Source organism: Dendronephthya gigantea, unplaced genomic scaffold (assembly GCF_004324835.1).
Source record: "Dendronephthya gigantea isolate DGI-Jeju-01 unplaced genomic scaffold, DenGig_1.0 000181F, whole genome shotgun sequence".
In the NCBI taxonomy this organism is placed as follows: domain Eukaryota; kingdom Metazoa; phylum Cnidaria; class Anthozoa; order Malacalcyonacea; family Nephtheidae; genus Dendronephthya; species Dendronephthya gigantea.
Genome location: NW_021163191.1, coordinates 234,864 through 376,241, shown reverse-complemented (window position 1 = coordinate 376,241; position 141,378 = coordinate 234,864). Strand labels below are relative to the sequence as shown.

Genomic DNA, 141,378 nt, shown 5'->3' with positions numbered 1-141,378 from the left:
TCAGATTTTATTTAAGTCAGCATATGTGATATTTTAGGGTAATAAGGATGTACGGTCTACCTTTAAACTGTGTTCTGTTTGATACTTTAGGAATTAGGACTATATGATCTGGCTTGCATTGTCTCGGTGGTTCTCGCCCACCTTGCCTTAGTCCCTAGACCTAGTATATTCTTAAAACCTTTACTAATCTTTACTAATATTTTCACTATTGTTCCATCGATTGTGAAATCGAAACTGGTCGATCATGCTTTTTGTGAGAGGTGACTGGCACTTTTCACTACTCAGCTTGACAGCTGGGTTCAGTAAACGTGACTGGAATGTGCAGGCAATATGCAAATAATGACAATGCATAAGAGTATTTATGCAACTTACCTTCATGCATCTAATTGTGTGCTGTTTGTTCCCCGGAAAATTTATTCAATATCGCGATGTATCTTTATGAGAATATAGTTTGTGTCTTCCTTACCGTTATTCTGTTGTCTGGGGTCCTTACGGTGAATACCTCACCATGTGTAAATGATTGTAAGAAAAAGGTAAGCGGGCAGCCAGAAAGAAAGCGTAGACGTAGTTTACATTGATTTCGTTCAATAATGTGGCAATGTGTTGGTATCAAATCTGACTTGAAAGCATCAGCGACATTTCTTTACATAATTTCAATACTGAAATAATAAATAATTGCTCAATTAAAACTACTGCAGCAATGTATATTTTATACAGAAAATCTACGTTTTAAGAGTGTACTCAGTGTAGGATCGGGAGAGTCACATGGTGGTCAACTATTTCTTTCCGATTGTTTTCGGTGATATGATTACCTTATCATATGAATTCAGTGAAAATATAAAGTCAAAATTTTCAATCGTGATATACCCCCAAAAAAGTGTCAAAATAAAAGAATCTGCAATATGCTTTAAGCATAGCTCTCATATGTCAGCGACACTTAACGATGCTATTGTCGATGATAACCGACGAATGGATTTGTATTTTGAATAAATTTTCTTCGTCACCGATCATTACCAATACAGGTAGCGACTGCCGAACAGAGAATATTAGGTGTAACACTTGTACAATTCAGCATGAATCATATAGATTTAATTTGCAAAGTAGTCATGAGTAGTCAATAGTCTGGGGACACTGACTGGGGATGGTGAAACGAGGAAAAATCCTGGGTTGGTTGGGACCGGAATGCATGGGCTCATATCAGGCCCAGACCGCCCAGTGAAGTGAAATAAGACTGAAACGCTCACTCAGAGAGTAAGCGTTCCAGTCTTATTTGAGTTCACTGATCAGGCCCAGCCTCGTTCCCAGGCGCTTTGAATAAAATAAATATAGGAACACTACAGGCTTTTACATAGATCGGCTAAGCTGAGCGAGCGCAAGCGCTATTTCTCCGTCGTGTCCTCCCCAAAACTTCTTGCGCGCTCCCTCTAATTTACCACTGATCTATGTAAAAGCCTGTAGTGTTCCTATATTTATTTTATTTAAAGCGCCTGGGAACGAGGCTGGATCAGGCCCTTCAATCGCTATGCCCTGGAAATTGCCAGTCCGCCCCGGTCAAATTCGAAGTAATCTGCCACCCTGATTGGTCAATCTCCACGAGAAGATTTATTGGCTTTTTCTATTTATTTATTTTATTACTGTGCAGTTGTGCAACCTTAGCTCAACATTGTATTGTTTAAATATTCATTGATGACTAATGAAAAAATTCTGACTGAAGATTCTTTGTACAAAAATTTCGAGGTAAACGATGAGTGTAATTGTAAATGTGGAAATAAGCGCGACATTCAACTGCCAACTGGGTTATACAACTCTTATAGTTTGCTTATTACTTTATCATAAATGACAAATTCATGATGAAATAATAAGAGAATGGTAATAGAGGGATTGTGAGCAGTCTAAAACAATATCTCTAGAATGATCTAAAACACAGAAACTTGGTAAATTTTTCATTATATAAAGTATTAATTTATATATAAAAAAATAATAATATTTCCGTTGCAGTGGCATAATTAAGTCTTTTGGGTTGTGAATTCATACAGCACTTGGGGAATTCAGGGTTAGGCAGAATAAATGAATGCAGCTCAAAATCGGTATCGCATTGGTAGATTTTTATTTAAAAATATTCTTTAGAAATCCATGACCAATTGCAGTTATTAAGGTATGTGAGTAAAATTAAGCCTTGTAATTTATTCCGCCTAACCCTAGATCCGCCACTGATTTCACAGAGCTGAAACTAGTGCCATAATTAGGGGATGAATATTCATATATTCTGTTCTGTCAGACAGATTTCTTTTGAAAATATACATATACAAAGGAAATCTGTATACAAATATATATGTATACAAATATATATGAATGTGCACCCTTTAAATTATTGCACTAACTTTTTACTGCACTAAATTATTGGTTAATCAACTGGATTGTAAATCCTGTATTCAGGTTAATACCTCCAAATCTTATATATTTTCAATCCAAGATTGAGTCTGTACTTCATAAGTGAATGTAAAATTATCTTGCAATGTGCCTCTGATGCTCTCCTGGCTGGTGTTGGACTAATGATTTGGGATAGGGTTTCCTCTTAGGTATTCAAAGGTGTGGTTAATTTATTTTTTTCTGCTACCCCATTTTGCATCTACATTCACAGGAACTGAGGAACATTTAATATGCAACAAAGGTGTGGGAAGCAATGTGGTACCTCACTGTACCCTAGTATTCCAGCATATAATCCTGCAAACATGACAATAACCAATAACAACATCAAACATTCATTGAAATCTTTCATTTTAGAAAGTACGTGTAAATAGTTTGTGTCACATACACTATATTTTAAAATCTTGACTTCAGATTAACTCATATCATTAACGAATATCATTAACATGCCAAAAGTTGCTCCCCAGACCCCACTAATTTCCCACTAATGGTTTGTTGCTGCGCGGAATATATGCGCAGAACGGACTTACCTCATCTTTAAAGCAATATGTGTCTTGAAGTTTTTATTGTAAATATAGTTATTGTAAACTTTTAGAATAAAATGCGAGGTAAACACACAAAAAATGGTAAGTGCCAGCGCTTATTCTAGTCAGCAACACTCGATTGTTCGTTATTGGGTTTGCGCATGCGATAAATCTCCAAGAATCTTGGAGATTCCTCAGGGTCAGAGAGTTCATAGTCTATTTCGGGCTGATTTCGGGCATGGGTCTGCGGCGCAGGCTAGAGAGTTCACTGGGGTCAGAATTCCTTGCGTGCTCGCTCCGCTTAGCCACTGATCTATGTAAAAACCCTGTAGTGTTCCTATATTTTATTTTATTTAAAGCGCCTGGGAACGAGGCTGGGGGTCAGAGTCTTCGTTGGCCGACAGACCGTTGTTCCCCTCGCCATGAACACAAAAGACGCTGGGCACGAGGTTTGCTCTTTATCTTCCCCCGATGGATCGCGGGCTCTGGTTTCGAGATTGGGAATAGTTATTTAAAACAGCTTGTTCACACGCATGCCTGTTTATTCCTATCTGTCGTGTCCGCGATCATGCAATGCACTTTAAGATCGATAAACTCTTGTCAACAAGTATTTTGCCTCCTGATTTCGGCGATTGCGGCGATTGCGTTATGTGGGGCCCTTGAGGTAAATAACGCAGGATGTGTTAATGATTGCAAGGAAAAAGTAAGTGAAGCTTTATGCTTATGAACATGCAGTGTCCATAGATGGGTGTATACATAGCGCTATCCACCAGATAATAATTTTTTCAACCGTTGTATTAAAACATGACTGAAAAGCGATGAAATCACAGATTTAGACCCAACAGTTAAAAGTAGAACCCCCATTTTAAGAATACTAAGGTTTGTTCTAAGTTATACCGAACAACGAGCAATTTTAGAGCGATTGAAAAAATAACTATTCGGCCTGTAGCACTCTTCAGCTTCCGCGAACATCTGACCCAGTACTATAAACACGCGCATGCAAGGTAATAGGTATGTCATGTGATGACTGATTGAAGTTGACTAATTTTGCCTTAAACCTCCGTATCAAATGCGAACTTTTATAGCCGCCATGTTTGCTGCTGTGACGTCATGACGTTACCGATGTTTCGAAGCTTATGGTAATATATATAGCTTGTGTGTTGTCCGCTTCGAATTTTCGAGCTTGACGCGGAGAACCAAATCATTTTATTTTAAAATGAAAGTTAATTCTGTTAACTAACATATATTCAAGGAATGTCTGGTAAAGGGTCTAAAGGGTCTAGGGTAAAGAAAATATAAGCCGATTTGTTAGAAAATTCAAATTAGTCTTAGCCGGTCTGACAGCGATATAATGTAGTAATATATACCATATATATGCATGTATATGTTGTGCCGCATAGTCCTTTGTGCCACAAAGTCTTACGTAAGACGATCTTGAAGAACTTAAAAAACTGCTTAGTCTTTCAGTAAAAGAAGACGAAGGCAATGATATGACGTCCTTGTTACTAATATTATTGGTGTATTTACTGTATTATGCGATATATTCCTGCAAACCATAAACAGTAATATGATACTGCACTATTGTAAATGCCACTGTTGCCACATTGCCACTGTTTTGCAATAGCGCGTATCGAACTATATCAAACACACACTAACACTGGTCCGTTTATCTACATAAATACTCAAGAAGCACCATCCTTGCTGGTTTAAATTGAACCTCAATGTCTTAAGAAACGACACTGCCCTTACAAATTAAGACACCAAGGCCAATATCATTATAATTCATCATGAATGCATGTGCGCGCGAAATATCTTCGCATTAATTGCCCATGCCTATATATATCTGTTAGCTTTCCACTCGACTAAGCTACTTGACACTAGTATTTTTACGCCATGCTAAGAATCGGTACTCCTTTTTACGTCACAAACCACAATATGGCGGAACAAAAAACTTGAAATCTATGTCATAATTGTCATTGGTTCTAAATTTAAAACGTTGAGATGTTAAAATGTTGTGCATGACGTATTTACAGAAAAGGTCTATTAAGGCCTTGATACACTAGGAAATGTTTCCGAAACAAAGTTTCGGAAACAAGTTTCGGAAACAAAAGTTTCGTGTGTATCATAAAAAGTTTTCCGAAACTTTTGTTTCGGAAACTGGAAATTTTGTTTTGGAAACTTGTTTCGGGATTAGAGCAATGTTCTATTTTCTGAAACATGTTTAAGAAACTTTTCAATGATAACCAATCAAACGAGCCATTTCAAACCACGTGACGATGCAGATTTCGGGCATTGGAATTTTATGGCGAAGCAAGATGGCCGGTGGGAAAGAGTTTTGGAATTCGGAAAAAACTGAGCAATTCATAGCATTATGGGAAAGCAAGCTATGTCTGTATGACACGACAAAAGAAGAATATCACGATCGGAATGCCAAGAAGAAAGCAAGGGAGGAAATCGCCGAAGTGCTAGGGGTAACAGGTCAGTTCTGTCGGTGTGCTATACAGTGTGTTCAAACAGTTTGCACGTGCAGTGATCTGTCGATTGTTTTTAACATTTTTCAGAATCTGATATTGTCGACAAAATTAAGAAAATGAAGAGTCAGTTCACTAGGGAGCGAGCAAAGGGAATGAAGCTAAAGAGTGGTATCGGAACCGACGAAGTTCCTGTGTCAAAATGGGTGTATTTGCCTTTATTGGCATTTTTAGTACCCTTTGTCAACGCCAAACCAAGCAAGTCCACTTTAGATGTAAGTACAAAGCATGGAAAAATCAGTTAATTGTATTTGCCGAAAGGATTACATATATTATGCACTTAAAATATTTACATATTTGCAGAAGTTACATGCAATAATACAGACGTCCAACATAGCTATGTTCAAAATATAAATATTAACCCAACAACATATTCTTAGATACTGCTGGTAAATCTCATAACAATGCTACAGTTTATTCCACTGCCAAGGTACTTCACCATCTGCCGAGTTGAAGTAATCACAGAATTCTTGTCGGATTTTTGTTGCAGAATCTGTACACCTGTTGCTACCTTGGTGTGCTAGTGGAATTAGACCCTCTGGGGTGGGCTGTAACCTCCACTGACCAGGAAAAATTTCATGTGTGTCTTGGTCTTCAATATCAACTAGGCCAAGTGGTGTGTAAACATTTTGGCCTTCGCTTTTTGAGCGAAGAAAATTATGCAACGAGCATGCAGCCATTACTATGTTTTCAACATTATGTGTTGACAGTTCAATAGGTTTCATGAATATTCTGAACCTATTTGCCAAGATTCCGAAAGCATTTTCTACAATACGGCGAGCACGACTAAGTCGATAATTGAAGATCCTCTGATCTTTAGTCAGGCTTCTTAGAGCAAACGGCTTCATGATGTTTTGGGAAAGTGGAAAGGCATCATCTGCTACAATGACATAGGGCACCTTCATTGTTCTGTTTGGCAGTGGAGCTGGGTCAGGGAGATTTAATTCACCATACTGTAATGCTTGTGCCAAAGCCGAATTTCTGAAAACACCACCATCTGAGATTCTTCCATTGGTTCCAATATCAATGTATGTAAACTTATAATCGGCATCAACTAATGCAAGGAGAACAATGCTGAATGTATGTTTATAATTGAAGTAATATGAGCCACTTGAAGGGGGTGGTTTTATGACAACATGCTTCCCATCTAAGGCACCAAGGCAGTTGTCAAAATTCCATTTTTCTTTAAACAGCATAGATACAGCTTTCCATTGATCGGCCGTCTTTGGTACCTGTGATACAGTACAGGGTATATTATGTTATAATTTTCTTGTATGATTGCATGGCGACTTTAGTAATTATAATAACTTGTAGGTTCACCACGTAAGTAACGGACCGAAAGCTTTGCAGTATTTAATACTTACGTGGTGTACCTACAAGTTATTATAATTATATTATGTTAGTTCTAATAACTTGATTTTATATGTTTTGCAGCTGTCACTCGAAAAATTTGGTGATGGAATTACTGATGACAATAATATTGAGAATGATCTGTTAGATTCAGAAAGTGTTGAAATCTGTCAACCTTCAGCATCAACAAAGAGGCCAACAAATACCAGTACCCCGAAGATGTTAACGAAGAAACAAAAAAAGGAGGCAGAAGAACTGAACATACTAAAAAATACAGCAGCCTGTATGGAGAAAGCAATGTCTGACCCTGTGGTTATACATGAGGAAGAAGATTTGTTGTCTACATTTGGAAAATATGTTGTCGCAGAGTTGAGGAACATGAATCAGTCTCAACTATACTGCACTAAAATTCGGATTCAGCAAGCAATAATGGAAGGTCAGGCCCAATCTGTCATTCAACAATTTGGTAGCAATGAACTGCCTGGTTTTATTAACCTGTCCCCATCACAAGGCTTCCAATCAAGTCAAGTAAACAATTTAAACACTTGACACTTGTTAAAACTTAACATTTGTTTACTCTGTTTTGTTGTTTTATTGGTTATTGACTGATAAATATACCTACACTGCTTATCAACAATGAATTTCATTGTATAGTAAAATGTTTAAACTTGCTTCCCATTGCATAGATTTGTTACATGCTAGATTTGTTACTTTTCTTTAAAGTATGTATTATTGTTGTACATTTCATATTTTGCATTGTTGAAAAATACATACACTGGTAAGAATTCCACTCTGTTGTGACTGATTTATGGCAACTTTACCTTCATATAGTCCTTGAGTACCTTTATCAAAGCACAGCAGACCTGTCCCACAATTTGACCAATAGTTTGCCTGGGTATTCTGTATAAATACTGCAAGCTTGCATAACTCTCACCTGATAAAAAAATATGTCAAAGTTGTAAGGGCTGGAAACCTTTGACAGCTTCATGTGTGATTTTTCAAAAAAAAACTAAAACTATGGAAGCATGCTGTATTACCATATGCATGATTTACCTGTTGCCAAGAACCTCAATGTTAGGGCTAACCTTTCCCCCACAGGAATTGCTTTCCGCATTAGAGTATCCTTCTTAGCTATCAACGGTCCAACTATTTTTAGAAGCTCTTCAAATGTACTTGGATCCATTCGCAGGAAATTTGTGTATGATACTGTATCAGAAAGGCGAAGCTCGGTCAATAAATTATGATATGCTCCCTGCCTTGGCCTCTCCAGAATCCACTTCCTTGTCCAAATTTTGCGATTTCGTCGTCTTCTGGCTATTCTCCTCAGTATTATATTGACAATGAGAGCACCGCAAATAGCTACTAATCTTCTCTTTTTTAATTTTTGCGCAAAGAACTCCCTTTTTAACATTTTTAATCCTATTTAATGCATACTTGCAATTTTCCCGCCAAATTTAAACTGCGTAAACTATTCAAAACGTGTATATCCGATTGTTTCGGAAACTTGTGTTTCCGAAACTTGTTTCCGAAACTTTGTTTCGGAAACATTATCAAGTGTATCAAGGCCTTTAGGTAACTTGAATTTTAAATGCAAGAAACCTGCTCCGAGGTTGTGTGTATGATTAAAATTTCATACGTTTTGTCTTTCACTTAAAAAACGTGGTTTGTATCGATGACTGAACTCTTCAGACAGTTATAGTCATAGATATCATTATGTGTAATTTCAAAATGCATGGATATAGCGGCATCAGCGTGATATCGAACAAGGCTACTTACGCAAAACATACATGCGCACAATAGTCTATAGTCATAGAGTCATTAGCAGATGTTTTTATCGACGCTGAGGCAACGATATAGACGATATTGGCCGATATTGGTCATTTGTATATAAATATAGTTCCATCATGCACTTCATAAGTAGCAGGACAGATCTCAAATACGTATGAAATCAATTAGATACTGCGCTGGGTTGGGTTGTCGGGTTGAAGTAGCTACTTCACCTGTTTATTGCTGCCGCAGCGAGCGAGCGAGGCAGCGGATCCTAATTTACAATTGGGGGTGCAAATCAAAATTTGTCTTTAACCCCCTCAATCGCTACGCCTAGGAAATTTTCCAGTCCGCCTCTGTCTCTTAACAACCTGTTTATCTGATATTGGAATTAGTTATTAACAGCTTTTTCACATCCATGCCTGTTTGCATGTTATTCCCGTCTGTCGTGTCCGCGATCATGCAATGCACTTTACGATCGATGAACTCTTGTCAACAAGTATTTTGCCTCCTGATTTCAACGATTGCGTTATGTGGGGCCCTTGAGGTAAATATCGCAGGATGTGTTAAAGATTGCGAGAAAAAAGTAAGTGAAGCTTTATGCTTATGAACATGCAGTGTCCATAGATGGGTGTATATATAGCGCTATCCACCAGATAGTAATTTTTTCAACCGTTGTATTAAAACATGACTGAAAAGCGATGAAATCGCAGATTTAGAGCCAACAGTTAAAAGGAGACCCCCCAATTTAAGAATATACTAAGGTTTGTTCTAAGTTATACACTGAACGAGCAATTTTAGAGCGATTGAAAAAATAACTATTCGGCCTGTAGCACTCTTCAGCTTCCGCAAACATCTGACCCCGGTATGTCGTGTTATCACTGATTTGTCATTTAATTGATTATCTTTAAGTGGATGCATTTGTATGGATGCATGCATAGTGATATTTATACATATTTAATTTCGGCCGATTTGGGCGTTGCCGTTGATCATGTCTTTCTTCGCGAAGTTTAATTTTCCTACACCCTCCACTCGCATTGAGTAATTAAGGCCCGTTTACACTTGCGAACTTCGCTGCGATTTTATGTGTGATTTTCTTCTTTTGATAGATGTGAACGAGTGAATTAGTTACTGATGTTCAAATAAGAGCTGTTATACATCAGAGCATTCGTAACTAATTCACTCGTTCACATCTGTCAAAATCGTAGCAAAATTAAGATTATACCTGCGCGATCGAGCGGTGCCGGAATAATGACTATATTAATAGTAATTTTTTGATACAAAAATATTTTACTTTTATTTTTGCATTCATATTTTGGGATATCCCATTAAATATTCACAAGTCATGGAGAAAAAATGTTAACAACACGATTCAAAATGCAATTAGCGAATTCGTACTTTACATATTTCTGCATGGCACGTTCAGTTTGCAAAGTCTTTTTTGATCTAAATTACTAACAGAATCTAAAATCTAAAATCTAAAGTGTAATTTCAAGATGCATGGATAAAGCGGCATCAGAGCTTGATGTCGCGTGATATCGAACAAGGCTACTTAAGCAAAACATACATGCGCACAATAGTCAGAAATATGACAATAAAATACAGAAATATGAATACAGTCCATATATAGTCTATACTCCAGGTTTGAACCATTCCACGTTTACATTACCTTATTTATATTAAGTAAATGGCCAAATTTCCTTTCAATTTGGCACATTGTATTAGGGTGCGTGTTGATGTTGAATATAAACGAAATATAATACTTTTCATCACAACAAATGAAAAGAATTTAAATGTAGTATCGAAATGTTCGTCAAAACGAAGGGTCGGACGGGATGATTCTTAATTCACGCCTATACTCTTACGAAAACAGTGAGCCGAATGAAATGAGATATTTAAACATGAATAGCCCTTTCCTGTTAGGAAGTATGTCATCATTCATCAACAATGTTGATCAGCAAAAAACAAACTATACGCCATAAGTAAATAGCAACCAAAATAAGAAAGACTAAGATCAGGGATTAAATTAAATATTTAAACATTCAACTACTGCGCAACTAGGAACGAGATTGGCAACCCAAACACTTACATTATGCTTTCAGGCAGCATTTCTACCCATGGGTAACCTAGTATTTGGGTGCCATATGTTTTATGTGCACATCTTTGTTGTGCGAATCATAAAGCAAACAGTTTTCTCTCCAGTAAATATATCTGAAGTGAAGTATAGTGTATCTTAATCTTTGTATTCCTTCGAATGCGGTCAGATACACCGACACGACGCCTGCTGCCTGCACGCACCATATCCGTCGGATCAATATAAACCTTGAAAATAATCATGCACAGAACCGAGTCATTAGCTTTATTTGGTCTTGAAAAGATGGATGTTCACTTATCGTAGTTGTACGTCTTCTTATTATATTGCATAAAATTATCGCGTCTGGAAACAAATTTTACATTCATTTTACATACTGTACTCTCTTTTTTTAGATCAAGAGATATCAAGAATTTTGCGAAGTGAAATGTTCTCAAGAATCTCTTAGCTCTCGAGCGGAAAAAGGTCCGTTAAAATTGAAGAGCACATATTATAGTAAGCGAACATAATGGCCAATCAAAACAAGTAATAATTTTGGATTCTTTTCAATTCAGCCAAAGAGGATTCGAAAAGTGCTAGCGCTTTACCAAAACCTGCAGCACCGAAACTGGTTGACGCTGGATGGAGGAAAATACGTGTTCGTTTCAATACGACCGAGCTGGAGGTCCAGACCCAACTTGAATATATTTTGGAAGTGAAGCCACTATGGGGTCGTCCAGAGAGAGGCCAGTACTTTTATGTATTTCCTTACACAAGGAATTACCGTCGTGTAAGTTAAAAATTTGTAAATTGAAATGATATAAAACAGTATTTTGACCTATGTCATACCATGCAACATTGAGAAATGTTCCTGCTCGTAACCCAAAATATAAGTGGATCTCCATAATTGGATGAGAATCGAATTAACTGAAAACTATTTCAGTTTGAACAACGAAAACAGGGCGACTCGTAATCAGAGCATGCATTGCTATCGGATCCCCTTCCTTTTTTTAATCAAATAGTCTGCCTAAAGGTTTTGTGGTGTCTCTAGGCTTGTTGTTTTAGTGCTGTATAGTCATCGCCGATAGTGTGTTCAATCACTTCAATATAGAGGCCGTGATGCATGATCGGTATATAGCTAATGCTTCTCTTTTGGCTTTTAACTACCAGACTAATAAAACAACGTATACAATTGAAGATCTCGAGCCGAATACTGACTATAAATTCAGAGTGATTGCTATTAAAAACAACACAACGTCAAACTTTAGTAACTGGAGTAATGTCATGAATACCACGGGTAAGTCGAAATGTCAACTACACGCAGTATATAATTATATGCTTTATGTTTTTTGGCAGCAGGTGCTTGCCATGTATGCAAATATAATGAACTTCGCCTGCATGTGAGTTCTGTAATATAAGACTGCATGTTCTCCAATAGATGCATTTGTTAAACACACGTAATCCGGCCACTGAAAAAAAACAGTGAATATCGCTAGATAAACAAAAATTAATTGTAAAACTCAAGAAATGCTTACTTTTCATCAAGTTTATAGGTATATAGTATTCGATATTAGGGTCAAAGTTGTACTTGTGTTCTTTAAATTTCGAAAAGATTGAAGCGGGCCCCTTTCTGTTAATATAATGCAACACGAATTTGAGATTTTTGTGTGGTTCCTTCAGTTCAGCCTATTCCCTTATTTAAAATATGTCCATCAGCATGCAGTTTTATATGAGCGTCTCAGTAATTTTTCCAAAATCAGTTTGTTCCAACTTTCTTTCGGCATGTTAGGATTTTTGTTATACCCATTTACAAGAATAAGGATATCTTCGCGCTATCCGAACACGCCTGTATGCATGGGAAAAATAGGGCATTGGAAAAAAATTGTCAGAAACAAAATATTTCCAGATTTAAAGACATGTATAGCATTGAGTTGCGGCCTCCGAAATAAGGCTATAGCAAATTATGTACACTGCATGGACAATTATCTAAAATTCGGTGTAATCCATATCGAATTTATAATCTTTCATTTAAGACCAATTAGACAAAATTGTTTTTTTTACACCAATTAATTATTATAGCCATTGCACGGAGTTTTCTCAGATATACGCGTACGTTTATTTTTAGAATTTTGTGAAACTGAACCTCCATGTGGTGTAACAAATATACGCTTAAATTTGACGACAGAGATACCTTATCAGAAAGACGTGGATCTAAAATATTTGTTTCGTTGGACCCCGAGTACTTCATGTATGTATGAAACGTGAGAGAAACGTTTGTGAGTTAACATGCAAGATTATATTGCTAGGATGCCAAATGAAGGAAGGTAGCAACAAAATGGAAAATATTCATTCCATACGTATCATAATATCGTGCGCCGGAGTGATTTCCAACGAATATTCCACTGAAAACGAGCGTATTTCTGCATAAAAATAATAAAATAATAGAATAAAATTTGCGATAATCTCCTCTGTAATGATTACTAAAACTTGATATTATATTGAGACCAGACAATATGATTAATTCACAATGATTCGTATCCATTCTCTTTTAATAGTCAAGAAAATAAACCAAACTAAAGTTCGTGTAAATTTTTCTGTTATGAGTGAGTGTATACTAAATTTTAATGAAGAGAGTTATCTTACTGTTAAGAACAAAGAACTTGTTGGATCGGTAAGTATATAATGCTAGGCATTTCGATATTTTGTTGAGCAGATTTTTTGATTGTCAGATTAAAGTAGTTATTTTTTTCTGTTTGCTAACAAACGGTAAACGAACTGCGCGCGAATCACCATGCATGCATGCATGTATACATACAATAGCAAACGGTCAATCGTTACAGTACATGCATAAAAATTAACATGATATGGTATGATTGTAATCACTATATAAAACTCATTCGAGCCTCTTTGTCATTTAACATTTATCATGTATCTTCATTTTTCTCAAAGAATACCTTTAGCAGCAAGAAGATTTATTATAACTGTTGGTACATGTTAGAGGTAAGTTGTAGTTAAGAGTATGCATTCACTGTGGTATATATATATATATATATATATATATATATATATATATATATATATATATATATATATATATATATATATATATATATATATATAAATCTTTAATTTAATTCACTCATCCTTTATAATTCCTAAATAAGTTTATATTTCATACAGATACAGGCTGTAGATACTTCTATTGCTAAACCTTTGGAAACTTTGGCAGGAAAAAGAAGATGGATTTTCCATATACCAAGTAAGTTTACATTTATTTAAATTTTTTTTTGTTTTACTTTCCAGCTTTATTTTATTTTATTTATTTAATTTTAACAGCTATATATAGTCTCAAAATTCAGCTGTGTTTATAAATAGCAGTAAGATCATTTTTCCACTTCAATCGTATCGTACCGCAACGTATAGCGTATTTCTTGGTTTCCGAAGTTTTCGACCAGAGCTAATGACTTTAAAACACTTAGATACGCTATATTTCGCTAGGATAGGCGCCATTGTTAGGCTTGTGAAATATATTGTTTTCAATGTTTTGTTTGGGCCGAATTTTTTCCCACGCTGCAAATTAGCCAATCAAATCTTTCCACGCAAAACATATATATATATATATTATATATTAATATATATATATTATATTAAATATATATAAATATATATATATATATATATATATATGTATATATATATATATATATATATATATATATATACACCCATTTGCAAAAACGTTGGCCGCAGATAGATAGATAGATATAGATACTCGAAGTCTAATTAGAAATGCATATAATCACATTTGCATGGGATTTCAATCATATTACACATCATATGCAATTCTAATTAAATTTCGGGTATCTATCTATCTATATATCTGCGGCCAACGTTTTTGCAAATGGGTGTATATATATATATATATATATATATATATATATATATATATATATATATATAAATTGTTTTCTATAATATTCTATGAGGGGGTGGAACGTGAAGATATGGGTAATGAAGTATGAAGTAATGAAACTATGAAAGCCGCGTTGAAATGCCTAAGAATCATGCATGAGAGAAAAATTTTCTCGTGTCTGTAAAGTCAAACCCCTGTTACTCGGTATTCCTTTTTCCATAAGACCCCAGCTAAAGTAACGGTATGAGATGCATTGCTTAATCTTTCAGCATGTATACAGATCAATAACAAAAAGATATGCGGATGTTCATGTAAGTAGACAACAAAAAATATTAATCTTTCAGCCAAAGCGTACATAAGTTTCTTTACTTGTTAATATCTTTTTATTTTACAAAATATCTGTATTGTGTATAAGTTATTGTAAAAGCCAAGGGTCTATATATAACAATATCATCATTGATAAATTATACATAGCACGTGAAAAGTGATGTTCCATGGTGCTAAATGTAGCTATATACGTCTTCTTCCTATGTGTAACAACATCTACTAACATAAATAGATAGACGGGACGAAGAGCCCCGTCTTGGCCTGGTGAATGCCACTTTCAGAAGAGAAACAACATCGCAAAACAACACCGCTTCTGGAAGATTTACATGGAGTGATGAAATTTGGAGAAAAGACAGCAATTTGACCTATTTTCAGTTTATCTTAGAAATTTGGGATCCGTCTCCAGTGCAAGTTTTTGATAAATACTACAACGTTTCATCCATCGTAAGCATACAATCGATCACATATTTACACGCGGTTTTTTTTTAATTATAATTACGCGTGTATCAAACTTAATACTATACTTGAATCTTTGTTTACTTCATAGGTTTCTCAATATAACACCACAATTTACAATTTAACCATTAACGCAATCTATAAGATATTTGTGAGTATCATGAATTTTTATTCGTTATCCTTGTCACTTAATCACGGCACTATATCAATTGGGTTTACTATAAATATAGTTATATTCAACGGATACTTTCATATTGTGCTTATAATGGCGAATATATTCATGACATTTCATAATTTTCTTCAGATGATAGGATATACTCATCACCACTGCGAACATAGATATAAAATTAAGCTTGAGTTCAACGGTAAGTTTCCATCGATGCCGATTAAACTGTGAAAATATGCACCCTAGCTAGAGAGTTACGCAAATTAGCAAAGACAAGCCAATTAACGGACATGCATCTATACCACGTAGCCATTACCTGGGGAAAAAAGTGCTGCCCTACGCAGTTTCTTTCCGACTATAACATGCAGACGCTACTCGAGGCATGACCGCGAAATCCTGTTAACCGCGAAATGTGTTTATTTGTGTCGATTTCCTTTTTTATAGTTTCTTTTCCATGCGAAAACTTCGTTTGTCGTAAAAATAATAGCATATGCTATCCAGATGGTTACACGGGGAAAAGGAAATGTAGATGTATGGATGGTTTCTTAGAGAAAAGAGATGAGTGCATACAACCCGGTATGAGCACCTGTATAATAATGTTATACGCGACTGCCATAAATATATATATATATATATCAATAAACCTGCCAATACACTGTAAAAACTGAATGGTTGAAATGACCAAAAAAAAAGGTTGCAACCATTTAAAATGGTTGTTTCAACCAATTAAATTGGTTAAAACCAAATTAAAATGGTAGAAATAACCAATAAAAAATTGGTAAAATGGATATGAAAGCTCATATTGGTAAAAACAACCAAATATATTTAGTAGCAACAAATAAAATTTGGTTAAATTTACCAATTACTCTTTGTGGTCAATGGGGTATATTTGTAGACTTCTGGTTCTATGTTCTATTGAATCCAATAAAATATGCTAGAATGCTATAGCACATTCTAAATCCTATGGCTATAGAATATTCTATAGGACTTCTTATGATCTTATGCTATATAGAATTCCATTGCCGTATTCTATAGAATTCACAAATCCTATAGAATTTACAAATCCTATAGAATATTAAATCTTAAAATTAAATTTCTCAGCAAAAATCACTCGTTTTGTAAGGACAAATCACACATGCATGTATCTGTAAACTGTCTTCATAATATACCTGTTCGCAGGTTACGTGGCGGGCGTTTTGCCCAAAGAGGACCGCAAGGTTATGTGGGACTTGTATAACCGACACGCGTTATTTTCAAATTTTGAGCGCGTCTTTGACTCTTTGTCATCGGTTCAAGGTTTTATAGTAGAATTTAGTGAGTTTTTCTTTCGTATTTTAACATAAAATACGCGTTATTTGAATTTGTCAATGAGTAGTCATGCGAAATTGGTGAAACACGCTGGATTAATATGCGAGGAGATCCGGATTATTTGTGAATAGTGACTGTGATCGCGAGGAAGAAGTAATTGTGTCATGGCCATGTGGAATTTCTAAAGTTGATAAGAAAATAATCAAAGGTTCCATTCAACTATCTACAATTTCAACAACAACATGTGTACAGCTAAAGTATTATAATTCAGTGGTGAGTGTGTTTGTATATAGTATATGTTTATATTTAAAATATTGACTATTTTTTCAGATCAGACTTTGTATGGCTGCTGGACACTTTTTCAAAACTTTGTCTAGCTGTCACATGCCTACTAGTATTAATTAAATATGAAATGCCCTCTATATATAACCATGCACTGAGTCATTTTAATAAAAGATTACTTTATTCACTCCATCAAGGCTTCAAGATCACCTTTAAGTGCAAGATTCTTGTGACTGATGCTGAATCAGAAATCCTCAAATTCTGATGCTGAATCAGAAATCCTCAAATTCTGATGCTGAATCAGAAATGGCAAGTATTATTGTATTTATGCTGTCAAAACTCAACAACTGTAAATCCTACTTCTGGTGAATCATATAGATAATATAATATACCTTTTATTTATATCATTATAAATAGGGCCATTACAACTATTTCTGTCAATGCTTTTGCAGTACATTTATAAATTCTATAGCTATATCATGGCATCATGCTAAGAATGAATAAGGTGTCAAATGTTTAAATTTCATATTTACTGTTAAAATTTACAGATTTTCTTATATCCAAACATATTAACCAAAGGTCAAAATTTGGTTTATGCAATTATGGGCATGTCAAGGATGCAAGAACAACTTTGCTCTCATTCCATCCCTGGGAAACTTTCAAATTATGCCTTTAAAGAAAAGGATGCAAAACCCCAACTCGACCCAGAGAAAGTTAAGAGTATATGTGGTAAGTAGTAATTGTTAGTAACTATTTGTGGAAGTTAATATATCTTATATACATATCTTGGTTTATCTAATTGTTGACTTTTACTTTTTCTGTGTGTAGAGCATCATTTCGATGCACATGGTTAAGATGCCCAAACATTGATTCAAAGAAGCCATCAATGCTGGCTGTTCTGGAAAAGAACAAGAACAAAGATGTCCAACACATTATTGGTCTATTAGAGGATTGTCACCCGAACTAGAAAAAGGTATCTACAGATATATATGTATATAATATACAATGTTGAACTATGCAAATCACATTTATTATGTTGCCTGCTGAATCTTGTAATCAAACTTATTTAATAGAAATTGAAAACCATTGCATCTACACTGCCCCGCTGCATCAGTTGAGGCAGAGAAAGACCTGGACAATTATTTTGGGAAATTGTCCCTGTAAATATTAAACTATAGTTCAAGAGTTACTCCATAAGAACTAAAAATATGCTCAAGTGGCTGCTTGTCATGTGTAGGGTCTTGCTCTTTTGTGTCCCAGGATTTTTGCCATATGTAAATGTTTTATTTCCAAGCTTAGGAATATAAAGTTTTATAATTTTTAACTTTAATTTTAGGATGACAGTGGTGTTGAAATTTAGACCATTGTAAAAAAAGAACATTCCCGAAGTTGCTATTAACTGGATCTCTTGGTTACATCCATTCACTGGACCTTTTGGCTGAAGGCATGGTAGCAATAAAGTTTAAGCAGTTTTCCATCTTAAATGCTGTTGTGTGTTTGCTGACTGCATTGTATGTATCCAACGCAGAGAACCCTAAAGATGGAGGTGGGTAGACAAAGAATGTGTTCCTTCTTCTGGACCAGATATTACTCAAACAGACGGAAAAACGAACATTCCAATTGGAGTTAAAAACTTTTTTACCGCAGCTTTGAGAACCTGGAAATGACTTAAGTATAGATAGATGAATCCTAGTAAGATAAGTGTTTGAATGTAGTACTTTGTATATATGTATAAATGCAAATAACCATTAGGATAATTTATTTATTATATTAGATCTTTTATAATACATATGTGTGTTTTGACAAAATTTGATTTGAAGTGCTCTGAATTTCAGGATAATTTAACCAATCCTTAATTGGTTGAAATAATTGGTCAAAAAAACCATTGCACATTGGTTACATTAACCAAATTCAATATAGGTTACATCAACCTATTAAATATTGGTAGATTCAACCAATATTAATATTGGTAATTTTAACCAAAACGAATTTGGTAAAAAATAACCAAATTTTAATTGGTTGTCCTGGTTGCATCCAGGAGAACCTTTTTTTTTTGGTTGTTTCAACCATTCATTTTTTACAGTGTACAACCATGTTTCCAAGGAGGGTTCATCACCTGGGGAATACTACTTTACAATATCCAATATTATAATGAACGCAAGATATATAGCATTTGTAATTAGATGGACGCATTATAAAAGAGAACGGTGTATGGCTTGAACTTTTAATAAACTGATGAAGCTGTAAATAGCGAAACGTTTTTAATTATTTGAATAAAATTTTTATGTCCGCAGAAGTTCATGTCTACATCATATATTTCATATATATATATATATATATATATATATATATATAATATATATATATATTATATATTTTTATATATATATATATATATTATATATATATATATATAATATATATATATATATATATATAATTACGTTTATATATATGTGAAATTACGTTTATTTTTCAGACTCTGAAAAAAAACCTGAAACTGAAAAAGATGATTCAGAAAAAGGGACAAGTAACACTGGCATTATAATTGCTTCTGTTTTGATACCGGTTGCAGTGGTTCTAATTGCCGTATGCCTCATCGTTTGCTTAAAAAGACGTCACAAGAGGCAAATGACTTTCATGGAAAAAGAATTTGAATATGCTATGGATGCTATAAATCCGAATAGAAGAGCCATCGATGTACGATCGTAAGTATATATGTGTTATGTCGTATGTATGTATATATATATATATATACATATATATATATATATATATAAATTTACCGAAAAATTTAAATAAAGCACGCTTCGGCTTGTGCACTCTTGATTTGCTATAGCAACCTTTCTAAATTTTGATATATATATATATATTGATCATGGTAAGCAATAGTGATATGTTGTCCTGCTTGTAGCTCCTCATACTATCTCGGTAAATTTATATATATATATTATATATATATTATATATATATATAATTATATATATATATTATATATATATATACATATACATATGAATGAATGCCTTCAGGACATGCAGTAGTGTCAGTTATCATACGTATGCTAGGAGAAAAATATTCGCCAAACCACGAGAATGTTGGGAGCAATTACCACTTTTCATGTCAACTATATGAGTGGTATATGCGTCTAAAGCTAGGATTAGTCAAACGCGGTGCATCCCTCATATGTGGCAAAGGCATTATAAACAATAGACTGATCAATGATAGTTGAGATTCTTTATTATATCCACTATTGACAGTGCGTTCGGCTATTGAAACAGCCCTGTAAACTTCAGAACATATAAATCTGTGTATTTTATGGATTAGGATTGACCTTGACATGTTGGGAACTGAGGGAGAAGGAAGAGTGATGAATTTGATTTACGTTTCGCCAGAGAACGTTTATGAGATTCCAGAATATCTATCGGAACCAATTAGTCGATTCGAGCTACCGCCTGATTCTGTGAAACTTGACAAGATGATTGGCAGGGGGGCGTTTGGAAGAGTATACGCTGGTGAAGCCCGTGGAATAAATGGCAATCCCGAATTTACAGCAGTTGCGATAAAAACACTTAAAGGTGAAGATCACTGACATACTGTAATATTTTTATCAATATTGCGTTGGGGGACAGTAGAAATGTGTATCATTTTCGTGCAGTGAAGTGGTCGCAATGGACCGCGACTTTAAGACTAATTCACAAAAGCTGAGGGGGTGTCACACACCTCTCCCTATTTGCGCCCCTTCATGCTGATCAATAGTATTCAGTATAATAGTGCGTTCTTACGTGGCACATTTCGCCCGAGACGCGCTAAAAGGTTAAAAATCGTTGTATGGAAACATCAAACATGTAGGATTATTTATCATTCGCCTTACGCTATAGAATCCGCTAAAGGAGAGGGACTTTGTGATTTCTTACGGGAAATCGATTTAATGAAAGACCTTGGAGGACATGAAAATGTCATTAAAATGCACGGTTGCTGCACAAAAACTCGTCCAATATGCCTAGTGTTGGAATACGCCCCAGGTGGAAATTTGCTTAATCATCTGAGGGCTCTTAAAAAGAAGGTATGTAACATACGTTTTACGCCCATTCAGTGTTTCAGAAAATTAGTGATACAAGCCTATAAGTATGTATAAGTTATAGTTACAACTTATTAATAAGTTGTTCCAACTCGTCAGCCCCTTATGGGGCAAGCAGTGCAAACAAATCTTGTTGCAAGCTTGTGAACAGACTTGCTACAAGTTACGGTATTCTGACGCACGTATTCTTCACGTGTTTGCTATACTAGAGAGCAGAATAGCTCATATATTATAGTGATCGATCAAGTGAGTAGTCATCATATGCTTATATACAATTTTTTACAGTGTAAAGATAGCGTAGTAGCCGCGCGTACAGATGACGGACCGACAAATTCCAAAGAGGTAGTGATACTACATGGATATATATCTGTATATTTTCATCAGATTGGGCAAAAGAAAGAATGATCTCTACACTCTAGACTATATACATTCACATTTTTTCTCAAATACTTCAAAAACTGATATAACGATGTGCAAGAGACAACCAAGGGAAAGCAGGAGAATTAGAATCTTTTTTGATAAGACATGCAGCAGAATTTTTCAATTACTCGTGCATGCAGGCAGATTTAAAATTAGGTATTTTCCGACGGGGCAGGCTTTTTGAAACCTCTTTTTTCAATTTGCCCCAAAGGCGTTATTAGAGTGTGCATATATACATATTTATAACAGGGAAAGAGTGTGAATACATACATGATATCATTTCAGGAAAACTTCACTGAGCCAGGTGAAATGCCATCGGACGAAAAGAGCGTGACAAAAGATGGAGGTGATCACACATACATGCAAAACTACTTAACATCCTGTTTATACTTAACATCCTGTTTCGTACTTAACATCCTGTTTCGTACTTAACATCCTGTTTTATACTTAACATCCTGTTTCGTACAAACGCTAAGTACTTAACAAACGCTGTTAAGTACTTAACAAAATGCGTGTTTCACAAAATTCCTCGCGGGATATTTCAAACGTTCAAACGCGTCAACAATTAAACTAATAGCTCGCGTGATTTAACCGTGTTTTCATTAGTACGTTGCCTGATATAGGGCAATCACCATGCAGGCAAAAAGCCATTTATAAGTTAATTACAAAACATAACGTTTCGACTTTATTATCTTTCTCAAGTCAGTTGTTATTATACCCAGAGCACAGCAGAAATAATTGCTTTCGGTTTATTAACGTCATTTCATGATAATTAAATCTTTATAGGGTCGAATGCAGAAATCTCAAACAGAATAAAAGAAGAAATTCGAGCTTCTTTGGATTCAAAAGAATTAGAATCGTTTTCACATCAAATTGCTGCCGGAATGGTAATACTTTCAAATATACAGTGCTTTACCTAGGTTCTCACATTTAAAGTACTCCCTTTGAAATAAAGTTTCCTTGTTTGAATGCCCCTTTGTTACCTCGCGTCGATAGACATAATTTCGGCTTATAGTTGGTCATGTCGAGCTTATACCACGTGATATCCATTTTTTATCCATATCTGCATAGAAATATATCTCGGACCACGGCATCGTTCATCGTGACTTGGCTGCAAGGAATATACTACTTGGCAAAGACAAAATATTGAAAATATCAGATTTTGGTTTGTCACGTGAAGGAACATACGTGCAAAAACCTGGCGGGAGAGTTCCTTACCGTTGGTTGGCAATTGAAGCAATACAAGAACGAAGTTATTCTACCGCCAGTGACGTGTGAGTATTTACTTTAAAGCCTGCCTTTTCTTTTCCACTGAAGCTATCCCAAAAAGTGTCTCGACCAACCAAAAAGTTCTGTTCCTTATGGTGTAAGTTCAACGTTCTCAAATTTAGTGGTTAACGCTTCTCAGTCGTGGTGTAAATAAACCGGTTCAAAACGTTGACTGGAGGAGAGACAATAGGAAAAAACCCGTCCGGTTATACCGCAGTTAGTAGAATATACATGGTTTGGAGACCACCGATAAAACTACAATACAACTCATTAACTATGTTGAGGTAGCTAGATTTATGCAAAAATTGTTCCTTTCTCATCACATGTCTATTGTATTTTGCACCGACAAACCAATAACAATCCTATAATTAACAATTTTTCAAGTCAAGGTTGAGGAGCTTAGCAAGACGAAAGCCATTGGTAAATTTGGCTAAAATACAATAGACATGCACGTGACGAGAAAGGAACCGTTTTTTGCATAAACCTGAACAAAAAAATAGTGAATGAGTTAATTGTATTGTACTTTTATTTAGTCTCCAACCATGTATATTCTGTATGACTGCATGTCATGTATAATCTGTGTAACTGATTTGTCATGCAACAACTGTCAACTTTATCTCATATAGAAGCATACAACTTAGCAATTTTGGTATGCAGGCGAGATCACGCTAGCTATATAGTATTCAAATTTAATCATATAGTATCCGTAGTTAACGATTACCACGATTTTTGCACCCATTTTAATGATAGCTATAGGGTTTTGCGAGGTAATTTCGACAATTGCGATGTTTGTTGAATACCAGGATTTTATTTATATGAGTTATTCAATACAGGTTTGTTCACTCCTTTAGGTGGGCATTTGGAATTGTCTTGTGGGAAATATGTACATTGGGTAAGAATCTGTCATTTCACCCCCCCCCCCTTATTTTGTACCAAAGTTTTTCAATGTTTCACCTAACCACATGCATCAACGGAAAGGATATAGCAGCATGCAGATGGCTAACATAGATAAGATTCAACACAAGCTTTAAAATTGAAATATCATGCACAATTTTGTTGAAAGCTCGCCATATTTATCTTCATGAAGTTGCGAATGTGCTAGTATGCGGTTATTCTGGCGTTGAGATTTGTATTTTGCGCTATTTTTAAGGAGACACACCGTATTCGACAGTCTCGGACCGGGACCTTAAAGATTTCTTACTCAGTGGAAAGAGATTAGAGAAAGTGGAGAACTGCACGGATAATATGTAAGATGAATCATGCTGCCATGAATGTTGTAATTACTTTCGCAAGGTCGGACTTGGGAAGTTTTGTTTAGTATATAGCCAGAACTGTCTTGAAAGTAAATTGAGCAAAGTTAGCAAACTGTTTGCATCGTTGTTGAGGGGGTGAAAAAAGATATATCGTTTAGTTAAATCTTTTGCTTCTATTTAGATATGAGATAATGTCAAAGTGCTGGAGTCATCTACCGCAAGACAGACCAACATTTGGAGAACTGTACGATAAATTGTGGGAACTACAGAATAAAGGACGTATATATGTCAACGTAGACAGTCTAGTGAAGCAGTCCACTGAAAATGAACGTATGTTGAACATTATTAAGCGACCCGCCCTCGGTAACGAGCATCGCATCTAACGCTGGGAACTGCATGGGGATCAATAGAACGCATTGTGTGACTTAGCATCAAATGTGGTATAACAACTGCCTAAAAAAACCACTTCTCGACGTTTCGACCTGGGGGCCTTCGTCAGGGTAGTATCATATTCAAACTCTCCTGACGAAGGCCCTCAGGGATTAAGGCCCCAGGTCGAAACATCGAGAGGTGTTTTTGTCTATTTTAGGCAGTTGTTATACCACATTTGATGCTAAGTTGTTTGAAGACACTGCCACGCTGCTCCCTGGCTGCATTGTGTGACTGATATAGAATTTTCTCTAACTTTAGGTGATGAAAATTCTGAAGAAATCGGAAAGGTATAATATGAAATCGCCTGAATAGCTCAAAATATCCTTGAATTGTTTTTTTTATACTTTGCATGCAAACGGCCCCCTGAAAATACTTTCCATGCAATTATAATCGCCATTTTCGAACTATTTTTACAAAAGACGGGTGTGTCACAACCCTCCACACCCCTCTAACGAGCGCTCTTACACATACACTATCGGTATTTTTGGCTTATATTTTGAAGGACAGTGACAGCTGCGATGAAAGTGGTGATGACGTTGATTCGCCTAGAAACGAGACTCCATTGATAACTGGCTGAAAACATTTGATCAAAGTACAGAATAAAGTACAAAAAAGAACAAGCCTGCCGCATGCAACATCGAGGAATGAAAATAGCAGTAGATTACGCATGATGAATTGAATTTTTTAGATTAGAGGGTATTGTACTGGCTTTTTTAGAGGGTATTGCACTGGTTTTATATCCTGCCATCGCGAACAATTTCCGTTTAATTAAATCCTGCACCCACCTCGTTTTATTTCAATTTCCACTTTTCAGGTTGTAGAATAGAATATGGAAACTATGTAACTTTGAGATATGTAAACTAAAATACACTATAGTCGTTAGACAAACACATGTTCTTGTTCTTGCGCGCATGCGCTAAAAGTACTTAACTATATGAACTATATGTGTTACTGAAATGTTCATATATCTTGATACTGTTCAAAGTATAGCTAAGATTTAGGACATATTGAGGAGAACAATAAAGTATTATAGGAGCATTATAGGAATATAATTATATAACAAGAAAACTGATGATCAACGATCACGTATCAACAACAAAGCCAGACGTATACTGATAAAACACGGCTGGAAGCCATAACGATAAACTGACAAGCAAAACTCCAACATCACGTTACGTTATCTCCATAACAAACTCGCTGACGTGCATATGGAAGATTTAAAATCTCGCTTCCCGATTACCGCTCGAAAATTTTGCCCATCCTGCCATTCCGTAAAAGTAACTATAGTGCAAGACACTGGTTTTTATTTATGTGAAATTCGTTACAGAGATGCCCTGCCGTTTTGAATGGTTGTCGCCGCCCTAAGAGACGTTAATTATAGTTCGCTTTGTCTTTGTGCATGTTCATACTCATCGATAACATCAATATATACTCAACTGAATACAATATGTGCGTATATTGGAAAACGTGGCAATTTCTTTTGCGTTAATGTCTTCTACGACCGGTTGATAATGCAATTCGTTTGCATGATGATGTGTATTTTCAATTTCACGTTTTTTTTTCAATGAGTGCATGTGATCACAAGATCCCGTCCACACGTATCCGTCGCTGTTACGCTTACGCCTATATTCAAAAAGCACACTCACACTCATTGAGTGGGACATATATGAATTTTGTTAATGCTGATGAATGGAAAGTTTTTTCTGAATAGATGGAAAGATATAAGATTAATCACTGAAAATCAAGCCCCTGTTCGGCTGGAAAAACCGCCATTAAAACGTTATGAGAAGATTAAGATCTCCCACTCAATGAGTTTGAGTGTGAGTGAGCTTTTAGAATACAGCCGTTAGCATCCACACGTATGTCCGGCGAAAACGCATAGCGTAACTGCAAGCTTTTGGAAACGCTCTCCAGGTCTACGCGGACCGAACGATGTCAATGCGAGGCGATATTTGAGTTTTCAGAAGCATGTAAATTGAATTCTGCATGGAAGCAAAATTTGGAATCTATGGACGCCAAAGCAGTCAAAATGTATCATCGTTAAGTAATCCACAAGAATTTATAAAATTTATATATGCACGCATGTTGTTAAAAAATTCAAAACTTTGAAAAATCGTTGCCAAAAATCGCGTCCTTTCCGCAACGATTCGAAAAATATGACTAAATATGTGAAATAATAGTTGAAATAATAGTGAAAGTTCATACAAACAAAATCAAGACACATTCTAAATTGTAGAATCACAGCGATCACGAAAGCAATTCTAGCGACCAGCGTATTCAGACATGGTTTTAAAACTCACGTGATGTTAAAGCATGCATGGATAATAAAATCACTTTTAACCATCCATGGTTAAAGCGAGCACGTTTGAATACTATTTTAAAACCAATTCAAATTTCGGCTGTTCGTTATAGCATAAAATTTGTGGATTTTCATTTCAAATGAACACTAATATGTTGGTCTTTGACATAGCTGTTAAACTTTTTTAATTAAAAGAATTTAAGAAATAGAAAACATATTCCGTGTTTCTATACATTTATAGAAACACGCGTGGGAGTTTGGGAGAACGAAAAATATTCAGTGAAAACGAACGAGAAATAATCAGAAACAATCACGTTATTTCGAGTTCTGCCAGACTCCCACAAGTGTTTCTATAACTGTATAGAAACACAGGAAAAAATATTTTGTATTTCTTTTATAATATAACTCAATAAAAAGATTTTGTACAAATATTATAATTCGGATTCAATTACAAATTCTCATTAAATCGCTTCGCTTGTCAAGTTCGGCGGGAAAATTCCCGTGTTTCTATACAGTTATAGAAAAATGCTTCTCGACCAATCAGAACGCGCGCACTGTAAATGTAATATTATAAATTTATTTGCATACGCGGATACGTGTGCATGGTACCCGAAAACAAACGCTAAACGAATGCGGATACGTGCATTTAGACCACCTGGAGAGCCAGCAGGCAGCAGTCCCAGCACGCATAAATTTAGTTCTGATATTAAGCAAGCATTGTAGCTATAAATTATAATCACACGTCGCTTTCCGGTATTGGCATTGCAATTCACGAACTGCGTGCAGATTTACGACCTGAAAGACTAAATGATCATCGCACATTATCAACAATGAGGTACTTTATGTAATATGTAGTATTAAACGACAAAGGGAAATGTTTAAAGCATTGTATTTACAACTATAATAGTTAACACGTCTTCCTCTTTATATAGATGCATGCGTGTTTATCGACTGTGGGTCACTATTGAAAAAACAAATCCCGCGCGTCATATATAAAGCGAAACATGCAGTATAAAGTGATCGTTTACTTCATACAATGCCCATCGCCGACTGACGGTTACATAAATAGACAAGCTTTACAATATGATACATGCATGTTCCTGAATATAACGGAATGCATATATGTTTGCTTTCATGCGTTTGAATGCATCTGTCACTATACGTATATTGGGGCTGAGAATATAAGAACGCATCAATGGATGCATGAATGAATGAAAAGGGCTTTTCAGAATCAATATATATATATATATATAATATATATATATATATATATATATATATATATATATATATATATATATATATATACTACAATAATTGCGAAATGTATTTTAAAAAGCTTAAAGGTTAGAACTACTATGCTAAAACTATATTTACATTGTCTATTTAAATATGAATCATGATTTGTATCATTGTTGCCCACAATGATATGAAATTTATCTCTGACATATAGTCGACGATATATTGATGAGGTTTGTTTTCCATCTCAGCGCCTGATGGCTGGCTCACCAGGCCCTTTTTCTAATAATCTGGAGTTCGGTCTTCTTACGCAGTAGATTCAATCTTAAACTGCCTGATAAAAGACATATTGGCATGTATAGCTTCCAGCTCCACCGACGGCGACCGAACACATAATCCAAAAATGTCCGCATTAATCATTGCTTTATATATTCTAAAAAACTCCGGTATATACCGTTACTGCCTGTATACCTCACTATGAATGCCTTATCCTTCATCGGTGAGCTAATTTTCATTAGATTCCTATAGTTCCCATTACTATATTGCTGTATCGCGAAACTGACAAATTATACGGTTACTGAGTTATGAGAGCTGGCTTCATGCCTTAAGACAGCGGACGAACACATTGCATTTGCATTGCAAAATAATAGAGTTGTTGTTCGCCGGCATAAATATGTTTTTGGGTGACTCTGAACCCATTTTAAAGTAGCGAGGGCTAAAACTGATGTGTTCTGCAAGGAGGGTCAAAACACATTATATTTATGCCCAAGAATATAAACTTTATTGCCAATATTCTAACTTTAAAGGGCAATTTTTGTATAAAAAAATATGCTATCGCGGTAAACACTTCAGTCATTCTCACTCTCAGTCTGATAAGTCGCTTAGATCAGCAGGCTAAAATATATTTCAAATTTGTCTTTTTAGCCCGCAAAATACACCACAATGCCCGCCAAAAGTTAATATTATAAAATATAATATAATATAGCATTATACCAAATATAACGTAAGTGAATTCAAATATTAAATTATACGAATAAGGCAAGCTCGTGCATCTTATCTCATTAAATTATAGTTCTCGGTTTTATGTTTATTACTTATACATGCTGTCGTTTTTCTCGTAGAAATTTAACTCCGCGATGAATCTTTGTCGACGAGTTTTTCGTTTTTTTGTTACGGTTATTGTGTTATGCGAGGCCCTTGAAACGTTTCATATTCAAATTCAAATTTCACAATGTGTGAACAACTGTAATAAAAAGGTAGGTGTAAATTAACTATAATGCAAGTGAATTTTGCAATATTTCGTTCGGTAATTGATGTTCTATCGCTCTCTCACATGATCGAAATTTTATCAACCTATCTGGTATATATATATATATATATATATATATATATATATATATATATATATATATATATATATATATATATATATATATATATATCTTTGTACATGAACGCTCATATCAAATCCATCGCGGTGTATACGTCGGATTGCCTCGCTTCAAGGAATTTGCAACACATTTCTTTATCCGTCATATCGAGAGTAAACTATTAATAAACAATTACTCCTAAAAAATAAAATAGATACCTCTCGACGTTTCGACTCAACAGCCTTCGTATATAAGGAGAATGTTTTGTAAATTTTTACTTTTTGACCAGTTCTTAACCACATTTGATGAGAAGTTATGCGCGACCGAAGACGCTACCATGCACGTTGTATGGTTATACAATAAAAATATAATGAACATGCAATTAGTTAAATTATTGTTATTCGGTGGGAAAGTTTCGTGGCATCGATGAAAAGAAAAATATTTTATCAATTGACATTCGCCTAAAATGTGTTTATCTAAATCGTCAATGGTGTATTTTATATAGGAACCTTACAGTTTACACTTGCGATTTTTGCAGCAATTTTATGTGCGATTTTCTTCTTTTGATAGATGTGAACGAGCGGTTAATTAGTTAGTTACACATGTTCAAATAGGAGCCCGTGCACATCACATGCAGAATTCGTAATTAGCTAATCACTCGTTCACTGCGGTTCACATCTATCAAAAATAAAAAATCGCACATATAAAATCGCAAAAAAAAATCTCAAGTGTATAAACGGGCCTTTAAGCCGGTTTTCCACTAGCGATATTTTTCGCGCGAAGCGACATTTTACTTTTGTTTCAGAGCTATCAACTGCAACCATCTGGAACAAATTGCTCAAATACAAAGGAATAAAGTCGCTTCGCGCGAAAAATATCGCTTGTGGAAAACCGGCTTTAGGATACGCCAAATGTACGACGCGGACGTGACATGAAATCAGCCGGTAGTGCATGTTAAGAACCCAGCTGCAGTTTAATTCAGTATAGTTTATTTTACATACGTCGCTGGTTTTGTTTATACCAAAAGCAGTCCGTATATAATTTTTATTCCTGTTGTGAAACTGTAGAAATGCATGAAGACAGAATTGATTCACGTCCGCGTCGTAGTTTTGGTGTATCTTAAAGTCCCTACATACATAATTTATAAATAGGCAGCAACTACAAATTTCCGAATCCACACTCTTTTTCTGAGGTCGCATGTCACGCTTGCTTGCCATGGCAACTAATTCAGTGATTTGTCTAGATGTGTCGCTTAATAATACAGTCACTTTCAATGGAAATGTTTTGAAATTCAAATACATTTTCAAATTCATTTGAAATTGTATGTATACTATGTATATAGGTTGTAGTAATGTATGTATATATAGTATGTACCTGCATGCGCTCTTAAATGGCCGTTTCTAAAGCTCCATGCAGATTAAAAAAAATGCAAATTTTAACTGAAATTTTTTGTGCCCTCCCCCCAGTCCGCCGCTATGGCAGTATATAAAAAGTTAATCAATGCCGGTCTCGATATGTGTATTTCTCCCACTTGAATTGAGTGTCAACAGTTGGTTTATAGCTGTTTGAAGTTATTCAGTCCTCGCTATACGGCCGCTAGCTCATCTCGTCTGCTGCCTTGTTCGAGAGCTCCGCATTAATTTCACGATGCACTTTTGCGAACAAGCATTTTGTCTCCTGATTACGGTGATTATATTATGTGGGGCCCTTGAGGTAAATATCGAAGGATGTGTGAAAGATTGCGAGAAAAAAGTAAGTAAAACTTTGTTTATAAACGACACTCAAGCGGTCAGTACGAGCTAGTATACTACCTGTGTCGATCACGAAAGTTAGGTCATACTTTAAAGTATTATCCTTAAGAGGAGTGGGTTCATGCTTTACTGCGGTTTGATTAGGAATGCTATCCGAAATATAGCTACTAGCTACTCAGATGATCTGAGTAAAAGCAACATTAATTAGAAAAACATGCAGATTTGCGCGCTTTAACCCAAAACGTCAACTTTTGGGTTAAAGCTTTTAAAGCAAAACAAAACTTTTTTGTTTTAAATTTGTCACGGTCTTCAATTAATAGCTTTATTCTTATAGCCTTAGAGCACTTCTGCGCGGTACCGCAGCGAGCAACTTTATAATTCCCGCTTTCGTTCCGACGTTCCCGGCCTTTTGATGCATGTCTTGGTAAATTTTCTACCCCCGCAAGAAATAACAAAATAAAAAAACACGTTATCACGACACAAGAAGTATATACAGCGTATGGGCATCATCTTCATCATGCATTCAGTCGTGTAAATCCATCTCCATCCGGTGGTCTGTTGCGTGTAAGAGGCGCTTGCATGGCTGCTGGCACGGATCACATACTTAGCTAAATAAAAACCACGATTGCGTGGTTGTAATTCAATTTATTGCACTAAAGTAATGTTACTATTTGTCGGATACATATAAAACAAAATGTTGACACCGCTATTTCTAAACGCAATTAGACTGTAGTTATGCCTGTATTTTAAAATCCGGAACCACAATTTAAAACAGTTGGAAAGTCTAAAATATAGACTAAATCAAGGCGACAAAAGTGAGGTAGAAATATTTCGTTTTTATTTCAAAATCATCGATCATTGGATTGTGTTTTGTTTTATACCTGCATATGTATGAATTTGCATACATGCTTCTAGCCATTCTGGCGCTTGCCCTAGAACTCTCCTTTTTCTGGATACATGCAACAAAAAAATGCTTTTGTAGTAAACTGCCACGCCGTACGGCGTCTGGGCCTGTGTACTAGCTTTTTCACGATTAAAATTTGGGTGCTCTTTATGCTCGCGGTGTATATAACTTACGTATACTTTCAATTTGAAACTTGCTAATTGTTTTGCGGTTGGTAATACTATATAATATATATAGCTATATTATCAAAATATGTATGTATATGATCCTTTTAAAGTTTTAAAAAAATTAGCTTCATAAACGTGTATACATACTGCATGCAATAAAAAGAGTTTTTATCATGTAGGCTCGCGCTGTGAAGTAGTTTGCGGACAAAGGATGTTCGTTATTGGCTATATATTGGCCTATATATCAAAATGTGCATGCGAACCAAATGAGGGATTAAAATAGATTATTTAAAATAATGCATTTGACGCTTATATATGCATGCAAATGTCTGCGCCGTTATAAAAGCATCACGCCATCAGCCATAAATATCGATATATTATCGAACAAGCTCAGTACTGAAAGGCGGTATATCAATTATTAATCTCTAAAGAATGGATTATTTAATTGACCGAGAAAATTATGGGTTGCAAAGTAGCAATGTAGCTAATGTTGTAGTTGCAAAGTAGCAACGTAGCTGTTATAGTTGACATGAATGTTTTCCTATGCGCCTTCTGTTTGGTCGAAAGGCGATGCTCGGGACATATTTTTTCCGAACCTTAAATAAATATTTAGGCGAAACAAAACGTCAGTTCGAAACCTTTTTAAAAGAACATGCATCAGATTATTTAAGGATCAGGGTTGTAATATCAGATCACCCCTGACCGGAGTGTCGAAACGTTGGGTGGGAAATGTGATCTTTCGGTGATGATTAATTTATTGAAAACCAGAATCGAGATAATGCATAGTCGACTTGCACTTTACGGACTAATCTTTAATCGAAATGATAATAAGAAAGTATAGCGCATGTCGTCCACTGCGCATGCGATTTATTATGTACCTATATACTTGCTGCATGTGAACTTATTAACTTCAACCCCGCTATGACACGTACATGCATGTGCATTGGCTATTCTTATTTCTTTTTGTTTTATCATCAGTTCGTGAAATATCCAGTTTTCTGCGAAACGAAATGTCTTCAGGAGTATCTTGGCTCCCACGTGAAAAAAGGTCAGTAAAATTCAACGGAACATGCAACATCTTTAAAATCCATTATTTGAACCTGTACCATGCAATCAATCAAGCGATGAATTACATGCATTAACCTTACCACGGCCCCCAATTGCAAGGCACTCCATCTAGCGTCAAAAAGTAATGATTTTCCTTTTCATTTTGTATATAGCCATTGAAAAGTTTGAAAGTGCTGGTGGTTTGCGAAAACTAGCAGCACCAAGTCTGGTTGAAGCTGGGTGGCAGAAAATACGAGTGCAATTCAATACAACAGAGCTGAAGAACCACAGTGAAGTTGATTATATCTTAGAAGTTAAGCCATTATGGGGTCGTCAAGAGAGAGGCCAGTACTTTGTTGTATTTCCTTACACAAAGAAATACTTCCTTGTAAGTTCTCATTATACCAGCACTGATTACAATTTCCCACGACCTAACAGATATGGTTGTTTATTTGAAAATTAATACGCTAAAACATTCCAAATTCAAACTAAAAACCACTACTTTCAATTGACTGGACATGCATGACAGACATATACACAAAAATCCGATTTAAAAAAAAAACAGTAACAACATTTTGTTTAGAGATGAGGTAAAGTCCATGCTAATAACAAATTGAGCAAGAGTCAAAAAGTGGAGACTCTATCTTTGACTTAAGAAGACACAGCTCTATAATATTACTTCAACAGGCAACTGCATGCATGTCGCGACAGTCGCGTCGCCTAAAATGTTTGTTATAAGCAGAAGATATATAGGGAGTATACTTCACATCATCTATGTATGATGTAAGTTCATTCTACGTCTATCTTCTGCATGCTCATATAACAAATTTAGCATCATTTTAGCGTCGTGACATGTAGTATAGCTAGGAATAAAAAATATAGAGCTCCTTTTATGATTTTAATTCAATTAAAATTCCGAAGGTGGGGATCATCATACATAATGTGTATCATCCGCAAATACATAGCAGATTTTAAATACTTGTTTGTATATATATATAGTTATGTTATATGTTTCCGCTTTTTATATAATACAGACCAATCATACAAAATATACAATTGAAGACCTTGAACCGAATACTGGTTATAGAGTCAGAGTGATTGCCCTAAAACGTGACGGATCGTCAACATTTAGTTTCTGGAGTAGTAACATAAATACAACAGGTATATATAAGTAAAAACTTAAAACTTGCATACTATCCAGCTGATCTGAGATCATGACGTCATAAAGCGTCTCAACAAAACTGAGTTATCATGTGCCTGGTGTTATTTGTCCTTATTCTTCGAACTAATAGTATAACTGTATAAAGAGTGAAAAATTAAAGTCAGGCTGGCAACGCCACTCAGGACGGAAACGCCGGCACATGCAGGTCTCATATACTAGCATTCTATATGAGTTAAATGCAGGCTTGCATGGATAGCTCCGTTTCATTTGAGAAGATGTATAGAGTGTATGGTTATATGCTGTTATATTTCACTTAAACTTGCATGCTGTAACATTTTCATTTCATAACTATTGTGGCTTGTGATCTTTATAATTGATGAAACACGTCACCAATTTTTATGCGGTATATATTTGAGTTCAATAACGTTGCATGCTCTTTATTGAAACTCTTGCATGTAAACACGCTTTCCACTGATTTCGAAGACGTCTCATGCAGTTATCATAGTCTCCCAAAAAGGGCTTGTGATTTAAACAGATTTAACTAGTTTGGATTTCTCTGCATTGTATAAGACTCGAATCAAGATCCACGCATGTAAGAGATTGCTGCTTATCGTGGGAAATAATGAGCGTTTTTCACACCCTAGTTACTGTCTCACATGGTTTCTCTCAGATACATGAACATATACTTGCATTTTTTAGAACTTTGTGAAAAACCTCCGTGTGGTGTGACGAATATACGCTTGGAATTGACGACAGAGATACCTAGTTATCACACAGGTCCAAAGAGTGTTGATATAGGATCTATTTTTCATTGGACCCCAAGTACTACGTGTATGTATATGACATAAACGTCGCAAAAATAAGTTGTGTGATTATTTGTATATAACCCGATTTTGAGTTAAACCATAAGCAGGTCTAGATTTGTATATATACTCTGAAGTTGTCAATCTCTTTTTAGTCAATGAAACAGGCAAGATTCACGTTCTCCGAAACTTTTCCCAAATAAGTGAATGTATTGCATACTATTATGATAAAAGAGATGTCCAATCTGAAGAAAAAAATGTTTCGATCGTAAGTATATATAATGTTACAGTTATAATATAATGTTATTAATAATTATGTATAAAGTTAAAGGTTAATTATCTATTCAATTGATACGAAAACCTATAGGCTTAAAATGATCAATTTTTTGCGGTTGCATGAGTAGCGTTTAAACACGAGAAAGAGCGTTTTATCAAATTTCATCAAAACACGAGGCGCAACTGAGCGTTTTAGATATGATAAAACGCTAATTCAAGTGTTTTAAATTACTTCAAATACGTCGCATTGTTGTCGACCAATAAATTTGCTCCATGCATACAATGCTAATTAGGATGAAACATTATATTGATACTAATGAACGTGACAACTTATATAACTTGTGCCAACCTAATTAGTATTTAGCATGCATGGTACTTTACTTACTTGTATTTAAACGCATGATCATAATATTTTTCTCATACCTTCACCGAAACGGAAAAGGCAAACTTCAGCAAAGATGATGAATCAAAATCCCTATACTATAATTGTTGGTACAAGCTGAGCGTATGTTTTAAAATATTTGTATTCTCCTATTCCTATAATCTCTGGTATTCATGCAAGTTGCGACATATATTAAAAATCGAAAATGTCCCTCCCGTTCTCCCGAAAATGTTACTCCCAAGTAAGGCTATACCCTGTACACACGCTCCAACAGACTTTCTACTGAAGTTTTCTTGCGAAATGTTGTAAAACTTATCAAAGTATCACTCTCGCTATGTTTGCTAATAAGCCTATAATATGGCATATTTTTTGTTATGCGTCAAAAATTGACATGGCCACCTTCCATAAAATGGTATTGGGTCCATTGTGAGGTTTTTATATTCTATAAAGATGGAGGCTGTGGATGGTTCTCATGTACTGCCGGCTACACTCCCCCAAACAAAAAGGAGCTGGATTTTCCACGTACCTGGTAAGTTTAAAGGCTTTCTCAATGAAACAAGGCATGATTCCTGAGCAAACAAAAGTATGGTTAGAAGCATTAACCTCACATGTTCTTAAGTTTTCCGCTTATTACCTGACCTGATTTTCTTGTTCATTCTTTAATGAAAACATGGTCATAGTCAAATGAAAAATCTCTATATAATTATACAAATTTTTTACAGAATGTATAAAAATCAGTAACATTAGAATGTGCGGATGTACATGTAAGTATTATTACCATAACTAGCTAAGGTATTAGTATACAAAGCATATAAAGTAAATATAAAATACAAAGTAATTAATATAATTATGCTGTAGACTTTCGGTACCCTAAAACATGAATTTATAACTCATGGTATACTGCATGAAAGCTGGAGGCAGCCTTTTAGCCAAAGGCTTGAACGAAATCTTTCATATGTGTAATTATAACAACATTTAATTATATCTAATTAAATTAAATTATACATTTAACTATATCTAATTTAATTATGTCTAATTTTGTTAAATATGTTTAATTTAATCATGCTCAGATGAATACGGCCAGGTGGTTAACATAAGGACCGAGTTGAACGCGACTTTCGAAAGAGACACATCAAAGACTGCTACTGGGTATTTTACTTGGAGTGATAAAATGTGGAGAAATGGGAACAATTTGACGTACTTACAGTTCAAATTATCTAACTCTGATGCCGAGGAGGTTTTATACAAAAAATTTTACAACGCATCATCTAAGGTAAGCGATGGATATGCCACATACATATAAAGTACATACATTCATGCATATATAGTAGCAAGATATATTTTGTTCAAGCTTTCATGATAAACTCTTCACGTTTGATGCTTAGAGGCTACAAGAGTTAATTAACACGTCATATTGTATTATCATAAGTGTCTATCATGTTGATCGTTTTATAGGTTTTTCAACATAACGCAACAGTTTCTAAATTAAACATTGAAGATACACAATATTGGATATTGGTATATATTATCATAATTATTAAATGTTTTGGCGTTCGGTATTGCTGTATATTTTTACCAGTTCACGCAGGTCCAACTTAGCTAAGTTTCTCCCACTCGTGCAGGCTCATATTGTCAGCGGACAACTTACACAAAATTGAGAGCAAGGCGTAAAACGAAAAGCTTCTAATTTTTCATGCGAAGACCGCTGGAAAACTGAGCCCTCTTTACCGGGAGAAAATTTGCCGAATATGACCAACGTGGTTGTGATATGTAATTTGACGAGCATTTCTATATTTGTATATTTTTGGAAATTGATATTTACTCTGCATGCATCATTTTTTTACAGATTACTGGATATACGAATCACCACTGTGAATTTAAAAAGAGGCATTCTGTGTCGTTTAAAAGTAAGTAGTTATATATAACATGCATGCATGTTTTCGTTCGAATTATAGGCAGTACTGAAGTTATATATCTGCCTATAATATGGTCCAGTTTTGTGATTGGCTTTTTGTAACAATAGTGAGCAGTGTTTATGATTATTTCTTTTGAAAATCAATTTCTATAGATGAATTGAGAGCAATCAAATATAGAACTAATTCACTTATGCGAACAAAAATAAAATCAAAATATATGAATGCAGTAAACTCTATCATGCAGTGTTTCCCTTTTGACCTGATGCAAACTGTCTCTTTGATTGAGCTGTGGGGTTTTTGTAGTTTATCTTCCATGCGAGAACTACACCTGTGCCAAAGCAAATAGCACCTGTCATCGTGTAAGTAACTTTGGGTCGAAGGCTGAATGCAGATGTAACAACGGTTTTGTTGAGAGTGGAAATAAATGCATTAGAGGTAAAAATACCTTTCATACTTCAACAATAATTATGTAATTTACGGCCGATATAGTTATGCGACCAATTCAGTGTATATGCGAAGTCTAAAAAAAATCAACGTCCGTGGATATGGAAAAAGTCTGGGCAAGACTGTCAGATCATCACAAAAGAAAAATAAAGGTTTTCAACATGAATCTGTGATCCCTGTTATATAGGAGAAATAATAAGTGTTAGGAGAAATAATGAGTGCATGTTAGGAGAAATAATGAGTGTTAGGAGAAATAAGAGCGCTGCGATATAGCAAAATTATATGCATGTCCCGATCCCAGAGCAAGGCAGGAAGTGAATTTCCCCTTATCGTGGGGGATATATAAAAATGACCTGACCCGTACTAGGCGGGTTGCATAAGATCGTCACGCTATATGGACTGGGAGTGATATATGTTAGAAAGATCCTGCTGATCAACGGGGACCGTGAAAATGGCCTCTAATTTGGGCCGCAGAAAGCATCAGTCTAAAATTTAGAAATTCGAAAAGAGCTATTCATCTATAGACGTTTACGTTTTTCAATGTTTTCAGTATATAATCTTTGCATATAATCTAGATAAAAATCCATGTGAAATAAACCCTTGTGGGGCAAATGAGAAATGTATACCGAATCAGGAGGGAGGACGTCTTTGTGTAGGTAAGATATGTTATATATACGGTATATACGTTACCAGTATAATAATGTTCCCAATATCTACGAAGCACTGCAAGCTCACGCGCATGCATGTGAAGGATTTACGGTGTTGGGATTAATGCATATATAGTACGGAGGCGGATAGAGCTTACCACCAGGCGGATAGTGTTTTTTTCAATCGAGATTCCGTTTTTAGGAATAACTTTGCATGTATGACTATAATCTTATAGTATTCTTAAATTGAGGATCCGGCCCCTTTTACAATTGTTGGTTCCAAAGCTGAAATTTTATTGCTTTTCAAACATTTTCAGAACCGTTTAAAAAACTCCTTTATGGCGGATAGGGCTATCGATCCATGCAGCCTTCGTACAACCGGTCTCAGAACTAGGATTTAACTGAGTTGTACATTTTTTAATTTTTCGTCGTAAACATAGTCACTAGTGTGTTTATACATCCAGTCAAAATTAAACATACAAATCTTCTACGTGGAAATACCGCCATGGAAACGTGATGAAAAGATTAAGATCAAATCAATTAATGAGTTGAGCGTGAGTGCATGAGCTTCTAGAATACAAGCGTATATGTATCGCATTTCTCGTATATATAATGCACCATGTAATTTGTTCGTATTTTTTTAGAAAAAGAGGAAAAGGTGGCAAGTAACACAGGCGTTAATTTATTTGCTGCAGTTTTTACACCGGTCGCTGTGATTGTAATTGCTGTATTCCTCATTGTTTGCTTAAGAAGACGTCACAGGAGGCAAATGACTTTTATAGAAAAGGAATTTGAATGTGCTATGGTTGCTATGAATTTAGATAGAACCATCGATGTAAGATCGTAAGTATTTGTTATATTTCATCAAAAAATCACAACAATGAAGTGACCGTTCTAAATTTAAAACGGTAACGTTGTGACGCATTTATCGAAAGGATCTATTACGTTCACGTGCATGAACTTACTTTCAATAAAGTATGGACCCCTGAGCTATATAATAATTCCTATAATTATTATATAGCTCAGTGGTATGGACATACGATATAAAGAGTATGAGGTTCATGAAAATGACATCAATGTGGACACACATGCGCAGTATGATACTACAGGACTTCATATAACATGAATATTATACTACATATTATTGACTGGACATGAATTATATCTTTCTTATGGATTATATAGTGTTGACCCGGAGATTTTGAGAACCGAGGCGGACGGAAGAGTGATGAATTTGATTTACGTTTCCCAAGACAACATTTACGAGATTCCAGAATATATATTGGAGCCGATTAGTCGATATGAACTTCCTCCCGATTCTGTGCGATTTCACAAAATGATTGGCAAAGGAGCGTTTGGCAGAGTATACGCTGGTGAAGCCCATGGAATTAACGGCAATCCTGAAGTGACAGCAGTTGCGATAAAAACACTAAAAGGTTGATATCCCAGACACTTTTTAAAGATGGATGGTAGTACATTGTCATTCAGTTTTTTATAAGTGGTTGCAATTACTGCTGCTGTACCTATACTGAAAATGCATTCTCTACAACGTGGCTGCTGTTAAGAAAATAAACAAATATCTAGCCGAAATCATATATTAAACGTATGGCTTTACGCATGACGAGTTTATGGGTGGATTTATGATTTATCCGTCCCTCTATCATGAAGGAATACAATAATTGTGTTATAATTATGCTTGTTACTTGCAAATTAAACTCAAAAGAGATTGGTCAGTCTTTAATCACCCGCGGACTCTGAAAAGGCGCAGCGTTCGTTATAAACTTTAAAGACAGTAAAATTTATTTCTAGGAACATCGTTAAAGTCGAAATTTGAATAACATATACGCCATAGTGTATCATCATGTGCAACTCAAAGATAAAATAAGTGATTGTCAATTCATTTCAGAATCTGCCAATGAAGAAGACCTCAGCAATTTTTTACGGGAAATCGATTTAATGAAAGACCTTGGAGGACATGAAAATGTCATTAATATGTACGGTTGCTGCACAAAGTGTCGTCCAATATGCCTAGTCTTGGAATACGCCCCAGGTGGAAATTTGCTTAATCATCTGAGAGCTCTTAAAAAGAAGGTAAAACATGTCTCACCAATCAAACATGCAGGTGTATATGTTATAAGATTGCATGGCGTGATCAGTGCTTGTATTGATTGACGCTGGTGATCCATTTCGTAAAGTTTGTTTTCTATTGCTCGATACATTATCATTCTAATCATCAATCAGTCGATCAATCAATCAATTTATCAATCAAACAATCAATCAATTTAATAAATTGCCTATTTCGTGAGGAATCAAGCTAGTGATTAAAAATTACCTATTGCTTACCGATATCTCATTTATAATTTGGAACCGAAATCTCCAGAGTATTCCTCATTGCCTACTGAGAAAAATCAATTTATTTTTGCTACTAAAGTCATCAAATGGCAGAAGAGCTGATATAAATATAGCCTTATATACGACCATAGTCGCGACCACAGCGAAACAGAGAAATTTCTTGATTGAGGACACCAAAGGTGAAGAAGGAGCTTGCTTAGAAGCGGGAGGACTGGGGAGCCTGAATGGGAAATTTTTGGGACCCGGCGTCAAGTATATATAGCACTGATTGAAATATACCACAGTTCGATTCATTACCAACAGGAAAATTATTGGAATATATTCTTATTCTTTTATAGTGTAACGATATCGTAGCTGCGCGCACAGACAATGTGACAAACTCCAACAAGGAGAAGGTATTGATATCACGCGTACGTCTGTATGTTTCTGCATGTTTGTTTGTTAGTTTTATTTCATAACTGATTAAAATCATGCTCATTTTGCATGCAATGTATGCAAGAATTTACTACATAACATTTACAACTACCGGTTATTAACGGAACGTTGTAAGCGTGCAGTTAACAGAAAGAAAGTGACGTGTGACATTCAATGGCCAGTAAATGTGGTCATTTGACCGCGTGCATGTAAGCTCATGTAATTATAGTTGGCAATAATCGGAATTATAAAGAAAGTCGCTTGTTCTTCTTCATTTCAAACTGCCATAACTATTATAATCTAATTTCTATATTGTATTGACAATCATTTCATATGTGTATTTTAAAATTTCATGTTTTTTCACGTATTTTTACATCGGACACCTCCCCAAATCTTTCCATTTATTGAATCGTTAAGAGTTATAACTATTATACCATAAATCAATTGAAAATGTTTCCAGGGATACTTCCAGAATGCCAGAAAGCTCGGTAAAAACCCAGAAGACTCGGAATCTTCTTTACTTCTACGAAAAAGCCACGAAAAACAAGAGGAAGTCGAAAGAATAAAGCAAGATGAATGTAATTACACCATTAATAAACAATTTGTAGGAAAACCACTCATGCATGCACTTATCTACAAATCATTTGATACGTTATGGTGGTTTTCCACCAGGCGGAATTTTTCGACCGGACGGAATTTTTTGCTCGATTTTCTTTTCAATTGTGACCGGTGAAGGGAATCCGCTACGGTCGAATTCTCGCAATTGAAAAGAATATCAGACGAAAAATTTCGTTTGGTCGAAAAATTCCGCCTAGCGGAAAACCACCATTTACCCACGTTAAAATACACGTGGTATATATATAGCAAACTGTTAATTCTAAATTCGCTATGCATGCAAAATTACATAGCATAGATACAATACGATTTCGAATACAGACCAGTACCACTTGCATAATAGACCAACTAGTGATCTACGTAACAAGTCTCACAGGTAAAGTTAATATCATGAGAGAAACTCTATTGAACCAGGCCTAAATACAAGAGCATAGCGCAAGTGAGTGAATGAATGATTTATAATTGTCATTATTTTGATATCTGTATAATTTATGCATATAATTAGATACAAATGCAGAGATCTCGATCAGAGTAAAAGAGGAAATCCGAGCTGCTTTGGATTCAAAAGAGCTGGAGTCATTTTCGCATCAAATTGCTGTCGGAATGGTAATGGTTGAGTAAATATATATACCATATCTTTTTTCAAAACATTAAAAATTATGTGCGTCTTAGAGATGCATTTCGGCCGCGTCAAGTATAATGATAAATATAGGTGATAATGGTGATTAATGACGTTTTTCTTATTGCATTTAAGGATAGTTGTTTTACTCAGTGGTGCCGCTAGAGTATTTTCAGGGGAAAATTATACAAGAATAATCAGATTTTAACTCTCCCACTTTTTTGAAAAATTGTTTTCCTCCCTCCTTCTATAATTGAATCTGAGAACCTGACCCCCCTCTCTTTTATCAATTTGAATGCATACACCACAAACAAATACTAATATAAAATAATTGTCATCCGCCATACATGCAATAATTATTACAATTTACAAACTCATATAACTTGGAAGCAGTTTTTTGCGGATATTCCCGGTTTCAAGTCCGGATCTAACGAGAAAGAGTGTTTCTATTCAAGATGACAACTAGCTACCTAAAATATGTTTATCATTATGTATAACATATTAATGCATGAACATTTGGGATGTTTATGCTATTGCATTTATCTGGATTAGAGGCATATCTCGGACCATGGCATTGTTCATCGTGACTTGGCCGCAAGAAATATACTACTTGGGAAAAACAAAATTTTAAAAATATCAGATTTTGGTTTGTCACGTGAAGGAGCATACGTGCAAAAATCTATCGGGAAAATTCCTTTCCGGTGGTTGGCAATTGAAGCGATACAAGAACGAAGTTATTCTACCGCCAGTGACGTGTGAGTATTTACTAGCTTGAAGGAACTGCATGGGCATTCTTAATATATAAGTTATCTAAGTTGGGGTGACGCTTCGCGGCCTCAAGACTCATCACGCAATGTGAAAAGGGCAGATAGTAACGCTCCTGATTAGGATGGGTTTATGCAGAGAAAACTATGTGCATAATTATAACATTCAGAAATGCAGCTTCGAGCTATCGAAAGAAGATTGCCGCAACTTTCTTTGTCCCTTTACGGACAACTTTCGTAGCACCATGGCCGAGAGTAGGACGAATTTTTACGTCATTCAAAACTTTTGCGAACTGGAATTTGAATACCAAAATCGATACAATATTCTTATTCTTAATTCTTTCTACTTTCAGATGGGCGTTTGGAGTTGTTTTGTGGGAAATATGTACATTGGGTAAGTGAAGTATTATGCTTGGTATCAGAGCCAAGCGATGCTTGGCAGAATTCTTTACATGCATAATTAATAACACACAACATAATTGTCACTTGACATACTCCTCCTTGGAGAAAGTATATTTTCACTATTTGTTTTGTGACCAATGTTCAGCAGCATCTTGGTGATATTTTGATTTAAGTATACTGACTCAGATCAGTGATACCCACACCATAAAAAATGTAATTTTATATTCGTAATAAAATTTATTCTAAAATGTATCTAAAAAGGGAACATGCCTTACTCAGCGGTCTCGGATCGGGACCTTGAGAAATTCCTAGTAAGTGGAAAGAGATTGGAGAAGGTGGAAAACTGCACGGATGATATGTAAGTAAAAGGGTCCCGCCGTGATCATCATAGAATAGACCTTCTCATAATGAAGTCTGCATGATGTTGCACGAAGTTTGATTGGCTGGTTAGTTTTGCGAAGCCAATGAAAACCAGGCTCACCGCGTTAATGTTATAATGGGAAAGGTGTATTATTTCAAGAAAGGTTGTAATGAAATACAGTGCATGGGCAGATGCATGACTATACGTCGCAGTACGGCAGCCCTAGCAGAACTTTTCAAACGATCTTTTTGGTATCGTTGTTCAACTTACGAGAAAAAACAGTTTTCTGTTAATGAAGTTAAATTTGCTGCATCTATTCAGATATCAGATAATGTCAAAATGCTGGAGTCATCTACCAAAAGACAGACCAACATTTAAGGAGCTGTCCAATACATTGGGAGAACTTCGAAATACTGGGCGTATTTACGTCAATTTAGACAGTCTAATGGAACAGTCCATTAAAAAGGAAGGTATGTTAAACATTTTCCCTCGAGACCCAAAACAAGCGTCTTCATATGTTGTGACGTTTTCATTGTGTAAAACGGTCCTGATTTCCATTGAGTTATTTTATTTCAGATCATGAGAATTCTGAAGAAATAGACAAGGTACATATACATCTCTAAAATATTTAAATCTGCTCATCGTACACTTTTTAGCCCTTTGTCGATAAATGGACAAATCGGACTATACAGACAATAAACTTCCTGTTAGGATCAGGGTTATTTAAGGACAGTCAACCTTCGTTAATCCATATATTCAGAAAGGGGCCCACTTTTCACCCTATGTATACTGTTTTCGCTCCAGAGGATTGAGCTCCTCGGAGGGCAAAGACGGAAAAATGATATCATTTTTTATCGACATGCGTTATAGTTACCATCTTACCTTTGATTAAGGTTCAAGACTTATAGGCCATCCTTAATATATATATAATTAAGATGTCTTATTTTAATACGTTAAAACACGTCCTATGATATACTAGATACTTGTTAAAACGCTGGGTGAAGTGTGGTTAGCACAAGTCTATATATTTATAAACATTACTGAATTAGAATATTCGCTTATTTTGAAGGACAAAAGCAGCGATGATGAAAGTTGCGATAAAGCTGAGTGAAACAACAAGTGAAACTGGGTGAAAACGAGCTTAAAAGAGACACATTTTATACAATTACAGACAATTATATTGTTGTAAACATGCACAAACAATAGAAACTCAAGATTATATAGATCTAAAATTACCATAAAACAAACCAAGTGCGATACGCAATCCATAAGTATAAAGAATGAAGTTGAAATTATTATTCATTAAAATGTATACAATGTCAATGGCATTATTAGTTTTCGTACCGGATTACTTACGTTGATTCGATATACTTTTGGTATTGGATTTGTCTTGATTACACGATATCGGATTGATTCAAAATACAAAGAAAATGGTGGACAACGAAGGGCGAGCAAAAAGTCCAAAAGAAATATTCCCGTGTATACAGACAGTGAAATAGAACTTCTTTTGGAATTACCAACTATTCATGCATTTTCCCGCCAAACATATATTGTACCTGGGATTGTAGCGATTACAGGGAACAGACTGAATATACCGGACATTTTTCATGTCACCTCCTGAGCGGAGCGATGTTCACTCGCGGAGCGTACCGGATTGCTACATCCTTGTGTAACTGCAACGCTTTCCCTAAACTATTTTATCTCATCTTTTGTCGATTTATTTTGAAACTCTGGGAATTGAACATTCAAAAAGTATTTTAATTTCCTATTGATCACTCCTAAGCAAAACTGTCGGCCATATTTTTTCTGCTACTTAGCGTATATGAGCTGATATGGAGTTTCCCGAAAATCCCGACCGTCGATTTTTAAATCCTTAAAAGGTATATCATGCATTAAATTAGCTCAAGTCATCATCGTCGAAAATATTTCGAATGAAATCGAAACCCAACCTCACTTTTACTACCTTTCATGACAAAATGCATATATTCTGTCTATTTTACATTCACGTTCAACGTAACTGACGTTTTTGCAAAACACTGCACATGAATTGCGGTTGTGGTGTAACAGAATAAACACCGTCTGAGACCCCGTTTACACTAGAACGAAAGTTTCCGGATTCATCACGAAAGCGGAATGTTTTAGTACCGGATTCATGTTGCTGTTTACACACGCAGCAACGAATCCGATAGAAAATGTACTCGGTTTTAAGCCGTATCCGGAAACTTTGAATCCGTAAAAGTTTGTGGAAACTTCGTATCCAGAAACATTTGAATCCGGAAAATTTTCTTGTGTAAACGCTTTGCACGATGAATCCGAAGAAATTCAATATGACGACTAAACAATTCTCCAAGAACAAGTAATGTCAGTGTAAACGGACAAATCCGCATACAGAGACAACTAAAGTGTAGTGTATAAACACCTGACGAATCCGATACATGCATGTGTGTAACAATGAATCCGGATAATTTTACAAATCCGGAAACTTTCGTTCTGGTGTAAACGGGGTCTGAGAACTCACCGACAAAAGAAATTTTCCTTTTCGTTCCGATCCAAAGGAGATTTTTCCTGAGTGGAAACTAGCCTTAAGTTGGACGGAAATCCCGTCTGGATGAGAAACTCGTCTCCCGTCTAAGATGAGTTTCCCGTTTCTAATATGAATTCGGCTAATGTTGTAAAGAAGAGGTGAAGGAGTTCAGGTTGAAATATTTTTATAGGAAATGTAGCCACGGTATTAAAAGCAGTATTTCTACCCATGCTGGTGATGATGATCTGATCAAAACATATATGAATGTCAGTACCCAGTCTCAATAAATTTATCTTCCTGTTTATCATCAAGTGTATAATGTAGGCGGTGATTTAATTAGCTACTAGGCCTTGATTAGATGAACTTTGCGTTCTGATTATATTGACTTCGTAACATAAGGTTCTGGTGGGCATTGGGCAATTGCAATTTTTTTCAACCAAATAGTTTTCCCAGAGTTGAGATTGCGGGCACATGTTTCTTGTTAAGGAGCATGCCCATGCAGTAAGCGATGTTAGCGTTTTCAAATCGTTTTCGAATCGTTTTCACGTTTTCTTTTAGACGCCAAATTAAAGCTGTACAGAAACGACATTTTCGTGAATACATGAACATGGATTTCTTCTTTGAATTATGTTGATATAACCCTACTAATGGCATTGTCCTGCGTCACTATGAGCTTAACGTATATTTAAATAACGTCTTACGCTTATAATTGTACATTTTGGATGCATGCATGGTTTAAATACAAATACTATACTTATACTTTATACAAATACTGTATAGGAAGTTATAAATACTGTATAGGAAGTTAATATATATATATATATATATATATATATATATATATATATGTATATATATATATATATATATATATATATATATATATATATATATATATATATATTACTGCTCTGCCTCTTTGGCATTGAGCTATGTCGACCCAGTGACAACCACATTGTATATATGTGTATATATATATATATATACATATATAGGAAGTTATATAAAGTTATATATACGTATTATATTATATATATATATATATATATATATATATATATATATATATACATATATATATATATATATATATATATAAAGTTATATATATATTTACTTTATACAAATACTATATGGAAGTTATAGCTATGTACATATAAGTACTCAAATTACCATCAGGATATATAATGGACGTGACCACTGACTAGGTCTAGGTCTGGTGCCATATATTGATCCGATCAATCAGAGACAAAACATATAGATTCATGAGTCATGGAATTATTCCCTGAAAATTATATGCTCGAAGAAATTTGATTCCGCGATACTTTGGCTCTTATGCTACCGGTCTATATACTTATGCGGCTATATAACTTTTGGGTTCTTGCTACGTGGTCTAGAGTTTACGACAATTTCAACACTCGTTTATCGGACTGGAATTCATTCGCCGCTTGGTCGCATAGCATAGCATAGCGTCTGTCTCGTCCGCGGGGAATTAATACATCTCAGGATATGCACTTCTGCGAGCAAGTATTTCGCCTATTGATAACGGTGATTACATTATGTGGGGCCCTTGAGGTAAATATTACAAGAAGGACAAGATGTTTAAAAGACTGCAAGGCCGATAGTAAAGTAAGTGAGGCTTTGTTTATAAACTATAATCAAGGTCAGTACAAAGGCTGTGCTCAATACTACAATCAAGTACTATTATATAACATGTCATGTGGTGATTTTTGATATAAATGTGGTGATATTTGGAATAATATGGCAGGATTATATATACAATTAATACCATTACTAAAAAGTTTTTAAACAAATCATACACATTACATGAAATAAGAAATTTAACGTTAATCAAACAAAGTCAAAAACCATTGTTTTCAGACGCCTTTCACCCGAAAAGCCCTCTTTACATTTTTAGGCATGCAATGCTTATACATGAATTTACAAGTCGCAGTTAGCTGGCTTTAATATTGCAGTGGGTGTGTATAGGATATCGCTTCCGTCATTTCCCGTTATGTTTAATTCCTGTCTTCGCAACTGAGTTGAAAATCGAACAATCAATATTTCAATGACATGCAATATAGGTCCGACACTTTTGTTACAAGAGCTATAGCCATAGGCCGACGAGTTCCCTGAAATGCTCTATATTATATAAAGCTATAAAGAACTTGTCCTTCCTATGCATAACTAAACCTTTCTTTAATGAAATGACCGCTCTGAGCCGGTTCGTGCACGCTTTATGTAAGTTGATTCGAAAACCTCTGCGCTTTGTGTCAGTAATGAAATTTTACTCATACATGCACCGATCAATATTTGTTCGATATATGTCTTAAGCCGGTTTTCCACTAGCGATATTTTTCGCGCGAATTGACATTTTACTTTTGTTCCAGAGCTCTCATCACAACCATCTGGAACAAATTGCTCAAATACAAAGGAATAAAGTCGCTTCGCGCGAAAAATATCGCTAGTGGAAAACCGGCTTTACATGCATGATTGCGCTATTAGCGAATAGCTATATAATGTGTTTTTCTCTGGAGGAAATGTCCATGATTCTCTCTGGGGTCATAGCCTTCCTAAAATTTTTCTTGTAATTTTTTTCCTGGATTCGATATTTCTGGCTTTTTCAGTATCAAGTATCTGCTGAATTCGCTCCCGAACGAGCAACAACTGCCCAAGACTTATAGACATTAGACAACATATATAGGAACTATGTATTACTATATCTCTTTGGCAACTGAAAGACATTCAATTATTTTTCAAAGTAAATTTAAAATATCACTGCCATCATAGATTTATCTTGCCTTGGTCTGCTCAATAATTAGGTCCAATATAGTTCGCTTCCTTGTATTATGAGATTATACCGTGGAGATTAATTTAGATTTTTTTAACCTCTTTTACAAATGTTATGATCGCTTTCTGGTTTAACAGCTGTTTTATAAATATCCAACTTTCTGCGACACTACATATTGTGGTCAAGAATATCTTAAGTCTCTAGTGGAAAAAGGTCAGTTAAACTCCTGCGGAATTATTCCGTGAATAAATGTCTTATTTGAACATATCCAACTCAGCCCTTTTAAGAAAGTCATTTCTTTTCAATTTTTTTTCTAAATTGTACATATAGCCAGCAATTCAGAAAGTACTTTACCGAAACCTGTTGCGCCGAAACTGGTTGAAGCTGGGTGGCAGAAAATACGAGTACGTTTTAATACAACAGAGCTGAAGAACCACAGCGATGTTGATTATATTTTAGAAGTGAAGCCATTATGGGGTCGTCAAGAGAGAGGCCAGCACTTTGTTGTATTTCCTTACATAAAGCCATACCTTCTTGTAAGTTACTTTAATTCTTTTTAATCCATGGTCATTGGCTACTTCCAAAAAAAATTCAAAAAAAAAACAACAAACGTATAAACACAGTATATTCATTGCTAAAAACAAGCATCGAGAAATTGATATTCTTCAGGCTCTTATCAAGAGAACTGTATTCGAACAATGCAAAAAAGAATAGGTTGTCATAAAATATAAGTGCATGCATGCGTTCCTTTTAATCCTGAACAAAAAACTTCATTCCAAATGCTTCTACGTTACTCCGACGATCGAAAGGCGCGACCCTTGGTCTTGCCATACAATATTTAGTCATACTGATGGTCTATAATTTACTTTTCTTTGGGTTTTTATCCACCAGACCAATGATACAACGTATACAATTGAGGACCTCGAGCCGAATACTGGTTATAAATTTAGAGTGCTCGCTCTAAAACAAAATAGATGGTCGTCATTTAGTAACTGGAGTAGTGTCATGAATACAACTGGTAAGCAAGCATGAAATGTTGTCTACATTGTATATGAAGTCATGTGCTTTTTTATTAATTTAGCAAGAATAAAAACGTGTATACATATAACTCAAACCAAAAGCATCGAGGCTCACTAAACCGCGGCATATTGTCGCTTTTGGGTCTCTAGATTTGTACGGTCCCCATGTATAATCATCAAAATTCTTCCATCAGTTGAATATGCATTTCTTGCAATTGGTACAAAATTAAGCTATGCACAGGCGTATCCTTAAGGGTCTTTGGATCCATTAACACATGTTAGCATGTTAGCTGGTAGCTTCTTGTGCCGTAATGAGTAACAAAGGGTGTATATATTATACGCTTTCTCAGATGTACGTAATTTTAGAACTTTGCGAAGAACCTCCATGTGGCGTAACAAATATCCGCTTGGAATTGACAACCGAGATACCTTATCAAAAAAGAGTGATTTTGAAATCCTATTTTTGTTGGAAACCTAGTACTACGTGTAAGTATAACCGTACGATAAATTATAGCTGATTTTAAGAATTTTTTATCACTGCACATATCATCACAATAATAGTATAGTGGAGAGGGGGGCATGATAAAAATGGTCCTATAACTGGAAATTGGTAATTTAAAGATGGGGGAATTGTAGGGGTCTGCAGGACCTCTTGCAGGGGCCCTTTTGGGGCCCTATGACTTGATTTACAGCATTAAGGGGGACAACTACTTATGAATCTACCTCGGCAGAGTGAGGTCTGTTGAGAAAATACCATTTATCACTGCACATTTCTCATTTTATCACTGCACATTCTACTTTTATCACTGAACATAGTGTGCATTGATAACCAATTTGTTCAGTGATAAAAGTAGAATGTGCAGTGATAAAATGAGAAATGTGCAGTGATAAATGGTATTTTCTCAACAGACCTCACTCTGCCGAGGTAGATTCATAAGTAGTTGTCCCCCTTAATGCTGTAAATCAAGTCATAGGGCCCCAAAAGGGCCCCTGCAAGAGGTCCTGCAGACCCCTACAATTCCCCCATCTTTAAATTACCAATTTCCAGTTATAGGACCATTTTTATCATGCCCCCCTCTCCACTATACTATTATTGTGATGATATGTGCAGTGATAAAAAATTCTTAAAATCAGCTATAAAATAAATGTGACGAAAGTCTTTAACACGCATGCATCCATGACACGAACACGGAAAAGAAAGACAACCTGGCCCTCCAAAAACAATATTCCCGGTGTGATTCTAAGGCCTGTCTTTCCGTAAGAAGGCAAAGGGGTAGCTGTGCAATTTTTTGTATGTTTTAACATAAAAAAGACAACATATCGAACTAAATTATTAAGATATAGAATAATAGATTGTCATAAAATGCAATCATCTTCCAATTTCGAGTAGGTCATATAACGGGCGCTGACTAGTGAATGTAGCTAATCAGTTTGGAAGAAAACTTATGATATCGGAACCGCAAAACTGAATTAAAACCTGTTGCTATATTGTCGGTTGTTAAGGGGGCTCTTTACAATTTGAAAATATTGAAAACCCGTAATTTAGATTTAAGAATTTAGCAGGAGATTTCATGCCTAAAAAAGAAAAATTTCCCACATATGCTGTTGTTATGGTAATAATGGGGATTCAATATGGCCAACATTTTACATATTCACGCATTTTACAGGAAAACAAGTTCGGTTACATCGATTTTTCACCTTATAAAACGTTTTCTTTTCCTTCAACACGAAATCTCCTGCCAAAATTTAAATCTAAATCTCGAGTTTTCAAAGTTCCTGAAATTGTAGAGAGCCATCTTAAAATTGTATACAATGAATTGTAACAATAAATTGTTTAAAATTTTAGTCAATGAAACAAACAAAACCGGGCTGCACGGCGTTCTTCAAAAAATTGAAGTAATAAGCGAGTGTCGAAAAATTTTTAACGACGAAAATGACTTCTCTGACCGCAAGAAGTTAACCGGATTGGTAAGTTATTACACGTTCTAGGCGCTTTGAACGTTTCATTGAAAATGCCGTATAAATAAATTGAACATAAGCCACAAGTTAGAGAATTAAAATTATTGCTCTTTAGATAAATGAAATATTAAACGATAATTAATAAAAAAAATTAAATGAAATTAAAATGCAAAACGTTTGTTTGAAGCCCACATTACTGCATGGATTAATAGTTCACGTTGTAGTAACATACAACAGTTGAGCATTATTCAATACCGTTGAATGAATCATTTATAATTTATCAACATAAAAATTTATAAAAAAAGATTATTTCTTAAGGATGCTTTCATCAAAAAAGAAAATGCAAGCTACACCATCGACGGAAAAAACCATCTTTACTATAATTGTTGGTACAAGTTAGAGGTACGTGAACATTAAAAATGAGTTCTTAATAATATAAAATATATATTTTCAATTAATATATAACTTTCAAATTTCAAAGATGGAGGCGGTGGATAATTTAAAAGAAACGACGCTTTCCTTAGCAAAACGAAGATGGATTTTCCATATACCCAGTAAGTTTTAGAAATTTGCACACTTTCTATATCCATTGTTCAAGGTCAAGATGCATAAACTTCTTAGTTTTGAACGTGAACAAATAATTGTGAAATAGTTCACCGCGCTTAATACTTGAATGCAAATGGCAGTATCCTCGGCAAAAATTAAAAGCAATATAAATGAGTTACTTGAAAATATATTATATTTACTTTATTACTTTACTCCTAATTGCCACGATCGTTTCATACGAACTACATAGCCATGTTTCCAGTGCCGTATGTTCCAGGGCCCTGCATGTTTTATGTCCAGTATATTTGAAAGCTACTTTTGGAGGCTACTTTATGCTTTTCTAAGAGCCAAGTAAATAATCAAAAATTGAAGAAACAAATTTAGAAATTTAATAACCTTTTTGCATGGTTGTAACAGCTGAAAATAATTCAAAATTCAAACTTTGTAATAGCTCTGTGTAATATGCCTAACTCCAAGGCATTTTTTCTGCAATGCCCTTGTTGATGGTATTCATGTGTACTGTGTTGTTACTTAATTTCAGAATGTATACAGATCAGTAAAACAATTATATGCGGATGTAAATGTAAGTAGATGATATAAAAGTAGGATAAAAAAGGCCCTGTTACATGGTGAAATTCTTCTTGCAACTTGCAATGCAATTCTACTTTTGAGGGATGTAAATTAGTGAAGAGTCTTCAAAATGTTATTGTAGGAAACGTGTATGGAGCGTAATAAACACAAACGTTTGGCAATTTACATCCTTCAAAAGTTGCAAGAAAAATTGCATCGTGTGACAGGGCGTTAAGATGAACGTTCCAGTATTATCAGGAAGCAGCGTGACAGCGTCTTCAAACAACTTCGCATCAAATGTGGTATAAAAACTGCCAAACACTTTCCGACGGTTGGCCCTTGTCATAACTCTCCTAACAAAGACCATTAGATCGAAACGTCGACTAGTGTTTTTCTCTTTTTCTGGCAGTTGTTATGCCACATTTGATGTGAAAGTAATTAAGATGAACACTGATATCAGTAGCGTAGCCAGCCTGACGATTTGTCCTGCTATGCTAATATTTTGGTGTTCATTGACTGTGAAAACAATGAATTTCTAAAGAAATGAATAATGATAATAACACGAAATTTACATAGCGGGACCAAATCGTCAGGCCTGGCTACGCCACTGCTTGATATTATACATCAGATTATATAAAATCAATTTAACAATTATACATGAGAACGAGTAGTATATGAGTTGCTAGCCGGAGTCGAGGCAAAGCCGATTCATTACTCTCTTATTTTTTTACCATTACCTATGCATTGGACCACCGAGATGAAAATGATAGAGAATAATTTGTAAAATGTTCTATAGGTATATATGAGTTTTAAACAATATTTTTTATTTTTGTCAGTACTCTTTTCCGTTTACCTTTCTGGCGTCTTCTAGTTCCTCCATGCAGGGCTATTTAGTTTGAATGGAAATAACCTTACGCCATTTTATTTACTTTGTTTTTAATTGTACTGAAAAAAGATTAACGAAATAATTGGATTTTGGAATAATTGGATCGCGGTTATGTTGCGGTTAGGTTGCGGTTAGGTTGCAGTTCGGTTGCGGTCGACCGATAGAGACCGGAGACGACCGCAAGGGAAAAATACGATCGCGGTTGCCGTTCGCTTTCGAATGGAATGTTATGAACTTCTGAGAACGGCAACACAATAATCAAATCGAGAATATCTTAAGAAATGTCTGTCAGACCAAGTTTCGACGGAGGTTCGACCTCGGTCTCACCGCGGTTCGACAGACCGAGATTTGACCGCGGTTTTTGTTTTGTGGTTATTTCTGGACAGTACTGTACGTCTTTTCCATATAATTACAACCTCGTTATCGGGGCCTTTTACGTTGATTCTGAGTTGGGGTAAAAGGTCCTGAGTTCGTCCCGCAGCTGCTTCTGACTTCTGATTGGTTAAATGATTTTTCTTAATTTATGTGTAATTGAGCGGAATATTTTATAATTATTCCGAAATAGTACAATCCCAATGTACTTTAATGCTACAATATTATTCGTTCTACGCGACTCCGCCATTTTGAAAATATTAGGCAAAATTTTATGATAACTCACGCTTATTCAAAATACCCACGAAATATGGATATTTTGAACGGCCGATCCCAGGGCCTTTCCTCTTCTCTCCTCTTGCCCCCAGCCTCAACCCCCCATATGAAGTCCCAAAAGGCCCTGGGAACGAGGTTGATATATTGCTTGATATTGATATATTGGTTGATATAATTATCTATAACCAAATCTGATTATTTATCAGATGAGTTTGGTGGCAATGAAATTGTTGAAAAGCATGTGAATGCGACTTACAAAAGAACATCAAGAAAAAATGCTACTGTACATTTTACTTGGACTGATGGAATTTGGAGAAATCTGAGTAGCTTTACCTATCACGTGTTTACAATATATGACAAGCTTAATTTATTGCCACCGGTGCCTTTCCATAAGAAATACTACAACGTAACATCCAAAGTAAGCGATCGATCACAATCACATTGGTCTTTTTATATTAAAAAACCGATCAGATTACTACTGCATGCACGAGTTGCATGAATAAATTGAGTGTAACTGTTATCTATCCTTTAAAGTGCTCATACCATGGTGCAACTTAAATTTCGTGCAACTCAAACAAAAGAAAAACTGATTTGCAATTCGGGATTTGACGTCATGTCCGGTAACTTTAAAGGCTATAATAAATCCATCAAGACAAAACTTTTAATAACAAAATGTATGGCAAAGTTTTTCAAAAAACCTTAAACTTTTGATATATTCAAAATCCGCAACCATAAACATAGTATAAGCACTTTAATTTATGCACCTGACGAGGTCATACCAAACCATCGCAAATCACTATTTATATCGTTGCAGGCTTCTAATTACAACGCCACACTTCATAATTTAACAATTGGACATGAGTATTATGTATATGTGAGTATTGATTTTCTTTTTTGGAATTCCTTAACGTTTAAATTCACTTGTGCCCGACCTGTTTTTGTTTCCCAAGGCGCTTCCGCGGTTGGTATGAAGACAAATATATTTAAAACTATATATATAGTCATAAAATAGCCCTAATAAAAAAAAGAATTTGGGAAAGAAATTCCCAAAAGATCACCTTGTAAACACATTCACAATTGAAATTTATGCACGCATTATTTAGAATTACTTTTCGACAAAATCCTCGGTATACACCACGTTTTTACTCTTCGCCTCCCTGTGACTTTAATTAATGTGATTTTAATGTACGCAGTACCTGAAAGCGAACTAAAATAATATTTTTTCTTCACGACTGTAGTGTTCACGATATTAGTTATATCATCCGTGATGATGCAGTCCTTTTATCTTTGGTTTATAGGCAAAACAGCTACAATTTTACTATTTTCTTTAGATTAAGGGATTTGCAGATCATCATTGTGAACATGTAGAAAGACTTATGCTTACGTTTACTAGTAAGAATCTAATATCGTTAACAATATTATGACCACATGCACTTATAATAATGCGTTAATGTTTCTTGTAGTGCATGCCTGGCGCCTTATAATATAGACAGTAAATAATATATATATATATATATATATATATATATATATATATATATATATAAAAATATATATATTTTTTTTTTTTGATCGGTTTCTAATATAGGCTATATATAACAATAGAGTACTTGATGTTCGTAGGCATAAATGTGTTTTTGGTCCGACTCTGACGAGGGTCAAACGAACACATTTATACCCAAGAACATAACTGTATTACTCTTATATTAACTTTAAAGGGCAATTTTTGTATAATATATATATATATATATATATATATGTACATAAAAATTATGAAATATAGGTAAGCAGTTCAGTAATTCTTCTGATTGGCTTAGATCAGCGACAATATGTTTCAGCCCGGCAATCTTATAATTTTAGCCCACAAAATGCAGCGCAATGCCCGCCAAAGTTAATATAATTTAGGTAATATAGTGAACAGATCCTATCATTTTTTGTGCTTCATGCAAATGCGCTTATTGATTGATCTTTTTCTTCCACAGTCACTTTTCCATGCGAAAAAAAAGTTTGTCCTAGCAATAGTTCGTGTCGTAGAGTTGGAAACGATGGTAAAACAAGTGAATGTAGATGCCATAGTGGTTTCGTAAAACGTGATAAAGAATGCATAGGTATGAACATGCATATATCAGCAAAATAACTCTCAAAAATGAAACGCTTAAAAAATCTTGAAATTTCTGCGATGACATTATGTGCAATCTAGATAAAATACCATGTGACATGTGCACCTAGATGAAATACCATGAGGCATGTGCAATCTAAATGAAAATCGATGTGGCATTATATATGTGCAATCTAGATGAAATACCATGTGACATGTGCAATTTAGATGAAAAACCATGTGACATGTGCAATCTAGATGAAAAACCATGTGACATGTGCAATCTAGATGAAATACCATGTGACATGTGCAATCTAGATGAAAAACCATGTGACATGTGCAATCTAGATGAAAAACGATGTGGCATTATATATGTGCAATCTAGATGAAAAACCATGTGAGCCAAATCCTTGTGGACCAAAAGAGAAATGCAAACCTATTGCAAATACGGGAAAACATAACTGCACATGCGAAGACAAACATTGGCGAATAAATGGAACCTGTGAAGGTAGGATATAAACAATATATCGCTATATGTGAATTGCATGTACATGCAGCTTATAGTAAACGGAGCGATTTTCGTAAAATATCAATTTTTTTCGGAGTAAAATATTTTTGGGAGATCTTGATGATCGAGTGATGACACTATATACTCATTACCATAAAGTACTCTGTCAAATTTTACATAACAACTGTGTACTATATATCTAAAATACTAAAATAAAACAACGAGGATCAAGTTTCAAAAATACAAGCACTACAAAAGTCAGTCTCAAAATTCCGCCCAGGCCCTGCACCTATGAAACTTAAATAGTGTGAATTTACACTTAGGCTGTTGTGTGATTGCAGGAAAAATGAAAATATAACTCCGACATCGATCTAGTTTAGGGTGAGAACAAGGTTACTAACACGGAAAGCGTAAATTCACCTTTTGAAGATGACATTTATACTTAACCATATAAAGTGCTCATGCATAAAGATTCGTTTACATGCCAAAGTCAATTTATTGACACGGCACTGATAATAAATTGATCGGTCTTTGCTTTGGTAGCCTGAGCGCTAATAAATTGCCGTACCAATAAATTGACTATAGTCTTTATCCTAACACCGGGTAACACCTGTTATGGGTTAAGGTTTGAATATGCACTTTTCTGGTGCATGTAAAATAGAAATGTATTGTATAACGTTGACATTCATCGCTGAAAACCTATTCTTGATGTACCACAATACCATAACAAAATGAGGCTACACTCCAATTTTCACTATCCTTCACTTTCCGAATCTGGATTGTATATTTTATTTTGAATTAAACAATTATCAAAGACAGCATGCCCACTCAGTTCTATACACTAATGCAGTTGCCACCTAGCTCGTATATTCCCTGGGGAAGATTAGCTACGTGATCGACATTGTTAAACTACTAGGTTGGGTTCGCAGGTACAGTTACGTTTCCTGGTTGCTGGAATCCGTACACATTTCTCCTTTTTGCCACAAGGGTCAATCATACATATATCTAAATTGTATAGTGTCATTGTCATTTACAACCTCTCCTGATACACTACACACCTAAAAATTACATTACTTATTTGACATTAGACTTGGATGGCAAGCAAGACCCTCGCCACAGCAGACAGGATGGAGTTTCCTCAACGTATTTGCAAACCAGTTTGCTCAAAAATATTTGCATATTTTTTAAAGTAACTGATTCCTGAAGCCATTGTATATTATACTTTATAATATAGGAATTTGATTATCAAACTGGAGCTAAACTGAGGTATTGGCCGGAAAGTCGTATCAAACAAAGTGAATTATAGGAAAGAGGTGCAGCTAGCTGTTGATTCTTGGGATGACGAAGTCAATTCAACAAGTGACTGAAATACTGGTATTATACAAGAATATTCATGCACCAGTTAATTTTTACCATATGAATGCAAAGAAACTTTTCTTACGAACTGATTATTAGGCTATATACTCAGAAAGGAAAATACATATGTTCTTGTACTGAGCCTTTAGTAATCTTGGTACTTCAAATGTGAAGTTTGTATTTAATTGCTAACCTTTGAATTTGTTTTTAAAATAATATGATTTTTACATCAAACTTTGTGTTGTTTGTTCTTTGTTTCACAATCTCCGGGAAAACACGCGTGTTTTAAAGCGAGATTTAATGCGCGGCCATGTTTGCAGCAAGCTTGTCGCGACAAGCTTGTAACGGCCTTGTTATAACAAGCTTGGAACAGCTCAAGTTCAACAAGCTTGTAGCAAGTTGTTGTCAGACTTGTAGCAAGCTTGTTGGCAACAACCTTGGTACAGCATTGTCACAACAAACTTGCTACAAGTCTGACAACAACTTGCTACACGTCCGTCACAACAACTTGGGACAAGCGGTGCGAATAAATCTTGCAACAAGCTTGTTGAAACGAGCTTGCGACAAGCTTGCTGCAGGCTTGTTACAACTCGTGCGTTTTTACGTGTGTAGTGCGAAGAAATGGAATTTGTGAATTAGGTAAGAGGAAATTAATTAGTAAAATTACTAAACACTGCTCACTCGCAAATAACTGTCTAAATGCATCCTAATAATAGTACTTTAAAGCAGGTATTTTACTCAACAGTAGCTAGTAAGACTCTTCTGCATACATTCAGTGATGATACATCCAATCAAAGTCATTGTTGCGTAAAAAGTCTTTTTCACGAATTTACGAGACATCAGGTGCACTCTATCGTATAATTCCATATCGTATCATAGACTTTTATTTTAATTTTCTTAGAAAGCAAAAAACCGGAAAGTAACATAAATGTTGTACTTGTTACTGTCTTAACGCCTCTCGCTGTGATCCTGATTGCTATACTCTTCATCGTTTGGTTACGTAGACTTCACAACAAGCAAATGACTTTTATAGAAACTGAATTCCAAAACGCTATGGAAGATATAATTCCAAATAGGAACGTCATCAATGTTCGATCGTAAGTTGGTTAATTGTATATATTTAATAAAAGTTGCGAGTGCATACAGTATATATAAATATAGTCTCGCTTTGTATGACACTGATTTTAAACCCCGCAAAATGAAAAACGTTTGAGAAGCTTTGATTTCCATCATTGCATGATTGGGAAAAACTATTTTATATTTTTTGTTGATTAATTTTGAAAATGTTTGAAATATACGGAATGACTGTTGAAAAACGTTTGTTTCCCACGTATGCCTAGTTTTAACCCATGCAGTCTTGATGCATCATTATATCACGGCTTGTCCTAGCTGAGCTGTTTGCCCAACAATTGTGCGTTACATGCATGCATGCATGGTCTTCAAGTTTTAAACCTGAAAAGTTGTTCTAAAGCCTTCGATAGAATCAACCAACTCCTAATTGAAAAGATCCAGCTGCTTAATGTCGATAATCCTTTATTTAATAAACTGGGTCATCGATTTCTTAACACAAAGAAGGCAGAGGGTGAAACTGGGCACTAAACTATCCGATTGGTCCTCGGTCAATGGAGGAGTCCCACAAGGTACAATCCTAAGACCTCTTCTCTTCCTCATCATGGTTAATGATCTAGCCTCTAACCATAAAGAAAGATGGAAGTCTCTCTGAATCAATTGAGCAAGTTGGTCAAATAATATGCAGTCTATTATTGACGAAATCGATGAGTGGTGCACAGTATATGGTATAGTCCTCAATCACTCCAAATATATAAAGACCTAATTATCTCATTTGCTAGTGACGCGCCGAATTTCCAGCGTTTGTTTATAAAGGATCAATGTGTACCCTCAGTTTTATCGGCAAAGGTCCATGCAACCTATCTTTCTTGTGATCTTAAATGGTCCCTGCACATTGAACACATCATATCTAAAGCATCACAGAGACTTTTCTTCCTACGAGTCCTCGAACGTTGTGAACTTGGGATGTGTTTTTTTTATAACTCTCTATCATGATAAGTTATTTATATATATATATATATATATATATATATATATATATATATATATATATATATATATATATATATATATATATAGTTTTAATACCTACTAAACTTGTAACAAGTCCTGTACATGCAATTCAGCTTGTTCGCTGCCTCTCAGACTTGGTTTTTTAAAAAAAAACTCTCTAAACTCTAATTAACAAGCCCACAAAGAGGCAGAGACCTAAAACCAGTAAACATACGCCACGTATTGTAGATAGATGTTTTTGAGATATCGAATTAAACTCTCATTTTCCAAAACTTAAACTAATCAACTAAATTAAAGCAATTCTTCGAAGTTGAATGTCTCGGAATTCAGCGCCCCGTTATTGCGGCTTGCTGCATATGTACATTCACGGCATGTACGTGATGTCATAATGACATCAATATACGTCTAAACATGCGCAGTGTCAATCAAGATGACAATTTCCCGTATTCATTTGTTTAGTATTAATCTCGATATGTTGGGAGATGAAGGGAATGGAAAAGAGATGAATTTGATTTACGTTTCTGAAGACAACATTTACGAGATTCCAGAATGTATATTGGAGCCGATTAGTCGATATGAACTTCCTCCCGATTCTGTGCGATTTCACAAAATGATTGGCAAAGGAGCGTTTGGCAGAGTATACGCTGGTGAAGCCCATGGAATTAACGGCAATCCTAAAGTGACAGCAGTTGCGATAAAAACACTGAAAGGTTAGGTTGTACTCAAATTAGAAGAAAATTGACTTTGCTCACTTTTTATGACATCATATTATGACGTCATATGGTAACAAAAAAAAATATAAACAAAAGTCCGATGCGACCAGTTGGCCGTTTATAAACACACTGTTCTCACAAACTACGTAACGCTCTTGTAAGGTGTACATCACATGAAAAAACCGTAAGTTCTATTCACTGACAACATAGTGCACTGTTATCTAGTAATAAAACATCGTTTTCCCTTGTTCCAGGTTACTCCATTATTTGCATTTACTTAAGTCTAAAAATGTTTCACTGCATGATGAGTGATGGATGTGCCACATATTCGGATAGAACTATTCTACGCGCTGACTCAAATACCTTAACATTTATTTTAGAAACCGCTAATGAAGAAGAACTTAGTGACTTCTTACGGGAAATTGATCTAATGAAAGACCTCGGAATACATGAAAATGTTATTAATATGTACGGTTGCTGCACAAAGTGTCGTCCAGTATGCCTAGTGTTGGAATACGCGCCAGGTGGAAATTTGCTTAATTACCTAAGAGCTCTTAAAAAGAAGGTGGGCATGTAGCTAATAAGCAAATATAGATTTTAAGTCAATTCAAAGTTCCAGCCATCTTGGCAACTGCAAGCGTATTATATTATTAAAGAGAGGAAATTATTTAGTTTCATATAGGATACGGGTCTATTATAGCTGTTTATAGGAGTCATTTGCGACTTATTCCATGAACCATGCATTCATTATCCGGACTGCGGGCCTATATTTGGAACATATGACTAATCACTGTAATTCAATGGTATACCGATGCTTTATCTGAATTTAAAACGCAACTTTGTGAAGAAAAAAGATTGTTTTTGTTACAGCTCAACTTACAGTTTCCAGCTATATTTTCCACCAATATTTTGTTACAGTCATGAATGTCTATTTCCATTTCTACCTCATCAGGCTACAGGCGAAATTGTCGGCGATTTTGGGGCCTTTTGATTTTTTATTCTCGACCTATCTATCAGTATACCAGATATTGCAGAATTGCTATCTCATAGTATATAGTGATGTTGAATGTAAATCAGTCAGTTGTGAAAATACACTATTTTCTTTTAAAGTGTAAAGATATCGTGGCTGCGCAGTCACACGAAGTGACAAATTCTACCAACGATCATGCAGAAGATTCCAATGCGGAGATCTCAAACAGAATAAAAGAGGAAATTCGAGCTGCTTTAGATTCAAAGGAATTAGAATCGTTTTCGTATCAAATTGCTGCTGGAATGGTAAATAAATAGCTACTGAATAAGCTCGAAAATATGTGATTTCAACAAATAGTTATTTAGTGCATGTTTAACTTTTATGAAGCCCGTATTAAATTGTAAGTTACTTATCTAAATTAGAAACACATTTCTGACCATGGCATCGTACATCGTGACTTGGCTGCAAGGAATATACTACTTGGCAAAGACAAAATTTTAAAAATATCAGATTTTGGTTTGTCACGTGAAGGAGCATACGTGCAAAAACCTGGCGGGAGAGTTCCTTACCGTTGGTTGGCAATTGAAGCGATACAAGAACGAAGTTATTCTATCGCCAGTGACGTGTGAGTATTGAGGATATATATTTTATTCGTTTCTTGCCGGTATGAAATACTTGTAAAATACCAAGCCAAATTACGTCTACCCATTCAATAAGGTCTGTTTTTTTTGTTTGTTAAAAACGGAGAAACAAACAAGTGAAGAAAGTGCGGGTTACTAGTATAGCTACGACTTTTGCGTGAAATGAAGTCTAGTTCAATGTCATTTCTTCAGTGTTATTTTTCGTATTTTTAGCTGGGCGTTTGGAGTTGTCTTGTGGGAAATATGTACATTAGGTAAAGAAATTCGCTTGAATTTATGCATATCAATATATAGCACGAGTTCGCTTTGCTTTTCATTATTTATACTATAGCTCACAAGGCGCCAAGTATCTATTAATTTCTACATCATAAAATAAAATTTTCAAACATTTTATGTCACTATATTCATTGCATAGTGAAGCAAAATAAATTAAACTATTCAGACAGTTTTCATCTGACGAATCCAATCAATCCGACGAATGGGAGGAAGTTGCCCTGAAGTTTCCATGCAAGCACCGTTTGAAACCACCGTCCTCTCTAAACGTTGGTCCTCTAAACTGGTCTCTTTATAGCAGAATTACGTCCACGCGGCAATCTATCCCTGCTGCGTTGAAATTTTATTTATTTTTTATTATTTATTTTATTTTAAAAGGGGAGATACCTTATCCAGAAGTCCCGGTCGGGGAACTCCGGAATTTTCTACTAAATGGAAAGAGATTGGAGAAAGTTGAAAACTGCACGGATGATATGTAAGACGCCATTATTGTTATATTCATATTTTATTCACAAGCTCCTTATGCATTGGCCACGAACTGTGATAAAATGCATAGCCTTTTTTAGTTTTGCATAAATATTGTTTCCCAATGCCCGCGTACCGAAAGGAATCCTTTTCGCGACGAAAACTTATCCGCCTAGTGGAAAACGGGCTTAAAGCATATATAGGTAAGAAATATAATTTGCGAAAAGAACTTTTACGTCATCTGTATTCAGATATAACATAATGTCAAGTTGCTGGAGTCAACTACCAGAAAACAGACCAACATTTGAGGAACTGCACGATAAATTGTTGGAATTACGGAATAAAGGAAAAATCTATGTCAATGTAGACACACTAATGAAACAATCTCTTGAAACTGAAGGTATGTTGAAAATTTTCAGCGATTTTATAATACAACTTATAATCATTAAGTCATCGTGGCAACGCTCAGTATAGGTACAGCTTCTGGACGTCTTGTTCTAATTTTGTGAATATTTATTCCCTTAATATGATTATGCTATTGGAAATATCTTATTCCAATATGATCAAGAATAATACGTCCTAGGTATCTTTGCCTTTGGAAATATTTGACAAATGACATTAATCATTAAAAATTACTAAATAAAATCAGTTTAAATGTGAAAGCGAATCGTTTAAAATTAAATCGATAATTTAATACTGAACGTATTTCACTTTAGGTCGTAGAAATTCCGACGAGACATGCGGCGAGGTATTAAAATGCTATTATATAATATTTTGCTCTCGAGTAAATAATATTGGTAAATATAGAATGAAGACATTATGCTCTCTTTAATAATAATAGAAACGATATAATTAAAAAAATCACGCAACATGCAAGGTTCAGGTCCCTTAATATGACTATGCTATTGGAAATATCTTATTCCAATATGATCAAGAATAATACGTCCTAGGTATCCTTGCCTTTGGAAATATTTGACAAATGACATTAGTCATTTAAAATTACTAAATAAATCAGCTCAAACCCCACAATATTAAAGTAATTTTTTTCTCAATTTGAAGAACAGTACTAGCTGCGAGGAAGGAAGTGATGACGAGCTGATAAGCGTGGCCTCGTAGAAAACACTTGAAAACAAAGAATACGAAAATGATATGAAAACAAATATTGAACAGTAAAAAGTATTGAGTTCAACAAGAGTTTGCCTCCGTATGTTAGCGGAAGTAGTTAGTATTCAAACACTAGAAAGTTCACGAATATCTCCCTCCATGCAAGCATATTCCCGACATCTGCATGCATATACAGGGTGTCCCAAAAAAACCGAAAACTATTGAAATCACTCATTGTTAAAATTTGACCTGTGGGTCCCAATAGAGTGCTTAGGCATTCAAACTCTAACAATTGCATTGTTATGGGTGATTTCAATAGTTTTCGTTTTTTTTGGGACACCCTGTATATTTGCAAAATCAAATACATCTTAAGTTCTATTCACACGACAATTTCGTCGGATCCATATAACCTTGGGAAATATAATGTATATATATTGTAAATATAATGTATGCAAACTTTCATTCTTTGCGTGCATGACTCAGTTTCATAATTAAATAAAAATACATGCATGCAAAATCCTCTCACCTATTTGAAGCAATATTTTCAACAGTGAAAGGTTATAAGCGTGAAACGCAGTTCATTTTCTGAATTTAAACGAATATTTTAGTTTATGCTCAAAAGTAGCGAGCATTTGTACCTGTAAACATTGAACGTAATCGACTTCCCAGTCATATGTAAGTAAGATTATTTAACAAGTAACTTTAAAAGTGCTACAAGGTATATATATATAGTTTTTTGAAACGGTTTTTGAACCAGTCGACCTTAAACTTTGAAAATAAAATAAATACAGAAATTGATGAAAAACGTCGTGGAGTATTAAACGTTTCTTGATGAACCATGCATGCATCAAACTTACAAGTTAGCTACAACATTTTACCCAATTAACACTCCAAAAAACTTCACATGCAGTTCTCCTGCATGTTCAAACGTATATTTTATATTTTCTTGCAATCAATTTTACGAGTCAATTTTCTGCATGATATATATTAATGGAAGACGGAAAGTGTCAGCACACCATAGTGTGCAGTCAAACAACTCGGGCAGTTGGGCTATACATTTTCGACCATTTCAATTCAAACATCTCTTAATTTTTTATATATATATATATATATATATATAACTATACATATATAAAAACACGCAGTTACAGATCACCAGTTTCATCACCAAGATATAGATAGCTATGTTTTATTACATTTTCACCACTTCTTATCGAATGCGGGAATAAAACCTCCTTTACTCTCGATAGAGATTATGCATGCATGCTCAAATTATTTTCATTAAGATTATTTGACAGCTGATCGAGTCCTTGAACGTGAGCAGGCCTATTCACATAATCTTATCAGGGCCAGAGGTCGGAGACAAAGCGCATATTGATTCGTCTGTTTCGTCAGTCTCACTTTTGGAATTACTTCCTTTACGCACATTCATATAAATATTGTCTTAAGGCCCACGCAGACAGGAGGCGTATTGACAACGGGGCGCGAATTTTCAACGCTTTTTATATTTTTCAAAATCAAATAAATTTTAATCTATCATAATATTCTTGTATATTACATACCAATAATACATTTTGACTGCTCTATCGATTCCAAATTTTGCTTCCAGAATTTACTTTATATGCTTCTGAAAACTCAAATAATAAATATTGATATTATAGGCCTAAATATTGTCTTAAGGCCCACACAGACATGACGCGAATTGACAACGCGACGCGAACTTTCAACGCTTTTTATTTTTCAAAAATAAAATAAATTTCAATCTATCATAATATTTTTGTATATTACATAAAAATAATACATTTTGACTGCTCTGGCGTCAATGGATTCCAAATTTTGCTTCCAGATTTTAATTTACTGTATGCTTCTGAAAACTCTTCTGAAAACTCAAAATTGGCGTCGCGTTGCCGCTTCGCGTCCGGTGTGTGTGTGGGCCTTCAAGAAATTTTATTCCGCCATGCGGTTTTTTGTTTGTTTCTGGCTATAATTGTGTTATGCGAGGCTCTTGAAGTGAATATCTCACCATGTGTCAAACGTTGTAAAGACGAAAAGGTGAGGGAGTTCAGGTTGAAGTATTTTTTTAGGAAATGTACAGTATTAAAAAGACAGTAGCTATTTCTACCCAAGCTGTATCTGTCATGATAATTGATCAAAGACAAAGTATATCTATAGAAAATTTAGCTGATATAAAATTTCACTATCAGGTGACAGGTGTTGTAACGAATCTATGATTCTTCCTGCTACTGAATTCTCAATGTTGCATGGTGCAAATTTACTATATATATAGAGCTTGATTATATATTAACTTTTTACGACCTAGGTAAAAACATGGCCTACGAACAATAGTATTAATATATAGTGTTTATATACACTGACCGATAATATACTTAATAATTTCCTATTTGCTTTTCAGTCCAAAGGTTATTATAATAGATATAATTCAGGTTATATATACGCAACTCTGTATCAAGCGGGACACGATTTGCTGATAAACTAGTATAGCCCCATGAAATGTTCGAAGATGAAAACGGTCTGTTTATCTGATTAGAATTTATCACTTGCCGCTAAACTTGCATGCTCATATAGCGTGTCATTTACTGTCCGCAGGGAATGCTATTCACGATGCGTTCTTGCGAGCAAGTATTTTGTCTTCTGATTACGGTGATTACATTGTGTGAGGCTCTGGAGGTAGCTAAATATCATAGGGTGTGAAAAACACTGCAAGAATAAAGAAAGTGATGCCTTGTTTATGAACTATTCTCATCCATGGTCAGTACAAGTGCAGTGTTCGATACTACTACAAGTGGAAATGTGGTGATAATTGATATAAATATCTTGAGTATAGAAGCTGAGTTGTGCATGTAAAGCCCGCCGCACACGTGAGCTTACTGCCTTGCGAGGTCGTTAGCTCAGCTGATAGCTCTCCGAGAGCTGCTCGGGTTAAGGGTATAGTGAGACTGGCAGGTTTATGTATTGCTACAATTAATACCAGGTGAAAAATTACATTTTAGACAAAAAAACAACTTAACGTTAATCATACAAAGTCCCTTTGTTTTGAGGCGCCCTTGTCCGAAAAATTCGCTTCATATTTCTAGACATGTCAAAGCACTAACTACAGCGAAGTCACATGCCTTGAGCTATAGTGCCCATATTTCAGTGAATGTTTATACGATCTCGCTTCCGTTTCCGGCGTCTCTCCAAACGTCTGTATTATACAACCCCATGGAAGTCTTCGCAAATTATACATGTATAATGAATAGATACTATTAACAAGATAGGGGGAATAAAGCAGTGATATAAATTATCTGAAACAGAAAGTGACTTGTGCATGCATGCAGCATGCCAGTGGCCCATTGCCAGGGTTGTATAGCCTGGCAGGTTTACATACCAAGATGCTTTTAGACAAATTACATGTTATAAATATAGACAAAATGAGAAATTTAACGCTATTCAAACGAACTCCCTTGCTTTCAGGCGCCTTCATCCAAAAACTTCTCATTAATTTTTTTTTGGCAGTGCTTATATACTGCATCTCAGAGCACTACTGCGAAGCCGCAATTGAGCTAGTATTCGTATATCATTGAGTGTATATACAATCTTTCGTTACCCTGCCTCTTCAAGTGTAAACTTTCCGTCTTCCAAATTATACAAAGACTAGCCGTATATAAAAAAGTCCGCTATTCGATTATTAAAAAATAATGAGCGTGCGCGTCCTTGTTCAAAAATCGTGTCTCGCCCACTGCGAAAAAGAAAAAAAGAATAAAAACGCCTCGTTTCCCTACCTGAACATACGATAAAAACGGCCAGACCGGTCCTGTTGTATTTTAGTACAGACAGATTACTTTGTATTTTAGATTGTTTCAAGAAATCTGCAGTCCAGTATATCGTTATTATTAATTTCACATCTGCCTATAGCACGGGAAATGCAACTTCACCGCTATTTTCTTTATTAACGAAATACTCTATTTCATTTCAAAATATGATCGGTCTGGCCATTTTGACCCCCTAAAGGAAAGCGCCCTAAGAGGTCTTGACTTCTTTTGTCCTCGCAAGCGTTACTTCTCGTCTAAAATAAAAGTAACCAGGTTTGACTTGCATGCATGGGTATCATTCTGTCTGATCATGCAGGTATCATATAATTTGATAAAGCTAGCAAAACATGTTTGAGCATTGAAAATCGAACAATATATAGACATTTCAATATATTTTCCGGTCTCACACCCTAGTTACAAGAGCTTTGCTACACCGATAAGTGCACTGAAATACACCCTATAATATATATTCATAAAGCCACTTCATATAACTGCATAAATTACCGCAGTCGTGGAATTAATGCACATGCACCTTCACGATTCTATTTTCGCCAGAATGTATATCCTGCTGCTAAGTGTGTCAAGAAAATTGATTGAATCGAAAACCTCTGTTTGTACTTTGTGTAAATAATGAATTTTTACTCATGCATGTATATACATCAATGAATAAATATTCGATAAAACAAATTCGTATATTTTGCAATACAAATACGTATATTTTTTTCTAAAAATACCGTTTACATATAGCTATAAAAATGCCAGAGTTTTTTAAAATTAAGAAAAAGGCTAACAGTTTTTCCAATACGTGCTCGACATGAATGCTATCTTAAGGATTAGTTGACTTGTGTATGTTAGAGTAATTATATGTCAGTATGTGGAATCATCAAAGCCGGATTATATAACTGAACCCTTCTCTCGGCTTCTTCCCGACACCCGAGTTAGAATTTTTTTATCGAAATGGTCGAAATGTACGTTATTTCCAGAAATAAATTTAACACACGGCCTTTGTGTTTGTAAGCCGGTCCCAGTAATAAAGTTACAGCTGTTAAGGATTCATAAGACATCAAGGTTTTTCCCTGCATTCATGGCATACCTTCTGCGATCATAAATATTTATCATAAAACATAAGCAAGTTTAAGTGCATGAGTTCCATGATGTCTTCATGTATGCAGAATAGAAGTCTCATGATAATACCGTTAGCGAATAGCTGCAATATACATGTCTGTGGGGGGTTGTTTAGCCACATGCAATTCTCTCGTGGATGTATGGTATGTACGGAGGCATCTGAGCTTGTCATTACATTTTCAAGACTCAAGTTGCCTAATGTTGCCTACACAATTACCATACGATTATTTGTAATGCCCATATAAATTATCTTATACCATTCTTTACATTTTATTGGCAGGCATGCAGCCGCAGGTGTCGATGGATGGCGGCTTTTTGGGTATTCTTTGCATGCGCGTAGGTACTCAAATTGCCATTAGGATATATGGCACCGGCTTAATTGACATGCAGCTGAGCTTCCTTGAACGTGACCAGCTCCAAGGTCTGATCACATAATCTGATCAATCAGAGACAAAACATATAGAAATAACTTCCTATATATGCTCGAAGAAATTTGATTCCGCGATGTACTTTTGTCAAAAAGTTTGTTTGTTTGTTTCTGGCCGTAAAATTGTGTTATGCGAGACACTTAAAGTGAATATCTCACAAGAGCCGCAATCCGGCATATTATAGAAACGTCTAAGCCAGGAAACTCGACTGATGTGAATCCGGGGTCACAGACGGGTGATTCGTGACTACCTGATTATATATCGTGAAAAATTAATCTCACCCACAAGGCAATAATGTTTGCCACTTTGTGTTCGGACTTCGGAAACGAAAGACTTCGATGCCAAGCCCCGCATGCTGCGCGTATCCAAAATGGCGGATTCATGGCAAACTTGCGGTTAAATACAGGAATCGCACATCTACTATAATAAATATTACATAAAGTTTCCCCACTAAAAAATACTGCTGTCCATTCTATTCAGTGTTGGTAAGTATGATAATAATTTTTAGCCTTTTTAGTCGGTGTGTCCTGCATGTGCAACTTAAGCGTCGAAACAAATATCAAATATTTCAGACTAACCCACACTCAAATCACTTATTAAATGATTGGTGAAACCCACCAATATATAGACATATGACATATCGTATAATACAAATAATCATTTTGCACCATGAAATATTGAAACAAATAACTTCTCCTTAGATTTGATATTTATTTCAATTATTTCAATTATGTGTTTACTACGCTTACAAAAACAATTTAAATACCACAATAAAGTTCGTGATGCGTGATGTTATTTTATCCTGTTCGTAACGAAATTTCGAAAATTCCGTGCGTGACACGGTATCACGACCCGGCCCCCCTTTGCCACCCCCAATAACGGGAATTTATGCGACCTGCTTAGACGTTTGGGTACTTGATACCCTCAAACGTGATCTAGAGTTTACGACAATTTCAACACTCGTTTATCTGATTAGAATTCATTCGCCGCTTGCTCGCATAGCTTAGCGTCTGTCTCGTCCGCGAGGAATTGATACATCTCACGATATGCACTTCTGCGAGCAAGTATTTCGCCTATTGTTAACAGTGATTACATTATGTGGGGCCCTTGAGGTAAATATTAAAAGAAGGACAAGATGTTTAAAAGACTGCAAGGCCAAGAATAAAGTAAGTGAGGCTTTGTTTATAAACTATAATCACGGTCAGTACAAAGGCTGCGCTCAATACTACTAACAAGTACTATTCTATAACATGTCATGTGGTGATATGACAGGGTTATATACAATTAATACCATTTGTAAAGTGTTTTAGACATATCATACACGTTAGATTAAATAAGAAATTTAACGTTAATCAAACAAAGTCAAAAACCATTGTTTTCAGACGCCTTTCACCCGAAAAGCTCTCTTTACGTTTTTAGGTATGCAATGCTTATACGTGGATTTACAAGTCGCAGTTGGCTAGCTTTAATTAATATTGCAATGAGTGTATATACGATCTCGCTTCCGTCACTTCTTGTTATGTTTAATTCCTGTCTTCGCAACTGAGTCACCGATATTTCAATGACAATATAGGTCCGACACTTTTGTTACAAGAGCTAGCCGACGAGTTCCCTGAAATGCTCTAGCTTCTATATTAAATATATAAAGCTACTGATATAATTAATAGTCATAAAGAACTTGTCCTTCCCATAACTAAACTTTCTTTATTAAAATGACCGCTCTGAGCCGGTTCGTGCACGCTTTATATAAGTTGAATCGAAAACCTCTTTTGTCTCTGTGCTTTGTGTCAGTAATGAAATTTTACTCATACATGCACCGATCAATATTTGTAAAACAAATTCGTTGATTAGCTACACGTATACATGTATTTATTTTGCACCTAAAAATCCCATTTATAAATACCATGATGAATAGATTAAACATGACGATTAATGATTAATGCACTCTGTGAGTACATTAAGGATTAATGCACTCTTTGTTTGTGCATTATCGGGTTTTTACATGCACTCGTTCACAAACAAGGAACGAGAAGTTCAATACTCGGCGAAGCCGAGTGCAGTATTGAACTTCTTTCTCGTTCCTTGTTTGTGAACGAGTGCATGTAAAACCGGATAATGCACAAACAAAGAGTGCTTTTAATAATGCTTTTAATATTCATTTTGAGTAAACTCGTAAAAACTTTATATCATTTTTAAACTTAACTAACAACACATGCTTACCTTTAAATACTGAAACACCTCAAGCGGTTGCATGCCCGTTTAGTATTTTTAGTGTGGATTCATCTATAATTACATTAATTTCCTCTTTACTAAGTTCGGCAATTTTTTTGTTTGTTGCCGCCATTTTGCTAGTGCAAAAATCCTATAACGGCACTGCCGTGGCGTTGTTGCTATATAACATTCACTCACGTAGTACAAATCGACCAATCAGAACGTAAGTTTACAAAAAATGAATATTAACTCGTTTTAATTTACGCGTGCTCGATATTGCAGCAAGATACGTGATCGTGATGATATTTGATGTTACTATCTTGAAGATTAGTTAACTTGAGCATGTCAGGGTAATCGACTATTCTGTCGAATCATCAAAGTCGAATTATTAAATCTTTTTTGATTACTTGCATGGACTTGGCGTTTGCCTTTGCGTTTGGCGTCTTTCGGACGGCAGAACTTGCATTTCTAGTATGGAAACCTCGTCCGACAGCGATTCTTAGATGATTGCGCTATTAGCGAATAGCTATATAATATGTTTGTCTATGGAGGCAATATCCATAATTCTCTCTGCATGGGGTCATAGCCTTCCTAAAATTTTTCTTGTAATTTTTTTCCTGGATTGGATATTTCCTGCTTTGTCAGTATCAATTTGTAAAGTATCTGCTGAATTCGCTCCCGAAGGAGCAGGGTGGTAGCATCACCTAACAATTAACTTCACATAATGTGGTATATAACAACTGTCCAAAACTCATAGACATTAGACAACATATATAGGAACTATATATAGTATAGTTCCTTCACCCCATCGATTGCTGGCTATACTTACGAGCCCCCAATCAGGTATATCTCTTTGGCAACTGAAAGACATTCAATTATTTGTCATAGTAAATTTAAAATATCACTGCCTTCATAGATTTCTCTTGCCTTGGTCTTCTCAATAATTCATCCAATATAGTTCGCTTCCTTTTGTATTACGAGATTATACCGTGGAGATTAATTTAGATTTTTTAACCTCTTTTACAAATGTCATGATTGCTTTCTGGTTTAACAGCTGTTTCATAAATATCCAGCTTTCTGTGACACGACATATTGTGGTCAAGAATATCTCAAGTCTTTAGTGGAAAAAGGTCAGTTAAATTCCTGAGGAATTATTCCGTGAATAATTGTCTTATTTGAACTTATCCAACTCAGCCCTTTTTAGAAAGTCATCATAATTTCTCTTTCTAAATTGCACATATAGCCAGCAATTCAGAAAGTACTTTACCGAAACCTGTTGCACCGAAACTGGTTGAGACTGGGTGGCAGAAAATACGAGTACGTTTTAATACAACAGAGCTGAAGAACCACAGCGATGTTGATTATATTTTAGAAGTGAAGCCATTATGGGGTCGTCACGAGAGAGGCCAGCACTATGTTGTATTTCCTTACATAAAGCCATACCTTCTTGTAAGTTACCTTCTTTTCGAACCATGGTCATAAATCTATTTCCAAATAAATTAAAGTATAAAACAAAAAACGCAAACACATTTTTCGTTGATGCCATGCATGCAAGCATCGAGAAATTCAGATTTCCTAGGTCCTTTTATTGAGAGAGACTGCTGTCGATATTTTATCACATCAGCCACCTTGACAGAAAGAATAGGCTGACTTGATGACTTTTTGACTTTGAACAAGAAAGCCAATCCGTATACGTATAGCTGTGGACGCAGTGGGGATGATCGTTTCCCGACCAACGAAAGGCGCGACCCAACTGCACGAAGTCTTATTGCCATACAATATTTAGTCATGCTAGCCTATAATTTACTTCTCTTTGGGTTTTTATCCACCAGACCAATCATACAACGTATACAATTGAGGACCTCGAGCCGAATACTGGTTATAAATTTAGAGTGCTCGCTCTAAAACAAAACAGATGGTCGACATTTAGTAACTGGAGTAGTGTCATGAATACAACTGGTAAGCATGCATGAAATGGTGTCTACGTTGAATACATAGTCATGGCTGTGCTTTTTCTTAATTGTGCGCACGGTGTGCAAAGTTAGAAAACGTAGCTAATTAGAAGCGTTATAATGTCCGGGCGTTAAGAACGCGTACAAATATATAGCTGAAAGGATCGAAGCTTACAAAGATCGCGTTAAGTCTGGTTTCCATTTAATTGTAATTGTCGTTAATGAGTAATTTTCACCCTTGAGAAATAGTCCGGTTGTAAATTTGTCTTTAATACTGTATGCAAATCGGTCATTGTTCACTGCACACAAATAGAAATATTCTATCACATCAGCCACCTTGACATTTTCACGAGGAGAACCAAACATCTGCCTAGTACCCAATCTTGCAAAAAAAAACAATGCACAGGCGTATCTTTAATAAGGGTCTTGCATATTAACATGGTATAGCTTGTTTTGCAGTAATGAGTAAAAAACGGCGTGTGTAACTCTTTCGATTATACGCAATTTTAGACCTTTGCGAAGAACCTCCATGTGGCGTAACAAATATCCGCTTGGAATTGACAACCGAGATACCTTATCAAAAAAGGGTGAATTTGAAATCCTTTTTTCGTTGGAAGCCAAGTACTACATGTAAGTATAGTCACTATAGTGATAAAGGGCGATAAGTATAGCGACAAGTCGCGCAAATTTGAAAATAATACACGAGGGCGCCACATGCAAATACTACCGCTCCTATATACGTGCGCCAATGATCTTTAGACTTCTAAACTCCCAATTTCGCTCGAGTAGTCAATCAGCTTGCAAGAATGATATCGGACCGCAAGAAGAAAACAGAACCAGTTAATATATGGTCGGTTTAAAATTCTATACATGCAATGTACATAAGCACAGACGTTTCCGTTCATTTTAATCAGTGAAACAAACAAGACTCGGCTGCCTGGCGTTCGTCAAGAAATGGAAGTAATAAGCGAGTGTCGAAAAATTTATGACGACGTTAATCAATTCCGTAAAATCAAGAACACTGGATTGGTAAGTTATATTATATATGACACGCGTTTCAGTCGCCTTAAACGATTCGATGAAAAATGCGGCCTACAGAAGCGTTTGAGTCCTTATACTTCATGGTGTAAACATCTGGTCCTTGTATTACTTCATGCTTGGCCCAGTTTTTGTGGCTGATATCAAATGTATACAATTTTTATCGGTTGCGTGTCCCGCAGGGGAAAAACCGGATCTTGGCCAACTTATACCAGATTATAAATTAACTGTTTTCTTATTACTTTATATATATTTCTTTACTCTATATTTAAAAACTAGTTATACCAACGCTCATAAAAATTGGAAAAACGTCCTGGAAATTTCTCACTCATGAATGAAGGGCTGATCGCGTTTAACACAATTTCTCGTTGTTGAAATGCAAAGCCGTCTGTTTCATCTGTTCTTTCTAAGATCTTTATAAGCATACCAAAATGGAGACTGTTATAAATATTTTGACATCATTACATGCAAAATATTGATCAGTTGGTGAAATACTGCAGTTTTGATGATGATTTAGATGATTTAATGAACTTTGTTGAAACTGAAGAACCAGACTCGAATTCCCATGCGAAGCATTCCTCCGATTCAACATACTATATAATTATGTATATATATAACAATTAAATTATTACACAGAATAAAATAAAACAAGCGGGAGAATCAAAATGGGAAAAGTGGGAGGATCAAAATTATTGCTTTTGGCAAACAAGCATTTTGCAAACAAAGAGTTTACACTTTTGCATCGATTATACCTTCAATTAATACATGACGTTTTAGTAACATACAACGGTTGAGCGTTATACAATACCGTTGAATGAATTTATCTTAATCATAAAAACTTATTAAATTTTTCCTCCTTAAGGATACTTTCATTAAGCAAGAAAATGCAAGCTCCACCTTCGAAGAGAAAAAAAAGCATGTTTATTATAATTGTTGGTACAAGTTAGAGGTATGTGATTAAAAATGAGCTAGTTCTTAATAATAATATATACCGCCAATCCCAATAATAAAATTTCCAATTTAAAAGATGAAGGCTGTGGATAAGTTTGAAGCAACGACGCTTTCCTTAGCAAAAAGGAAATGGATTTTCCATATACCCAGTAAGTGTAAATTTTTTTCAAAGGAGACATATTTCTTAATATATAAATTGGAATCAAACCAACTAACACTATTTAATACAACAAATCAACTACTTTGAGGTTAATTTTAGCGTATGTAAATAACAGAATTAGAAGTTGCTGAACGACAATTAAAGTACAAACGTATCTTTGTGAATTTCATCTTCGACAGAAATTAAAAGCAATACGAGTCAACCTAAACGATTAAGCAGTTTATAATGTTTTTCTTCGACTGATTGCCACGATCGTTTTCATATACCAAATATTTAGTCATGTTTCATGGGCAGTACCATGAAAAGAAAAAAAAACGTCTAACTGAGATGCCGAGAAACCTAAATTTGATTGTTCTCTTTTACTAATGCGTAGTGAAAGAGAATATTCTTCGAGTAACAAATGCTATTATGGTCTGGCCGCAGAGCAATTAGTCATCCTATAGATTTACATTGAAAATTGAGGCAAAAATAAAAAAATTAATAAAAGGATAAATCTTGATAGAATAATTCTTGGTCTTAACACTTAAAAATAGCATGAAATTCATTGCAAACTTTATATGTCACTGGCATATATAATGCCACCACCTTACAGGCATTTTTTTCTTTCAATGGAGACTCTAATTGTTGATGCGTTGTATTCATATGTCATATGTTGTTGTTACTTTCAGAGTGTATAAAGATCAGTAAAACAATTATTTGCGGATGTAATTGTAAGTAGATGATAATATAAAGTAAACTAATTCCGATATAACCAGGGAGTGGTGTGGCAAAACAACTTTGCATCAAATGACAAAGTTCCTTAAGTCAATACGTCGAGAAGTGTCTATTTAGGCAGTTGTCACACAGCATTTGATGCGAAAGTAATTAAGATAAACACCTGATATTACACCTCAGGGGCCCGTTGTATAAAACTCTATATATAACTACATTTTTGCATAGTAATAAATTTAATTCTAGTTTACTCAGAAATACACGACTTTGATTGGCCAATTCTGCCCTTAAATACATGCAGTTAAAAGCTAACTAATCTTTTGTACAACTCAATGCAAGGCCCTGGGAAATATATAAACGTGCACTCAGATGGTATATGAGTTGTTACCCGAAGTCGATGCAGTTATACGCACGTTGGATTTCCGAGATAAAATGCAAGACAATGCATGATTTGTAAAATATGCTATAAATACAAGTAATCATGCAATGGCGAGTACAAATCGGCATTGATAGTACCTGCATGGTCCAGTGATGTTTTACGAACGACATCGCATCAATATTTGTTCAGTTCGTATTAGCATGATATAGAACTTGTGCTTCTTTAAAATCTTGTCAAGATATTCTTTTTGAATTTAGGACAGAATTTTGAATTCGAGCTGGTTATCAAAATACAGTTCTGCTAGTCTGTTATTTTTGTACATTTGCCAGTATTTTTATTTATCTTTTCTGGTTTTCAAGTTCCTTCATTCACGACTTTTAGTTTGTGTGCAAATAACATTACGTCATTTTGTTTATTTTGGAAAAGTTATTTTAAAATTGCACTGCAATTTAATTCATGAAATAACTTCATGCATACTCCTCTTAACTAATCTACATCATATAATGTTGGATGCAAGTGGCAGCAAAACACACGCCAAGCGCCCGCGAACAAAAATGCTTCCTTTCAATACATATTGTTTATAAAAATGCCTCATGCATGATAAGCTACTTCTTAACCTTGTTTCCTTGGGATATAAAAAATAAATATCTGAACATGCTCATGGTACATGTTTTATGGGATTGGAGATGTATAAAATCACCTCGGTCTGGAAGTATGTCTTTTCCATATACCTAAAACAAAATCTGATTATTCCTCAGATACGTTTGATGGCGATGAAGTATAGTGAAAGGCCAGATGAATGCGACTTACAAAAGAACATCAGAAAAAACTGCTACTGTACATTTTACTTGGAATGATACAATTTGGAGAAATCTGAGTAACTTTACCTATCACGCATTTACGATATACCATGACGAGGAGTTTTTAAAAACGGAACCGAAGCCTTTCTATACGAAATACTACAATGTAACATCGAAAGTAAATATATATATATATATATATATATATATTTATATATATATATATATATATATATATATATATATATATATATATATATATAATATATATATATATATATATATATATATATATATATATATATATACTTCATATGCCTGTACGATTCAGGAATCACTATTGCATCTTCGCAGGTTTCTAGTTACAACGCCACATTACATAATTTAACAATTGGAGATACGTATGATGCATATGTGAGTATTGATTTTCCTTTCGCAGTTCTTTCACGTTTAAATTAACTTGCTCCCCGCCTCCATGTTTTTAGATTTCTTATTTTATGTTGGATTTTATGTTAGCTCTTTTGCCCTGCATGCGTTTGCTTTTGCCATTTATTTTGTCTGAGATATACCGAGACTATATTTCCGAGAGTGAATTGAACCAATGCCTGGTTCTAATTATTGAATTAATGATAACTCTTATGGATCAAGTACATCAATTTTACACTTAAAATTTTCCCGACTGAAAAACACAGCACGTTTTTAGTCTTCACTTTCCTGTAACGCTAATTTATGTGATTACAATGTATCCAGTACCTGAATGCAAACATGCATGCGTGATGTAATATATTGTCCAATTGTGCTAAATAACAATTCTTTACGACTATGTAGTAACAGCAGCTATGTCGTTGGCGATGAAGTAATCTTCATGAGGGAACAATGATTTTATCCTTGATTTAGGCAATAAATTGTTATATTTTGTCATTACCTTCCAATATAACCAGGGAGCAGGGTGGCAGCGTTATAGGCAGTTGTTATACCACATTTGATGCTAAGTTAATTTGTGATTATGCATGTAGTTAATTTTTATCGTTGGCTTAGGTAAAAGGTCTACAATTTTAAAATTTTCTTTAGATTAAAGCATTCGCAGATCATCACTGTGAACACGCAGAAAGACATAATCTTTTCTTTACTGGTATAAAGCCTATCGTTTCACTAAGTGCATGCATGACTACACTTGACCACGTATCGTTTTCTTACGCGTTTACTTACTAAGTGCATGCATGACTACACTTGACCACGTATCGTTTTCTTACGCGCATGACCACACCTATCATTTTTCACGTTTGATGTAAATTCTTATTGTGATTCATCTTTTTCTTCTACAGTTGGTTTTCCATGCGAACATAAAGTTTGTCCTAAGAATAGTTCGTGTCGTAGGGTTGGAAACCATGGTAAAAAAAGTGAATGTATATGCCATGGTGGTTTGGTATTGCGTAATAAAAAATGCATAGGTATGTGTCCGCAAGGCCGATGCATATATTGTAATTAGATCAAGCTTGTACTATTATACCTAACTTGCAAAGGCAACGACCACTGAGTTAGATATATCTAGTATAGGTCAGTGGCAAGTGCATAAGGATTTACCCAAAGGCGGTTTTCCACTAGGTGGAATTTTGCGCACGGAGCGGAATTTTTCATTGCTCTGCGCTTTCATGCAGAACTAATGTGAGAAAAACAAAGAGAAATTCCGCTTGGCGTGTGCAAAATTGTCAGCAAAATTATGTCATTATGCATGTGATTTAGATGAAAAACCATGCGAGAAAAATCCTTGTGGACCAAAAGAGACATGCAAACCGATTGCAGAAACGGGAAAATATAACTGCACATGCGAAGACAACCGAGTGAAAATAAATGGAATTTGTACATGCAAAGGCAACCTAGTGGAAATAAATGGGGTTTGTGACTTAAAAGGTAAGAGCAAGAAATATACGTTATCATATTTTCTATACTTTTTTCTAATTTAAAACATTGCTCGCGCATATATAGCCACGAAGTGGTAAAACACAGGCGGTGAAACGACCATGCTATAAAATTCAACAAGAAAGAAACTATAAGTACAACAAAAAATGTTAAAAAATGGTCAGAAACATTAAGGATTTACAATCGCGGCAATAGAAGCGTTCCGAAAAATATCCAGTAATTAATTTGCTCAAATTCATCAGTTGTCTAACTTGTCTTACGGAGTTCATCAAATATTTGAAAAACTCCTTGAAAAACTGCTAACTTCCGGTTTTGAACTGACCAATCTCTAATCCTATTGGATAATGAAATAAATAGAAACGGAAATTTTATTTGATGAACCCGGTAAACCAACAGATAAATTTAAACAAATAAATTACTCGATTTTTTGGGAACGCTTCTATTGCCGCGACTGTAAATGTAAGATAATTTTATCAAATTACGTTTTCGATTCTGGATGGAAGTTTGAAAATGTGATGAAATTTGAAGATGATTGGAAAATACGAAGTGTGATGAAATTTGCCGTGTTCTGATGTGCGATGGCTGTTGCAGTGCGAAAATAATTTATTTAAAATACGTATACGCGATCCTATGTAAAAAAACAGCTTTTTGTGATGACCAATCTAAGAACTCTTTGTGATGATTAATCGTATAAGATCTCTGTGATGTATGTGAAAATAATCACGTGAATTCAGTGGTGATATATCCAATCAAGGTCACTATTGTGCAAATGGTCTTTTCACCAAATTTACTAGACAGCATGCAGGTATACGCACTCTACATATGTATAGCAATTCTCGATATATAGTATCATGACTCTTTAGTTCAATTTTCTTAGAAACCGGGAATAAGAACGTGGAAAATTACACAAATGTTGTAGTTGTCGCCGTCTTAACGCCTCTGGCTGTGATTCTGATTGCTATAATCTTCATCGTTTGGTTACGTAGACGTCACAACAAGCAAATGACTTTTATAGAAACAGAATTTGAAAACGCTATGGAAACTATAATTACAAATAGGAGCATCATCAATGTACGATCGTAAGTATCAATGTAATAAATGAAAGTTGTGAGTGAATAACTATAGCTTTTAGGTAACAAAAGAACAATAGAATTATAGAACGCCCGCTAAATGAAAAACATTTGACGAAATACATGAAAATAATTTTAAATTACCTTTGATTGTCATATAATTGGCTAAAATCGTTACGTAGTTACCATGCTTAATCCAGTTTTTAACCACGTGCTTCTCAGATCAGATACGCATTAAAAAGACAAAATATATAGGTGCCGGATTTTGCCGGCACGCGGTAAAGAACAATATATAAATATGAGTTGATTAGGTATAGCCATATTTAAAAATTTGTGTCGAAAAGCGTGAAAACTTAAGACCCCACTATATATATAGTAAACATCGAAAAGCTACAGCAAGTACCACTATTCAGTGCCTTTCTTTCTGGATTTATAGCTTATAGCAATTTATACTTGTGTAAGCGACGTAACGAGCTCACTGATCCAGTCCGCTAAATAAACCCAAAAACCAATCCGTCGAACATGAATGACCCGGAATTTAAAACCCCATGCATAATCGCGGCTTGCTGCACAGGTACATATAGCTGCACGTGCACGGCCAATCACAATGACATTAACGCATCTAAGCATGCGCATGCAGTGTCAATCGAAATGACGATATTATGCATTGTTTGATTAGTATTGATCTCGATCTGCTGGGAGACGGAGTGAATACAAAAGAGATGAATTTGATTTACGTTTCTCAAGACAACATTTACGAGATTCCGGAAGATATATTGGAGCCGATTAGTCGATATGAACTTCCTCCGGATTCTGTGCGACTTCGCCGAATCATTGGCAAAGGAGCGTTTGGCAGAGTATACGCTGGTGAAGCCCATGGAATTAACGGAAATCCTGAATTGACAGCAGTTGCCATAAAAACACTAAAAGGTTAAGCTATATTCATTAATGATATACATATGAAATTCAGAGAAAACGTATAGATCTGTCACATAAATAATAATAAATAATAATAATAAATCATAATAATAATAGATGTTGTTGAAAACTTTAAAAACATAATCCGGCGCCAATTCGAATCCTTTAACATTTATTTTAGAATCCGCTAATGAAGACGAACTTAGTGACTTCTTACGGGAAATTGATCTAATGAAAGACCTTGGAGAACATGAAAATGTCATTAATATGTACGGTTGCTGCACAAAGTGTCGTCCAATATGCCTAGTGTTGGAATACGCGCCAGGTGGAAATTTGCTCAATTACCTGAGAGCTCTTAAAAAGAAGGTGGGCATGTAGCTAATAAGCAAATATAGAGTCAATTCAAAGTTCCAGCCATCTTGGCGATTGCAAGCGTATTATTATTATAAAGAGAGGATATTTACTTACATTTAGGATATACGTATATTAGCTGTTTATATACGAGTAAAATCGCGACTTATTTTATGAACTATGGGCTGCGGACCTACGCAACTTTGTGAAGAAAAAAGCTTGTTTTTGTCATAGCTCAACTTTCAGTTGCATATTTCCCCCTATATTTAGTTACAATAATCAGTACATATTTCTATTTCTACCTCATCAGGCTATAGGCGAAACTGTCGGCAATTTTGGGGCCTTTTGATTTTTTATTCTCGACCTATCTATCATTATACCAGATATTGCAGAATAGCTATCTCATAGTAGTGATATTGCATGAAAATCAGTCATTTGTGTAAATACACTTTTTTCTTTTAAAGTGTAAAGATATCGTGGCTGCGCAGTCACACGAAGTGACAAATTCTACCAACGATCATGCAGAAGATTCCAATGCGGAGATCTCAAACAGAATAAAAGAGGAAATTCGAGCTGCTTTAGATTCCAAGCAATTAGAATCGTTTTCGTATCAAATAGCTGCTGGAATGGTAAATAAATAATAAATGTGATTTCAACAAATATAGTTATTTAGTGCATGTTCAACTTTTATGAAGCCTGTATTAAATTATAAGTTACTTATCTAAATTAGAAACACATTTCTGACCATGGCATCGTACATCGTGACTTGGCTGCAAGAAATATACTACTTGGCAAAGACAAAACTTTGAAAATATCAGATTTTGGTCTATCACGTGAAGGAGCATACGTGCAAAAATCTATGGGGAGAATTCCTTTCCGGTGGTTGGCAATTGAAGCGATACAAGAACGAAGTTATTCTACCGCCAGTGACGTGTGAGTATTAAGGATATATATTTTATTCGTTTCTTGCCGGTATAAAATACTCGTAAAATACCAGACCAAATTAATTACGTCTACACATTCAATAAAGTCTGATTTTTTCTTCGTTCAAACCGGAGAAACAAACAAGTGAAAAAAGTGCGGGTTACTAGTATAGCTACGACTTTTGCATGAAATGAAGTCTAGTTCAATGTCATTTCTTCAGTGTTATTTTTCGTATTTTTAGCTGGGCGTTTGGAGTTGTCTTGTGGGAAATATGTACATTAGGTAAGGAAATCCGCTTTATTCATTTATGCAAATCAATATCAGGAATTCGTCGTTTTGCTTAAATATTGGTATTTATCATATTTGTATAGAGATTTATGCACAGCAGAATGCTGAAATAAAAAATCGTATTTCACTGTGTAAATTAATTTCATGCAATTTGATTGGACGTACGATGTTTTTCACGAGTGAAAAAATGCTATACACGGCTTTTGATTGGACGATGTCATTTCGGCGGCAATTTGTTTACATTTTCTTTCAAGATGGCGTCGAAAAATAGGAGTGGGATTCAAAACATATTTCTCATATTCAAGATATTTTCACATTCAGCACATTCTCGAATATTTCGGAGAGAATATCTAACTTCTAATGAAGAAAAATTACAAAGAAAATGAACGGTAATAAATCTTGATGCATAAAATTTCGATTTTTGTTGCTCGCTGTGATTTTGTATATTAAAAGCGTGTCGCTGTCAAATTGATCTCTATACACCTGAAATTTCAATGCATATATGCACCATTATGAAACCATCATATATGAAACCATCGTACTCTCTAAACCTGAGCCTCTCTAAGCCGGTCTCTTTATAGAAGTAAATTACGTCCACGGCAATCTATCCCTGCGTTGAACTGAATTTTATTTATTATTTATTTTATTTTAAAAGGGGAGATACCTTACCCAGAAGTCTCGGACAGGGAACTCCGGAATTTTCTACTAAATGGAAAGAGATTGGAGAAAGTTGAAAACTGCACGGATGATATGTAAGACCCCATTATTGTTATATTTATATTTTATTCACAACCTCTTTCTGCATTGGCCACGAACCGTGATAATTAAAATGCACAGCCTTTTTTAGTTTTGCATATATATTGTTTCAGGCTAAGCCCGCGTACCGACAGGAATCCTTTTGGAGACAAAAACTTCTCCTAGTGGGAAACGGCCGCCTTAAAGCATAGTTAAGAATGTAATTCACGAAAAGAATTTTTACTTCATCTATTTTCAGATATAAGATAATGTCAAGTTGCTGGAGTCAACTACCAGAAAACAGACCAACATTTGAGGAACTGCACGATAGATTGTTGGAATTATGGATTAAAGGAAAAATCTATGTCAATGTAGACAGACTAATGAAACAATCTTTTGAAACTGAAGGTATGTTGCACATTTTCAGCAATTTTATAATACAATTAACTTATAACATAATATTGAAATAAGTCTTCGTGCCAACGCTCAGTAAGTACAGCTTCTGGTCATCTTGTTTTATTACTGTGAATAAATAATAAAGCGAATCCTTTAAAATTAAATCAATAATTTAAAAAACTTATTTCATTTTATAGGTCGTGGAAATCAGTCCGATGAGATAGGAGAGGAATAAAAATGCTATTATCTAATATTTTGCTCTCGAGTGAATAATATTGGTAAATGTAGGATGTAGGATGAAGACATTATGTTTTCTTTAACTGAAACAATAGAAACGATATAATTAAAAAATCACGCAACATGCAAGGTTCAGGTCCCTAATATGATTATGCTATTGGAAATATCTTATTCCAATATGATCAAGAATAATACGTCCTAGGTATCCTAGCCTTTGGAAATATTTTTTATTAGCTCAAATTAAAGTGCTCACTTTCCTAATTTTATTTCTGAAAACAGAATCAAAATTGGCTTTTTCAAAAGATTTTATATAGCTCTCTCGAGTCGTGATTTTTGCCACTTCCTGTGCGAACTTTTGCTCCGCCATGCTTGTGACGTAGAAAAGAGTACCGATTCTTAGTATGGCGTAGAAATACTAGTGTTACCTCTTCGGCAGGCCTTTTCGGGCAAATATAGCGGGTAGAAATCTTGCGGGTAGAAACGTAACCACTAACCCGCATATATATATATATATATATATATAATATATATATATATATAATATATAATATATATATATATATATATATATATATATAATATATAAAAAGTTTGTCTCGGAAGCAATGAAGATCAGACAAAGGATATCAAACAACACTAAATCTAATCATTTTGCACAAACGTTTTCGCTTTATTGAAAGCTCCTCAGGTGCTGAATACTTTGTAAGAAATGAGTTGTGATATCCTATATTTACATATTTCACTGGTTTGCCACTACGTCACTACACGTGTGGTGTTGGATTACTTAATGGTAATTATTTACATAAATATTTCACACAAACAAAGATATGAAAATATATAACAAAATCTTACATAAACTACATGGTATTATTATTGACATGAATTTAAATCCGGCTGAAGTATAGTTATAATGTCTCTTTCCTTCGACTCCCAGCAGTGTGACAAAATGCGGAGAAACAAGTAGGCCGTAGGATGAGCATCCAAAAGATGCTTAGAAAACGGATTCCGTTGCACCCCTCGTGGAACTACATAATTTTCACATGAATCAATAGATAAAAATTTACTTTATCAGAATCCGTTGTTCCCCAAGCGAAACAGGTGCACAATTGGGAGAACAATCCCTCCAAAGTTTTATATATTCGCGCTTCGAAATATTCGAACCGCCATTGTTTTAGTAGCAAATACGCATGCGCTTGTCAGCCAAACTCGCACTGCGCACGCGCATAAGCACACACATGCTTCAAAGTGGAAACACGCTTAGTTATGCAAAACAATCATGGCTGAAAATATTTATAAAACTCGAATATCCTCATGTTTTATTCATTTTGTTGGCGTTACGGAGCAACTTTGCAAAGTTACACGCCAAGGGCTTAAGAAATGTCTTGAGTGTAGGTCTAAATGGGCCAAACTTAAATGTCAACAAGCTGAAATAGCTAAGAAATCGTACGAGAACATCGATGACGGATCTGTCAATTCATACATGGAGAACAGGAGAAGAACCCTGACAGCATTAACTTAGAATGGTACCATCGTATGAAATGCTGGAAGAGATTTTCTGATGAAGAGAATATCCGTAGACAACAGCGAAAAGAAGAAAAAGGAGAAGGAACTAGCTCTAAAACTGTAACTTCTACCGAAGAACTACATGTGGAAGTGGAACCAATAGAACCAAGACGAAAAATTACACGCCAATCAGTCGCAGGCGTTAATAAGACCTTGCCTAAAAGAAACGAGTCCAGAGATATGTATTGTTTGTGGAAGAGACGCCTCTTGGTCCTCACTAGACAAGGTATGGTCATTTTGATAGATATAATTATACTAGTGCAATAGTGCAATGTGTACTAGTAGCACAGCATTCTCGAGTTTGGTTTTAAAATATCTTGAATTGTGGTCAATTAAGTTTATTTAGGGTAAAATAGTTTTTAATGCTACAAACATCCAACTGTGTTATTAGCAGATATTTAGTTTAATAGTTTTGTTCGCACCAGGTAACTAAGAAGAGAAAAAGAACCCCACTCATGTTGGCAGAAATAATTGATGCTGGTCTTCTACGTACAGCTGCCGAGAGAAAGAATGATGAACGGATACTTGTGCAAATCCGGGGGAAAGACTGTGTAGCACTGGAAGTCCCCTATCACAAAGTTTGCTACTGCAATTATACAAAATTTCTCACCAGAGAGACAAAGAAGCAATTGGAGATTGAAAGATCTACATAAGTGTACGAGAAGTCTTATGATGTCTTCTGTAAGAAAGTAATCGAGACTGAGGTCATTGCAAATAAGCAAATAAGGTATATGAAAGATTTGCTGGAGAAATTTGTTGTCATTGCTAAGGACACCGAGAATGTGGATGCATCTAAATATAGAGCTTTTAAACTCAAGCAACAACTGATGAAAAGTTATCCCCAACTTGTGTTCTAAGTACCGAAAATGAGAAATGTTAGTGAGATTGTATATGTGGAAAATTTGGATTCTTCCGAATTGGTTGAGGAACATATGTCAAACAAGTCAGAAAACAACGATGAAGACTTTGATGAAGAGAGCTACACCGGTACCATTGATGATGATGATCTGAATTCCAACACAGAAACTGAGGAAAATTCGAGAGTCAATGAGTTACAAATTTATACAATGCTGCATTGATTCTTCGCCAAAAGGTCCAAGATATACCAAAACTGAATCTTCGTTGGCCACCATTGGCATCTGATTTGACAATGGATAATGTGCAAAAAGTGGTTCCATGTGAACTTTTTAATGTCTCGGCTTGGACTTGTGGATTCTCTTCAGAGCCAACTTTAAGTGAGTACGTGCCAATTGAGGGCAAGAACAATGCCAAACTAACATTAATTGTACAAGACCTTCTGAATTTAGCATCTGGGGGAAGGAATCCTACACCCAAGAGCATAGCACTTGCCATGGCACTTAGACAACTGACAGGTTCAGCCTCAGTGATTTTTCTATTGAGTGGCTTTGGACATTGCATGTCACACTCATTTGTATTGTGCCATGAAACTGCCCTTGCACAGATGAATATATCCAATGATTCTGCTATTCCTCCAGGCTTTGTTAGTGATGTTCCAACTACTCTTGCATGGGATAATGATGATTTCTCAGAAGAAACTAGATCTGGCAAAGGGACAACTCACATCACTGGGGGCATTATCATTCAAAGGGAACAAAGTGCAAGTACTGAGTTACAGAAACGGGATAGCATTCCAAGGCTATATTTAAGCGAAATATTTAACTTGTTTCTTGATTGTGTGAGTTGTATGTATATTTATATATTCTCCATCCTGTTTGATACAGGTGGGTTTTTTACCTCACAATTTTTTATTGAATTAAGTTGTTAATAAGTAGAATTATACGTTAAAACGGTATTTTGAAACAATAGCCAATGAATTGAAGTGATTTAGCATATGAGCAAGCAAAATGTACAATGTGTTTTAACAATACTACCGTTTGCAAGCTACCGTGAACCGTGTCCAATCAAACGTTTTGTTTTACGTTTATTTCCGGTGACGTTTGCGCGCGTAAACGTCATGTTCTCTAAGTACAATTGTTTACGTTTGCTCGCCGAAAAGTTAACGTTTGAGCTAGAAAAATTCGGTTTACAATAATGATTCAAGTTAAAATATTGTATGGCAAAGACAGATGTAAAGTAAAAACTTACAATAATGACGAACAATTGTTCAAAATGTCGTTGGACTCATTTAAAAATGATATAAAGCGTTTTGTTGGTGGAACATTCCTTGTCAGCGACCGAGTTCGAATTGAATATCGAGATGATGAAGGCACGTATGTGACTATGTACGAGAACTCTGATCTTAAAGATGCTATACGATGTCTGAGCGCCGTGCCTAATACGGATAATACTTTGAGGATGGTGATCAAAATAGACGAATCAACTACCCCTGTTATTTTGCAGGGGAAGCAATACAGCCCACAGGAAAAGAAATCTCGATTCTCAAGTACAACATTTGCCTCGACTATTGAGCGTGCGACGCCATTAGTTAAAAAGAAGTTAACTTTTTCAAACAAAACGAATAATATTTTCGAAGATGACGATTACGAGGAGACATTTGACAGGCGACCGGCAAGTAGCGACGAAGAAAGTCAAGAAGAAAGTGATATGAACAATAGTACCCAACTATATCAGAACACTGGCAAGACACCGATAGCTAGATATATCGAGAAGACTCAACCATAAAATTAAAGAGAATGACAATGCCATAGAAAAATTGAAACGTGAAGAAAGGTTGACAAAGCAACGGATAGCAGAAGCGAAGTCTAACAATCAATCCGTTGGTAATTTGTGTAGCCGATGTCATCTTAGAATGGGACATACAGTTAGGACTTGTATTTTGAGCGATGCGACTCTGTGTTCAAATGTGGAGAAGAAAAGCAACATCCCGGAGAAATAGATACCAGAAAGAAAAAGAATGCTATAGTGCGACTGGAGTCAATCGGACGTAAGTTAGAAGCTGAGCTTCAAAATAAAAAAGATGCTGCTGAAAAAGTTGGCTCATCCATTGTTAATCGGCTGGAGGAAGAAATTTTAGCTGTTGACCAAGCTTCCTACACGTTTAACGGTTTTAAAAACTGGAGTCTTCTCCGAAAACATGTTTTTATTTTGCAATCATATTGCAAACGTCATTATGGGGGAAAAATTCCTCCGAGACATAAAGTTATGGAGTGTTTACGTAGAGCAATTCAAGAAGACGAAAGTGTTTCGTCTGCGACTGTCGGCATGTCGCAGGTAAGGTCTCGTCGCGTTCGGGAAAATCCTTTTAAAGATCACCTCGAAAAACAAGGAATTGTTTTTCCTCGTTCAAGTGAAACTATATCGAAGATGCCTACAAGCGATATGTTTCGCTACGCGCCGCAAAATGAAGTTGAGGAGGATGAGCAATTTCGCATGGCTTTATCGATTAGTTCTTACGACACTGAGCCACGAAGCGAAACTCGTGACGAATTTGAGCAATATGAAAGTGTCACAGACACCCCTGGCCCTGCTATGTCTATGTCTTCTAACGATGCAGATGCCGCGAGTTTGTTACTATCCCTTAAGAATGCAAACAAATGATCATTGACATTGTAAGTTCCAACATTTTCTTCAAGTTACAATGGCTTACTTTGAACGTGAATTTATATTTGTTTAAGAAAACTTTTAATTACAACTTTCAAGTTATACGTTCCGTTTTTGTGCCACTGTGGAAATTATCATCTACAATGAACAAAATTTATTTGTTCTAATGACGTTTTTACAAAATTTATTTGTAAAAAAGTACATTTTTTTCAACATTAATCACATTGTTTACGTTTTGTTTATACAAATTTTATTTTTTATCTTGTCCAAAATTTGATATTGTCCGTAAAATGTTTGTCTGTTATCAAAATGAAAACAAGTCAGTATAGTGTAATCAATGACACTGCGCCATGGTGGTAACTTTGGTATTATTTACACCACGCGTACTATCTTTGTAGAAATATCTCTATCTTACTGTAACATTTACATATGTGGAAATAAGTATGAAGTATATTTATAGAAACCCTTCATATCCTCTTGGGAAATCTGTTCAATAGCGAGCATGGCTGCCAAGGGTAAATTGTCATGAACTCGAGATTTTAATTCATAATTAAGCATAGTTTTTATTTTATTGAAGCACAGCTCTATAGGATTTAAATCCGGTGAATAAACGGGGGTATACAGAAGCTCTATACCCATCTCTCCCAAAAATTCTTCAAGAACTTCCCCACCCTCGTATTGGTGAACCGCCAAATTATCCATTATAACAACATCACCCACACCAAATACTGGGCGATGAGTGTTCAAATTAATAGCTGCCGCAGCTTCTTCAAAAAAATTGAGGAATTCCATGGTGTTACTTGCTCCCGGAATAACGCTATAATAATCAGCTCCGTTCAAAGAAACAAGCAAATTTAATGTATTGTTTGGGGATTCATATTTTCTAATGACGTTTACACACCTTTCACCGACTGGTGAATGGCCGTAGCGTCTTGTACCAACGTCGGGAATTTTCAGGCCTGCTTCGTCAAAAAATTTTAAACGCCAAGGGTCTTTAGAGCATACGTAGTCAATAAATATCTGCGTATAAAGCAAGTTCGACTGGGTGAAACGTTGAGTGGCAACATGTATATTTTTTTCCTGGAATATCTTTTTCCAGAAAGCATATGTTTTCTCACAGCTCGAGATATTGTGGATAAGGAAATGTGTGTATTATCGTCATTAACTTCACTCAAATTTCATAAATTTCATTTAGTGAAATTGAGCCGTTCTCTGTTTTCAATATTTCTATTAGTTCAAGGTCATCAGCATTTAACTTCTGACTGAAATTTCCACCACGTTTTGACTCCTGTACAGTATATCTTTCGCAGTATGTTCTCCATATGTTTGACACGGAGCTGTGGGATATTTTAAATCTCTTTGCGACATCTTTAAACGAGGCGTTAGTAAAACCTGTACATCTATCCCCTTCGGCTTGCAAGAGCTCAGCAATGACACACGTTCGAATATCTTCAGACAAAGCCTTTCCTGGGCCATACGTTCTTCCATATTTGTTGATTCTGGGAGCTGCCATCGCCTGGTTTTCGTGATTTTAAAATGCCGTATTTTTCTTTTGGGTGCACAGTTACTATGTCAAAGGTTAACTTTTCGGCGAGCAAAAGTAAACAATTGTACTTAGAGAACATGACGTTTACGCGCGCAAACGTCACCGGAAATAAACGTAAAACAAAACGTTTGATTGGACACGGTTCACGGTAGCTTGCAAACGGTAGTATTTAATGTGTGTGTATTTATTCGTTAATATTACAAGGTTTGATCTTTATTCCGTGATTTTATTTTGTTATTTTTACACGGGAAATCGGGGAAAACCCACAGGGAAAATCCATTTTTCCTGTCTGCGCGTGCGCAGTGCGAGTTTGGCTGACATGCGCATGCGTATTTGCTACTAAAACAATGGCGGTTCGAATATTTCGAAGCGCGAATATAGCAAACTTTGGAGGGATTTTTTTCCCAATTGTGCACCTGTTTCACTTGGGGAGCGACGGATTCTGATAAAGTAAGTTTTTATCTATTGATTCATGTGAAAATTATGTAGTTCCACGAGGGGTGCAACGGAATTGCATCTTTTGGATGCTCATCCTACGGCCTAAAGATGCGGTACCTGTGCAATCATAGTGACCGGAATTGATATCAAACTGAAGAACGGCAAAGCGTGGAATATAAAATGTCAGATGAATTGTAAATCGCGGAACGTTATATACGTTCTACTCTGCACAAAATGCAAAAGTTTTTATGTCGGCCAAACTGAAAATCTCCGTCACAGAGTTACGCTACACAGACAGCAAATAAACCATAAAGAATATTGCCACTTAGCAGTAAGTGAGCACATCAGAAAATGTAGCAATGGCAACTTCCAGATTATGCCGATTTATCAATGTGACAGTCATTCAGACCGCTTAGTCAGGGAGTCGAAGGAAAGAGACATTATAACTATACTTCAGCCGGATTTAAATTCATGTCAATAATAATACCATGCAGTTTATGTAAGATTTTGTTATATATTTTTATATCTTTGTTTGTGTGAAATATTTATGTAAATAATTACCATTAAGTAATCCAACACCACACGTGTAGTGACGTAGTGGCAAACCAGTGAAATATGTAAATATAGGATATCACAACTCATTTCTTACAAAGTATTCAGCACCTGAGGAGCTTTCAATAAAGCGAAAACGTTTGTGCAAAATGATTAGATTTAGTGTTGTTTGATATCCTTTGTCTGATCTTCATTGCTTCCGAGACAAACTTTTTTTATATACAGCTACTTGTGTTATCAACCTACACATTTTATATATATATATATATATATATATATATATATATATATATATATATATATATATATATATATATATATATATATATATATATATATATATGATTCCAATTTGAATTTTTATATATATATTGTACTTTTATATACATATATATATTGTACTTTTATATACATATATATATATATATATATATATATATATATATATATATATATATATATCATGCTATTGGAAATATCTTATTCCAATATGATCAAGAATAATACGTCCTAGGTATCCTATAGCCTCAGATATATATATATATGTATATATATATATATATATATATATATATATATATATATATATATATATATAATTCCAATTTGAATTTTTTCATAATGATATTGACATAATAGATGCCAAATCCTTTTAGCTGAGGAATGTTGTCCATCGTTTCATGCCTGAATACATGCCGAAGACACGATCGCACTATATTTAAGATCTTACTATATTTAAGACGCCGAAATGCCCATAAAACATCATAAAATATCAATGCCCATAAAATATCATAAAACATAAAATAGAGTTAAGGTGAATTTTTGGGGCATTTAATATAATCTAGCTTGATGCTTGCATGCTTTTAATACCATTGGCATTGCGGCTATTAACTGAATAAAATAGTAATTCCTAATCTTTTGAGCTCATCGATATCGCTCGGGATTTTTTTTGGGAACACTATGTATCGAATATTTGAATATTTCTGGGCTAAATCAGTATGAATTATTAATGTTAAAAACAATTGCACATGTCTGAGTACTTTCAAAATATATTTGCACCGTTTCATCGTAAGTGCATGCATGTCACATATGCAAGCAACGTCCATTTATTAATGTTTTGCCGTCATGATTTAAAAGCTTATCAGCACACGAGGGTTTCAAATTACACACAGGTATTCTGGTTTGTTTTCGTTGCCATGCAATCATTGCAATGAAACTTTTTTTTAATGTCTAGTGCTACAAGCTTCTGATTATTTTAAATTTATATTGTCAAGCTGCCAACACTTCAGTATAAGGCGCGCAGAGCATTGTTTTACTTGTAGTTTCTTATCAGTTTATCGAAATTGATCTTAAATTCTTAAGCTAAAAAGTACGATACAAAACAATTGTATGTTGATAGTTTTTAAGAATCAAATCTTAACTCGAAATAATTTTCGTCCATTGTTTAGTCTCTGAGTAGCTTAGTTCTGCTATATTGACGTATTATACACACGCAATTCGCAACAAAAATATTGTTGTTCTGCATAACTATGATAATTTTATCGGCTCTTGTGGACATTTCTCATTTTTAATTCCATCAACTGCAAGTTGATAATTTTACGCTCTGCATGCGCGTGGTAACAAGGATATGATTTATTTGCTAATAGCGCGACTAATGGGAGGATACGAAATTTAGTCGAAACTCATAAACGACACGAGAACTAATCGAAAGTATAAACACAATTCGGCTTCGCGTGGGACAACAATTTAGATTCGCTGGACAGGTTTGCGTAGACAATGCACTTCACACATGAATTTCGATTGTATGTGTGTCAATCACGGTGTGTATGTTAATCAAATATACATATTTGTATAGTCAAGCAAAGGAGCCCGACATCAAAGATTGGAGTCTCTTTCATGTTAAGGCAGTCATTCCACATCAGTCCATTTCGACAAAAGGGGGCTCCATGTTTTGGTACCCCCAATTGTACATTCACTCAACAAAGGTGTATAATTCTAGTGACACGCAGTTAATAATGATACACGTTATTGCAGGGTACAGCCATTTGTGATGAACAAATACGACATAAAATCTGCCTGTGGTTCACATTACCTATATAATTCACATTGACTCACTGTAGATGGAGAAGCTTAGATCTTTCCAGTGAAAATCCTGCAAAAATTTCAACCCCCTTCATCTCATTGAACAAACGAAAAGGAAATTTTTTTGGTCGACCTCATGCTTTTAGGTCCTTGAAAATTTTTAAAATTGGCATATTTAAGGAGCTGACGCAGACATCCTTCAGTTCAGGTGGTCGTTGTTATGAAACCCAATAAAATAGTGCTCGGAAATATCACCTGAAAAAAATTTCTGCTCGGTCTAAAACTTGCCAGTTCTTTTCATGTAATCGCAGTCAGATCTCTACCCGAGCGAGAAAAATCACCTGTAAACGCATTCACCATTGGACTCATCGCTGGACATGTGCCTTCACCTGAACATGCAAAGGTTAAAGTATTGCTGATATTCGACACATTCCTATATCAAATCAGCCTTAAGCTTTCAACACGATTTTATCACTCAAGGTCAGGGCCAAGACTACGTATACCGTATAACTCCATACAGCCTGATTATTTCTGGTATATTATACCATTGCCCTAGGTGTACGGGTCTAAAAATTTGGGGGAGCGAGTTGTTATAAGGTGCTCGGGAATAAAAAGTTCTCACCTTCCAGTTAACGGATTGACAAAGGGTTCAAAAACAAAGGCTTACACAGTACACATATATTAAAGGTTGCAATGCCCCCCGCTGTAAGAAACAAATGATATAAATTCGTATGTTCTTTATCCCTCATATCCCTGAATTCATTCATTTATGTATAACTACATGAGTTCGCTTTTCGATGGAAAATGTCAAACTATATCTCGGATGAATGCCCTAAGCAACGCTATATATACACTCAATATATCGTACCTAACCCAAACGCTCGATTAAAATTTGATGTTGACAAATGACATTGCCCTGCATCACTGCAAGCTTGTACATTCTGGACAGTTTTTTTTTAAATATAATATAGATATATAAAAACACACGGTTACACCAGTTTAAGCAACAAGGTTGTCGATTGCGGAAACAAAACTCTCGATAGATCGAGATTATGCATGCATACTTCAAACTATTATCATTGGGATATTTGACAGCTGAGTTCCTTGAACGTGACCAGACCTGGCCCACATAATCTGATCAGAGCCAGAGGTCGAAGACAAAGCATATTGACTCATCAGTGCTACTACTGGAATTACTCCATTTATGCTGGAAGAAATTTTATTCCGCGATGCAGTTTTGTCAGCAAGTTTTTTGTTTGTTTCTGACTATAATTGTGTTATGCGAGGCTCTTGAAGTGAATATATCATCATGTGTCAAACGTTGTAAAGACGAAAAGGTGAGGGAGTTCAGGTTACAGTATTTTTATAATGAATGTACAGTATTAAGAGCGGTATTTCTATACCCAAGCTATATATCCGTCATGATTATTGATCAAAGTATATCTATATAAAAAATGTAACTGATATGAAATTTCACTATCAGGTGTTGTAACGAATCTATGATTCTTCCTGCTAGTTCTCAATGTTGGCAAATTCACAATGGGGCTTCATTATATATATTAACTTTTTAAGGCCTAGGTCAAAACGTCGCCATACACACTGACCAATAATATACTTAATAATTTCCTGTTTGCTCTTCAGTCCAAAGGTTATATATAATATATATAATTCAGGTTACGCAACCCTGTATCAAGCAGGACACGATTTGCTGATAAACTAAAACGCTATAGTATATAGCCCCATGAAATGTTCGAAGATGAAAATGTTTCAAGCGTCGTTGAGCAAAGTTTTAATTACCCCATAAAAAACGTCTGTAAACTTCAAAACAAAATAAAATAAAATAAAATAAAATAAAATAAATCCTGCGATCTCTGATAATCCGTACTATAGCTCTTGCCATATTTCGTTGACTTCGCGCTATACGCATTACAAATTAAGACAAAACTCTCTCTCAACAGAATTTATCGTGCAAATTTATTCAAACATAAACGGAGTTTATGTTTTTATATTTTGGCATAATTTATTTCATACGTGATCTAGTAGCATTTTCCGACACTTCCAATGAGTGTCAAAGCTTGTTTATCCGATTAGAATTTATCATTTGCCGCTAAACTTGCTCATAGCGTGTCATTTACTGTCCGCGGGGAATGCTATTCACGATGCGCTCTTGCGAGCAAGTATTCCGCCTTCTGATTACGGTGATTGCATTGTGTGGGGCTCTGGAGGTAAATATCACAGGATGTGAAAAAGACTGCAAGAAGAACGTAAGTGAATAAAGTGAAGCTTTGTTTATGAACTATACTCATCCATGGTCAGTACAAGTGCTACTGCAGTGCTCGATACTACTTAAAGAAAATGTGGTGATATTTGATATAAAATATCTTGAGTAGAAGCAGACTTGTGCATGTAAAGCCCGCCGCACACGTGAGCTTTAGTGTGATTACCTGAGGTAAAGACCACGCGTGGCTGCATGTTAGCTCAGCAAGTTACTCTTTTGTGCGGGTAGTTTTCGTGAGGAATTCGGCTCGAAAGGCAAGTTTCCCATGTGTACCTTGCGAGGTCGTTAGTTCAGCTGATAGCTCCCGTGTGCGGCGGGCTTAAGAGTATAGTGAGACTGGCAGGTTTATATGTTGCTACAATCAATATACCAGGTGATAAATTACATTTTAGACAAAAAAAAACTTAACGTTAATCATGCATACAAAGTCCCTTCGCTTTGGGGCGCCCTTGTCCGAAAAGTTTACTTCATACTTTTAGACACGTCAAAACACTAACTACAGCGAATTCACATGCAGTGGGCTATCATGAGTGTCCATATTTCAGTGAATGTTTATAACTTTATACGATCTCGCTTCCGTTTCCGGCGTCTCTTCAAACGTCTGTATTATACAACCCCATGCAAGTCTTCGCAAATTATACATGTATAATGAATAGATACTATTAACAAGATAAGGGAGGATAAAGCAGTGATATAAATTATCTGAAACAGAAAGTGACTTGTGCATGCATGCAGCATGCCAGTGGCCATTGCCAGGGTTGTATAGCCTGGCAGGTTTACATACCAAGATGCTTTTAGACAAATTACATGTTATAAATATAGACAAAATGAGAAATTTAACGCTATTCAAACGAACTCCCTTGCTTTCATGGGCGCCTTCACCCAAAAAGTTCTCATCAATCTTTTTTGGCAGTGCTCATACTGCATCTCAGAGCACTATTGCGAAATCGCATTGAGCTAGTGCATGTTCATATTGCATTGAGTGTATATACGATCTTCCGTTACTCCGCCTCTTCAAGTGTAAACTTTCCGTCTTCCAAATTATACAAAGACTAGCTGTATATAAAGAAGTCCGGTATTCGATTATTAAAAAATAATGAGTATGCGCATCCTTGTTCAAAGTCGTGTCTCGTCCACTGTGAAAACGGAATAAAAACGTCTCGTTTCCGTAACTGAAGACGTATGTATAAAGCGTATATATAAATATCAGGCACATACACGGCCAGACTGGTCCTGTTGTAACTCTGGATTCAGGCAGACCAGAACTCTGCATTCCAGTATGATCGTTATATTTTAAAGCAAAACAAGGCTGAGCATTGAAAATCGAACAATATATACATGATAGATATTTCAATATATTTTCCGGTCTCACACCCTAGTTACAAGAGCTTTGCTATACACCGATAAGTGCACTGAAATACACCCTATAATATATATTCATAAAGCCACTTCATATAACTGAATGACCGCAGTCGCAGAATTAATGCACACCTTCGCGATTCGATTTTCGCCAGAATGTATACCTGCTGCTATAAGTATGTGTGAAGAAAATTGAATCGAAAACCTCGTTTGTACTTTGTGTAAATAATGAAAATTTACTCATGCATATATGCACCAATGAATAAATATTCGATAAAACAAATTCGTATATGTTGCAACGCGTATATGCATTTTTTCTGAAAATGCCGTTTATATATATCTATATATAAAAATGGCAGAATTTTTTAAAAATAAGAAAAAGGCTAACAGTTTTTCCAATACGTGCTCGATAATGCTTTCTTAATTAAGGATTAGATGACTTCTGAATGTTAGAGTAATTATATGTCAGTATGTCGAATCATGAAAGTCGAATTATATAAAAACCCTTCTCTCGGCTTCTTCCCGCCACCCGACCCTCTATTGTCAGAAATCAGCATATTTTTTATCGAAATGGTCAAAATGTACGTTATTTCCAGAACTGAATTTAACACACGGCCTTTGTGTTTGTAAGCCGCTCCCAGTAAGAAAGTTACAGCTGTTAGGAATTCATAATTATAAATATTTATGACAAAAAATTAGCAAGTTCAAGAGAGTTCCATAATCTCTCTGCATGTGTGTGCATGAGAATACAAGTTTCATGATTGTGCTGTTAGCGAATAGCTACAATGCAATAGACCTTTTTCATAATGACGTCAAACGCAGAAAGTATGATGTTACACGAAGTTTGACTTGCTCGATAGTTTTGTGCAGCCAGTCAAATTTCGTGTAACATCAGACTTTCCGCGTTTGACGTTATTATAAGAAAGGTCTGTTCTCTCGAGGATGCATGGTATGTACAAAGGCATCTGAGCTTGTCATCACATTTCAGTTTCAAGATTCAAGTTGCCTAATGCGTACATCAATTATCATACGATTATTTGTAATGTCTATATTAGTTATCTTATACCATTCTTTTTACATGTCACTAGCGGGTAGGTGTCGATGGATGGCGGCTATTTTTGGTATTCTTTTGTTTCTACAGAGCGAGAAGCGACACGTAGTTTGTGTTTATCTAATTCTCAAACCATCTGGCAGCTGTCTGAAGGCCGGACCTATAATTTGGAATATAGAGCGCATGTGAATTGAGGTGCGCAGCATGTGCAAGTTTTTTGTCGGTGCTATTCCTCCACAGTGCCGGGTGTTAAGGTCTAGTTAAGGCCGAAGGATCGCTAAGCAGTATCACTGACACAACAGTATTTTGGCAACTTTCGAAGCCGTTTCAATAAATAGACCTTTCTCACATTGGCGTCAAACGCGAAAAGCCTGACGTAAATTTGCTCGTATAGCCTATCAAAAATCGTGTTGCCATTTTGTCATCTCTCGTTGCTGCACATGCGCAGATCATGCAGCAAAAGCAAGGTCAGCAAAATTTCCATAGCTGAATATATCATGCATCACAAATTATAAAAATCGGGTAGTTTTTAGTCTACATTATAGCAACGTTAATTAAGGTGGTCAACCGCTCTTGAATAACTTTTTTTTAATTTTTAATATCTGGTTAAGGTTAAAATATCATTTTCTAAAAGGGTTAGGGGAAAGAAAATAACCAGTGCAAAAAAAATTCAAAAAGTTGCTAATTACCCTAATTAGCCAATATATCTAGTCGTAGTTTGTTTTATTTCCTAAAATTATCGCGTGGAATTTAGATTTATTAAATTCTTTATAACAAACGTTACATTCGCTTTATTTTTAACAGCTGTTTAAGAGACAAAAAGATTTCTGCAGCACGACATATTGTGTCCAAAAATATCTTGGCTCTTTAGTGAAAAACGGTCAGTTAAACTCCACCGAATTATTCCGTGAATCTCTCCTTAAACCTTCGCCAAATTCCATCCCACGATGGCTTACGTTAGAAAGTGATGATTTTTTTCCTAAATTGTACATATATATAGCAAACAGTTCAGAAAGTACTCTACCGAAACCTGTTGCACCGAAACTGGTTGAAGCTGGGTGGCAGAAAATACGAGTACGTTTTAATACAACAGAGCTGAAGAACCACAGCGATGTTGATTATATTTTAGAAGTGAAGCCATTATGGGGTCGTCAAGAGAGAGGCCAGCACTATGTTGTATTTCCTTACATAAAGCCATACCTTCTTGTAAGTTACCTTCTTTTCGAACCATGGTCATAAATCTATTTCCAAAAAATTAAAGAATAAAACAACAAACGCAACAATCGATATTTTATCACATCAGCCACCTTGACAAAAAGAATAGGTTGACTTCATGACTTTTTGACTTTGAACAAGAAAGCCAATCCGTATAGCTAGTGGACGCAGTGGGGAAGATCGTTTCCCGACCAACGAAAGGCGCGACCAACTACACGAGGTCTTGCCGTACAATATTTTGTCATACTAGCCAATAATTTACTTTTCTTTGGGTTTTTATCTACCAGACCAATCATACAACGTATACAATTGAGGACCTCGAACCGAATACTGGTTATAAATTTAGAGTGCTTGCTCTAAAACAAAACAGATGGTCAACATTTAGTAACTGGAGTAGTGTCATGAATACAACTGGTAAGCTTGAAATGGTGTCTACGTTGTATACATAATTGTGCGCACGGTGTGCTAAGTTAAAAAACGTAGCTAAATAGAGGCTTTATAGAGGCTCTAAATAATCTCCGGCGTTAAGAACGCGTATAAATATATAACTGCATGAAACGATCGAAGCTTACTATAAGATCGCGTTAAGCCTGGTCTCCTGGTCGTGATTGTCGAGAACGAGTCATTTTCACCAATGACAAATGACAAATAGTCCGGTTGTAAATTTGTCTTTAATTCTGTATGCAAATTGGTCATTGTTCACTGCACACAAATAGAAATATATTCTATAACATCAGCCACCTTGACATTTTCACGAGGAGAACCAGGCATCTCCCTCGTACCCAGTCTTGCGCTGCTAAACAGCCCTTGTAGAAGGCTAAAATACTAAAGCGGCTGCATGGGTACGAGGCAGACCAGGCATAATAATTGCACTGCACTTTACTGCACTAAAATATAAAATACTGATTGCAATACAATAAAATAAATACACTCTCGCTTCTGTGTTTCTCGCTACTTTGTTTCTAGATTTCCCATAATCATCTTATTTTGACTGATATGAAATATTTAAATTCTTCTATCAGTTGAATGTGCATTTCTTGAAATCGGCACAAAATAAATTAATGCGCAGGCGTATCTTTAATAAAGGTCTCACATATTAGCATCGTATAGCTTGTTGTACAGTATGAGTAAAAAACGGCGTATGTAACTCTTTCTATTATACGCAATTTTAGAAGTTTGCGAAGAACCTCCATGTGGCGTAACAAATATCCGCTTGGAATTGACAACCGAGATACCTTATCAAAAAAGAGTGATTTTGAAATCCCTTTTTCGTTGGAAGCGAAGTACTTCGTGTAAGTTATGATAAATTAACGTATGATAAACGCACAAAAAGTCTTTCGCATGACAATGCCATAAGCATTTTGCTGACAAAGACAGCCCACAAAATTTCCATATGAATGCAAAGGAGGGGTAGCGCGGTGTGATTTTTTTATATATATATGTTACATAAGACATGTCAAACTCGTTTGAAGATAAATTGTCAAAAATATTTTGAAAATAGTACACGAGACCGCCACAAATCCTACCGCACCTTACGTGCGCCAGTGATCTTTAGACTTCTCAACTCCCAATTTCGCGTGGACGACTGACCACTCACGTAGTCAATCAGATTGCGAGAGTGATATCGGACCGGAAGAAGAAAATAGAGCGTGTACATGTTAGTTAATATATGGTCGGTTTAAAATTGAATACATGCGATGTAAGCACAGAAGTTTCCGTTCATTTTAGTCAGTGAAACAAACAAGACTCGGCTGCCTGGCGTTCATCGAGAAATTAAAGTAATAAGCGAGTGTCGAAAGATTTTTAACGACGAAAATAAATTCTCTGAAAGCAAGAACACTGGATTGGTAAGTTATATTGCATATGAGACGCGTTTTAGTCGCTTAATCGCTTCAATGAAAAATGCAAATACATGCAACAGGACCTGTAAAAGCGTTTGAATGCTTACTTCATTGAGTAAAACACTTGGTGCTTAGCGCCTTACCGTTCACATATTCTTGCTTGGCCCAGTTTTTTTGGCAGATATCAAATACAATTTTTACGAGCTGCGTGTCGCGCTGGGGAAAAACCAGACCTCGGTTAACTTATACCAGATCTCAAATGAATTGTTTTCTGATTACTTTATATTTCATTACTTTATATTACTTTATACTTTTTACTCTCTAAAAAATAGTTATACCAACGCTAATAAAATTCGAAAAACGTCCCGGAAATTGCTCACTTGAGAGGATGAAGAGCTGCAGCCCTTCGATCGGGCTTCGTGTTTAACACAATTTCTGGTTTTTCCAATTTCCATATTTCTTAAATGCAAATCCGTCTGTTTCATCTGTTTTGATGTGGTCTTTATAAGCATACCAAAATGGAGACTGTTATATTTTGACATTAAATGCATAATATGAATTAATTTGGTGAAATACTGCAGTTTTGATGATGATTTAGATGATTTATTGAACTTTGTTGAAATTGAAGAACTGGACTCGAAGTCCCATGCGAGGCATTCAACATACTACAGGGTGTCCCAAAAAAAAGCAACCACTTAAATATGCAGAACATTAATACAGCTCTAAAGCGCAATAGATAAGCACCTCTGGGAATTGAAAATGGCTCTTAATCCTTCATTTACCATGCTAAAAGTCATTTTAGCTGAACTATGGTGCAAACCCGAACAATATTAATATTCTTGCATATTTAAGTGGTTGCGTTTTTTTTGGGACACCCTGTATAACAATTAAAATATTAAACAGAATAAAACAAGTGGGAGAATAAAAATGGGAAAAGTGGGAGGATCAAAATTATTGCTTTTTGCAAACAAGCATTTTGCAAACAAAGAATTTACACTTTTGTATCGAACACCTTCAATTAATAGATGACGTTGTAGTAACATACAACGGTTGAGCATTATACAATATCCGTTGAATGAACTTATCCTATAGTCATAAAAAAACTTATAAAAAATATTCCCTTTAAGGATACTTTCATTAAGAAAGAAAATGCAAGCTTCGTCATCGATGGAAAAGATCATCTTTATTATAATTGTTGGTACAAGTTAGAGGTATGTGATTAAAAATGAGCTAGTTCTTAATAATAATATATACCACCAATTCCAATAATAAAATTTCCAATTTAAAAGATGGAGGCTGTGGATAAGTTCGAAGCAACGACGCTTTCCTTAGCAAAAAGAAAATGGATTTTCCATATACCCAGTAAGTGTAAAGTTTTTCAAAAGAGACATATTTCTTAATATATAAATTGGAATAAAACCAACTAACACTATTTAGTACAACAAATCAACAGGTTAATTTTAGCATATGTATAAATAACAGAATTAGAAGTTGCTGAATGACAATTAAATACAAAGTATCTTAGTGAATTTCATCTTCGACAGAAATTAAAAGCAATACGAGTCAACATAAAAGATTAGGCAGTTTATATTGTTTTTCTTTAACTGATAGCCACGATCGTTTTCATATACCAAATATATAGCCATGTTTTATGGGCAGAACCATGAAAAGAAAAAAAGATTTTTTTCTTTCAATCGAAACTCTTGTTGATGCATTGCATTCATATGTCATATGTTGTTGTTACTTTCAGAGTGTATAAAGATCAGTAAAACAATTATTTGCGGATGTGAATGTAAGTAGATGATAATATAAAGTGAACTAATTCCAATATAACCAGGGAGTAGTGTGCATCTTTGCATCAAAACAACTTTGCATCAAATGACAAAGTTTCCTAAGTCGAAACGTCGAAAAGTGTCTATTTAGGCAGTTGTTATACAAATGGCATGCATTTGATGTGAAAGTAATTAAGATAAACACTTGATATTCTATACCTCAGGGGCTGGTTGTATAAAACTCTATATAACTACATTTTGCATAGTTAATTGCTAGTTTAAGCAGAAATACACGACTCTGTTTGGCCAATGCCGTCCTTAACTACAGTTTAAGGTTAACTAGTCTTTTGCACAACTCAATGCAAGGCTCTGGACTATATAAAGTTTATAAACGTGAGCTCAGATCGTATATGAGTTGTTAGCCGAAGTCGAGGCATACCCGATTCGTTATTCTTTTTCGTTATACGCACTTTGGATTTCCGCGATAAAATGTAAGACAAATTAGACAATGATTTGTAAAATATGCTATAAATACAAGTAATGCGATGGCGAGACAAATCGGCATTGATAACACCTGGTCCATGTGATGTCTGAAAATTTTATCTAATTTTACGAACGACATCGCATTAATATTTGTTTTGTATGAGCATGATATAGAATTTGTGCTTCTTTAAAATCTCACCAAGGTATTCGTTTGAATTTAGGACAGAATTTTCAATTCGAGTTGGTTGTGAAAATACAGTTCTGCTAGTCTTTTATTGAACATTTTTGTACTTTTGCCAGTATTTTCATTTATCTGGTTTTCAAGTTCCTCCATGCACGACTTTTAGTTTGAGCAAAAAACATTACATTATTTTGTTTATTTTATAGAAAAGTCATTAATTGCACTGCAGTCTAATTAATGAAATAACTTCATGTATACTCCTGTTAACTAATGTACATCATATAATGAGGATGCAGTGCATGGGCAGCAAAAACACGTCAAGCACCCGGGAACAAAAATGCTTCCTTTCAAAATATATTGTGTATGCCTTATGCATGATAAGCTACTTCTTAACCTTATTTCCTTGGGATATAAAAAATAAATATCTGAACATGCTCATGGTACATGTTTTATGGGATGGGAGATGTATAAAATGACCTCGGTCTGGAAGTATGTCTTTTCCATATACGTAAAACAAAATCTGATTATTCCTCAGATGAGTTTGGTGGCGATAAAGTAGTGACAGGCCAGATGAATGTGACTTACAAAAGAACATCAGAAAAAACTGCTACTGTACATTTTACTTGGAATGATGAAATTTGGAGAAATCTGAGTAGCTTTACCTATCACGCGTTTACGATATACCGTGACGAGGACTTTTCCAAACCGGAACCGAAACCTTTCTATATGAAATACTACAATGTAACATCGAAAGTAAGCGATCGATGTTTTTATGTTTTTATTGATATTATAAATATATTAATAACTGCATGATCAGATTACGAGTATCATGGATAAATTGAGTGTACACATGCAATGTCTGATATCTACTCTCTAATATGCATGCACGAGGTCGTGCCAAATTCTCTTTCTCTCTATTATATATATATAATACTGCATGCAATACTTCATGTATGCATTGTACGGTTCACGGATCACTATTGCATCTTCGCAGGTTTCTAGTTACAACGCGACATCACATAATCTAACAATTGGAAAGAAGTATGATGCATATGTGAGTATTGATTTTCCTTTCACAGTTCTTTCACGTTTAAATTTACTTGCTCCCCGCCTGCATGTTTTTAGCTGTTTTATTTTATGTTGCCTCTTTTGCCCTGTGTTTGCTTTTGCCATTTATTTTGTCTGGGGCACAGAGACTATAATTCCGAGAGTGGAGTGGATCGATTAATGATAACTCTCATGGATCAAGTACATCAATTTTACACTTAAAATTTTCCCGACTGAAAAACGAAGCACGTTTTTAGTCTTCGCTTTCCTGCAACGCTAATTTATGTGATTACAATGTACCCAGTACCTGAATGCAAACATGCATCATGTAATATATTTGCCTAATTGTGCTAAACAGCAATTTTTCTTCACGACTTGGTAGTAACAGAATATATTTCAGCTATGTCGTTTGTGATGAAGTAGTCTTCATGAGGGAACAATGATTTTATCCTTGACTTAGGCAATAAATCGTAATATTTTGTGATTATGCATGTAGTCTTAATTTCTATCGTTGCTTTAGGCAAAAGATCTACAATTTTACAATTCTCTTTAGATTAAAGGATTCGCAGATCATCACTGTGAACACGTAGAAAGACATAATCTTTACTTTACTGGTATAAAGCTTATCGTTTTACTAAGTGCATGCATGACTACACTTGACCACGTATCGTTTTCTTCCGCGCATGATCACACCTATCATTTTTCACGTTTGACGCACATTCTTATTGTGATTGATCTTTTTCTTCTATAGTCGGTTTTCCATGCGAAAATAAAGTTTGTCCTAGCAATAGTTCGTGTCGTAGAGTTGGAAACCATGGTAAAAAAAGTGAATGTAGATGCCATAGTGGTTTGGTAATGCGTAATCAAGAATGCATAGGTATGTGTCCGCAAGGCCAATGCATATATTATATCAAACTTGTACTATACCTAACTTGCATAGGCAACGAACACTGAGTTAGGTATATCTAGTATAGGTCAGTGCCAGTGGCAAGTGCATAAGGATTTGCCCAAAGTCAGTTTCCACTAGGCGGATCGAATCTTGGGCGCGGAGCGGAATTTTTCATTGTTGTCTCTGCGCTTTCATGCAGAACTAATGTGAGAAAAAGAAAGAGAAAATCCGCTTGGCGTGTGCAAAATTGTCAGCAAAATTATGCCATTATGCATGTGATTTAGATGAAAAACCATGCGAGAAAAATCCTTGTGGACCAAAAGAGACATGTAAACCGATTGCGAAAACGGGAAAATATAACTGCACATGCGAAGGCATGTATAGGCCATTAAATGGAACTTGTGAAGGTAGGATGATATAGGCAAAATATAACTCGTAAACAACTGAACCTCGATCAAACTATTGCACTATTGCGCGCACATTTTACCTTAGCTAAATAGTATTTATTCCTCTAGTTATGTAAAAATAAAATCGCTAGTCATGATATATAGCGCGTAATTGCGGCATGTTAAAAGCTCAGTTGTTTTGAGACAGTCTGCATGTAAATGAACGCTATATATCGTCAGCATCGTCGTTATTGTCGAAAACTGGTTGTCCATGTCTATATGCATGTGTACAAATATATCAATATCAATCACGTGACTATTAAGCATGGCTTTTTTAATTTTGTTTACTTTTCTCCTGTTTCTTCTTTAATATCAATATTGTTTGCTTTACTATGACATTTAAGAAATTGATCTGTCTATTTAGATATATGTGTGATTTACCCTTGTGACAACAAAACCGAGAAATGTATACCGAATCCAGATACCGGGAAAGGGATCTGTATATGCAAAGGCAACCTAGTGAGAAAAAATGGAATCTGTGTTTTAGGTAAGAGCAAAAAATATACGCTATCATATTTTCTACACCTTTTTCTAATTTGAGACACTGCTCGCGCATATATATAAAACACATGGGGTGAAGCGACCGTGCTATACGTGTGACGCAGATTAGGACTGGCGCGAGCCAGTGTAACGGAGCTAGGCCCTGGGGACGAGGATGTAAAAATCCAACAAGAAAGAAACTAATACGAGAACAAAAAATGTTAAAACATGGTAAAAAAAACTAAGGATTTACAGTCGTGGCAATAGAAGCGTTCCGAAAAATATCGAGTAATTCATTTGCTCAAATTTATCAGTTGGCTTACGAAGTTCATCAAATACTTGAAAAACTCCTTGAATAACTCCTAACTTCCGGTTTCGAATTGACCAATCTCTAATCCTTATGGATAATTAAATAAATACACGCATATGATTGATCAAATTCGGAAGTTTTATTTGATGAGCTCCGTAAGTCAACTGATAGATTTGAGCAAATGAATTACCCGATATTTTTCGGAACGCTTCTATTGCCACGACTGTTAATGTAAGATAATTTTATCAAATTACGTTTTTTGGATGGAAGATCAGAAAATGTGATGAAATTTGCCGTGTTCTGATGAGGGATGGCTTTTGCAGTGCGAAAATAATTTATTTGAAATATGTATGTATGTATGTATGTATGTATGTATGTATGTATGTATGTATGTATGTATGTATGTATGTATGTATGTATGTTATGTAAAACCTTATTTATTGACGCTAGCCTTGTCAACAGCAATTGTTGATTTCCACAAGGGGCGTCATAATTATGAAAAAAGTACAATTACAAATAAAGAAGAAAGAGATAAGATAAAAGAATAGCTATATACAAGAGATTAAGTTGGAGTGACCCGGTGGTATATAAGACCCACAGTTGATTTTATCTACCTATTAAGTCGTGCTACAAAATATTTGAAAGAGTATATTGATTGCGCTTCCTTAGCTTCACGCGGAAGATCATTCCCAAAGTTTAGCACCACTGTACTTAAAACTTTTTTTAAGAAATTCGCGTCTCGGTTTAGGAAGGGCCAGATCAGTGTAAGAATTTCTGAGGTCGTAATTAGTTTGAAGAGAGTTCCTCGTCATCAATAACTCCTTCAAGTTTGGTGCACTTTAATCGTTCAGAATTTTGTACAAAAATGTTGCCTTGCTCATAGCTCGTCTTGAATCTAAGTTTTCCCATTCAAGAGCCCGAAGAACGTCAGCAGACCTGATTTCATAACTAGCGCCAGCTATTATTCTGGCGGCTCGATTTTGAAACTTTTGTAAATTATCTCTCAGTGTTTTGTTACAAACTCCCCAAAGCGGAGAACAGTAATCGAAGTAAGGCTGAATCAGAGCATTATAAATTGATATCAAAGTATTTGCAGGAACATAAGCCTTGATACGCCTTAAGATTCCAATGCCCGCTCCGACTTTCTTGTATACGCGACCCCCCAAAAAAACAGCTTTTTGTGATGACCAATCTAAAAACTCTTTGTGATGATTAATCGTATAAGATCTCTGTGATGACAAATCGTAAGATCTGTTTGTGATGACCAATAATAGTACAAAAAAACATTGTCAAATTAAAAGTTAGTATAAGACTTTTTTGCATGCATTATTTAAAATAGTCTCATATATACATTCAGTGCATGGTGATACATCCAATCAAGGTCATTGCATGTTGTGTAAATGGTCACAAATTTACTAGACAGCAGGTATATACGCACTCTATTTATTTATATATATATATATAAAATATATATATATATATATATATATATATATAAAACAAAGAGAAATTCCGCTTGGCGTGTGCAAAATTGTCAGCAAAATTATGCCATTATGCATGTGTTTTAGATGAAAAACCATGCGAGAAAAATCCTTGTGGACCAAAAGAGACATGCAAACCGATTGCGAAAACGGGAAAATATAACTGCACATGCGAAGGCATGTATAGGCCATTAAATGGAACTTGTGAAGGTAGGATGATATAGGCAAAATATAACTCGTAAACAACTGAACCTCGATCAAGATACTATTGCACTCTAAACGCTCTACCAATATAATATATAATATATCTTTTTTGTATAATATCAGGTGTTCAGCATATATCTCAGCACATTTTACCTTAGCTAAATATTTATTCCTCTAGCTAGGTATAAAAATAAAATCGCTAGTCATGATATATAGCGCGTAATTGCGGCATGTTATAAAAGCTCAGGTGTTTTGAGACAGTCTGCATGTAAATGAACGCTATGTATCATCAGCATCGTCGTTATTGTCGAAAACTGGTTGTCCATGTCTATATGCATGTATACAAATAGCTATATCAATATCAATCACGTGACTATTAAGCATGGCTTATTTAATTTTGTTTACTTTTCTCCAGTTTCTTCTTTAATATCAATATTGTTTGCTTTACTATGACATTTAAGAAATTGATCTGTCTATTTAGATATATGTGTGATTTACCCTTGTGACAACAAAACCGAGAAATGTATACCGAATGCAGCAACCGGGACAGGGATCTGTATATGCAAAGGCGAGCTAGTGAAAAAAAATGGAATCTGTGTTTCAGGTAAGAGCAAAAAATATACGCTATCATATTTTCTATACCTTTTTCTAATTTGAGACACTGCTCGCGCATATATATAAAACACATGCGGTGAAGCGACCGTGCTATACGTGTGACGCAGATTAGGACTGGCGCGAGCCAGTGCAACGGAGCTAGGCCCTGGGGACGAGGATGTAAAAATCCAACAAGAAAGAAACTAATACGACAACAAAAAATGCTAAAACATGGTAAAAAAACTATATTATAAGGATTTACCGTCGTGGCAATAGAAGCGTTCCGAAAAATATCGAATAATTCATTTGCTCAAATTTATCAGTTAGCTTACGGAGTTCATCAAATATTTGAAAAACTCCTGGAATAACTCCTAACTTCCGGTTTCGAATTGACCAATCTCTAATCCTATTGGATTAAATAAATAGACGCATATGATTGGTCAATTCGGAAGTTTTATTTGATGAGCTCCGTAAGTCAACTGAGCAAATGAATTACCCGATATTTTTCGGAAGGCTTCTATTGCCGCGACTGTTAATGTAAGATAATTTTATCAAATTACGTTTTTTGGATGGAAGATTAGAAAATGTGATGAAATTTGCCGTGTTCTGATGTGGGATGGCTGTTGCAGTGCGAAAATAATTTATTTAAAATATGTATACGCGACCCCCAAAAAACAGCTTTTTGTGATGACCAATCTAAAAACTCTTTGTGATGATTACTCGTATAAGATCTCTGTGATGACAAATCGTAAGATCTGCTTGTGATGACCAATAATAGTACAAAAAAACATTGTCAAATTAAAAATTAGTATAAGACTTTTTTGCATGCATATTTTAAAATAGTCACATACATTCAGTGCATGGTGATACATCCAATCAAGGTCATTGTTGTGTAAATGGTCACAAATTTACTAGTCAGCAGGTATACGCACTCTACACATATATAATATAGCAATTCTCGATAGTATCATGAATCTTTAGTTCAATTTTCTTAGAAACCAAAAGTAAGAACGTGGATGTTATCCTTGTCGCTGTCTTGACGCCTCTTGCTGTGATTCTGATTGCTATAATCTTCATCGTTTGGTTACGTAGATGTCACAAGAAGCAATTGAGTTTTATAGAAACAGAATTTGAAAACGCTATGGAAACTATAATTTCAAATAGGAGCATCATCAATGTACGATCGTAAGTATGAATTTAATGAATGAAAGTTGTGAGTGAATAACTATAGCTTTTAGGTAACAAAAGAATTATAGAACGCCCGCTAAATGAATGAAAATAATTTTAAATTGGCTTTGATTGCCATATATAATTGGCTAAAAGAGTTACATAGTTACCATGCTTAAGTATTGATGCGCGTAAAATATACGCGTCTATAAGGCCAGTTTTAAACCACGTGCTTCTCAGATGCAAGATACGCATTAAAAAGACAAAATACGGTAATTTTGCACGGTAAATAAAAAAAAGTTGCGTCGATTGATGAGCGCGCAAGCGAAAAAGACCCGACTAGTAAACATTGAAAAGTACAGCACGTAGCTATAGCGAGATTACTGGTTCAGTCCGCTAATGACCCGGAATTTATAATCGCGGCTTGCTGCACAGGTACATATAGATGCACGTGCACGGCACATCACAATGATATTACAGCATCTAAGCATGCTGTGTCAATCGGAATGACTATTTCATGCATAATTGTTTGATTATAGTATTGATATCGATCTGCTGGGAGATGGAGTGAGTGCAAAAGAGATGAATTTGATTTACGTTTCTCAAGACAACATTTACGAGATTCCAGAATATATATTGGAGCCGATTAGTCGATATGAACTTCCTCCCGATTCTGTGCGATTTCGCGGTCTGATTGGCAAAGGAGCGTTTGGCAGAGTATACGCTGGTGAAGCCCTTGGAATTAACGGCAATCCTGAAGTGACAGCAGTTGCAATAAAAACACTAAAAGGTTAAGTTAATTTCAGCTATATTCATTATTATATACGTATAAAAGATCCGCCATATCATCCTTCCTAGTTACCCAATGCTTGCCTTATTTTAGGAGACTCAGAGAAAACGTGGATCTGTCACATAAATAATAATGAATTATAATAAATTATAATGAAAAATAAATGTTGTTGAAAACTTTAAAAACTTAATCAAGCGCTAATTCGAATCCTTTAACATTTATTTTAGAATCCGCTAATGAAGAAGAACTTAGTAATTTTTTACGGGAAATTGATCTAATGAAAGACCTTGGGATACATGAAAATGTCATTAATATGTACGGTTGCTGCACAAAGTGTCGTCCAGTATGCCTAGTGTTGGAATACGCACCAGGTGGAAATTTGCTCAATCACCTGAGAGCTCTTAAAAAGAAGGTAGGTATATATAAAAACAAAAATTTTATGCTAATTATATGTTCTAGCCATCTGTATATGCATGGGTATAGACAATAAAATGAAATCCAAAAAAACGAAAGATTCCAAAAAAATTCTTGGCCCCAAATATGCCGACGGGTTATTCTTGATTGGCTGTTTTTATTTTGCCATTTTCTAGGCCACGGCTCATTCGTTAACATTTATACAAATCATCCCCCCCCCCCATTGCATGCATGCAATGCGCAGTGATTATCTTTCATTGTCTTCATACACCAAAATTAAAACAACTTTTCAAGGAATAAAAAAGCTGAAAAAACTTACAGCTTCATTGAATACTTTCACCGCGGTATCATGTTAGTTCGTTCTTCCCATTTTTACATTATCAGTACACAGGCGAAACCATTTCGAGCCGTTTGTTTTTCACACTCCACCTATCAGTACATCAGATAAGAAAGATATTGCAAAATAGCTCTCATAGTAGCGATAGAATAAATAGTGTGAACAAGCACTTTTTACCTCAGGTCGCGACACACGAGGTCTTAATTTCGGTTTGGTCGTGTCAAACCTTTTACAACATGACATCCGTTTACGTCACAGGAGACCATCGGTTCGATTAAAACATTATGTCGATTGTTGAAGTAAACATCGAATTGCAGCCATAAAGTCTTTTTGGACCTACAAACCTCCAGATCTCAGACAAAATAAAAAGTACCCGATTTACATCCAGTGGCTTCACCAGCTTGATAAGTGGGGTGGACATATTCATATATTCGTGTTTTACATTATTCATTTATTTTCAAATTGTTTGTTTTACGGTCTGTGAACATGTATATATGAATATGTCCACCTCGCTTATCGATGCTTGCGACGACAGCTACATCCACCAGAGTTAACGTCAAGGCGGCTTCTTTTTTCTTTTAAAGTGTAAAGATATCGTGGCTGCGCAGTCAGACAAAGTGATGAATTCTACCAACGATCATGCAGAAGATTTCCATGCAGAGATCTCGATCAGAATAAAAGAGGAAATTCGAGCTGCTTTGGATTCAAAGGAATTAGAATCGTTTTCGCATCAAATTGCCGCTGGGATGGTAATGATAAACTCAAAAATGTATCATCCTGACAATTTTTTATCAACAAAAAACATTTTAGGTGAATGTTTACCGGTTAAATCTCGTAAAAATTTTCTTATCTAAATTAGAAACATATTTCTGACCATGGCATCGTTCATCGTGACTTGGCCGCAAGGAATATACTTCTTGGCAAAGACAAAATATTGAAAATATCAGATTTTGGCTTGTCACGTGAAGAAACATACGTGCAAAAACCTAGCGGGAAAGTTCCTTACCGTTGGTTGGCAATTGAAGCAATACAAGAACGAAGTTATTCTACCGCCAGTGACGTGTGAGTGTATAGCTATATGAACTCTTATTCCGGTTCCGAGATATTGTCATTTAACAAGCGAAACTCGGTACCGCGGGTTAATGTTTCGACTCAAGCATATACTCGTTTATTACATTTTATTACATATACGGGTTATCACGCTACCCTAATTTGCATGCTTTTTTCCTATATTCTAATTGCGTGGAATACTTTTTCTTATGGTAAATAAAAGAATATAAATTAGATGCGCCTTGCATCGCAACGGATATATACATATATACTTGGTATTTGTATGGCGTATTCACGAACACTGCTTATAGCAAAATTCACTTTTATGAACTACAGTGGCAGAATTCGTTAGCATTTTTTTAATGTTTTTTCCCGTATTTTTAGCTGGGCGTTTGGAGTTGTTTTGTGGGAAATATGCACATTGGGTAAGGAACTTGTACGCTTTTATATGTATGCAGTGATAAAAATATTTCGCCTAAAATTTTAATAGACATGCAGTGAAAAGTTTAGATTGTTAACCGAACATAACAAAAACTTACACAACTGTGTACTAAAGAAGCAACAAACACATTTGGAACTGTAGTCTAATTCAGTGGCTATTGCTGGTCATGAGTTTGTCATTATTCACAAGCTTCAGACGCGCGAGGTATCCAATTACGTCACTATTCTTAAAAAACTATCCCAACCAACGTTTTAGCTATTCAATGAATGAGCTCACAAGTAGCCCACACACTTATATGAAATTTCTATGCACCAAAAACCACCGCCTATGTTGGCCTCCGAAAAACAGGCCTTTTTTAGCGCTAAATTACGTCCAAGGTATATCATCCCTGTGTTAAAATTTCGCAATCGCGATCGCATTGTTTTATTCTACTTTAAAAGGGGAGATACCTTATTCTGGAGTCTCGGACAGGCAACTCCTCGATTTCCTACGAAGTGGAAAGAGATTGGAGAAAGTTGAAAACTGCACGGATGATATGTAAGATGATATGTATTTTATTCACAAGTTTTTTCTGTGCTTTGGGAAAACAAATGTATTGCTTTCCCAAAGCAGCGAAAAACTTCGCCTACTCGAAAAAGAGCTTAAGTGTTAAAGCTTTGTGAAAAATATAAGAACAATTTACTTCGATAAGTACATTTACTTCATCTTTTCAGATATAAGATAATGTCCAGGTGCTGGAGTCATCTACCAGAAGACAGACCAACATTTGGAGCACTGTACGAGAAATTGTGGGAACTTCGGAACAAGGGAAAAATCTATGTCAACATAGACAGTCTAATGAAACAATCTCTTGAAACTGAAGGTATGTTGGACATTTGCGCTGATTTGAAAGCATATCATGAAATATTAAAGAATATGACCATATAGGCACGTCACACAAGCGCAGTGCAGCTCAATTAAGGCTATAGATGTGAAAACTCGTACTCAGTGTTTCGGAGTTGACGCGAACCAGTTTATAATAGAAAAGCTCGATTTAGTCTCCGCATGCACTGACGCATATATAGCAGGTAAAGCTTCATGATACATCTTGCTTACTTGAATCTATGATTTAATACACTTATTTTTTTTATTTAGATCATGGAAGTTCTGAAGAAACAAGCGAGGTACGTATGTATATAAATATATACACTATCATATAATTTACCCTGGATGAAATATTGTGCTTGAATAAAAACGAACGTTTTTTCAGGTTTTAAATTCTTTGTGAAACATTTTTTCCTCGTGTGCATGTAATAATAATCATTCTTCTTGGATAAATAACCAATGTTATTTACAAAAAAAGAATAATTAATTGAAGACAAGGAAAGTGCGAGGAAAAAAATATATATACTCTCTTTGAAGTAAGAGAGTGTTAAGACGAATGCTAAAATAATATAATACAAATACAAATACAAAAATAAAAAATAGAATAAATCCGTTAAAGACGCCCCTTTACAGGGTGTCCATTGATAACAGTGTCTTTACACTGAAGGAGTTTAACCCGGTATAAATAAAATTATATCTATATCTATCGAGATCTATCTATCTAAAAGAGGAATATGCATTAGTCGCTTTATCTTATCATTTGCAATTAAAGGTGGAGGCCATATATTGTTTTAGAAAATACCTCGTCAATGTAATTAATTAATACGATCAAGAATAATGCGTTCTATCTATTGCCTTTTCTGGCTTGTTTGAGAAGTTATATCAAATGAAAGTACTTTCCATGCACTAAATTAATCGATTTAAACATTACTGAATCATATTTAACTTTTTCTTTAATTTGAAGAGTGATAACAGCGCTGGTGAAAGTATTGACCATGATGGACCACTCATAAGTGCAACTCCACAGAAACCAAATGAAAACAGCGGATACGAAAATGATATTAAAACAAATATCGAACAGTAAAAAGTGTTGTAGTCCATTTAATTACTACCACTACATTTAAACACTAGAAAGGTCACGAAAATTCTACGCGATACCACATGCAAATAATTCTTTTACCTTGAAAATGTGATCTATGTAATATATCTGTAAATTCAAAGACATCTTAAGGTGTTGGATGGGTCAAATTAACTTCTGATGGATGTTTTTTAGTCCATTGACTGGTATGGGCAGCGAAATGTTTGGAAACAATATATCTATTATTCCCTAAGCGAAATGATATCAAAACTTAAACTGCACGATGCTTACTAATTTTAGTTCTTTGCGTGGGACGTAACGTGTCGTAAAATTGAATGTTTTGAATGTAAAGACAGTTTATAATATACTCTTTCTATTTCTATTTCTATTTCAAAACGTCATGTTACATAAATAAGATTGTTCTGAAAGATAGAAAAAAGTCGAAGTACGTTTTATGTATATATACGTGTAGAACTAATACATACAGTATCGATTGGAAAAAATAAAATAATATAATAATACAAGCCAGCCTGGTTTGCGCTTTTCAGTTGTTTTTATGCATTGGTTGTCCCCGATCCGGCAACGCATGATTGGTCAGCGAAAAGGGTTGTGTAAAACTAATCATTCCAGTTGCTGAATTTGTATAGTCTACGTTTGGTGGCAAAATACTTGTAACTTTTCCCCGCCAAGTTCGTGTAGTAAACAGATCAAACGACTTTTTGTGGCTACCTTAAGAGAATAAACATTCACTGACTGCAGGCGGACCATACTCTTAATTATAATAAATTCTGCCCCGACTGATGACCCAAAGACAGAGCTTTTCAAAACACCCCATATATAAAAGATTAAATTATCGTAGAAAATAAAGTCGCCGGATTTAAATTAGCTACATATTTTTAAAGACGCACATATTATCCGCGTAGACGACCTATTATGATAGATTATTAGTGGACTGTTTTAATAAAGTTTATCATCGGACGCCCTATTACGATATAGTAGACTGTTTGAATATTATTTACTGTCTATGACGCTTCAGCTGAACGACGCAAACTACAAACAAAACTCGAGAAATTAAAATATGCGATGTAGTGTTACGGTGTCACCTGCATGCAAGCGTTTTGCAGCACGAAAAAATCCTACGAGTAGAACCTCACAACATTCTCTTACTCTCAAAAAAACACTTCAATGCCAATGGTTCCATTTATCTTGCATGTTATATTTTAAAAACACTGCATGCATGGAAAACTACTGCATGCAAAGTTTTCTTTATGAAAAATGTCATTCGTTCGTTCATTCGACGATTGTCGAAGATGCGAACATTAATTTATGTTGGGACGTGCAGACGCTGTTTCAAATATATAGCGGTTAGCCGCGCATGCGCAGCGGCTCCCAACAAAGAACGTAAGGACTGAAGGGTTAATCTCGTATTCAGGGACGAGACTAATTATACATCAATCTAATAATATACAGGGTGTCACAAAAAATATCCCCCTTATTAATATGAAGCTTTTGTTGGAATTTTAATGCATGATCAGCGCAGTAGTGTGTAAACAGTTATTAGGTTGAGGTATTCAAATAAAGCGTCTTGCTTTCAATTGAGTTTATCATAATATTAAGGCAATCTGATTCTAACAAAGGCTTGATTTCAATAGAGGGAACTTTTTGGGACACCCTGTGTACTACATAAAATTATGGACATTAATTTAATCGAACAATAGTATGGTATTTATCTCATCTTAATCTGACCCATGTGAAAAAGGCCATGGATGGAATCGTATAATTATATACATTACGCGATCATATGTTTGCTCAGTCGCATCGAAAATGTAAAATCACCCATTATATAATAAAATTTTAGATCAGGAAGAGATTTTAAATTTTAGATTAGAAAGATTACTAAGAACTTTAAATTCGACGTTCATCTATACTGCTAAATCTAACGAATCAACTCATTTTCCGCGACATAATTTTCTTTTTTTTTTAAATTAAAATGTTCTGCATTTTACTCGACATTTGATGGATGTTTCTCACCTTTTACACCATTACCAACTTTTTCATGAATTACCTGATCCTTATTTTCATTAGCAACCTTCGATTTTGAAGAATCCTAAATAATAAGGATTAGAGCGTTCAATCCAGGGGTGCGAGTCAGTCATGTGATGTTGACCAACTATTAAAATAAAAATATTTTAGCTTTCCTATTTTCCTTCCAATGATACGGGTATACTTGATTTTTAATAAGATGTTAAATCCATGATGACCTTCTAAATATAATTGCCAATAACTGATAAAAAAAAATTTCTACATCCATAGTTTAAGTGGTTAAGATACCCTTGGTTTAAGTTTGCGTGCACGGAAAACGAATTGACTTAACGGCGTTGATTGGTCAGGGCATAAGAGATGTTTTATGCTCATGTATATTATATAGATCAGCAATGTCATTAGTGTTGTCACTTGTTGTCACTTCTGTTGGATTCCCTAGAGAGCACAGACAGGGTTCTGTGATCAAGCCAGGAGGACCCAGGGGGTTGCGATTATTTTTCAGTTGCCGAGTGTGTTTAATTCTTCTTAAGCTTCAACATGTGAAAGCTTAATTAACTGTTAAGAGTTGGATTGGCCTGGTATTCTATATAATTCCTCCCGACGAGAAAACTTTGTCGTTTAAAAGAGCATTATTTATATTAATAGGCCTAGTGAATAATTTGGTATGGTTTCATTGATCATGATTGTCAACTGAATTCACATCGTAAAACGAACGTGTGTGTACATATATAGTGCAGTCGGATTCTGAACTAAACGTAAAAGACATTTGGTGAAGATATTCGTTCGATATTACTGTACCTTGTCCTTGAACTTCCGGATCAATTGTTTGTCGTCGCTTGTGTTTAAATCCTCTTCACCGCTTAGGCTAAAGGCCCGGTTATCAAATCCCCCAACAGAATCCTCGGCCGGACTCGATTCTGCATCGGAATTATCATGAAGATTGTTGTTGTCCTGAAAAGCATGAACAATGAAAATCTATATGAATACATATGCCTCAGTATAAAATGCTATACATGCATAGCAACTAAACGTCGACCGAGAAGTTCTTGTTAAACATTTTTACCTATATATATGGTATAGATTGATAAGGTTGGTCGCCGTTTGAACGTTTTATTAGACTGTCCTTGCTGCATGAAAGTTATCCAAGCTGGAAAAGTACTGAATAGCCATACATGCTCGGGCTGCATGCATGATAATACGAATAATTATACACGTGTTCTAAAAAATTTCCGCCCAAAAGAAGCCGCTCTTTTGTCTTCAACTGCACAGTTAAAACTCTTATATTTACATAAACGTCTGTTTCTCAGTGAATATTATTCAAACCTGATTTATTCACAATCATAACAGTCAAAATCTAGTAAAATCATACAATCTGATGGGGCATTCGCAAATCTTTTTACGCAAATACCGAACAAGCCAACTGAGCCAAACAGTAAATACAGCTTCGCAGTTTGTGTTTCACGTTTGTGGTATAAAATTTAATCTTTGAACGGCTGTGCCGTTGTATGCGGGTCGTTCACGCATCAATTTTTATACGGCGAACAAGAAAAATAACAGCAAAGTTAAATACATCAGCAATGGCCTATTTCTTTCTTACATCAGTGTAGAAAATTTAATTGTTGCACACTCTGGGATAGCCGCTGTTAAAACACAAAGTTTGTTAGCAGTTAGGTGTAAACGTCAGTCGTTGCTTTGAACGCTTTCCATAATACAAAACCAGTTCACGTTGTCAGCATACCCAGAGTCACTGCATTGAAAATTATTAAGTGGTCAATATTAGACAATAACCTCAACTTTTTGTTTTGATGCGGGCTTTCTATTCCTCGGATTTCCGGCAAGATTTTTGAAAAGCGCCATATCCGTGGCCAACGTGCAATGATTACTCAAACAATTGTTTTCTTACTATAACTTCTAATATATAGATACCTTCTCTGCCTCTTCTTCTTGGCTTTCGTCACCTGTGGTTTATACGATAATATTTTGTTACTTCGCTTTAAAGAGTGCATGATTTTGACGCCACTTTGACAAAGCACACCTGCATGGTACCCGTAGGAGGAAAAACCCTCGTACAAAATTGCCCAGTGGCGTAGTTATAAATCCTGACAATTTAGTTCCGGTATTCAAATTTCAAGCAATTACTTATTTGATTATTCTTTAGAAATCGAGTGCAATAAACACCAATAGGATAAACATGGTTTGGAGACTAAATAAAAATACAATACACGGTTTCCCAAAAAACCAAAACTATTGAAATCACGTATTGTTAAAATTTGAATGACTTGTTCGCGAATTTTCGCACGTGCGGATTAACACAACTTCTAAAATGCTAAATATGCCTAGATTTAAAATTAAGAGAATTATGGACAATTTTAAATGCTGTTATATCCATATTTGTAAAGCGTATTGGTAATAAATGTCATTTGTGGGTACACAAACAAATTCTATGTCATTCATTATGGATAAAAATGCTTATATCAAACATTTATTTATACACTAGTTGGTCCCAACAGAATGCTTAGGCATTCAAACTATAGCTATTACATTGTTATGGGTGATTTCGATTTACATGGTTTTTTGGGACACCCTGTACAACTCATTAACAATGTTATTGTCCAGGTTTATGCAAAAAATGGTTCCTTTCTCGTCACGTGTCTATTGTATTTTAGCCAAACTTACCAATAGCATTCGTCTTGCTAAGCTCCGCAACCTTGACTTGAAAAATATGTTAATTAAAAGATTGCTATTGGTTTATCTGTGCAAAATACAATAGACATGTGATGAGAAAGGTACAATTTTTTGCATAAATATACCTCAACATAGTTAATAAGTTGTTTCGTAGTTTTATGTGATTGATCTCCAAACCATGTATATTTTATTAACTGTGGTGGGACTGAATCGTCGACTGGCTACGCCTCTGTTTGAGCCCCTTGTACGCTATAGAAATTGCTATCGAGCGGGTCAAATTTTGTTGGTATACAAAGGCTGCGAGGATTTTTGAAATATAGATAAGCCAAATCTATCAGTGAGACTATAATAGCATTTGTTATACACTTTAACTAATGCCGGGTTTACACTATCAAAGTTTTTGTGATCATGCAGAGTTGGAATTTTCAAATGCAATTTTAAATGGGATTCGCTGAAAATATGTAAGACGAAAATAACAACGATTAACACTGAGCTTATTATAAACGTAGGGTACACCAAGACAAAACTCTTTTAAAAAACACAGAAACGGTACACCAAGACAAAACTCTTTAAAAAAACACAGAAACGTTGAAAGTGTAAACCGGCTTCTAAACGACAAAGGAAGATTTTTGATCAGTGAACCCAGTATAGTGCAGTAAAAAGGGCCTTGGGTATTGAGTTGAATCACAAGCATGCAGATACATGTTCATAATTCGGTTTACGCCGGACTGATAGATTTCTTTCAACAGCGATTGTTTTAGTGCAAGCGAAGACGGATATTTAAAAATTAAATGTGCCCTGCTGTGTATTTCTTAAATAGTGCATGGCTGCGAACATGACTGGAGAATTTACATTGTATAAATGTCGTATTTATTTGCTGATATTCAGCCATCGTAAATTCTTAGGAGCTGAAAATTACATATAGGCGTGATGGCCTGCCTTTCTTGGAAAACACTTTTCTTTTTCCTGTCAAATTCGGTCTCGCGAGGAACTATTTACTGTTCATACTATTTATAGCAATTGCTACTCTAGGAATTGCAGTGCGCTGTCTTCGCATTCAGAGTTTACAGCCAGATATTGGGTCGATTTTGATATCCGTGCAATATAAAAAGTATATACACATACCCTGACCTCGATCATCATGGATAAATCCTTCAACGTTCACGTAAGTGTTTCCCCCGTGTTCAAGATCCCAAAGGCATTTTGTTAATTCGGAAAACGATGGTCTCTCTTCAGGCAAATGATTCCAGCACTTCAACATTATTTCGTATCTTAATGAATAGATTTTTTTTCATAAGTCTAAAAACATAAGTTCTAAACAACTACACCGTAGATATCTTGTGGTGCATACAAGCACTGGCAGATCCAGAGTAAGTGAGTAAGTCAGAACACATTATCACGTGCATGCAGCTCTAACTCGAAAGGAATGAAATGTCTACCATCTTGAATTGCTGTAGATATGTAAGTTGCGCCACAACAGGGATGACGCATATTTCCTCGACTTAAAACTATCAGTGGGGTTTTCACTTAAAAATACTAAATCAAATGTTTTTTCCGGCACCGATTACTTTGAATTATTCATCCTTGTTGTGACTAAATTGCAACCCAAGTGTCGCGAAAATGTCAAAATGGCTGATGTGATTTATGTGTGTGCAGTCACTGACAGTGATCGATTTGAATACAGAAATAAAGACAAATGTACATTTGGACTTTTTCTCATGAGTGAAATTGACTTGTTCACGACAATTATGACCAATTATGAGTAATGGGAAGACATTAAACGACTTAAAATGACATCAAATAGCGCTTTTCAAGTCAAAATATTTCATATGCAGGATCGGTGGAAGAAGTTAATAATAGCTTTTCTTACATTTCATCTGTACAACTTTCTACTTTTTCCATCCTCTTTCCACTGAGTAAGAAGTCTTTTAGATCCCTATCAGACACTGTCGAATAGGGTACTTCTCCTTTATTAAGATACAATAGACGCAAAATTAAATTCTCTCTCACGTTTTAACGATAACCATCAGTCGAATTATGCACATCGCAGAAAACTATAATTCTATAATCTACTCACCTAATGTACAAATCTCCCACAACACAACGCCAAATGCCCACCTGACAATAATAAATTGAAACTGAGAAAGGGTCGTATAAATCATCTTCAGGTTTCTATTGACAATATTGTGTATAAAAACCGACCGACCAACGTGTATGCGTGGCGGATGAGAAGATAATACTGGCAAACAAGAAGGAATTTCGCTTTAAACTATTCTGCCAGTTTGTTTACGTTTTTAGGCCCATCACAGAATGCCTAAACATGTAAAATGGTAATATACTGTACTTACACGTCACTGGCAGTGGAGTAAAACCTTTCTATGATAGCCTCAATTGATAGCCAGCGGAATGGAATCTTTCCGTGAGTTTGCTTAACGTACGTTCCTTCACGTGACAAACCAAAATCCGATATTTTTAGCACTTTGCTTTTGTCAAGTAAAATATTTCTTGCTGCTAAATCACGGTGAACGATTCCAAGCCCAGCGACATGTTCCTAAATTCATTTCAAAAAGATTATTTCAAAGCAAACCGGCGACTGTGTAAAACCCTGGATACTATAGGTTGCGCGCGGGTGATATTTATTTTAAGACATCTTTTATCGCCTGCGTACAGAAGCTCCCTGTCCCTAGATGCCAGCAAGCAGGCTACTTGCTCTAAAAGGATGAATGTCTTTCTATCATAGCTTACCATTCCGCTAGCAATCTGCCGAGCAAACGATTCCAGTTCCTTCGGATCCAAGGCATTTCGAAGTTCCTCGTTAATTTTTGCGGCTACCTCTAAGTTTAAAGCTAAAGGGATAATAGCATTATATATGTTTTTACAACAAGCAAATTTGATTTACTTGACAATAAATTAGCTATATTCTATTTATGCTATACCTTCAGCTTCATCAACTCTCACAGGCTTAGATCCCAAAGGTCGCTTGTATGGATCAAAAGGAAATGAGGTGGAGGCTTCTGGCATTTCACCGGGTTCAAAAAACTTTTTGTACTTTTCCTAATGATAATATAAAAAATCACACATTTGCATTATGCGAAAATTACCTTTACCAGCCTTGCGTATTTCAAACGTTGACAGTATTCTATGTCAGAAACAATTATACATCGCAAGCCTCATTCAATTTGCGCGGGCATGAGTAGCCCGGGTGAGATAGTAGAAACATCACCTTTTCAGAATTGATGAATGCGTAGGCTCTCGCGGCCGCTATTTCTTTGCACTTGAAAAGAAAGAAATAATTGAGTAAGATATTTATATAACACTAAAACGACAGCATAAATAATTACTCGGGCTACCGTAGGTAGACCGAGCTGAAAAATGGGATCGGATTTCCTTTTGCGTCGCGAGTTTACGAAATTCAGGCGTGTGCGGCACAAAGTCTTCGAACGAATCGAAATCGTCCTAGGATCGTTTCCCGCGTGGATGTCACGACCGCTTTGACAACATCAGATTACGTCTTATAACTGTTATTTTCACACCAAAAATTAGGCGTACAAGCTCAAGCAGCTAACTGTAGCCCGAGTGAACGCCTGAGCAGGCGTTATTCGCCTGAGCAGGCGTTATTTATCATTGCAAAATTTTTGGATCCGATATGAACAATTAAAACATAGCCTACTTTTCCTCTTATTATATTCTTATTATAATTTTTATATTTGTTCCTTTTGTTAGTCCCAGTGAGTATATGAATATTTACTTGGCCCTCTGCGTTGCTTTCTTAGAAAAGTCTGAGAAAATTTACCTATACTCCGGGGTATTGTAAATTTTACTTTGTATATAACCTCCCAATCATGATTACCTTTTTTTTTATAGACCTTAGATAGTTGATGAGATTCCCACCCGATGCGTATTCTAAGACCAAACATATCGGACGGCAGCTCGTGCAACAACCGTACATCTGAATGACATTTTCATGTTTTCCGAGGTCCTTCATTAGTTGAATTTCACGGAGAAAATCGTGCACATCTTCTTCTCTGACTGACTCTGGTAAATAAGAGTCAATACAGTATAAGTAATGTTATGGATACAATAATTAACGTCAATCTCGCGCTCATATTTATGCCAATCAGACAGAGCTCAGAAAGTTTGTCGAAATAAAAATCCATTCTGCAGTATTCAATCAATGATATCTTTTGTCATTCTCTATGAACAGACTCGTCCCCAGTCGTTATTTGACAAATTCACTATAATATTATTTTAGGATAACATTTATAGTCATATATACATTCATAGTCCTATACAGGTCGGCTATATCATGACGCATTTATTAAAACAATTCAAACCTGCAAGAGTCTTGATTGCAACGGTCGTCCATTCGGGGTTATTATTAACTCCTTTTGCTTCACCGATGTATACTTCACCAAACGCTCCTTTGCCAATCATACTACGAAGTTTGACACGATCACCGGGTAACTCGAATGATCCTATTGAACTCTTTAAATCGTCAGGGATGACCAGATCTTTTTGCATGACGTACAATAAATTCATCTCCTTACTGCTGCTTTCGGGTAGCGTGACAAGTTCAATTCTGAAGTAAAACGTCAAGAACGAATTGCGTTTTTTTGCTAGTGAGAAAACATTATTATTTACCCGATACCTGATAATACCAGTGCATTGTGTGTAAATATGGTAAAACAAAATGTCTAAAATATCCAGAAACCTTTCGAACTATGGGGTTTGTCTGGAGAATCACGAAGTCACCCGTCAAAAAAACCCTTAGATAAATTACGCTGTTTTTAGGAATCTATATATATAGTACTTGTTCTTGAATTTATACCAGAGTATCCATTATACACTTACTGACTTTGATACGGATTCGTTAATGTTCCAGAGTGGTTGCCCGATACAGCATCTTCGAATTCTCTTTGAATGAAATTTATCCGTTTTCTGTGAAAATATCTCAATCGGAATATGACTGCGACGGCGATCACTATGACAATTATTAGGGCTGGGACAACTCCGGCAATAATTCCTTTATAGTTTTCGTCTGAAGCTAAAGAGGTATATAAAAATGTAAATTGTAAATGGAATTTTGCGTCTATTTTACTATTATTACCAAGAATGCTTCCTGCATGGCACATGATAACTCAGTTTCATTTCAGATCAGCTGCCGGGAAACATATTATTCATAGATTATTACCATTATTTTCTCTCGTACATTCCGTAGGATTATTCCTGCATCTGTCCACTAAACGATATAAATATATATTATTGTTGCTATACATCTGCATGCATGGGCCGGTTGTATAAAACTCTTCAACTACATTTTGCATAGTTAAATCCCAGTTAACTCTGAAATACACGACCCTGATTGGCCAATTCTGTCCTTAACTACAGTTAAAAGTTAACTATAGTGTTTTATGTAACTGGCTCCTGGATATACTCTAAATAACCTGCTCATAACTTTATGAAGAGCCTCGGATAAGACAAAAACTACCGCGTCAATTCTTTCCGTCTGTTTTGATGGATACTTACCAGGTTCACAAATTCCACTAACGTTTTCAAAACCTGGAGTACAACTACATATTCGTCTCCTATCGACCACATTGCAGGTTTCGTTCTCACCACATGGTCTTCGCCTGCATAGATCTGAAAACAGTAAAAAGGAAGAGTTTCGTTTCGAGCTAATCAGCAAACTTGTTTACATTTTTCAGGCTAGGCCAATCAGAATTCCTAAATTTTTGAATACCGAAAATGGTCGGTATTTATGCATTCTGATTTGGCAACTGTAACAATTATTTGAATCAGAGCGAAATTTGCAGCATGCATGACAATTAAAGGGGTGTCTACAAACGTTACGTATATATGCATAAGAATCCTCCAAATTTATGCAGATATCACGAGGTAATCAATAACAGAAACGCGGAAACAGAAAAAATATTTACTTACCTACACATTTATCCTCTAACAACCTGAAATCAGGATGGCATTCGCATTTGTACTCTCCTTTAAAATAATCTGGACGACAAGTGCTATTCATTCGACATGTTGCGTTCAAACATGGTTCTTTCGCTGGAAAAACATGTACCCGATAATATGTACCGTCACCTTTAATTGGCGAGTAGACAATGAATTGGAGAACAACTGAATAATATACAAAGCTTTATATCCATAAACATTTTTTTTGAGGTGAAAATTTCCTTTTACATTTACACTTTACATCTCCGTTTACATTTTGGGAAATATCTTCTAGACGTATACGCTCACGCATCGTTAGGGAAATCGTTTGGTATGTGTACGTAGTTTGAGCACTTCGGACACCTTTTGTACAGAAAGTTTGTTAAAAGTTAAAACGCAAAAATATTTTTTAACCTCGCGCGCTCGCTTCCGTTTGCACCAACTTATCTGAAACTTTAATAATATATATATATATAACAAAAAATTATAACACATGCATAAAACAATTATAACATGCACACATACTTTGTTATATAAACATGCAAGACCTGCGGATTCGAATGATTCATGAAAAACGTGCATTCCGAACTGTGCTGAAGATCATCAAGAAGGATTTATAAAGCATTTTACAACTATAAATATATTACGCAGCTGTGGACAAGCCCACAAAAAAACTTTGAGATATGGAGATTTCTGACTGCTGAAACCCGTTTTTTTAACTTGCAAAAACATGCAGTTTTTTACGAACTTCTGTACAGGAGGTGTGTGTAGGGCTCAAACTATACCTACACATGCCAAACGATTTCCCTAACTATATATTACGTGAGCCGTGAGCGTAGGTCTAAAAGACATTTCCCAAGAGTAAACTTTTTTCTGATACCCTGTATATATGTATGCATGCATTCAAGCATTTTCGTTTAGCTCAAACCTGTAAAGTTATAATTTATTCTTACCAAAAAAATGTACAATTTCCGTCAAATAATGATTGCAGTGATCACGGTGAAATGCTGTCAACTAAATTAAAGACCATTACAGCTGACGTCATTAAGGCATGAATGAAAATATTGCTTTGACGCCCTTAAGACGATGTTACACCATGCAATTTTACTTGCAACTTGCGATGCAATTATAATTTTGAAAGATGTTATTTAGTGAAGAGTGTTTGAAATGCTGAGAATTTGTCAGTATTTGTCAACTTTATATGTCTCGAAAGTAGAATTGCATTAATTGGAATTAATTGCAAGCAAACTTGCATAGTGTAACACCACCTTAATTTGTATAGTATACAAAATATCCTGATCACATATTCGTTGCAATCAGGACTTATCGTATATCGTGTAAGGCCGCGTGGAAAACCACTTACTTCGGAGGATTGAAAAAAATTCTAAGGATATTCGCAGGATATTGCTGAATATACTTATACCTTAATTCGATGCTTTTTGTTTCTTTGTTCAGCCTTCAATTTGAACGACGCATTATAGTTGTGAACCTATAGTAAAGATTGCACAACTTCAAAAATTAGAATAACATAACCGTAAAATTAACAATTGCATGTACTGAAAGAAAGACTTCTTGGCATAAGCGCATGCAATACTACAGACATTTGTCGCTTTGGTAAAACGTTTGCATATATGCACTTACGTTTGCGTGAGCGTCGTAATATTCTATGTAAAGAGATGTACCGATGTCATTATCGTAAAGTTCGATTAAATAGTATTTGACATCAACATCATTCCGCCACAAATTATCATTCCAGTTTACATGAGCGATCAACGAAGTGTTTGATGACGCAATGGTTACATTCAAAACGTGATGCCTTTTGTCATCTTGGATGGGAACATCTATATACATGGTCGGGGAAAAAACAACAAAATTAAATTTTTCTAACATTTAGATAACAGACTTAATGTCATAAGGCATATAAAGGCAGACATATCGTATATTATAAGCAATAGTGCATGATGGTCACGTCGCAAGTATATATATGCGTATACGGTTACAATCTGAACTGCCATATTTCTATATGACAAACTGTCTGCATATCTAACACACATAATTGCATGCTTCTAAAACAATACGAACTTGACAATTTTTACACAATTTTAAAATGATATATGTGCAATGATTTCTTACATGGACACCCACAAATTTTAGTGTCGTTGACAACTATGCAATCTGAAATGTATAATTTATGTTAAATTGTGTTTACTAGCTGTAATACAATTCAATTGATTTATATGAAGAGGAACCGGGGAAGGTCGGAAAATTGCATGGTGGAAGATGAATGTTCTGTCAAATAAATCGATTCGTTGAAATACAAGACTTGCTTACATGTACGACCCATTAAATTCCACCCTCTTTTACAGAACATTTATACTTTTTCATATTAGGTAAGTCGAGTTTTTACTTCTTATGTAAACTTGAAACATCGTACGGAGGACAAGGTTAAAAGGGGATTATTAATATATCCATGTTCACTGACCGTAGAAATGAACAATTGATTTAAAAATAAGTGAATATAATGCGGACCACGATATACAGTATATTACATGTAAAAAAAGTAACTTTCAAAAAAATGCTAAATGCATGCAATAATAATAACTAATAATCATTTACAAGATAGCCTCGAAATACAGTGAGGTTCAAAAGATGCTTCTCAAATTTCAGGACATTTTTACATCCAAACATAATAAAACGTCTCGAAAAGAGCTTCCAATTTCAATAGCATGAAATTATCAAAAAAATGAACGGTCGTAAATATTTTTTTGATGCATAAAAATTTCAATTCTTGTTGCTTGCTGCATCTTTTTATATTTAAAAGCGTGTTATTGTCAAATTTATTTCTATACATGCAAAAAAAGTAAACAAATGATGAACAGTCAAATGGTTGACTGTTATCGTGATTTTTAAAAATCTTATATCATAAAAATCTTACGCTCTCGATAGTCATGACGTATCTCTCTTTAATTCTACAGTGCGTATCTCTCCACGCATATATATAATAAAAACAACCTATTAACCCGCGTACTCGGCCCATACAGGGTGAGTCAAAAAAAAGTCCCCCCTATTGAAATGAAGCCTTTGTTGATTTGAATGCATGATCAACGCAGTAGTGTGTAAATAGCATAGTTATTAGGTTGAGGCATTCAAATAAAGCGTCTTGCTTTCAATTGGGTTTATCATAATATTAAGGCAATCAGATTCTAACAAAGGCTTGATTTCAATAGAGGGGACTTTTTTCTGACTCACCCTGTATACAAAGTATATTCACTCTGTAAGCTACAAATTAGAAGTACTATTGTACTATTGTGCTTTTAAATAACAACACGAATATCAAGTATTGCTTATACATCCTGTAGACGACGGTGGACGTCGGTCTCATATATATTTCAATTATATATAAACTCGTTAATACGTATATAGACGGTATATAGTTGATAATCTCAGGTCAATTTTCATGTCAATTTTCAATCAATGGCCACAATTTTCGAAATTCACATTTGTAATTAGACGGATTATACAGGGTGAGTAAAAAAAACTGAACACCTTTGAAATTCAAATTAGCCGCATAGTGGCTGTAATGTGACAGAAGTTGCCTAAAATATCTCATTGGTATACGAAGTATATCATATTAATTAACCTAAAACATAAAGTTTGTTCCCCTTGGGAGTTAAAATGCATTCTAAGCTCTGTAAATACAAAAGAACAGTTTTATTAAATCGTTTTTGTTGATTGTACACAATGGGAATTGTCATATTCCAGCCATAAGTTCGCTGCTAATTTGAATTTCAAAGGTGTCAGTTTTTTTTACTCACCCTGTATATTTATAGAAAGAAATATTCTAAAACTAATCTATAATGATTTATTTATACCAGGTATATGAAATGTCCATTTTCTCACAGCAAATTCTTTTCGCGAGAAATGGTTAGGTTGTAAATGCAACTACCGGGAAAAAACGCATTAATTAGTATACATAACTCATATTTACCTACTATGCTTATATGCATACAAAACCATGCCCATGCCCATGCATGGCCATGGATTTGAATTTGAAATGTTTCGTTTAAAATAGTTGTCAATGCAGTTTGGCTCAATGCAGTTTTCAAAAAAACAGGCGCTTAATACTTAATACACGTACACATTTATAAATTTTCAACCGACATTGGATTTCGTAGATTTTTTATTTCCAACTATTAAATCACAATAAGATTAGTAACAGATCGGCCGTTGCTGTGGCAACATACGTGCATGCATGTGTTCGAAATTTACTTGGAAAAGACTGCTACTTAAGCAGCATCTTTTTTTTATATTCTTCGGTGTTGTTGAGCACTCTGGCAATGCTATAGTAGGTGCTACTTAGCTATACGCAAAAGCTCACTTTCCTAGTGGTCGTTAGAATATACTCTAGCCCCACTACGCTTTGTGCATGTCTGTACACGTAGATGGCTCCAGGTACACGGATATCTATCTACAGCGTTTAAACTCTTACCTGAAAGAAGTACCAACAGTCGTAATAAAGGGCTAGGTCTTTAGTAGGAGTGTATGTCGTAAGGTTCTTATTGGTAAAAATATCCTAAAAAACAAAATATACGTCGTTCAATTAATCCAAACAGATTTCTCGTAATGAGGTCAAATGCAAAAAGTCTGGGGCCGGTTGTATAAAACTCTTTAACTACATTTTGCAAAGTTAAATCCTAGTTATCTCAGAGATACACAACACTGACTGGCCAATTCTGTCCTTAACTACAGTTAATACAAGTTATAGTCTTTCATACAACTACCCCCTTGACTACCCCCGTTACACGTTTGATTGCTTCCGAAAAACGAGCCAAGCACACTTTGCATGCGTAACATCATCCAGGCTTTTCGCGTCTGACGTCATTTTGAAAAAGGTCTATACAGGAATGGTTTCATCATGGAGAAAATGTAAAGGACGGAGATGTTTTGGTTATTTACGCTAGTGCACAGCGACAAAAAATCGGAAAGTCAGAGCAATTGTTATGATTCATACAGGGGTTGATGGTCTAGTTAAGCCCTCCGCAAACGAAAGCTATTAGTTGAGGTAGCTAAAGACCTCGCGTGGCTGTTAGCTCAGCAAGTTATTATCGTGTGCGGATAGTTTTCGGGCTGAGCTTACTGCCTTGCGAGGTCGTTAGCTCAGCTGATAGCTCTCGTGTGCGGCGGGCTTTAGCGTTCATATTGATTGCTTACTTAATTGATACACGTTAGAAATATGAATCAATTAAGAAATAGGTGCAAACTCAGAGAGGAAGTATGTTATGCATGATGGATTTAGCTAGCATTTTTTTAAAAATTTTATTTGTATTTTAAATTGTTTAAATATATTATGAAATATTTTATTCTTCTCTATAGATACGTCTATAAGTAGGGCCTGAGTGAAAAATAGCGTTTATATATTCGTATTTGGTAATGTAATGAAGATACGCACCTGCTCTTTGAGGCTTTTTTTCTCATTTTGGATAGCAGTGGCTGTAAAGTGATCGGCGCAAGATGATTGAGCAGACGCCAGCCTTATAAACTCGCGATTCCATGTGTAATCCGTAAAAGGCGGCTTCACTATAAAAAAATGGGAAAAACAGATGAAATAAATTGTTTGACGGCTATTTCTCATGGACAACCACATACTACCAACACATGCCTGCATTTAACGACATAGCATAATTGTACGTACGTATAGTTGGCTCCCAGTAAAATACGGACTTCAAAATTACCATTCCCTTGTAAGGCACGTCGCTTGTCAACTGTATACGTATTCTGCTTACGCCACATGGAGGTTTTGAGCAATAGCCTACAAATTTTTTTTACTCGAAGAATATAATCGTGAAGATATACGTAAAAAATGTGAAGTAGTCTGGGATTGATATTCTCACTTCCTGCTATCGTATTTTCACTGACCAATCAATTTTTGCCATTATTATTGGGCAATTCTTATTGGGTATTTCACTGGCACACGCAGATTTTAATTTATTTCTTGAGCTGTCATGATTGGTCTGTTGGCCAATGCCTTTATTATTGGGCAATTCGCTGGGCAATTATTACTGCGCGTTCGCCAAAGTAGGCATGAGGCCAACGCTCACATGCACATTTAAGAAATAGAAAACATTTTCCGTTATAAAACGCGTGGGTGTTTGGGAGAACGAGAAATAATCAGTGCGAGTTCTTCCAAACTCCCACAAGTGTTTCTATATAACTGTATAGAAACACAGGAAAAATTTTTTTCTATTTCTTTTATAATATAACTCAATAAAACGATTTTGTACAAATATTATAATTCGATTCAATTACAAATTCTCATTACATTACTTCGCTTGACAAGTTCGGCGGGAAAATTCCCGTGTTTCTATACCGGGTGTATCAAAAAAAATGTCCCAAATGTAAAAATTCCGTTTTTCAGGATATTTTGCAGAATTTGGCAAATTTTTGTGTTCCTAGAGATTGTTAAGACTTATCTGGTATACCTAGGCCAAGTTTGGTTTTTCATTAACAAAATAATGTTACCGGGGGGGTGGTTCCTTTCCACTGATATTGAGAGGGCTTGCGCGCGAAAATGTGAAGCTGAAATTGAGATATTATTTAGCTGTCTAAAAGTAAAGTAGAATCCCAAGAACCCGCTCATGATTATTATCTACGAAATCAAAACAATATTCGATCTCCACCGCTTATATGCACTGAGCGGTTTCGTAACTTTGTTACAGTTAAGTATAATATTTAAAAAAATAATATTGAACTACAATATTCAATTCCATTTTAATCTAGCTAAGTATGTAAATAAGTCATTTTACCGTTGTATATAACTTCTCAATTAGGCCTACCTATGTAGACTATATTGATGATTATTTTATAAATTATTAATATTCTGTAACACTTTACAATATTTAATACCCTATGTAACGATAATCGTGTAATTCAGTTTGTACTGCGATACGATTTTAATAAACTAATAATAATAATAATAATAATAATAAAAGTAGGAAAGCTTTTTAATAAACTGTCAAAGTTTCAGGGAAAATAATGCATACTGGGAGCAACGCCCGGCCCCTAAAGGTGACAAATATTTCATTGCGCGCAGTGGATTAAATGCATCGTTGATTTTAGCGTGACCGATCTCATCCAAGGTGGGCAAATGAATAAATTAAAGCGAGAAACTGAACACAAAAACAAAGCGATTTATTCGTGATGTTAATCCTCAGCATGTCCACCATTTCATTCTAAGCAAAATGCGGCTTGTCTTAGCATACTAAACACTGAACAGCGAACCATTTGTCTGTCTATTCGCCTAGATTTGCCGGTGGTAGCGTAGGCGATTTGCAAGAAAGAATTTCGAACGAAATGGATAATTTAAGGCAGGACAGACAAATGTGGTTCGCCGTTCAGAGTTTACCATGCTCAGACGAGCCGCAGTTTGCTTAGAAAGAAATGGTAGAAATGTTGAGGATTAACATCAAGAATAAAAATGTTGTTATTAAATCGCTTCGTCTTCTTGTTCAGTTTCTCGCTTTAATTTATTCATTTGCCCAGCCTTACATGAGATCGGTCACGCTAAAATCAACCATCCATTTAATCCACTGCGCGCAATGAAATATTTGTCACTTTTAGGGGTCGCGCGTTGCTCCCAGTTTGCATTATTTTTCCTGAAACTTTGACAGTTTATTAAAAAGCTTTCCTACTTTTAGACAGCTAAATAATATCTCAATTTCAGCTTCACATTTTCGCGCGCAAGCCCTCTCAATATCAGTGGAAAAGAACCACCCCCCAGTAACATAATTTTGTTAACGGAAAAACCAAACTTGGCCTAGGTATACCAGATAAGTCTTAACTATCTCTAGGAACACAAAAATTTGCCAAATTCTGCAAAATATCCTGAAAAACGGAATTTTTACATTTGGGACATTTTTTTGATACACCCTGTATATACAGTTATAGAAACACGCTTCTCGACCAATCAGCACGCGCGTACTATAAATGTTATATTATAAAGCAAAGTATTTCCTTAAAGATGCGTGCGCGCGTATACGCCTGGAAGAAATGAAGTGTGTAACTTTTTTATGCACCCTGTATCATACATGACACAGTTGTTCATGATGAGTCAATCCCGGCCTGTACGACTGCAATCAATCCCGGCCTGCACGAGGAATTTAATTGTCCTCGCGCGTGGTGTTTAAAGGTTATATAATTAAACTGTTGTTTCATTGTAGTAATTTTATAAACAATCACCAAATCACGAAATATTGAACAAATCGTTTGTGTTTTAAAAAATCACTCATATTCCTAGCCTCCTCCACAGGCCTCTCTAGCTTTCTTTGGGGCTTCCCTTGGGGTTGCGCTGGCTTCCCTATCATATCCTAAATGTTTGACTTTCAGCTTTCCGAAAGTCTCGCAAAACCTTCGTGCATGCAATCTACGTAGAGCTGCAAGCGGACAGGTAAATTAACGTCATATTGTATACATCTAATTTCTAAAAAGAAATGCAACCTACTTGTTGTTGATATTGTATTACTCCAATTGCTCCAATTGCTCCAATTGCTAAACGTTGACGTTTCGTTCGTCGTTACAGCCATAACTCGGAACTGATAGTCGGTATTTGGTTCAAGACTCTGCACGAGGTATGTTGTTTCATTCGTCTATAACGGAATACAGAATGCAGTGATATATATATATAAGCGCCCATATTTGCACATCGCTATGACTTAAATTGCCTAACATGGAGAAATATATATACACATATATATATATATATATATATATATATATATATATATATATATATATATATATATATACACATATATATATATATATATATATATATATATATATATATATATATATATATATATATATGTATATATATATACATATATATATATATACATATATATATATATATATATATATATATATATATATACATATATATATATATATATACATATATATATATATATATATATATATATATATATATATATATATATATATATATATATATATATACATATGTTCAAGCAAATGCATTTAAACGTTAAAGATCCATGATCGTATTTCTTCAATTAGAAAATTCTTCGTATTTCTTCGTTTGTGTACAGAGCCAAAGGGCTTTACATATATCTCTTTGGCAACGACATGAGCTGTGGATAGCTCGCGTGCTTGTGCAATCGATTCGATGAAGTTGGGATTCAAAGACTGATTAACGTTTGAAAGACCTCCAAATTAGGCTTTTTGTGCGTCATATACAATGCACAAATACTTCTATCATCAGTGGTTGAAGTGGCACAAAGATCAATTCGGATTAACTATAGTGATTTACATGCATGCAAGCATGCGTATTTAGGGTTAATTTAATTACTTTTCTTAGCTGTTGCATGATTTGGACCATTTATAATAGAAGCACTGAAGAATCATGCACCCTCGCCTGAAAGCTTAATTGCAGTTCAAACTACCTATTACACTAATATAGTTATTATTACACTCAAAAAAGCAACTCCACGCTCTTATATCAATTAGGTATAATATAGCTGACTTATATAGTCACCTCTTTGGCTATCAGGTCAAACAACTTGAATTCTAGGTGAAATTGCATGTATAGTATGAAAAAAAAAGATAATCCAACTTCAACACGTTTTTGTGCGTGCATTACCTGATTAAACAATCGCAATTTTTCACATCAAACTTTTATAGATGCTGAATTATATAGGTATCGTATCGTGAAATTTTCACGGCCTTATACCGCTGTGCTAAGCTGCACAAAAGCAAATCAGGTCATTCGTTTCCTATATTGAGAAACAATGCTTAGTGGCAAGTGCTTATTAGTTCTGGTTCTTTGACATTGAAAATCATCACTTTAAATGGTCACCAAATTTTAAATCAACCCTATTTTCTCATGCATTATAGTTTTGTATTCATTCATGCAGCAACTAACATTGACATATATAACATTGTCAATCTTGTAATAGCTAGCCATCAATAAAACCGAACTGAGGTTTGTCTAAAACAGACTGGCAATCTTCATTTTGCTTTCAAAAAGCAAAAAAATGTTCAGAGCCCTTTCTATAACTGCATGTTTGCATGCCGTCGTCTATGTCTTTTATACGAACTTTTCGAAGGCTCAAAGCCACGTGCGAATATATTGTGCAAACTAGCGCGAGCTGTATATACTGAAGCGAGTGGCAAGAACTCGCGAACTCTCAAGATTCAATTCCGCAGAAATAGTATGTAAAGAATACTAAAGAGAAAATTAGGTCGGTGATATGTGAACTATAGGTTTTAAAGTTTGGTTCCAATGCAGATGTCTCCGTCAACAATATAGCTATATTGCATGTCATGCAGAGGTCACTGACAGTCAGTGCTTCGTTCTTTTAAATAAATTTTACCTTATGGTATTTTTGTATATATGGATAAACGGTAAAGACATCACTTTTCTGGGGACCATTCCAATTAGGCTTTACTTCCAATATATAATTCAATCCACTGTAGTTTGCCAACTCCGTCGTATTGAAAACCAAACTTATCCTCTCCCATCCAATTTTAAAAGCTCTTGGTCTCGCTGGCTTTGGTAATTTTCTTTCAAAATCTGTCAGAATTGTAACAGTGTATTCGATAATTTTTGTAAAGAGAGAAGTGAAAATTCGAGAGAATACGTAAATAACACATGTACGAGAAAAAAGTTCATGCGCACATATCAATTTACTGGCAAGGAACGGCTAAAATCGGTACCCTTACGCCTTACCTAATTTAATCAGTGCTCAGGTTACCAAAATAGACAATATAAAAGACCGTGCAAAGATAAAATTGGTAGGGGAACCAATTTTAGCCGTGCCGTGCCAATGGAGTGTAGTGGAAACGGGGCTACTGTCACAGGTAGGTCATGCGTTCGTCAAAATAATTAAATTACAGCAGCACAATTGAAAATTTAAAGTATCTGAAGAGGGGTGCTATTATAGTTATAAATTTCCATGCAAGAATATACTGTATATAAGGATTTAAATCTATACTAATTTTTTAAACATATTCGATATATATCTTTGCCTTTTAATGCCTTTTAATTTTCTTATATTTATATTGATCAATGCACAATCCACTGGTGGTCGACCTGCATGGTAACAAAAATATTACCTTGTTTTAGCATTCTTTCAAGAGACTCCTTAAAACATAATTGACCACATAATTCTTTATCATTAACTGTCGCAATATTCTGCAAAATAATAAAATAACAAATATGCATAACTTTGAAAAAAACATTAATTCATTTCACGAAACTGAACTCCTGTTATCGTGAATCCAACAATGAATATTGTCACTTAATTTCACGAAACAAATTTACCGCGATCTCTTCCCGCCGTATAGACTATAGTCTACTATAGATGAATCATGTGAACGCCTGCATTAGACGTCGCTTGTGTTCGTTCAGACAATCTATATATTGAAAATCTCGGGTAACCTCATGCAGATTTTGATAGTTACCATTTTTAGAAATCATTTGAAAATGTATCATTGTTATTTGTTATAAAATTTTCGAAATGCTTTCAATATTAGCCCTAAAGTGATTACAAATATCTGTCTACCATGATAATCTTTCTATATAATTATATCCTATGTAGAGTGTATAAGTGCTATATATCGTTGTGAGAGGACCGTTCGTATCGCGAAGATGTTTGCGCAATGTGTTATATGGACTTATATATGTGCTCGATACAACATGCATATATTATAAAGCGTCAAATTAAATCTTATATACGCATAGGCTTATAAAGCACTGTATGTATTTCAGCAAGCAAGAATCAAAGCGACTCGACGTACTACAGCTTTTGATTCAACGCAAATGTTCAGTACCATTCCAAAATAATAATCGTTATAGCTTCGTGTAAGTACCGAAGTTTTGGCGCTTGAACTATTAGCAGTCAACAAAGAATGTAAAAAATTCGCCAATGAGTCAGACATTGGTTAGATAAACACCACGCCAGGAGCTATTTTGCGTTAATAACTTCAGAACTTGTGTGAATTTATGTAAACTCTGCATACGGATTGAGTTAAGCAAGTCGCAACCTGCGTTGATTCTCAGTGATTAATTATAGTCCACATGGAACATTTAATATACATAAAGTAACTACATTATCGTGTGATACCATCACAATGCTCAGTGTTTATATAAAAGTGCCATGATATAAATATACGCACCTTTTTTTCACAGGCTGCCACACATTTGTCGATATCAAACTCGAGGCAATCACAAAACATAAAAAACAATAAACTACAAATGATTTGTAGACGATTCATGATCGACTTTCCTCACGTATGAGTACGATATTCAACAATAACATACTTTCGACATTTGACACCTTTCCAGATCTAAACAAAAAGCAATGTCCTTGACTTTTTTTATCTCAATCATGCAGGCAAGTGAAGTTCAATGTTGAAATCAACTTACCTTACCATTCCTTGCTTCGCTGTAGCCGTGATTTAAAATATCAGGACATAATTCAATACATTATCGGCGTATGATCGACATTGAACCAGGCAAAAGCATTAAAGCTGAATTTGGTAAAGCGTGCATGAATGACGTTAATCCGCGTTTAAACATTAACTATATAGATCGAAATTTTGGTATCTGTTTACACTGATTAACGTCGGATGCTATTCATTCGCGATATTCCGTCTGCTGCATCATTGTTACACATCCCCCTGAAACACAAGAAAATCAATAATTGCGCAAAACGCATCCTTCTGTTTACAGTGGTAAAAGGAAATTGGTCTGGAAGAAGAGACTAATTCTTATGCAAATAAAGCGCACTCCCAGTGTAATACCTATAAGTATAGTCAAATTTTCTTTGATATATAATTCTATTACATATATAATTATATTATTCATATACATAAAAAAAAGATTTGGCCTTCGTCCCAGAACGTTTTTTACGTTTCACTTTACAGGCGAGACAAGTTATTAAAGTTTCACAGTATAAACTATAAAAAACACAATGCTATAAATATTCACGAGATCTTTAGTGACAGAATAGAATGCGAATACAGTATATATATATTTATAGCGGTGGTGTTTTCCTTTTACACCGTGTATTTTGTATTTGTAAGACTGTTTGTCAGTGTCTCCAGACGCTCAGTTGCACCCATGGCTGCACAACA

At 35.3% G+C, this 141,378-nt stretch overlaps 9 protein-coding genes and 1 long non-coding RNA gene across 25 annotated transcripts; 8 read left to right on the top strand and 2 right to left on the bottom strand.

Moving 5' to 3' along the window:
* Window positions 1-202: 202 nt before the first annotated feature.
* On the top strand, window positions 203-25,416 carry LOC114538347. 3 transcript variants are annotated; one of them, XM_028559503.1, is made up of 25 exons: window positions 203-533; window positions 11,087-11,156; window positions 11,246-11,460; window positions 11,841-11,967; window positions 12,796-12,918; window positions 13,226-13,341; window positions 13,620-13,670; window positions 13,851-13,929; window positions 14,853-14,894; window positions 15,143-15,354; window positions 15,458-15,517; window positions 15,671-15,731; window positions 15,977-16,108; window positions 19,602-19,830; window positions 20,450-20,700; window positions 21,004-21,188; window positions 21,489-21,545; window positions 21,909-21,969; window positions 22,410-22,510; window positions 22,695-22,897; window positions 23,744-23,784; window positions 24,043-24,139; window positions 24,327-24,475; window positions 24,836-24,864; window positions 25,080-25,416. In XM_028559503.1, the coding sequence occupies exons 1-25, from the start codon at window positions 429-431 to the stop codon at window positions 25,152-25,154; spliced, it is 2,871 nt and encodes a 956-aa protein (XP_028415304.1). In that variant the 5' UTR covers window positions 203-428; the 3' UTR covers window positions 25,155-25,416. The 3 variants fall into 3 exon arrangements, with proteins under 3 accessions (XP_028415304.1, XP_028415303.1, XP_028415302.1); XM_028559502.1 differs by lacking the exon at window positions 203-533 and adding an exon at window positions 3,232-3,654 and having other exon boundaries at window positions 19,608-19,830; XM_028559501.1 differs by lacking the exon at window positions 203-533 and adding an exon at window positions 3,232-3,654.
* On the top strand, window positions 5,255-7,596 carry LOC114538348. The gene is made up of 3 exons (XM_028559504.1): window positions 5,255-5,429; window positions 5,513-5,697; window positions 6,917-7,596. The coding sequence occupies exons 1-3, from the start codon at window positions 5,267-5,269 to the stop codon at window positions 7,379-7,381; spliced, it is 813 nt and encodes a 270-aa protein (XP_028415305.1). The 5' UTR covers window positions 5,255-5,266; the 3' UTR covers window positions 7,382-7,596.
* On the bottom strand, window positions 5,691-6,790 carry LOC114538349. The gene has a single exon (XM_028559505.1). It carries the CDS (start codon window positions 6,676-6,678, stop codon window positions 5,890-5,892), a length of 789 nt encoding a protein of 262 aa, XP_028415306.1. The 5' UTR covers window positions 6,679-6,790; the 3' UTR covers window positions 5,691-5,889.
* LOC114538350 lies at window positions 16,194-18,707 on the top strand. 2 transcript variants are annotated; one of them, XR_003688721.1, is made up of 4 exons: window positions 16,194-17,113; window positions 17,320-17,851; window positions 17,951-18,095; window positions 18,459-18,707. It is a non-coding gene; the product is annotated as an uncharacterized LOC114538350 (long non-coding RNA). The 2 variants fall into 2 exon arrangements; XR_003688720.1 differs by having other exon boundaries at window positions 17,320-18,095.
* Window positions 25,417-31,132: 5,716 nt separating the features above from the next.
* On the top strand, window positions 31,133-45,765 carry LOC114538392. Its single transcript, XM_028559571.1, has 22 exons — window positions 31,133-31,237; window positions 33,286-33,355; window positions 33,528-33,742; window positions 34,389-34,515; window positions 35,216-35,347; window positions 37,048-37,250; window positions 37,433-37,495; window positions 37,824-37,884; window positions 38,197-38,328; window positions 38,913-38,993; window positions 39,629-39,827; window positions 40,170-40,420; window positions 40,891-41,075; window positions 41,675-41,731; window positions 42,211-42,328; window positions 42,871-42,971; window positions 43,537-43,739; window positions 44,102-44,142; window positions 44,412-44,508; window positions 44,833-44,981; window positions 45,088-45,116; window positions 45,581-45,765. The coding sequence occupies exons 1-22, from the start codon at window positions 31,133-31,135 to the stop codon at window positions 45,620-45,622; spliced, it is 2,661 nt and encodes an 886-aa protein (XP_028415372.1). The 3' UTR covers window positions 45,623-45,765.
* Window positions 45,766-48,544: 2,779 nt separating this feature from the next.
* On the top strand, window positions 48,545-53,456 carry LOC114538391. The gene is made up of 8 exons (XM_028559570.1): window positions 48,545-48,664; window positions 49,964-50,039; window positions 50,157-50,362; window positions 50,718-50,844; window positions 51,212-51,331; window positions 52,692-52,813; window positions 53,123-53,206; window positions 53,403-53,456. Exons 1-8 carry the CDS (start codon window positions 48,545-48,547, stop codon window positions 53,454-53,456), a joined length of 909 nt encoding a protein of 302 aa, XP_028415371.1.
* A 7,695-nt stretch (window positions 53,457-61,151) lies between these two features.
* Window positions 61,152-65,889, top strand: LOC114538360 (fibroblast growth factor receptor 1-like). The gene is made up of 10 exons (XM_028559530.1): window positions 61,152-61,212; window positions 61,958-62,208; window positions 62,592-62,776; window positions 63,322-63,486; window positions 63,604-63,806; window positions 64,036-64,076; window positions 64,474-64,570; window positions 64,812-64,960; window positions 65,277-65,308; window positions 65,620-65,889. Exons 2-10 carry the CDS (start codon window positions 61,971-61,973, stop codon window positions 65,674-65,676), a joined length of 1,167 nt encoding a protein of 388 aa, XP_028415331.1. The 5' UTR covers window positions 61,152-61,212; window positions 61,958-61,970; the 3' UTR covers window positions 65,677-65,889.
* Window positions 65,890-67,652: 1,763 nt separating this feature from the next.
* Window positions 67,653-86,524, top strand: LOC114538355 (proto-oncogene tyrosine-protein kinase receptor Ret-like). Of its 4 annotated transcripts, none has more exons than XM_028559522.1 (23): window positions 67,653-67,716; window positions 74,295-74,370; window positions 74,484-74,689; window positions 75,073-75,199; window positions 75,703-75,822; window positions 76,107-76,221; window positions 77,093-77,179; window positions 77,258-77,330; window positions 78,010-78,051; window positions 79,190-79,409; window positions 79,586-79,645; window positions 80,303-80,363; window positions 80,557-80,682; window positions 80,975-81,142; window positions 82,029-82,230; window positions 82,901-83,151; window positions 83,321-83,505; window positions 83,955-84,119; window positions 84,221-84,423; window positions 84,656-84,696; window positions 85,358-85,454; window positions 85,697-85,845; window positions 86,031-86,524. In XM_028559522.1, the coding sequence occupies exons 10-23, from the start codon at window positions 79,227-79,229 to the stop codon at window positions 86,066-86,068; spliced, it is 1,929 nt and encodes a 642-aa protein (XP_028415323.1). In that variant the 5' UTR covers window positions 67,653-67,716; window positions 74,295-74,370; window positions 74,484-74,689; window positions 75,073-75,199; window positions 75,703-75,822; window positions 76,107-76,221; window positions 77,093-77,179; window positions 77,258-77,330; window positions 78,010-78,051; window positions 79,190-79,226; the 3' UTR covers window positions 86,069-86,524. The 4 variants fall into 4 exon arrangements, with proteins under 4 accessions (XP_028415323.1, XP_028415322.1, XP_028415324.1 ...); XM_028559521.1 differs by lacking the exon at window positions 67,653-67,716 and adding an exon at window positions 71,947-72,195; XM_028559523.1 differs by lacking the exon at window positions 67,653-67,716 and having other exon boundaries at window positions 74,206-74,370; window positions 74,484-74,557.
* LOC114538353 lies at window positions 85,815-140,763 on the bottom strand. 7 transcript variants are annotated; one of them, XM_028559511.1, is made up of 30 exons: window positions 140,674-140,763; window positions 140,419-140,589; window positions 139,357-139,435; window positions 138,615-138,814; window positions 136,721-136,865; window positions 133,916-134,032; window positions 133,673-133,800; window positions 132,713-132,796; window positions 132,096-132,165; window positions 130,357-130,398; window positions 129,865-130,064; window positions 129,647-129,712; window positions 129,177-129,237; window positions 128,215-128,337; window positions 127,801-127,914; window positions 127,466-127,513; window positions 127,126-127,318; window positions 126,609-126,853; window positions 126,125-126,309; window positions 125,498-125,548; window positions 125,211-125,328; window positions 125,020-125,120; window positions 124,623-124,825; window positions 124,352-124,392; window positions 124,145-124,241; window positions 123,400-123,545; window positions 121,516-121,547; window positions 120,388-120,540; window positions 119,578-119,653; window positions 85,815-85,959 (listed from the first exon to the last, which is right to left on the bottom strand). In XM_028559511.1, exons 2-30 carry the CDS (start codon window positions 140,515-140,517, stop codon window positions 85,886-85,888), a joined length of 3,291 nt encoding a protein of 1,096 aa, XP_028415312.1. In that variant the 5' UTR covers window positions 140,518-140,589; window positions 140,674-140,763; the 3' UTR covers window positions 85,815-85,885. The 7 variants fall into 7 exon arrangements, with proteins under 7 accessions (XP_028415312.1, XP_028415311.1, XP_028415314.1 ...); XM_028559510.1 differs by having other exon boundaries at window positions 140,669-140,759; XM_028559513.1 differs by lacking the exon at window positions 140,674-140,763 and having other exon boundaries at window positions 123,406-123,545; window positions 140,419-140,533.
* Window positions 96,923-118,063, top strand: LOC114538351 (proto-oncogene tyrosine-protein kinase receptor Ret-like). 4 transcript variants are annotated; one of them, XM_028559507.1, is made up of 27 exons: window positions 96,923-97,110; window positions 101,266-101,341; window positions 101,462-101,667; window positions 101,964-102,090; window positions 102,849-102,968; window positions 103,405-103,523; window positions 104,645-104,728; window positions 104,807-104,879; window positions 105,268-105,309; window positions 106,489-106,706; window positions 106,948-107,007; window positions 107,554-107,614; window positions 107,752-107,877; window positions 108,174-108,296; window positions 108,700-108,822; window positions 110,694-110,816; window positions 111,292-111,414; window positions 112,400-112,589; window positions 113,111-113,361; window positions 113,589-113,773; window positions 114,697-114,861; window positions 114,972-115,174; window positions 115,547-115,587; window positions 116,045-116,141; window positions 116,318-116,466; window positions 116,739-116,767; window positions 117,433-118,062. In XM_028559507.1, exons 1-27 carry the CDS (start codon window positions 97,003-97,005, stop codon window positions 117,550-117,552), a joined length of 3,342 nt encoding a protein of 1,113 aa, XP_028415308.1. In that variant the 5' UTR covers window positions 96,923-97,002; the 3' UTR covers window positions 117,553-118,062. The 4 variants fall into 4 exon arrangements, with proteins under 4 accessions (XP_028415308.1, XP_028415310.1, XP_028415309.1 ...); XM_028559508.1 differs by lacking the exon at window positions 96,923-97,110 and adding an exon at window positions 97,810-98,037 and having other exon boundaries at window positions 101,462-101,535; XM_028559506.1 differs by lacking the exon at window positions 96,923-97,110 and adding an exon at window positions 97,810-98,037.
* Window positions 140,764-141,378: the final 615 nt, after the last annotated feature.

Excerpts from the sequence above, each read along its gene's own strand:
- LOC114538347 (XM_028559501.1), top strand. The coding sequence starts at position 3,520 with ATGCAATGCACTTTAAGATCGATAAACTCTTGTCAACAAGTATTTTGC. Across the intron at positions 3,655-11,086 it reads TTAATGATTGCAAGGAAAAA|ATCAAGAGATATCAAGAATT; the intron begins GTAAGTGAAGCT and ends CTCTTTTTTTAG. Across the intron at positions 24,865-25,079 it reads ATTCTGAAGAAATCGGAAAG|GACAGTGACAGCTGCGATGA; the intron begins GTATAATATGAA and ends TATATTTTGAAG.
- LOC114538348 (XM_028559504.1), top strand. The coding sequence starts at position 5,267 with ATGGCCGGTGGGAAAGAGTTTTGGAATTCGGAAAAAACTGAGCAATTC. Across the intron at positions 5,430-5,512 it reads CGAAGTGCTAGGGGTAACAG|AATCTGATATTGTCGACAAA; the intron begins GTCAGTTCTGTC and ends AACATTTTTCAG. Across the intron at positions 5,698-6,916 it reads CAAGCAAGTCCACTTTAGAT|CTGTCACTCGAAAAATTTGG; the intron begins GTAAGTACAAAG and ends TATGTTTTGCAG.
- LOC114538349 (XM_028559505.1), bottom strand. The coding sequence starts at position 6,678 with ATGCTGTTTAAAGAAAAATGGAATTTTGACAACTGCCTTGGTGCCTTA.
- LOC114538392 (XM_028559571.1), top strand. The coding sequence starts at position 31,133 with ATGCACTTTTGCGAACAAGCATTTTGTCTCCTGATTACGGTGATTATA. Across the intron at positions 33,356-33,527 it reads TGGCTCCCACGTGAAAAAAG|CCATTGAAAAGTTTGAAAGT; the intron begins GTCAGTAAAATT and ends TTTTGTATATAG. Across the intron at positions 39,828-40,169 it reads AGAACCATCGATGTAAGATC|TGTTGACCCGGAGATTTTGA; the intron begins GTAAGTATTTGT and ends TGGATTATATAG.
- LOC114538391 (XM_028559570.1), top strand. The coding sequence starts at position 48,545 with ATGCACTTCTGCGAGCAAGTATTTCGCCTATTGATAACGGTGATTACA. Across the intron at positions 48,665-49,963 it reads ACTGCAAGGCCGATAGTAAA|CTGTTTTATAAATATCCAAC; the intron begins GTAAGTGAGGCT and ends CTGGTTTAACAG. Across the intron at positions 53,207-53,402 it reads ATTGTTGGTACAAGTTAGAG|GTCAAGATGCATAAACTTCT; the intron begins GTACGTGAACAT and ends CCATTGTTCAAG.
- LOC114538360 (XM_028559530.1), top strand. The coding sequence starts at position 61,971 with ATGTTGGGAGATGAAGGGAATGGAAAAGAGATGAATTTGATTTACGTT. Across the intron at positions 63,487-63,603 it reads ATCAAATTGCTGCTGGAATG|AAACACATTTCTGACCATGG; the intron begins GTAAATAAATAG and ends TATCTAAATTAG. Across the intron at positions 63,807-64,035 it reads TATTCTATCGCCAGTGACGT|CTGGGCGTTTGGAGTTGTCT; the intron begins GTGAGTATTGAG and ends TCGTATTTTTAG.
- LOC114538355 (XM_028559522.1), top strand. The coding sequence starts at position 79,227 with ATGAATGCGACTTACAAAAGAACATCAGAAAAAACTGCTACTGTACAT. Across the intron at positions 80,683-80,974 it reads GCGTAATAAAAAATGCATAG|ATGAAAAACCATGCGAGAAA; the intron begins GTATGTGTCCGC and ends CATGTGATTTAG. Across the intron at positions 83,152-83,320 it reads TGCCATAAAAACACTAAAAG|AATCCGCTAATGAAGACGAA; the intron begins GTTAAGCTATAT and ends CATTTATTTTAG.
- LOC114538351 (XM_028559506.1), top strand. The coding sequence starts at position 97,921 with ATGCTATTCACGATGCGCTCTTGCGAGCAAGTATTCCGCCTTCTGATT. Across the intron at positions 103,524-104,644 it reads AAAGCAAGAACACTGGATTG|GATACTTTCATTAAGAAAGA; the intron begins GTAAGTTATATT and ends ATTCCCTTTAAG. Across the intron at positions 113,362-113,588 it reads TGCAATAAAAACACTAAAAG|AATCCGCTAATGAAGAAGAA; the intron begins GTTAAGTTAATT and ends CATTTATTTTAG.
- LOC114538353 (XM_028559511.1), bottom strand. The coding sequence starts at position 140,517 with ATGAATCGTCTACAAATCATTTGTAGTTTATTGTTTTTTATGTTTTGT. Across the intron at positions 129,713-129,864 it reads ATTACGACGCTCACGCAAAC|GTTCACAACTATAATGCGTC; the intron begins GTAAGTGCATAT and ends TCTTTACTATAG. Across the intron at positions 126,854-127,125 it reads ACGAATCCGTATCAAAGTCA|AATTGAACTTGTCACGCTAC; the intron begins GTAAGTGTATAA and ends GTTTTACTTCAG.